The sequence below is a fragment of the Delphinapterus leucas genome, chromosome 4, assembly GCF_059928025.1.
Source record: "Delphinapterus leucas isolate spDelLeu-1000000601 "Yukka" chromosome 4, BTC_Dleu_Yukka2, whole genome shotgun sequence".
Taxonomy (NCBI): Eukaryota; Metazoa; Chordata; class Mammalia; order Artiodactyla; family Monodontidae; genus Delphinapterus; species Delphinapterus leucas.
Genome location: NC_143132.1, coordinates 149,059,457 through 149,203,635, shown reverse-complemented (window position 1 = coordinate 149,203,635; position 144,179 = coordinate 149,059,457). Strand labels below are relative to the sequence as shown.

The 144,179-nt window shown below is 42.4% G+C and overlaps 2 protein-coding genes across 6 annotated transcripts; one reads left to right on the top strand and one right to left on the bottom strand.

Moving 5' to 3' along the window:
• The first annotated feature begins 41,885 nt into the window (after positions 1 to 41,885).
• TOP2B (DNA topoisomerase II beta) lies at positions 41,886 to 108,574 on the top strand. 4 transcript variants are annotated; one of them, XM_022554697.2, is made up of 36 exons: positions 41,886 to 42,078; positions 62,650 to 62,805; positions 63,618 to 63,708; positions 65,043 to 65,106; positions 70,450 to 70,595; positions 71,435 to 71,532; positions 72,240 to 72,452; positions 75,837 to 76,010; positions 77,891 to 77,992; positions 78,075 to 78,212; positions 80,102 to 80,240; positions 80,556 to 80,713; positions 80,846 to 80,971; positions 81,901 to 82,011; positions 82,094 to 82,199; positions 83,659 to 83,768; positions 84,106 to 84,198; positions 84,295 to 84,409; positions 85,506 to 85,627; positions 85,841 to 85,989; positions 86,556 to 86,787; positions 88,797 to 88,931; positions 89,516 to 89,716; positions 90,675 to 90,870; positions 91,017 to 91,108; positions 93,912 to 94,067; positions 94,225 to 94,308; positions 95,883 to 96,077; positions 98,609 to 98,753; positions 98,978 to 99,139; positions 100,668 to 100,869; positions 101,794 to 101,870; positions 103,017 to 103,127; positions 105,318 to 105,440; positions 107,002 to 107,093; positions 108,067 to 108,574. In XM_022554697.2, exons 1-36 carry the CDS (start codon positions 42,013 to 42,015, stop codon positions 108,232 to 108,234), a joined length of 4,848 nt encoding a protein of 1,615 aa, XP_022410405.1. In that variant the 5' UTR covers positions 41,886 to 42,012; the 3' UTR covers positions 108,235 to 108,574. The 4 variants fall into 4 exon arrangements, with proteins under 4 accessions (XP_022410405.1, XP_022410406.1, XP_089767357.1 ...); XM_022554698.2 differs by having other exon boundaries at positions 62,635 to 62,805; positions 105,333 to 105,440; XM_089911231.1 differs by having other exon boundaries at positions 62,635 to 62,805; positions 107,002 to 107,052.
• On the bottom strand, positions 104,550 to 140,601 carry RARB (retinoic acid receptor beta). 2 transcript variants are annotated; one of them, XM_022554701.2, is made up of 5 exons: positions 140,242 to 140,597; positions 132,765 to 132,941; positions 112,670 to 112,874; positions 111,715 to 111,873; positions 104,550 to 110,117 (listed from the first exon to the last, which is right to left on the bottom strand). In XM_022554701.2, the coding sequence occupies exons 1-5, from the start codon at positions 140,509 to 140,511 to the stop codon at positions 109,921 to 109,923; spliced, it is 1,008 nt and encodes a 335-aa protein (XP_022410409.2). In that variant the 5' UTR covers positions 140,512 to 140,597; the 3' UTR covers positions 104,550 to 109,920. The 2 variants fall into 2 exon arrangements, with proteins under 2 accessions (XP_022410409.2, XP_089767360.1); XM_089911234.1 differs by having other exon boundaries at positions 110,024 to 110,141; positions 140,242 to 140,601.
• Between the last annotated feature and the right edge of the window lie 3,578 nt (positions 140,602 to 144,179).

Genomic DNA, 144,179 nt, shown 5'->3' with positions numbered 1-144,179 from the left:
AAAATGGTGCTCTAGATTAACTGAGCCTACTTCTTTGCATCCTCTTTCACTTTGCACCCACTGCAGTTTGTCTTTTACCCCTCACCTTCGCTGAAAACACAAGATGGCAAGCCCCTTAATTCCAGGAACCATGTGCCGTTTTATTTTGTCACCCTTACCATACATAGCACAGCACCCAGAAGGGGTATATTGTAAGAGGCAGCAAAGGATAAGCAGATTAACTCCAGAGTAGAAGAACCCCGAGTGCCTCTTCGGGGAGCTGCTACTCTGCGGATATATATATAAATATATAAATTTATAAATATATAAATGTGTCCTGGTGGTTTTGCCCCAGGACACATTGTCAACATTTTGCACCCCCTGTGCTGTGGATTCACGGAAGATCCGCTTCTCGGCTTTTCTTTATCTTTCCCTGTGGGTAGTGGTCTCCATACATTCTCCCTTAGTCACCAGGACTCGCTCTCTCAAGCCACATTCTCGTTCCTTTTCTGATTGGATCTATCAGCATAATCCTAACTGGCTTCCAGTTACCCTAATCAGTCCAACAAGTGCTCATCTATCCAAATGGGTATTATTATTATTTAAATTAAAATCTGTGGTTGAAATAGTCACTGGGACAGTCTGACCGCTAGTGGCACATGCCATATCCTACAAGTTTTTTTTTTTTTTGTCGTGGTCAATTCTTACCCATCTTTCAGTTCTCTTTTACCAAAGAGATCCATTTTGAGTCTTCTTTCTAATTTCATTATTTCTTTTATAGAATTGAGCAGATCTCATAGTTTCCCTGACCAACCGAGACATAGCTGACTCCCAGAGCTGGACCTCATGCTGACACCTCAGAGATGCCCGAGTTCCTTTCCATGCAGCCATCCCACTGCCACCTTCAAACACAGCCGTCTCTACAGTGGGAACCTTCCCAGCCGCTGCGTATGAGCCATGTTGATGTTCGTGACATAGTTGATTCAGGCCTTCGGTAAATATTACTGACAGCCTACTCTGAATTAGGAATTATTTTAGGTATGGGGACTACAGCAACAAATAACACAGACAAAACTCTCTGGCTTCATGGCGTTTGTATTATAGAGAGGGAGATGATTTTTAAGCAAGATACACACACATATTTAGATAGTGATATGAAGAGAAATAGATATTTAAATAGTGATAAATTCCAAAGACAAAGAATATTATTTTACCAGTACACAATATTAGGCTGGTGAACCAAGAGTGACTTGCTTATAATGAACCTAACTGACTGCCCAGCCTCCAAGCACAATGGCTGGCAATTCGGCGTGGCTTTACTGACTGTCCGCACCTCTATCTGACAGATGGCGGTTACAAAGAGGACACGCTACCATCTCTCACTGTAAGGGTTGAATAACTTAAGATTTTGCACAATTCCTTGAGCTGGCTGCAAACATCCCCCCACATCTGCGTGTCCTCGGGATAAGCCTGTTGCACCTTTTCTCTGTACAGAAGGCCTCACTCTCCCATCTGCTGTGTGAGTGATGTTAACTGCGGCTCCACGTGTTGAAGGACCAGCCGTTGGCTGAGTGGTACAGGACCGAACATTGATTAGGAGAAACAGGGCAGCAGCATAGTGCTTATCAGCACCTCTTCATCTTTCCTTGGACCAAATTTGCTCCTGTGCTTTGGCCTCAGCAAGATCTTGTCAGCTCTAGTGCACCCACTTTATCACACAGTCGTATAGCTTTAACTAAGTTCCTCCTGAGTCTGTGTAATCGTGTGATACATAGAGAGAATGCCAACATTTCAAGAACGTGAGAATTGGAGATGTTTCCTATAAAGCAATGGCATTGACACTTGGGTATAATAGGACATGATGCATGCTAGTGGTCATTGTAATTGATCTCCCTTCTCCCTACAGGGCCAGGCCTGGCCAAACTGTGTCTTCTTCCAGAATTTTGGCCTTGGCCACTCCTGTTTAGATACCTTTCTCCTCATTCATGATTTTGATTCACGTGTATCATCTTTTGTAAACTTGCAGTTATTTTCAAAAATGTAGCAAGAAAATCAGAGATGTTGAAGAAATTTAATAGAATGCAGTAATATTTAATTAACTAGAAAGCAATTAAAATTTGGGATTCTTTTCCCTATAACGTTTTCTTATTATACGTTCAAATGGAAAAAATTAAAATACAGGTAAGCAAAAATCAAAACTCGCCTGTAACCCCATTGCTCAGAGATAACCACTTTTTAGATTTTGGTATTTGTCTTTATATAAACGAGGATATATATATTTTAAAGTTCATGTATCTGGTTTTTTTCAAAAACAGAATTTCACTATACATCATGTTTTATATTTTAAATGTTTGTGAATCATAATGTGCTTTTCTTTATTTTTTATAATTGCATAGTAATCAGCTGTACAAATGCTTTGTCATCTGAAGCACATCAATCTCTTGTTGGATTTTTAATGGGGTGATTAGTTTGTTGTTCGGTTTTGATTCTTGTCAGCTTTTTTAAGAGAAAGAGGTACATGAAAAGAAAAGGCAGCTCGTAGCAAAGATTTCCCCCCAAAATCAAAATACCTATAACGTGTCCCAAGATGATACAGATCAATCTAGTTTCCCAGACTTTCAGTAACATCTTAGTGATGTAACCAGTTCATGGTGACCATTACAAGGCACTGGATCCCTCCCTTCCACCCTACATACCAAGTGCTAGAGCGGGACCTGAGGTGCCAGCACAGCCTTCAAGCAGCTGCCGAGCTCCTCAGCACAGGACTAATAGTTCTGGGGACACAAGATTTAAGCATGGGTTTTAAAAAGACATTTTAAAATTTAGTCTTGTATAAATTAAATCAGCCAGATTTTGTGACACATATGTCACTGGTACAGAGATGTTCTTTAAATTCGAATCTCAAATTTATTAACTATCTAAACATAGAACATTAAACATACCATTCCCTAGCCTTCTTGTTTCCCACTTACTTATCATGTACTTAAAAGACAAGATGCAATTTTATTGTTGATTCTCATGTAACATAAAGATGAACTGAACATCATAAGAATTATAAAGGACTTCCGTGATCTGTGGCAGATATATTTGGCATTGCTGGATGACAATCATTTTGAAGAGGAAGTGAGATTAAAATAGAAACTGGGGAATTCCCCGGTGGTCCAGTGTTTAGGACTTGGCACATTTTCACTGCCGGCCCGGGTTCAATCCCTGGTCGGAGAACTAAGATCCTTCAAGCCATGGGTTAATTAACTTAAAACATTTTTTTTTTTAAGACCATAAAAAATAAAATAAAATAAAATAGAGGCTGATGGCTGAGTACAGGCCTGGTGGTCCTGGAGCTGTGGCCTGTCTACAGCAAAGCATAGACGTGGATACTCCCGTTCTTAGAATTCTGAGGTCCACACTGAGCTGAATACACTGGCCTCTGTGAGCTGTTTTAAAGAGAACGGCAGGCTACGATTAACTCAGGTGTGGCCCCCAAACTCCTGACAAGCTGCCCACATGGGCCAAGTTTGAACCTATTGACTGTAAATTGATAAGATGTAGACAAGTTCTTTGTAGAAGAAAGTAAGATTTCAAAGATACAGCTCTTGTTCTCTCTGACCAGTATTCATTAACAGAAGGTAAATGTGGAAAAATGTAACTCACATATTACTTCTTTCAAAACTAATCACTGCATAAATTATGGTAGGCACCATTGGGAAGAAAGTACACATACTTCGGATTCTTTTTTTTTTTTCTTTTTTCGCGGTACGCGGGCCCCTCACTGTTGCGGCCTCTCCCGTTGCGGAGCACAGGCTCCGAACGCGCAGGCTCCGCGGCCATGGCTCACGGGCCCAGCCGCTCCGCGGCATGTGGGATCTGCCCGGACCGGGGCACGAACCCGCGTCCCCTGCATCGACAGGTGGACTCTCAACCACTGCGCCACCAGGGAAGCCCCGATCGTTTTTAAGATGTTTAAAATATTTACCTCTTCCACTCATTTGTTTCTAATCCCACAACAGGACTCAGGCCCTCATCCCTTCCTAATTGGTTTCTGTGCCTCTGGTCTCTCCCTTTTCTCTCCCTTTATCGTTCTAAAACATATCATCAGATCAACCCCCAGTTCAAAGTTGCCCTATTTTCCCCACAGATTTAATTCCTGACACATAGTAAGTTTTTAAGAAGTGTTGAAAGGGGACTTCCCTGGTGGTCCAGTGGTTAAGAATCCACCTTCCAATATAGGGGGTGCAGGTTCAATCCCTGGTCGGGCAACTAAGCCCACGCGCCACAGTTACTGAGCCCGCGCACCACATGCCGCAACTGAGACCCCACAACCAAATAAATAAATAGAAATAAATAAATTAATAATATAAAAAAGCTAAATAAATATAAATAAAGTTAAATATATATTAAAAAAAGGACTGTTGAAGGAACTCAGTGATTGGTTTCCGAAATGTGAGGTTTCAGTTTTGTTTTAGCTTAAACATGTGATTCACTAAGCTTGAACTCGTAACTACGGAACTATACTTCTTTTAGGTTATTTTCACTCACAAATATTAAATGAGGCATTGTAAAACAATTGTTGACAGTGAAATAAACTAAGGCGATTAAAGCTTTAAGGACACTTCTATCTTGTGAAATAATTTGGAGTCACAATCTAACTTGCACGTCACTAAAACTTGGATCATTCACAATGTGTGTCTTAAGGTGAAGATACTGATTTTCATAATCCTCACTTGCAAATCATCCTCATTATTTTCTCCATCGCTGCGTAAGCTCAACCCTTCTTCCCATTCTTTTATTTTTAGACCCGGCCAAACTGCCAGTCATCTGTGAGCCGCTCATAAGCAAGACCATCACTAAACAGGACTGTAGGGTTAGGGGTTTTGGCTTCTGCATAAATGTCTGTAAATCAGCTGAATTCGCTGAGCATGTGGAGTTGAATGATTTCACATGGAAGAGAAGTTTTACATGAAATGCTCAGTGTTTGCATTTGGAGTGGAAGTGCTTCCTTGTCTTCCCCATCCCCCCATCTAGGATTTGCCAACGTTGTGACGATCTAACTTTAAGCAAGGTTTAATAAGAACTTCAGATGAATCATAGAGCCCACCTCAAAATGATACATATAATCCAAGTTCACGGATTGAACAAAACCAGTGAGTTGGTTGAAACAGCTCCTAGCGTGATTCTGGTGTATCATCTCCCCTCAGTTACCCCAGTTCTTTAGCAGAGCTGGGTTTTAGAGCCCAAAATATCAGCTGATAGGAGAGTGTGCTTCTTCCTCTCAGCTGAATTTTGATAAGTCCTCCTGAAAGATGCACAACTTGCTGATAAATGCAGGTTATCATTTTCAGTCACTGAAATGAAATGAAATGAAAATGAGTGATACAAGGCAGATTAGCTAGGTCTACTCTGGCTGATACTGGATGAATCTGAATATTGAACTCCTGAATGATTGACTGTAATCTGCATATTTCTTTTGGTCACCGTGGGAAGGTCTTTCAGCTCCTTGGATTGCACACTGTACACCTTCTAATTGTAGGCTGAGTGTCAAGTTGCCTGTGTTCCAAGCAGACTGGGAAGAATGTGGGCAGCCCTCTCATGTTTCAGAGTTATTTAAAACCTGTATGACTCTTTTAAGCTGCGGTAGACTATTCTTACCAATAAGCTAAATTTAACTTTTCTCTCAATGTGCTGGAATGATGTTGCTACTATAAATTGCTATTGTGTAGATTGGAACTTCAGAGAGTAATTATATGTGCAAAGGGCTTCAAGCCAACTTCTACTGCATGTTTCTTGACATCTTGCCTGCAGCCAGTGTGGTAATACTAGAAGTTACTTATTCTTTAGTACAAGACAACACCTGTAGCAGAATCTGCAGAAGACCCAACAGCTACCACAAAACAAGTTCGTCCCTGCTGAAGTGGAAATCAGCAAGAATACATGACATAAAACGTGAAAAATGCAGGGACTTCCTTTGTATGCCTGATGGTGGCCATTATTTTTTAAATCTTTTAAGGGTTATTTTAACATGGGGAGCATTGTTTCCTTCAGAGGGCTTTTTTAACGTTCATTTTAGTATTATCAAGGCTGTTTTCTTATTTGAATTAGAAAATGTCAAAAGAGTATATATAGTTGATTTGATTCAGTTTGTACCAAACAATGAAGAGCCTTAAGTGTGGTAATTTGAGGCATATTTTGAAGACATTTTTGGAAAAAATACATATTACAAGGTTTTTTTTTTCTTTTTTTAAAAAATGAATCAATGTTTCTGGTATTCATAAATACAGATACTAGTTTACTGTTGACTTGTGTTCCATAAGTCTGTTTGAACTGTTATTTGTCATAGTGGAAAGACCAAGGACTTTTAAATAAGCCAGACCTGGTTAAAACTTGGTTCTATTATTTCTTAGCTGGATAAAGTCCCTTAACCTTTCAGAGCCTCTTTTTGTATGTGTGGTAAAGGAATAATATCTTCCCTACTGAGTTGTTATAAAGCTTAAAGGGAATATATATAAAATGCAAAGCATAGTACTTGAGACATAGTAAGTATTCAATTAATTACAGTAATAAACTAGCAGTCGTAGATGTATCTGCAGTTGTTGTCAGAACTTAGAATTAATAGCAGGAATATAGGTTACTACTCACTTTAGGCATTAAAATGAGATTTTGTGGTACAGCCTAGAAATCCCATCTTATTTTAAAAGAAAGTGAATAAGATTTTCTTCTTAAAAGAAGGTTCAATTCCCAAACACAAAGACATTTCGGACCAACGTTTAAAAATCTTATAATGAAACCAGCCTTTGGGGGAAGAACACATAGTTTTAAAAAGCTAAAAAGCTTGTTGATTAGAAGAAAGCCACTGAAAATACTGGCAGTGTTTTCTGACCTGAAAATTTGATATCTGCCAGTATTTGAGAAGAAGCAAAACAGAGACAAATCTTTTTTTTTTTTTTTTTTTGGCCACACCGCAAGGCATGTGGGAACTTAGTTCCCGACCAGGGATGGAACCCGCTCCCCCTGCAGTGGAAGCGTGGAGTCTTAACCACTGGACCACCAGGGAAGTCCCAGAACAGAGACAACTCTTACTCTTCAACTTTTCACGTGGCCAGAGCTTCAGAGTTCATAGATGCGATCATGGGGGTCACCTCAGAGGTCGGCCCAACTTGACAGATGAAGAAACTGAGGGTCAAGCACAATCACTTGCCTGAAGTCACACAACAGGTTAACAGCAAAATGGGAACCAGAATTAGTTCATTCCGTTCATGGAAACATTTGCCGAGTGTGTGCCAATAGTGGGCAGATGGCAATACATGCACCTTCCCCTGCCCCCTCCTCCCAACATCCCCACACAATGTAAGCCTTCCTCTCCAGGCTTTCAACTGTTCTCTCTGTTTGGACCAAGTAAGGCTCCCTCCCTATCTTCGTCCATTTGCTGCTGTAACAAAATACCATAAACCGGGTGGCTTATGAACAACAGACAATTATTCCTCACCATCCTGGAGGCTGGAAGTCAGTGCAGCTGGGCCAGGTGAGGCGCCCTCTGGGCTGCAGGCGTCTGGTGGTCCTCACATGGGAGAGGGGCCAGCGAGCTCTCTGGAGCCTCTTGTATAAGTGCACTAAGCCCATCCATGAGGGCTCCATCGTGATTGAAGCACTTCCCAAAGGCCCCACCTACTAAAACCATCACATCAGACATTAAGATTTCAACAAATTAATTGGGGAGGGGGGCACAAACAGACCATAGCACTCCCTCTACCAGTGCTCACATATCCCAGAAGGTCTTAGAACCAGAGAGATTTCTTGTTACAACAAGACAGAGAGGTGGTGTAAATTCCAGAGAGTCTGCATCACTCAGATTTGGGCATTGGTGTTATTAACTACATAATAGTTGACAACTGACCAACTGTCGGTTGGGTACCTCTTGAAGCAACAGAAGTTAATGTGTCTTATCTTCTACAATTCAGTAACATTCTATGATTATTGTTCTCTTTAAAAAGGCTTTCTTTGGGGGCTTCCCTGGCAGTCCAGTGGTTAGGACTTCTTCCAATGCAGGGGTTGCGGGTTCAATCCCTGGTCAGGGAGCTGGGATCCCCCATGCCTCATGGCCAAAAAACCCAAAACATAAAAAACAGAAGCAATATTGTAACAAGTTCAATCAAGACTTTAAAAATGGTCCACATCAAAAAAAAAAAATCTTTAAAAACAATAAAAAGGCTTCTTAAGTTTTTTTTGTTTTTTTTTTTTACTTTTTTACATTTTTTTTGAAGTGTAGTTGATTTACGAGTGTTTCAAACTTAAAAAAGCAAAAAACACAAACAGGAGAAACCCTCATCCCAGTTTTGGAGATCTGCAGCACAAGGATGAAACAAACACAGACAAATATTAGGATAGATGTTTAGATTTCAAGAGCAGAAGTATGGCTTTACTTTTTTCCCCCTTTTGCGGTGTTCCCAACATTTTAAGAATAGAATCCCTGATTAAATAAATTGAGGTGTTGAGGTTTTCAAGATTCAGATCACAAGTGGGTTTTATTACTTTTCTCCAAAGCGTAATATATTACTGGGTTTCTCTCCCAATATCTAAACAGCTAATAGCTTTGTTGACCAGTGTTCTCTTGCCCCAAAAGGAAATTCTCATTAACTCAAGCACTTTGATTCAACTTCTACGCCACTTAAAGACTGGGGGTTGTGCTACAGTTAGTTTTATCCTAATGTCCTTTGTTGGCTTCATCAAACTTCTGTGGATATGAATCTTAATAGATTTCAGTCCTGCTCTATTTTCCCATTCCTGCCTGTCCTGAGGGAGTCGTACAGTCGCTTAGTGTTGGTCTGGCATGCAGCTGGAAGAAGAATGTCAAGCTTATGGGAGTGTGGGAAGGGGCTCACTGCTTGCTTCTGCCACCAGAAACGTGTTATCTTGCAACTCCTAGGTTTTGTGCAGGACATGATAGAAAAGGAACCACGCAGCTTGGTGGATATACGGATCTGAAATAGCAGCGGCTAGAGCGTTGGCATCGCTGCACAGGAAATGGGCACGTTTTTTGGAAGGATGTCAAGTGAGAGGATCGAGGCTCCACAGCTAGTAAGTCCTTTGACTTCCTGTTCTCCGAGCCACTCACCCTGCTCATGGCTTTGCTTCCCTTCCCACCCAGCCCAGCCTCTGGGCCGACGCATTTCAGCTTCTGTCTCACACACGCCACCAACCCTCATCCCTCGAGGGTTCATTCCCCCAGCGTCACCCGCGTGCCATTTGTCAGGTGGACCATCCTGCTCTACGGCCTCTTCCCACTTTGCACGCTCTTCCTGGGCCCATGCTCCGCGGCTTCACCTAGCCGCGTTTGCAGACCTGTGCTGGCGTTTTGCAAACTTTTGTCTGCAGCCCAGATCTCCATCCCGAGTTCCAGGCCCATCTCCTCCCACTTAGTGGAGACACTCACTTAGATGTCCCAGGTGGAATTCACCTACTTCCCTCTCAAATCGGCATCTCCTTCGATGATTGTCAAGACCCTAGGATCCTTGGAGGGGGAAAAAGAAAGCGAAGGAACCAAAAGCCAGGAACCTGGAGTCCTTTGTTTCCTCCTTCCATCCAAAGCTAATTGGAGCCTAGTGCAGCAAAAGTCATGCTGGCCTTGTTTCCTGCTCCCCAGGAGACTGATGAGCTAAGGCATTGTGTTGCAGAAGGTCAAGGCTTCAGGATGGGACGTCTTGCTTTGTTTATGGCAACAGCAATGATGCCAGATATGGGCCTAGAATAAGAGTTCTTTAGATAAATTATGACTGGGTGTGCTGTTGTCTTTATATGCACCGCGATATTGTAAACATTTCTTGAATAACCAGTTTCCCTGGGATATGCGCGCTCCTTCTAAATGTCTATGCACTGCCCACCCATCCTTCCGTGGGAGGAACTTGCATTTAGAGCATTATCTCAATGTATGCCTTTTGAAAGGGGCCAACGGCACATTGCATAGGAAAGCATCGTATGCCTCGGCCAGGAAAGGACTATAGGATTAGGAGTGATTAAACCTTGCCTGCAGGGCTGAGCTGTTTGGGAAGGTTTGAGTTGAGGGGCAGGTGCCAGGGGCCATCTGGCCTCTCTCAAAAGAACATGATGCGTTGGTTTTTACTTCTTCAACCAAACAAAGATGGTCAAAAAATAAAGGTGTAGCTGTTGAGGTTTGGCTTTTCTGCAGGGATATGTTCAAGTAGAAAGAGCGAAGAGCCAGGAGAGAGCGGATTTGAAGGACTTTTATTACTTGTTGGATTTGAAAATTTTATTTAATTTTCATTTTTTTAATTTTTAAATTTTCATTTATTTTTTTTGAAAATGAGCAAAGACATATTATTATTATTTTTTTTTTTTTTTTGCGGCACGCGGGCCTCCCACTTTTGTGGCCTCTCCCGTTGCGGAGCACAGGCTCCGGACACGCAGGTTCAGCGGCCATCGCTCACGGGCCCAGCTGCTCCGCGGCATGCGGGATCCTCCCGGACCGGGGCACGAACCCGCGTCCCCTGCATTGGCAGGCGGACCCCCAACCACTGCGCCACCAGGGAAGCCCAAGACATATTATTGAAGACGATATACAGATGGCAAGCAAGCACCTGGGTATTTGTTTTTCCGTTATTGAAAAGTTAATTTTAAAACTATGGTCACAGCATTATAGACTGTGAGCTCTTAGTCACCAGGACCCCTGATACAGAATAATGGTGTATCTGAAACTGGAGTGTTGTATTGGGGCGTGGGGGGGTCTTTGAACCTCAGGAAGAGAAGGGGTTTGTAAGAGTCAGGATAGGGGAAGGGTCTTTCACTGAGATGGAGAACAGGGAGGGTGGAGTCTGGGTGGCTGCGAATTAAGTCAGAACAAGCCACTCTTTTGCTCAAAACTCAAGTGGCTCCCGCTTCACTGGGGATAAATGTGGAGCCCTTCCCATTGCCTACTGGGCCCTGCACCTTCTGACCCTGCTGCTTCTCCAGACTCACCTCCTCCCTCCCTCCCTCCCTCCCTCTCACCCTGGCCTCCGCCTGCCCAACTCTGGGACCCACCAGCACACTTCAGCCTCCGGGCCTGTGCACTTGCTTCCCCTCGGCCTGGAATTGTCCGTCCCCACCACCCCACCACCCTGCCCTGGCTCATGGCCTGACTTCCTTCAGGTTTCTGCTCAACTGCCAGTTTATAAGAGGGACCTTTCCTGACCAAGACAAATTCAAGAACACACCTTGTCCCCCTCCCTGGGCTCCAGCCCCCATTCTTTCCCTTACCTGCCTTTCTTTTTCTCATGCCCTTACCAGTACCCGATGTCCATTTGTTCGTTTACTGTCTGTCTGCTCTCCTCATGTGAACTTCAGATGCAGGGGAGATTATCACGGTATCACCAGCACCTAGAATTGGCCCATGGTGGTAGATGCTCAATGAAGTGTTTTGGGGTTTTTTTTGCATTTTATTTTATTTTTATTTATTTTTTAAATTAATTTTTATTGGAGTAGAGTTGATTTACAATGTGTTAGTTTCAGGTGTACAGCAAAGTGAATCAGTTATACATATACATCCATTCTTTTTTAGATTCTATTCCCATATAGGTCATTACAGCGTATTGAGTAGAGTTCCCTGTGCTCTACAGTAGGTCCTTATTAGTTATCTATTCTATATATAGTAGTGTGTATACATCAATCCCAATCGCCCAATTTATCCCTCCCCCCCTTTCCCCCAATAAACCATTATTGAATGAACAAAAGAAATGCGTTTGAGACTTGCAGAATTAGAGGTGTCTCGATTCCATCTAAGTGGAACCACACACAAGCAGTTGAATACTGCAGGTTCAACGGAGAGGCCTGGGTGACAGACTGGGCGTCACTGGCATCTGGCACAGCAGGTGGGGTTGCAGTAAGGCAGTGAGGGGTGAGAAGACCGGAGAGCCGGGCCTGCATCCTGGGGACACCAGCCTTGAGGTGTGATGGTGGGGAACAGATCTATGAAGGAGACTTACAAGGAGTAGTGAGAGGGTAGAAAACAACCAGCAGGGAGTATCCCGGGGGCAAAGTACAGGGGGGCCCCTGAGACAAGGACATACCGTCAAATGCTGCCGAGTGAGCCCGGGTCCTTTAGGGCATGGTCCCCGGCAGGGTGAAGGGAGAAGCCAGATGGCGAAGAGCTGAGGACTGCATCAAGAATGAGATGGTGGGTTTCCCTGGTGGCGCAGTGGTTGAGAGTCCGCCTGCCGATGCAGGGGACACGGGTTCGTGCCCCGGTCCGGGAGGATCCCACATGCCGCGGAGCAGCTGGGCCCGTGAGCCATGGCCGCTGAGCCTGCGCGTCCGGAGCCTGTGCTCCGCAGCGGGAGAGGCCACAGCAGTGAAAGGCCCGCATAACGCAAAAAAAAAAAAAAAAAACAAAAGAATGAGATGGTGAGGGTAGAAGCTGGCGGTGGAAAGAACAGAGTTCGTTGAGGAGTACCAGAAGCCTTTGTAAAGGCAGACGGTGAGGGAGAGTACGGACCTGAGGCCACGGATGAGGGCCTGTGGGGAAGCCACCTCGCCTGTGGTTGAGGACAGAGCGACAGCCTACGTTCAGAGGGGAGCGGAATGAAGCCCGATGGGATTTAGGGAGGGGGTGGGGGGCAGCAGTGGAGGACCTCCTGCCAGAGGGCTGCTATACCCCCTCAACCCGCCCGACCAAATAATGAGGGGGAAGAGGTAATGCTATTGGCTGACAAGCGGGGAGAAGTAACGGATGGATTTCCAAAGACAATATCCAGTTTGGAAATGGGATGACATGGGTGCCCAGAGGCGGCCGAGGCCAATTGTGACTGGGGACCACGGCTCCTGGAGCAACCCTGGTGTTTTGCGTTTAGCTCGCCAATTTTCAGGTGCATGGGGATCACCTGGGGATCTTGCTAAGCCATGAATTCGGGCTCAGTGGGCCTGAGGCAGGCAGAAGAGGTCTGCAGCCCCACAAAGTCCCGGTGACACCGATGCTGTGGGTCTCTGTGTGGAAGGTGTTTGGGGGATTTCTCGGGCAGCACCCACTGGTCCTGCGGTCAGAGCGAAGCCGGGGGAGCGCGGGAGGCAGGGCTCGGGTGCTGCCAGGTGGGCTCAATAGAAGGAAAAGGGGGAGGGGAAGATGACGGGGTTGAAAAGCTTGGCTGACGCAGGGGGCCTCAGTCAGAGGGCGCTGGAGGAGGACGCGAACAAGATGGAAGGAGGCGTCTGAAGGGCAGGAGTGGCAGACTCGAACGCAAGGTAAGTGCGCGCGGTCAGACGCGCGCAGCGGGACCGGGGCAGACACGGATGCGGGCTCTGTGGGCTGGGATGTAAATGCAGCTCCCCGGCACTGGCATAACGTGAAATGTGGAAGGAAAAATACTACCCACGGCCAGTGTATAGTGCTTTCTAACACTCTCAAGTTAAGCCAAGTGCCTTAAAATTCTTCTTTCTTTTTAATTAAATGTCTCCTTTTTTTTTTCCTGTTATCTGTGTTCTGGATTTTAAATTTCCACTGGGCAGAGATTTTACTTTGCGGTTAATGTGTATACAGCCGTACATTACACAGGGAGCTTGGATGGTCAGCATATTGAGGGAATTCCCTGGCGGTCCAATAGTTAGGACTCCACGCTTTCACTGTGGTGGCCGGGTTCAGTCTCTGGTGGGGGGACCAAGATCCCGCAAGCCGCTGGGCACGGCCAAAAAATAAATACATAAAGTTAAAAAAAAAAAAAAAGTATTGAAACTTGTGGGCAAGTACATGGACTTAAGTGATCCATGACTCTAGTCATTGTTTATCAGGAAAACCTGTTACCATCATCCTTCCATTATTTGTTATTTTTCCTTGGATTGGGGCATCACCCACATTCTTAGAAACACAGCCCCGTTCAGTAAAAGACTGAATTATGTGGCAAGCCCATATTCTAATAATTACACTGTCCAATCACACCGGTTTTTAAAAAATTTGTTGAAGTATAGGTGATTTACAATGTTGAGTTAATTTCTGCTGTACAGCAAAGTGATTCAGTTATACACATATGCACATTCTTTTTTTTTTTTTTTTTTTTTTTGTGGTACGCGGGCCTCTCCCGTTGTGGAGCACAGGCTCCGGAGGCGCAGGCTCAGCGGCCATGGCTCACGGGCCCAGCCGCTCCGCGGCATGTGGGATCCTCCCGGACCGGAGCACGAACCCGTGTCCCCTGCATCGGCAGGCGGACTCTCAACCACTGCGCCACCAGGGAAGCCCCATTCTTTTTTTTTATATGCTTTTCCATTATGGTTTATCCCCGGAGATTGAATATAGTTCCCTGTGCTATACAGTAGGACCTTGTTGTTTATCCATCCTGTATATAATAGTTTGCATCTGCTAATCCCAGCCTCCCAATCCATCCCTCCCTGTCCTCACCCCCTGGGCAACCGCCGGTCTGTTCTCTATGTCTGAGTCAGCTTCTGTTTTGTAGATCAATTCACTTGTGTCATATTTTAGCTTCCACATATAAGTGATATCATATTGTATTTGTCTTTGTCTGACTTCACTTAATATGATAATCTGTGTCCATCCATGTTGCTACAAATGGCGTTATTTCATTCTTTTTTTATGGCTGAGTAACATTCCATTTTATATATGTACCACATTGTCTTTATCCATTCATCTGTTGATGGACATTTAGGTTGTTTCCATGTCTTGGCTATTGTGAATAGTGCTGCTGTGAACATAAGAGTGCATGTACCTTTTGGAATTATAGTTTTGTCTGGATATATGTCCAGGAGTGGGATTGCTGGGTCATATGGTAGCTCTATTTTTAGTTTTCTGAGGAACCTCCGTACTGTTTTCCATAGCGGCTGCACCAAATTACATTACCAATTATAATGTTTATATAACAAGCACCTTTTATATTTGAAGGAATCATTATTAACAATCTTTAGGACATGGTGCTGCATGATGGGAATACAAAGAGGCCTGAAGTAGGTCCCCTCCCCTTGGTTCTATTCAGAGACTAAGATACACATGTGTAAAAGTCTTACAAACAACACCAGGCAGTATGTTTATTAAGTACCAAAATGAAAAACATGAATTCGTACTAAAGGCACCTTGAAAGGAAAGGTAAGTCCAAGTAATTCAAAACAAAAAGCAGTTACCAGATGTTTCTGGCTTTAAGATCAATTTGAAGGTATAATTTCCAATTAGCATTAATCCTCATTCTGTCTTGATTGCTAGATCCCTTTTTCAAAACCTGAAATCAATATTATTAGCAGTTGTTAGTTACCAACCAGCACTAAAACTGAACAATTTAATTACCGCTTAAAATCATGTATCACAAATTATTTCAGGCATACAGAAAGGCACAGAGAATAATATACAAAATAAATTCTCGTGAGTATGAAAGAATAGTTATCCCAGTAGGTACTCAGTAAATGTTTGCTAAACGAATAAATGACTCTCGTTTATTATGAAATGCCTTGTCTTCACATTTATAGTATACTTGGAGCCAAGGACAATGGTTTAAATTTGTCGTCTTTTCCACGGCGCCCATATAATGATGGTTACATGGTTGGTGTTCAGTGCTTGTAGATTGGTTGAGTTTTTAGGCCTAGGCTCCCTCTGTTTGTAGCTGTCTTTTTAACCTTGAGCCCTAACTGGTAGCTTTTGTCACTCTAACCCAATATTTAGCTTAATTGAAATTAAGCTGAATTGTAACACATTATTGATGAAGTACACCTGGAAAACTTTAAATTGAGAGAAGCTGAAAATCATGTAAGCTATAGCTTTTACTTAATTTTATTATTACATCCTAACATCTTTTATTACTACCTGCTATTTTTAATGTTCGAATTAAAAATAGGAACTTGTTTAAAGCCCTGATTTTTAATTAGAGTAAGAATCACTCAAAAGCTGATATTGCAGAATGTTTAAGCACAGATTTCTCTTGTAAGGAAAAAAAAGAACTCTGCTTCAATTTTCAGAGTACTCTGTAACTACTACAGCCTACCTTTTTTTTTTTTTTTTTTTTTTGCGGCACGCGGGCCTTTCACTGCTGTGGCCTCTCCCGCTGCGGAGCACAGGCTCCGGACACGCAGGTTCAGCGGCCATCGCTCACGGGCCCAGCTGCTCCGCGGCATGCGGGATCCTCCCGGACCGGGGCACGAACCCGCGTCCCCTGCATCAGCAGGCAGACCCCCAACCACTGCGCCACCGGGGAAGCCCAAGACATATTATTGAAGACGATATACAGATGGCAAGCAAGCACCTGGGTATTTGTTTGCCATTATTGAAAAGTTAATTTTAAAACTATGGTCACAGCATTATAGACTGTGAGCTCTTAGTCACCAGGACCCCTGATACAGAATAATGGTGTATCTGAAACTGGAGTGTTGTATTGGGGCGTGGGGGGGTCTTTGAACCTCAGGAAGAGAAGGGGTTTGTAAGAGTCAGGATAGGGGAAGGGTCTTTCACTGAGATGGAGAACAGGGAGGGTGGAGTCTGGGTGGCTGCGAATTAAGTCAGAACAAGCCACTCTTTTGCTCAAAACTCAAGTGGCTCCCGCTTCACTGGGGATAAATGTGGAGCCCTTCCCATTGCCTACTGGGCCCTGCACCTTCTGACCCTGCTGCTTCTCCAGACTCACCTCCTCCCTGCCTCCCTGCCTCCCTCCCTCCCTCCCTGCCTCCCTGCCTCCCTGCCTCCCTGCCTCCCTGCCTCCCTGCCTCCCTGCCTCCCTCCCTCTCTCTCACCCTGGCCTCTGCCTGCCCAGCTCTGGGACCCACCAGCGCACTGCAGCCTCCGGGCCTGTGCACTTGCTTCCCTGCGGCCTGGAATTGTCTGTCTGCCGCGCCCCCCGCCGGCTCATGGCCTGACTTCCTTCAGGTTTCTGCTCAACTGCCAGTTTATAAGAGGGACCTTTCCTGACCAAGACAAATTCAAGGACACACCTTGTCCCCCTCCCTGGGCTCCAGCCCCCTTTCTTTCCCTTACCTGCCTTTTTCTCATGCCCTTACCAGTACCCGATGTCTGTCCGTTTGTTCATTTATTGTCTGTCTACCCTTCTCATGTGAACTTCAGATGCAGGGGAGAGGGTTTGCTCAATTATCACGGTATCACCAGCACCTAGAATTGGCCCATGGTGGTAGATGCTCAATGAACTGTTTTGGGGTTTTTTTTTGCATTTTATTTTATTTATTTTTTAAATTAATTTTTATTGGAGTAGAGTTGATTTACAATGTGTTAGTTTCAGGTGTACAGCAAAGTGAATCAGTTATACATATACATCCATTCTTTTTTAGATTCTATTCCCATATAGGTCATTACAGAGTATTGAGTAGAGTTCCCTGTGCTCTACAGTAGGTCCTTATTAGTTATCTATTCTATATATAGTAGTGTGTATACATCAATCCCAATCGCCCAATTTATCCCTCTCCCCTTTCCCCCAATAAACCAATATTGAATGAACAAAAGAAATGCGTTTGAGACTTGCAGAATTAGAGGTGTCTCGATTCCATCTAAGTGGAACCACACACAAGCAGTTGAATACTGCAGGTTCAACAGAGAGGCCTGGGTGACAGACTGGGCGTCACTGGCATCTGGCACAGCAGGTGGGGTTGCAGTAAGGCAGTGAGGGGTGAGAAGACCGGAGAGCTGGGCCTGCATCCTGGGGACACCAGCCTTGAGGTGTGGATGGCAGGGAACAGGTCTACGAAGGAGACTTACAAGGAGTAGTGAGAGGGTAGAAAGCAACCAGCAGGGAGTATCCCGGGGGCAAAGTACAGGGGGGCCCCTGAGACAAGGACATACCATCAAATGCTGCCAAGTGAGCCCGGGTCCTTTAGGGCAGGGTCCCCGGCAGGGTGAAGGGAGAAGCCAGCTGGCAAAGAGTTGAGGACTGCATCAAGAATGAGATGGTGAGGGTAGAAGCTGGCGGTGGAAAGAACAGAGTTCGTTGCCAGTTTGGGAGTGGGATGACATGGGTGCCCAGAGGCTGCTGAGGCCAATTGTGACTGGGGACCACGGCTCCTGGAGCAACCCTGGTGTTTTGCGTTTAGCTCGCCAATTTTCAGGTGCATGGGGATCACCTGGGGATCTTGCTAAGCCATGAATTCGGGCTCAGTGGGCCTGAGGCAGGCAGAAGAGGTCTGCAGCCCCACAAAGTCCCGGTGACACCGATGCTGTGGGTCTCTGTGTGGAAGGTGTTTGGGGGTTTTCTCGGGCAGCACCCACTGGTCCTGCGGTCAGAGCGAAGCCGGGGGAGCGCGGGAGGCAGGGCTCGGGTGCTGCCAGGTGGGCTCAATAGAAGGAAAAGGGGGAGGGGAAGATGACGGGGTTGAAAAGCTTGGCTGACGCAGGGGGCCTCAGTCAGAGGGCGCTGGAGGAGGACGCGAACAAGATGGAAGGAGGCGTCTGAAGGGCAGGAGTGGCAGACTCGAACGCAAGGTAAGTGCGCGCGGTCAGACGCGCGCAGCGGGACCGGGGCAGACACGGATGCGGGCTCTGTGGGCTGGGATGTAAATGCAGCTCCCCGGCACTGGCATAACGTGAAATGTGGAAGGAAAAATACTACCCACGGCCAGTGTATAGTGCTTTCTAAACACTCTCAAGTTAAGCCAAGTGCCTTAAAATTCTTCTTTCTTTTTAATTAAATGTCTCCTTTTTTTTTTCCTGTTATCTGTGTTCTGGATTTTAAATTTCCACTGGGCAGAGATTTTACTTTGCGGTTAATGTGTATACAGCCGTACATTACACAGGGAGCTTGGATGGTCAGCATATTGAGGGAATTCCCTGGCGGTCCAATAGTTAGGACTCCACGCTTTCACTGTGGTGGCCGGGTTCAGTCTCTGGTGGGGGGACCAAGATCCCGCAAGCCGCTGGGCACGGCCAAAAAATAAATACATAAAGTTAAAAAAAAAAAAAGTATTGAAACTTGTGGGCAAGTACATGGACTTAAGTGATCCATGACTCTAGTCATTGTTTATCAGGAAAACCTGTTACCATCATCCTTCCATTATTTGTTATTTTTCCTTGGATTGGGGCATCACCCACATTCTTAGAAACACAGCCCCGTTCAGTAAAAGACTGAATTATGTGGCAAGCCCATATTCTAATAATTACACTGTCCAATCACACCGGTTTTTAAAAAATTTGTTGAAGTATAGGTGATTTACAATGTTGAGTTAATTTCTGCTGTACAGCAAAGTGATTCAGTTATACACATATGCACATTCTTTTTTTTTTTTTTTTTTTTTTTTGTGGTACGCGGGCCTCTCCCGTTGTGGAGCACAGGCTCCGGAGGCGCAGGCTCAGCGGCCATGGCTCACGGGCCCAGCCGCTCCGCGGCATGTGGGATCCTCCCGGACCGGAGCACGAACCCGTGTCCCCTGCATCGGCAGGCGGACTCTCAACCACTGCGCCACCAGGGAAGCCCCATTCTTTTTTTTTATATGCTTTTCCATTATGGTTTATCCCCGGAGATTGAATATAGTTCCCTGTGCTATACAGTAGGACCTTGTTGTTTATCCATCCTGTATATAATAGTTTGCATCTGCTAATCCCAGCCTCCCAATCCATCCCTCCCTGTCCTCACCCCCTGGGCAACCGCCAGTCTGTTCTCTATGTCTGAGTCAGCTTCTGTTTTGTAGATCAATTCACTTGTGTCATATTTTAGCTTCCACATATAAGTGATATCATATTGTATTTGTCTTTGTCTGACTTCACTTAATATGATAATCTGTGTCCATCCATGTTGCTACAAATGGCATTATTTCATTCTTTTTTTATGGCTGAGTAACATTCCATTTTATATATGTACCACATTGTCTTTATCCATTCATCTGTTGATGGACATTTAGGTTGTTTCCATGTCTTGGCTATTGTGAATAGTGCTGCTGTGAACATAAGAGTGCATGTACCTTTTGGAATTATAGTTTTGTCTGGATATATGCCCAGGAGTGGGATTGCTGGGTCATATGGTAGCTCTTTTTTTAGTTTAGTTAGTTAGTTTAGTTAGTTTAGTTTTTTAGTTTTAGTTTAGTTAGTTAGTTTAGTTTTTTAGTTTAGTTTAGTACCTCCGTACTGTTTTCCATAGCGGCTGCACCAAATTACATTCCCAATTATAATGTTTATCTAACAAGCATCTCTTATATTTGAAGGAATCATTATTAACAATCTTTAGGACATGGTGCTGCATGATGGGAATACAAAGAGGCCTGAAGTAGGTCCCCTCCCCTTGGTTCTATTCAGAGACTAAGATACACATGTGTAAAAGTCTTACAAACAACACCAGGCAGTATGTTTATTAAGTACCAAAATGAAAAACATGAATTCGTACTAAAGGCACCTTGAAAGGAAAGGTAAGTCCAAGTAATTCAAAACAAAAAGCAGTTACCAGATGTTTCTGGCTTTAAGATCAATTTGAAGGTATAATTTCCAATTAGCATTAATCCTCATTCTGCCTTGATTGCTAGATCTCTCTTTCAAAACCTGAAATCAATATTAGCAGTTGTTAGTTACCAACCAGCACTAAAACTGAACAATTTAATTACTGCTTTAAAATCATGTATCACAAATTATTTCAGGCATACAGAAAGGCACAGAGAATAATATACAAAATAAATTCTCACGAGTATGAAAGAATAGTTATCCCAGTAGGTACTCAGTAAATGTTTGCTAAACGAATAAATGACTCTCGTTTATTATGAAATGCCTTGTCTTCACATTTATAGTATACTTGGAGCCAAGGACAATGGTTTAAATTTGTCGTCTTTTCCATGGCGCCCATATAATGATGGTTACATGGTTGGTGTTCAGTGCTTGTAGATTGGTTGACTTTTTGGGCCTAGGCTCCCCTCTGTTTGTAGCTGTCTTTTTAACCTTGAGCCCTAACTGGTAGCTTTTGTCACTCTAACCCAATATTTAGCTTAATTGAAATTAAGCTGAATTGTAACACATTATTGATGAAGTACACCTGGAAAACTTTAAATTGAGAGAAGCTGAAAATCATGTAAGCTATAGCTTTTACTTAATTTTATTATTACATCCTAACATCTTTTATTACTACCTGCTATTTTTAATGTTCGAATTAAAAATAGGAACTTGTTTAAAGCCCTGATTTTTAATTAGAGTAAGAATCACTCAAAAGCTGATATTGCAGAATGTTTAAGCACAGATTTCTCTTGTAAGGAAAAAAAAGGACTCTGCTTCAATTTTCAGAGTACTCTTGTAACTACTACAGCCTACCGTTTTTTTTTTGTTTTTTTTTTTTTTGCGGCACGCGGGCCTCTCACTGCTGTGGCCTCTCCTGCCGCGGAGCACAGGCTCTGGACGCGCAGGCTCAGCGGCCATGGCTCACGGGCCAGCCGCTCCGTGGCATGTGGGATCCTCCCGGACCGGAGCACAAACCCGTGTTCTTGTAACTACTACAGATTCCATAAAATCCCGGAAATCGTTCCTCTACTGCCATGTGCATTTATTTTCTGCTTCTTCCTCTGGTTCGCTGTTTCAGTGTGGTTGGAAATGTCTGGGGTGCTTGTTGATAGATTCCTGACTTTCATCTCAGTCCTTCTGTATTCCAACCAGAGCAGGGGGGCAGCACGTTGACACCAGCATCTTTAAGGCTTCCATATGCTTCGTAAAGAAGCTAAACTTGGATAAATTGTTATTGCTGTTGTCTTAACTCTGGTTTTCTTGTTCAACTTTCGCTCTCACAATATCTTTAAATTTCTGTTCCTATTCTTCCCTTTCTGCTGATCCCTTCCGTACCCTACCCCTGCTCCCACTCTGGCACCTCCCTCAAGGGTCTCTTCTGTCCTTCATGGCCCCCATGATCCATCTGCCAGTACGGAAACTTTGGAGTAGCCCCTCTTACAGAGTCACTAGCCCTCCTCATTTCAGTCTCAGGGGATGTAGTCACCAAAGACACTGGAAATCATTCTGTTTCAAGTGTGAGGTGCTGTAGATCAGTGCTACTCAAAAGAGCTTATTTATGAGATAAGAAACTTATGCTTGTATAATGAAAGCCCGATTTCCTTTTGGGGCAAGTCTTGCTACAGTTTCATATTTTGGTGCAAGCCCCTCAACTGTTCATAGACTAACAACAAACTGTTCACGGAAGGCACAATCCCACTAACCACATTTTGAGTATCTGTGCTATAGATTATGTTGTGGGAAAAGCTTTATTGAGACATAATCATACACCATAAAATTCATTTAAGTACACAAAGTATACTTGGAGTTTGCAGCCTTTACCATAATCGATTTTTAGGACATTTTCATCACCTCAAAAAGAAACTCAATACCCCTTTAGCTATCACCCACCAGCCCTTCCATCTCTCCTCCTCCCAGCTGATCACTAATCGAGTTTCTCTCACTATATATCAATACTTTCCTGTTCTGGATCTTTTGTATAAATGGAATCACGTGATACGTGATCTTTTGTGACTGGCTTCTTTCACTTAGGACAATATTTTTAAAGTTTATCCATGCTGTAGCATGTATTAGTACTTCATTCCTTTCATGATCGAATACCATTCCATTGTATAGATACTTTTTTGCTTTTTCATTTCTCAATTGATGGACACATGGATAGTTTCTACCTTTTGGATGTTATAAATAATGCTGCTGTGAACATTCATATGCAAGCTTTTGTGTGAATATGTTTTCAGTTCTCTTGGGTATATAATTAGGGGTGGAATTGCTGAGTCAAATGGCAGTGTTTAAATGTTGAGAAACTGTCAGATTGTTTTCCAGGAAGTGGCTCCCCTATTTTATGTACCTATAGCCGAATATGAGGATTCTGATTTCTCCACATGCTGCCAGCACTTATTATTATTTGACTTTCCTATTATAGCCATCCTACTGGGTGTGAAGTGGTGTTGTGATTTTCGTTTGCATTTCCCTCATGACTAATGATGCTGAGTATCTTTACATGGCGCTCATTGGCCATTTGTTTATGTTCTTTGAGAAAATGTCAATTCAGATTTTTTTTTTTGCCCTTTCTGAAATTGTGTTATCTTTATTATTGGGAATTATAAAAGTTCTTCATATATTCTGACAACAAGTTCCATATTAGATATGATTTGCAAATATTTTTTCCTATTCTGTGGCTTGTCTTTTCACTGTCTTATAGCACAAAAGTTGTTAATTTTGATGAAGCCTAATTTGTCTACTTTTTGTTGATGCTCATGCTTTTGGTGTTATATTTAAGAATTCATTCCAAATCCAAGGTCATGAAGATTTACCCCTATGTTTTTCTCTAATAATTTTATAGTTTTGACCCTTCCATTTAGGTCTTTTTTTTTTTTTTTTTTTTTTTTTTGGTGATACGCGGACCTCTCACTGTTGTGGCCTCTCCTGTTGTGGAGCACAGGCTCTGGATGCGCAGGCTCAGTGGCCATGGCTCACGGGCCCAGCCGCTCCGCAGCATGTGGGATCTTCCCGGATCAGGGCACGAACCTGTGTCCCCTGCCTCGGCAGGCGGACTCTCAACCACTGTGCTGCCAGGGAAGCCCCATGTAGGTCTTTGATCCATTTTTTAAAGTTAATTTTTCTACATGGTGTAAAGTAAGGGTCCAACTTCAGTCTTGTGCATGTGGCTATCCAGTGTTCCAGTACCATTTGTTGACAAGGCTATTCTTTCCCTACTAAATGATCTCGGTACCCTTGTTGAAAATCAATCAATTATAGATACAAGGATTTATTTCTGGACTGTCAACTCTATTCCACTGACCAATATGTTTAACCTTATGCCAGTTTCTCATTGTCTTCATTAGTGTTGCTTTGTAGTAAGTTTTGAAATTGGGATTCGGGGGTCTTCCAATTTTGTTCTTCTGTTTCAAGACCATTTTAGCTGTTCTAAGTCCCTTGAGTTTCATATGAATTTTAGGATTAGCTTGTCAGTTTCTACAAAGAAGCCAGCTGGGATTCTGCTAAGGATTGCATTGACTCTATAGATCAATTTGTGGATTATTGTTGTTTTAACAACATTGTCTTCTAATCCATGAACATGAGATGCCTTTCCGTTTATTTAGATCTTATTTGATTTCTTTCAACAATGATTTGTAGTTTTCAGAGTCTAAGTTGGTACTTCTTTGGTTAAATTTATTCCAAAGTATTTTATGGAATTGTTGATTTCATTTTGGATCATTCATTTATAGTTCTTACTCATTAGGGACACACAGAGGAAAATTCAACTGTTGCAGTTGCAGGGAAAACTTGGCTGGTCTCCTGTGAGCCCGAATTTCCTAAAATGGATTCCTTGAGATTCTATGTGGGGAAAAAAGTATTCTGTGTCAAATAATTTTGGAAGATGTTTCCTGTCTTAAAGCTTCCTGATCTTCGTAAAGAAACAGAAGAATCTGAGAAGTCAGGCAGTACCTTAAATCCCACAGAAAGCAAAGCCTTTCATCTATTTTGAAGTACTTAATCTTGAATGATTTTCATATCCTTAAGATGTGATAAGGCACAGAATTTATGTGGCCAATGTCTTGAAAGACAAAGTTAAGTTATTTCATAGTTTTGCCTAGAGTAGACATTATAATGGTCGGTCATAATATTATAAAATGCATTCTAAGTGCCAGTGAAAATATTTCTTTTTGAAAGTGACACTTAAATTCAGCCTGTAAAATACTGCCTTTTGTTGAATATTTTCCTTGGATTAAGTATCCTGAATGTGTATATCAATACTGTATAATGGTAAGAGCAGTGTATTCAAGACTGGAGAAAGGGGCCTTGGGGAACTATTAGATGAATAAGCATACACAGTTTTCAGGTTAGGAAGGTAAGGTGTAAGAAGACAATGTGGCCTTGGAAGTTGGACGTGCTCATCTTTGAATCTTAGCTCTGTGTGCGTTTTACTTGAGTGATAGTGAACATGTGTAATGGCCTCCCTGAATCTCAGTTTTATCACTTAAAACTGGTCTTGATAGCTATATCACTTTATAAATTGCATAGCATGGTACATACGTAACTCATGTAAAATGGCTTTGTTCCCTGAAGTAGGGATATATAATATATATAAAATTCCATTTTACATATGTTTTACCTGTATCCTTCAGATTTGTGTGTGATTTGAAGGAGCACTGGGGATTGAATTCTTGGACAAGTTTAGGGCCTTGCTTCAAGAGTGGATTCAAGCGTTCCACCTATAACTGCACTCCAAGCTGCAGGCCATCTTCGAATCAGGCAATTTATTTCCAGCGTCCCCCCCCCCCAAACTTTTTTTCCATCTTCTTTCCCTATAACTCATTCCCTCCTTCTCTCTGGAATACCAGTCTGTCCTGACAAAACCAACTTTCTGGAAAAGTAATGTGTTAGGCTGTCTGAGCTCCTGTAACAAAATGCCACAGACTGGGTGACTTATAAACGAGAAACATTTGTTTCTTATAGTTCTGGAAGCTGGTAAATCCAGGATAACGGCGCTGCCAGATTTGGTGTCTAGTCAAGGCCCTCTTCTGGGTTTCTGTGTCCTCACGTGGTCTAAGGGACCAGGGAGCTCTGTGTCAGGGCTCCCCCCACCCCTTGTTAATTTCCTTTAGCATCTAGTTTATTTCTGAGCAGCATCGATACACCTTGGCAATAACCACCCAATCTCATTGTGTTTGTACTTAGTCTTCCATAGTTTCAAATGCCTGATATACTGTACCAATGGAAGGTACAAGGAAATTTGTATATTTTCTTTAATAAACATAATATTATGATTAGCTTCGTAGACTGTTCTCCCTGGTTTGTGATTTCCTCAAGGGCAGGGCCATGTCATATTCAGTTTGTCAGGCTTTTTTTTTTTTGGTGGTACGCAGGCCTCTCACTGTCGTGGCCTCTCCCGTTGTGGAGCACAGGCTCCGGGGGCGCAGGCTCAGTGGCCATGGCTCACGGGCCCAGCCACTCCACGGCATGTGGGATCTTGCCGGACCGGGGCATGAACCCATGTCCCCTGCATCGGCAGGCGGACTCCCAACCACTGCGCCACCAGGGAAGCTCTGTCAGGCCAATTTTTATAAGGGCATTAATCTCATTCCTGAGGGTGGGCCTTCGGGACTTAACATCTCCCAAAGGCTCCACCTCCTAATACCATCACATTGGGCATTAGGATTTCAGTATCATATTTGGCGGGGGGGCGGGGGATATAAACATTTGAACAACAGTATAATGTAAAGTAAAACTGAGTCAACAAGTTACCTGTAGCAGTGATATTTTGCAATTTTCCTGTCTTCTCTAAATATGGACTGAAAGGCATTGTTTCTAGGTAAATTTTGAAACTTTGTCATGAAGGGCAGTGAGAAGGTATGGAATTCTATTTTGAATAGATTATCCTTTCCTAATTCTTTTGGTTTTACTATGCCTGCTTGATGATCAGTTCCTTTACACCTCTTCTACTGGGTTCTATAATAAATCACCAACTTTCTGGGGAAGGAAAGCATCAACTTTGGGGTTCTGACGCCTTTTTGGCTTTAGATCTGGTCCTAGGAAGTTGGTGTGGAGGAGGAAAGAGAATAGCTAGTTACAAGGAGACTGAATAGACAGATGGAAAACATCAACAGGATTCAGGCCCAACGATAAAGCATAACAGTGTGGGTGCTAGTCTTGGTTATTACAGTCTCCGAAAGGATTTTTTGTACTGGAGATAACAACTTTCCAAACATAACTGTTGGCATGAAAATAGAATGACAACAAGTTACTGGGGACTATGGCATTGTTTTCTGTTTTTTTTTTAATTCTTGACTTTGCTATGATTTAAGTTTCTTAGCAAACGATTGTGTGACTTGTTTTAAGCTGATTAAAATTTAATGTAAAAAGTCACTCAAGGGGCAGAACAGGGGAACTTCAGAAATGAAAACAAATCAATTCAATAAAAATTCACCCAGTCCATGTAGAGGCCTTTAAGGGATAAGGGGAAGTCTAGATGGCTCTTCCTCGGTGGAAGTGGAATGAATGGTGAGTTCACTGAGGACCTCAACAGCCCTGAGCTCAGGTATCTCTCTGGTTGGGACTCACGGTTCAGCTCTTTCCAGTGGAAGAGGCTGGATCATGAGATTAGGTGAATCTATAGTTTTCCCAGAAGCATGACTTTTTCCCCCTATGGCCTTTGAAGAAGACATTCTAATAAAAGGAAAAGATAGCAAAATAATATTTTAACAGCAAAACTCATTTTAAAAAAATTTTATTGGAGATAGTTGACTTACAATGTTTTGTTAGTTTTAGGTGTACAGCAAAGTGATTCAGTTTTACAGATACATATATTCATTCTTTTCCAGATTCTTTTCTCATATGGGTTATCCCAGAATATTGAGCAGAGTTCCCTGTGCTCTACAGCAGGTCGTTGTTGGTTATCTATCTTATATATAGTAGTGTGTGTATGTTAATCCCAAGCTCCTGATTTATCCCTCCCCGCCATGCCACGTTTCCCCTTTGGTAACCATAAGTTTGTTTTTGATATCTGTAAGTCTGTTTCTGTTTTGTAAATAAGTTCATTTGTATCATTTTTAAAAATTAGATTCCACATATAAGTGATATGGTATTTGTCTCTGTCTGACTTCACTTAGTATGATAATCTCTAGGTCCATCCATGTTGCTGCCAATGGCATTATTTCATTCTTTTTTACGGCTGAGTAATATTCCATTGTATATACATACCACATCTGTATCCATTCACCCATTGATGGACATTTAGGTTGCTTCCATGTCTTGGCTATTGTGAATAGTGCTGCAATGAACATCGGGTTGCATATCTCTTTCAAATTATGGTTTTCTCTGGATATATATCCAGGAGTGGGATTGCTGGATCATATGGTAGTTCTATTTTTAGTTTCTTAAGGAACCTCCATACTGTTCTCCATAGTGGCTGTATCAATTTACATTCCCACCAACAGTGCAGGAGGGTTCCCTTTCCTCCACACCCTCTCCAGCAGTTATTGGCAAAATGCATTTTTGACATTACCAAAACCAAGCACAAAATGGACTTAGTCACATGTCCCTCTCCTGTTAAACTAGAATATTTGATTTTTGAGCCCCACTGGTAAACAATGGACGTTCTCCTTCAGTGCTGCTGAAAGAAGCCTGACTATTCATTCTTTCAAAAGCCAACAGTGTAGGCAAAGTATGTAATGTTTGGTATCAATTTACAGAAAAAAAAAAAGAGTGTTCTCTAAAGCTGTGAAGGGGTAAATGCAACTCATTGGTCATATTTCTCAAATTACTCTTACGTTTGAATAATGGGAAGACTAAAAGAAATCATAGAAATATTTGGTTAGAAGGGAGTATCAAATCCAAATTCTTTACATTTTACAGATGAAGAAACTAGAAACCCAGAGAAATTATACTCTGAAACAAATGATTTAACCAACAAAACCTGTAAAGTTGAGGCCAGGGAATTAAAAACAGCTGTGAAAAACATCATTCGCAGTTAGTTCCTGGAGACCATTGAAGAAACAAGACATGCAACATGAACGAGTGAAGATGCGTGATAGCCTAATTAAAAAGCAGGAATTGTGCAGTATGATCCGTTCCTGAGAGAAATTTATGAGCGAGGTAGTGGCAGAACATTTCAGACTTTTAACTGTTGTGTATCTTCAGGTGCCCACAATCAGGTGAAGCAATCATTCGGTTGTTGTCACAGACCCTCCGGAAAGGGTCAGCTCAGATGCTGTGGAGACTACTTCAGCAGCAGTAAAACAAAGCAGTGAATTTACAGATGATGTTTAGGGAGGCAGATTTTAAAATAACAGCCCATATGTGGTGGTTGCCCGGACTTAACTTAGAATCCCTGAGAATTTTTTGTTCTTAGAACCATATTAACAGTCAGTCTTTATTCATCATAGTATTCTCCATCACATGACTCATTAGGAGGAATATTCTCATTTTACAGGTATGAAAACTAAAGAGCAAAATAGAAACAGAATCAGGAGCAACATATCATCCGTTAAGCTTTCGAAGCCTTGGTTCATTGTTTAACCAGAGGTCCCACGATCCCCAGTGAGGGGAAAATTTTAAGGCCAATACTGGGAAGGAGCCAGTACTTGTTAATAAAGTGGCTCAGGGTTGTTGTTCCCCTCTTATTTTTCTAGCGGGGAAAGAATATGTTGTAGTAGGCAAGTTAGTCTAATCTCTAAGACTTGGTGTCTGATTCTCTTTTCTGTTAAGATAACAGTAATAATACTAGAGCAAAAAGACTAGGAAACTCCAAATGGAATCAGGAGACTCCACTGCTTACAAAACCTCCATTGGTTTTTCCTTGGACTTTTTAGGAGCAAAGATAAAAATCCGTAACATGACCCCACATGCTCTGCTTGATCTAACCTGGCCCTGGTTGTCTTCTCTCACGTCCTCAGCTACACCGTGACCCACTCTGCCTGAGGGTTCAACCTGTGCTGTTGAATGTTAACTCATACTCTGTCCTCAGAGCTCAATGTACTTTTTAAGAAAGCCTCTTCCATCCCCTACCTTGTTATTATACACTCCCCGCCCCCCATCCCCCCACCCCACCCCCACCCCCGCCATGGATCACAGTTATTTAAGCAACTGGTTACTGAATGTCTTTCACTTGCTTTTCTAGAGGTGTGCTTTGTGCCTCTGGTTTACTCTTATATCTGTAGCACCTGGTGGCCCATCTGGCGCATAGGAGGTGCTTAAATATTTGTGGAAGCGAATGAGATAACAGCTGATTGAAATACGTGGTACAGAGTTAGCACTCAATCAATATTAACAGCTAGATTAATTCTGAATTTGTTTTACTCTCCCTCTGTCTTACTCTCCCTCTCTCCCTCCCTCTTGCCTTGTTTTCGATTGCTCAGGGTTACAGGACCCTGCCCAGCTCTGGGGCCAAGCAGTGTGCTGCTGTATGCAGTAGGAGCTTCATACATGTCTACTGCTGCTCATGAGACGTCTAGGACCCTGCCCTTGGGCCTGCTGCCAGTATAAACTAGGTTAGCTTTCAGGGCTCTTCATTATAGTTGGGTATGTTAACTGTGGTGATACTACATTAGCTATATGTTCTAAAAATTCATCACGTCTTCTGTTTAAATGTTTATTACAGATGACTTGTTCTACTATGGACACCTTTAGAAAGCTGAAAAATTCTACCTCCTGGTTCTGTCAGAAGAAGCTGAGTTAGCTTTAATATTTATTTACTGTCAACAGGTAGTGATAGTCACTGTTCAGACAGTCTCTTTTTAGAGTGGCTTCTCAAACAACCTCTGGATAGTCAAATTACAGTGGAACTGAAGGTTAAAATCATGAACTCTGGAGACAAGAATAGAACTGGGTTCCTATCTCCCCTTTACTATATATAGCAGTGGGACCTCGGGCAGATCAACCTTCCTAGCCTAGGTCTTCTCAACCATAAAAAAGTGGTTTATGATAAATAATACCAAGATGTTCAGCGAATCCCTTTCACATTGTTGAAAATAACATAAATATCCTTCTCTACCAGTTATTCTCATTGGTGGTGGGAGGGAAGGAGTTTTGTCTCTCGGGAGACTATATCTGGAGATGTTTTTTGTTGGTCACGCTGGGGGTGGGTTGGTGGAGGAGAGGCGGTTTGCTACTGGCCTCCAGTGGGCGGAGGTCAGGAATGCTGGTAACATCCCACAATGCATAGGATAGGTCTTTATTATTTTATTATTATTATTATGTGTGTGTGTGTGTGTGTGTGTGTGTGTGTGTGGTGAAGGAAAGTGCAGCATTTATTGTAAGGCCATACAAGTAGTCCGGGACAGCTAGTGGTCAGAAAGCCCAAACTCTGATGAGTTTCAGCAAAGCATTTTTAAAGGCTAGGTGAGGGAGTGGGCATCGCAGGATATGTTATCAGCCTGTGCGCAGTTCTGATTGGCTCATGCTGAGGTCTCAGGGCAGTGTCCCGGGGGTTAACATTATCAATCCTCAGCCTCCCGTAGGCCTGGGGGCTACGTGCTCCTGGTCATCAAGTATCAAGTACCTTCTTCCATTTGGTGGGGGATTTTCACATCTGTGAAACAATTCAGGAAAAGTGCATCAGAGGCTGTTATCCAGGTACTTCAGAGAGGAGCTAAAGCAGAGGATACGGGGGAGGGGGTCTGTCCCGGGAAGGCCCCAGGGGGTCCTGCTGGGTTACAGAAGTACTGTTGAAATCCGTGTCCCCCTGCCCACTCCAAAGTGAGGGCAGCGCTGGAAGGGAGCTCATTATTAAAACCAGCATCAGGCGTCCGTTTCTAGGGTGGAGTTGAAGCCGCACAACTCAGATGGGACTTGAAGCCAGCCAAAACCCAGACTGGGAGTTGAACCCATTGTCTTTTAAAATCACACACCTGGTCTCAAGGACTTAATGAAGCTCAGGTTCTTTGTGTCTTGTCACAGAATTCAGTGAGGGACTAAGTAATAGGTAAGAAGTGGATTGATTGATTTGTTGATGGCTGAGTTGGTGCACGTGGGCTTTCTCTAGTTGTGGCGAGCAGGGGCTGCTTTTCGTTGTGGCGGGCACGGGGGCTTCCCATTGCGGTGGCTTCTCTTGTTCCAGAGCACGGGCTCTAGGTATGCGGCCTTCAGTAGTTGTGGCTCACGGACTCTAGAGCACAGGCTCAGTAGCTGTGGCGCACGGGCTTAGTTGCTCCGCGGCATGTGGGATCTTCCCGACCCAGGGCTCGAACCCGTGTCACCTGCGTTGGCAGGCAGATTCTTCACCACTGCGCCACCAGGGAAGTCCCCAGAAGTGGATTTATTTAGAGCGATACACACTCCATAGACAGAATGCGGTCCAGCTCAGAGAGTGACAGCAGCCCCAGGGCATGGGGGCATCTGGGAAAGTGGGAGGGGCCCAGGGAGATATGCACTCCACAGATGAGTATGGGCCATCTTGGAAGGCGAGAGGCGGGACAGGTCTTTAAAGAATCATCCAGTCCAAAAAGTCCATAGTGCCTGCTTATGGTGAAATGGTTGAATAATCACTGCTGTCGTTCAAAGAATGAGAGAGGTCTGTGCACAGACGCAGAAGGATTTCCAGGAGACACTAAGTAAAGCAGCTCACAGGGATATATTTATAATATCTCATTTATTACTACCTCTCTGCTGTGTGCATGTGTGTGTTTCCACATACATATGAAAGATCTGGAAGGACACATACCAACGTGTTAATCACTGGTATCTATGGGGAAAAGGCATGCTAAGGGGTGTCTGCATTTCTTACTGGACATACTTTTTACTGGGTTTTTACAACCCAGTAAGCTATTACCGTTATAATTCTGAAAATTCCTAACTCATACTGTTCCTGTAAGAATTAAAGTATGTTAGTACAGTGCCAATATATAGTAAGTGCCAATAAATAATAGTTATAATTGTTATTAGGACAATGTTATATTTCTTGAAAATCGAGGGAGTTTAGGAAGTGAAGGTATGCAAGTGAATATGGTAATTAAAAGATTTCATTAATGATTTGCAGAGTTGCAGATGTGGCAGCATTCTTTATTTAATCACATAAGTTTCCTTTTGTGCTTATTGAAAGAACTGTTGGATCTTACATCATTTTTTGGGGGGGGATGGCACACATAAAAAGGGAAACACATATGAAATAAATTGGTAAGGGTATTCCTACCACTTCACATTCAGGATACAAATCTTCTAAATCAGTGATCAACTCAGAGGCATCAGTGAGCCTGTCTTTCCACACACCCTCACCCTTATTTCTTTCAAGTGTTGGTGATACAACATTTTTAAAGTAAATTGTTTTTTTTCCTCACGGTGCAGCTTGTGGGATCTTAGTTCCCTGACCAGGGCGCCCTCACCCTTGGCAGTGAAAACGCGGAGTCCTAACCACTGGACTGTCAGGGAATTCCCCAAAGTAAACTGTTTCTATTAATGTAATTTAAATTTTTTTAATTAATTTATTTTTGGCTGCGTTGGGTCTTCATTGCTGCACGCGGGCTTTCTCTAGTTGCGGCGAGTGGGGGCTACTCTTCATTGCGGTGCGCAGGCTTCTCATTGTGGTGGCTTCTCTTGTTGTGGAGCACGGGCTCTAGGCGTGCGGGCTTCAGTAGTTGTGGCTCGTGGGCTCTAGAGCGCAGGTTCAGTAGTTGTGGCGCACGGGCTTAGTTGCTCTGCAGCATGTGGGATCTTCCCCGACCAGGGCTCGAACCCGTGTCCCCTGCATTGGCAGGCGGATTCTTAACCACTGTGCCACCAGGGAAGCCTAAAGTAAACTTTTTAATTAAAGCATAATGTTCATTTAGAAAAGTAATTCAATATGTACAGCTGGATGAACTTTCAACATGAACAGAATCATAGATTCACTATCTAGTTCAAAAAACAGAAATTACCAGCACCCAGAATCCTCCCATAGGTAACCACATCCTGACTTCTACCATCATAGATTAGTGTTGCCTGTTGCTAAATTTTATATAAACGGAGTCATACAGTATATATTCTTTGCTGTTTGACTTCTTTAGCTTAACATTACATTTGTGAAACCCATTCCTGGTAGGTGGAGCAGTGATCACTCACTGTCATTGCTGGACGTTTTTCCATGGCATGCAAATGTTACATCCGTCCCACCACTGATTGACTCGGGATTGCTTCTGGTTTGGGGCTACTATGAATAGTGTTGCTATGTACATTTTTGTGTGTGTCTTTTGTTCCATATAAGTATGCATTTCTCTTTGTATATACCTAGGAGTAGAATTTTTGTCTGAGTGATGGAATTATGGGGTCATTTTGTTGTTTGCTTTGTATTTACACTTTCTATACTTGTAAAACAAACATGTTATAATAACAGAAATAATATAAAAAGTAGCTGCATTTCCCAAAGTCTTTTCATTGAAACAAAAATTCAACAATGTTAATAGATATTTCTGCAAATAGGTTCAAGGCTAAGTAAGTTTAACTTGTTCACGGCAGCTTGCTCTGAGACAACAAATGTTAATGTTATCTGATGAATCTCTTATGCTTGGGTACTACACAATAGTGTGCCTGGTTTCAGGGATTTATAATTTCCAAAATCTCTGTTAATGCCTCAGGGAGCTAATATACTGAGAAACATTATTTGCAAAATGCTGGAATGGGAGATGAAAAAAAATGAAATACATAAAAATAGGTTACAAAAAGGCAAATAATTCTTATCATAGGTGGCGTGTCCAGAAGCAAGTCTTCCCTGTATGACTGCACACTCAGAATTTTTAATGCTGCTTTAAGTATCTTTTACTATGAATTTGAAACTCTCCAAAATGTGAATCCAAGAGTCCAATCCCTTGGTACTTCTGCATTCTCCCTGCTACCTTTGAAAGTTAGCTATTTGAGTGTCTTCTATGATCATAACACTGGATTTATATCATATGTTTAAAAATCATGCACATGGAGAGATGTCCCTGGACCCACAGGGTCTTGGACCTCAGGTAGTCTTTGATCCTTTGGGCTGACTCCAAAAAGCAACTTATTTTGTAACAAGGCAGGATAAAGCAGATTCAGGCTAGTGTCCAAGAGAAGTGCTAGTCAGTCCTACAAATTGTGGATGCTTGTCACCATAGTTCAATGATAAAATGTAACAACCGAAGGGTTTTACCAAGGGCCAGATTTATTCACTAGTATTGCCAGCTTCCTAGCACATTGCGGAAGATGCTCCACTGCCAAGTATGGCAGCCAACCTGGCACTCTGACAGAAGGGTGTGGTTTGGACAAAGAGAGGCTTGGGCTTGAATTTCAGTTCCACCACTTGTTCAGCTCTGTGGCTTTCCATGACAATTAATTTCCTTGGCTGTGAAATAGGAATGATAATGCCTCCCTCTTAGGGTTGTTGAAAGTTAATTAAGCTGATATGTGTGAAAGTGCCTGCCCAGTACTGCACTAAACAGATAGCAGGGTTCTCGATAAATGGGGTTATTCCTTCTTCACAAGATGAAGCATAAGCATTGGCTGGGCTACAGCTCATCGACTTCCATAGACAGAACGTGTTCACTTTCTCTGCTCAGTTTCACTCAGTTGGATGCTTTTGTTATCCCTCTGTGGTCCCACCCCCAGTTCTTTTCCCTGGTACCATAATCTCTCCTCTTTCCCTCCTCATATCATCCTGCTTTTCATTCCTAAAGAAGAACAATGCTTTAACTAATTCTTCATAATCTGTTAACGGATAAAGTTTAAGGTACTTTACTCTCTTTGGTATTCAACCAAAAACACTCGAAAAAATAAGACTTAAGGATCCTGGTCAAGTTTCAGCACCATCACGGTGATGGGTGAGATGTTTTGCTTCGAGGAACTTTTTGATATGCCTCAAAGTCATTCTTTGAGAACTTATTTACTGAATACTTCCTATGTGTCAGGCTTTCTAGGACTGGATAGCACTAGGTAGTGTACCATTTACTGAACAGACCGGTCTTGTTCTTTGACTTTTCCCAAACAACGTTTAAATCAGAAATACGTTCCTTAAAGAGTCAGCATCTTAGGCCTGCTTCTGGATATTTCCACATTCAAACAGCACTCTTGAAGTAAAGAAGAAAGCTATTAGACAAAGGTATCAGTTAACGTAAGATATCTGGGCTAATCTGTGCTTAGCTGTTTTTAAGTAGGGAATGGTTGCTTTTAATTGGCACACTAAAAGATGGAATATTTTCAAAGTTCTGATTTTTAATTATCGCCTTGGGTAAACTACAGGTATCTTTTTTGAAACCCATGTAACTTGAAGGCTTTCCATCTCAGATTTTTCTGGTGCAGGTATTTCTCGTACTTCCAGCCCCGTACCATCCGAGTTCCTAGCTCTTCTGAAATGCAAACAGTGGAGTTAGGAAAGCCACTGCTATCTTATTTCTTTAGGTCTGAATCTTATAAACTCACTGAGTCACTCGATCCAATGACTCTAAAGAGACGTCTAATACACGTAGCCACATGCGTGCTAGGATCACATCACATTCTGTGGGTGAAGGTCAGGAGAATGACGGCATCTAATGCTTTCCCAAGATGGGGTTTGCTTAGAACAAAATGCTTCTTTGAAAGCCCAAACCTAATGGCACACTCTTTCAAAGCCCAAGTACAGCGTTTTTAACTATATGCCAATCATATGCTAATTATGCTTTCCATATTACATAATTTAGTAGAGTAATTGAGAGGCCTGGTCCATATCACTTAAAATAAGGGAAAATGTCCCTTCTATCTGTACAAGTAATTAGAGACATCACCAGAGGATCAGCATAGCTTGCTTCGCCAAAACCAATCAAAATAAACTCCTCCAAATCAAAAAGGCAAACAAGATGAACCTGCTATAATTATTATAGGTAGAAATTTGAAGACCTTTAGCCTTTATCTGTCTTCTCAGTGATGATAATACTCAGCAATGTGGTGGTCATTAATGTCTTCTGCCATCAATAAACACCTCTTACTTTTGGTGCTTATATACTTCTTTTTTTTTTTTTTTTTTTTTTTTTTTTGCGGTACGCAGGCCTCTCACTGCTGTGGCCCCTCCCGCTGCGGAGCACAGGCTCCAGACGCGCAGGCTCAGCGGCCATGGCTCACGGGCCCAGCCGCTCCGCGGCATGTGGGATCTTCCCGGACCGGGGCACGAACCCGCGTCCCCTGCATCGGCAGGCGGACTCTCAACCACTGGGCCACCAGGGAAACCCCTAGGTATATTTTTAAAAGTAAAAATATAGTTAGAAAATATTTGGAGCAACTAGTCTCAAAAAGCAGAGTTAATAATCTTATTATGATATTTACTACAGAAATGCTGAAACCCAAAAGGCTACAATGGTGGTAGCTTTCTTCTCTAACTTGAGCATATACTTCTAAAGAAATATTGATATAACAAAGTAAATTACATTGAAAACATTTAATAGTCATTATCTGGAAAACCATTTATTGAGTTTACTGAATTTTTCTTCTTATTCTTTGCCTAGCAACTTTCTATATATTTATGATCCATAAAAGCTAACACAATAAGAGGAAGGGAGAGGTAAAATTGCAGACACTGAATCTTGAATTCAAATATTAACTTCTTTAAATGCTCACTGGGTTAAAGATTAGCACCTCTCTCCTCACCTCCCAACTGAACCTCAGTGTTGGAACAAGACATGATTTAAGTGGAAACTCTGTTGAAACTTTGCCAGGTATCTAGAAGTATAGTTTTGAGTTTCTATCCTAGTTAAATCAATCTTTATTTATTTATTTTTTTTTGGCGGTACGCGGGCCTCTCACTGTCGTGGCCTCTCCCGTTGTGGAGCACAGGCTCCAGACGCACAGGCTCAGCGGCCATGGCTCACGGGCCCAGCCGCTCTGCGGCATGTGGGATCTTCCCGGACCGGGGCACGAACCCATGTCCCCTGCATCGGCAGGCGGACTCTCAACCACTGCGCCACCAGGGAAGCCCAAATCAATCATTTATTGATTAAGATACCTGCTGTGTTTAAGCTCAATGAAAGGTGTGACACATCAGGTAAACTGTTTATTAAATAGCAAAGGGATGCATATAAATTGCTTTTTTACTGAAAAGCTTAGCTCAAAACTACACTGCACAAGGTGTAAACTCAAGGCAGAGACTACATCCTTATAACCTTGAATTCTTAGGTCCTGAGTACCTAACACATAGCAGACATTTAATATTTTTTTGATTGCTGTAATAGGGAGACATAAGATCTAAGAATAAAAATTCTAAAGTAGTTAGGATAAATTCCCATGGAAGCTATTCAGAAAGCTTGATTAAATAAAGGCCTTTATTTTGACAGTTAAAGGAATTGACTTTGATTTCTACAATTTTTCATTTTGGCTGGTGCCTGCCATGGGGTGGAAATTAAGTCTTTAAATGTAATAAATGCACGAATAAAGTAACATTACAAACGAGACAAACCTTGACATAGAAGGTTATTTTAAATTGAAGTGTAGTTGATTTACAATGTTGTGTTAATTACTGCTGTGCAGTGAAGTGATTGTTATACATGTAGATACATGTTGTTTTTCATTCTTTCCCACTATGGTTTATCGCAGGATACCGAGTACAGTTCTCTGTGCTGTGCAGTAGGACCTTGTTGTCTATCCATTCTATATATACAAGCTTACATCTGCTAACCCCAAACTCCTAATCCATCCCTCCCCCAACCTCCTCGCCCTTGGCAACCACCAGTCTCTTCTCTATGTCCATGAGTCTGCTTCCGTTTTGTAGATAGGTTCATTTGTATCATATTTTAGCTTCCACATATAAGTGATATTATATGGTATTTGTCTTTCTTTTTCTGACTTACTTCACTTAGTATGATCTCTAATTGCATCCATGTTGCTGCAAATGTCATTATTCCATTCTTTTTTATGGCTGAGTAATATTCCATTGTATATATGTAGCACATCGTTTTTTATTTTTTAATTCATTTTTGGCTGCGTTGGATCTTTCGTTGCTGCATGTGGGCTTTCTCTAGTTGCTGCGAGCGTAGGCTACTCTTTGTTGTGGTGTGCAGGCTTCTCATTGCAGTGACTTCTTTTGTTGCAGAGCACGGGCTCTAGGCACGCGGGCTTCAGCAGTTGTGGTACGTGGGCTCAGTAGTTGTGGCTCGTGGGCTCTGGAGCGCGGGCTTAGTAGTTGTAGCACACTGGCTTAGTTGCTCTGCTGCATGTGGGATCTTCCTGGACCGCAGATCGAACCTGTGTCCCCTGCATTGGCAGGCGGATTCTCAACCACTGCGCCACCAGGGAAGTCCCTGTACCACATCTTCTTTATCTATTCATCTGTTGATGGACATCTAGGTTGTTTCCATGTCTTGGCTCTTGTAAATGGTGCTGCTGTGAACACAGGGGTACATTTATCTTTTTGAATTATAGTTTTGTCTGGCTACGTGCTCAGGAGTGGGATTGCTGGATCATATGGTAGTTCTGTTTTTAGTTTTCTGAGGAACCGCCATACTGTTTTCCATAGTGGCTGTACCAACTTACATTCCCACCAACGGTGTAGAAGGGCTCCCTTTTTCCACATCCTCTCCAGCATTTATCTGTACAGTTTTTAATGATGGCCATTCTGACCGGTGTGAGGTGGTACCTCATTGTAGTTCTGATTTGCATTTCTCTAATAATTAGCAATGTTGAGCATCTTTTCATGTGCTTATTGGCCATTTGTATTTCTTCTTTGGAGAAGTGTCTATTTAGGTCTTCTGCCCATTTTTCGATTGTGTTGTTTATTTTTGTCGTTGTTGAGTTGTATGAGCTGTTTGTGTATTTTGGAAATTAAGCCCTTGTTGGTCACATGTTTTGCAAATATTTTCTTCCATTCTGTAGGTTGTCCTTTCATTTTTGTTTGTTTGTTTTCGCTGTGCAAAAGTCTGTAAGTTTGATTAGGCCTCATTTGTTTATTTTCATTGGTATTTCTATTGCCTTGGGAGACTGACCTAAGAAAACATTGGTACGAGTTATGTCAGAGAATGTTTTGCCTATGATCTCTCATAGAAGCTTTTTAATACGGCAATGATTGCAATAATTACTCTGTAAATGGAAGTTATCTGACAAAACCCCAGAAGGGAAAGCTGCACTGAAGTTCAACACAATCACTTTTATCATAAATATACACTGCAGGAAGTGAAACAGGTCAGCGTGTCTTCAGGAGCGGAGATGCTTGTGATCTATGTACGTTTTCCCCTTCTTGGCGAACCTCTGCTTTAAACTGTTGATTTGCATTTATATTCAACAGCTCCTTTATTTGTAATTCTTTTAGGTAAGTCAGTATTTTCATAAGAATAAATCAAGTTACGTTTACTAGAGGGTCTTCATGCTTAGAAGGCTGAAGACCTCAGTGTCTCGTGTACAAGGCAAGTGAAAAGGTGAACGTGAATTTCCATTAGTTAACCCATCTTAACTTTTGAATATATGGTTTTATTCATTTGAAAATTTGAGACTGAAGAGCTCTGAAAACTGAAGTTAAAAAAAAAGAGATGGCTATATATTTTATAGCTTGGCTTCTATTAAACACATATATCTTTTATTTTATTAAAAAACAACCCCTCAGAGCCCTTAAAATTATTTACCCCTTTTCAAACTTGTACAATATATGTGTACTTTGAAGATGTAAAGACAGAGTAAGTACAAGAGCAAAAATCCTCAATTTAAGGAGGAGCAAACAGAGGTCCGTGAACTTAAATACCAAGGCAGGAATACTTAGCTGATCAGGTTCAGAGCCCAGATTAGACCCTGGTCTGTCTGATTTACAAGCTGGCACCTCAAGTTCAAGGTAAAGAAAGGCTTCACTGTTCTGAACTAAGGTCCCAAATATGCCAAAATTATATGGCCGCTAGAGAGCTAATTAAGAAAAACTATGTCTAAATTATTTCCATGTTTCAGAGTTCTCCTCCTCTTTGGATTCAGAAGTCAGTTGAAAGCTGTGACCCCAGACATTTTTGTTTTCCCTTGAGAGGAAATGCACAGTTGGAAGTTCACAAAAACACCTTTCCAAGAGGCAGCAATAAGGTTTTCATCTTTTTAAAAAGCTCTCTTGTCCCAACGATTTGATGGCACTTCATGCCCTCAAGTAAGCATGTTGGTGATAACTCCCTCTTAGCTTGTCTCACAAGTCAGGCTATCAGTGACTTGAAATCAGGGGCCCCGGTTTTATTTTGAGCCCACGGCAGAGCCTGGTACAGGGTGGCGGAGTGTGGCATGGATTTCCATCCAAAAGCAGGACAAAGCCAAGCCATCTTCCTCTGCCAGACCGTGCTGTGGCTGTGTGGGTAATTTTCTTCCTTAGAAAGCTTTGATGTGAACGACATGATTCCTTGGTGCGTGCACTGGGACATTAAAGAATTAAACGTACTCTTAGAGACAGAAGGCACAGTTCTGGACAGAAGAGAATGGAACGTGACAGTGACATGTCCTCATTGTTCAGAAAAGAGAGAAGGTCAACAAAGAGTAGACTCGGAACCCTCGGCCCACCCGGCATTCTTTCCCGGGAACGTTCTCTGTGCGTCCCGTTTCATTTAAGTTTTTTAAAAGCAGTTTTCTCGAAACACACCGGGTCTCTTTCGCGGTGAGGGGAGGAAAGGGCGGGAGGAGATGGAAGAGGGGAGGTCTGAGCAGAGGATTCTTCCACAGCAGCGTCCACTCGGGGCCTCGGGAGGCCAGGGTCACGGGGCCCTCCTTGCACCAGTGATCTGCAACGTCCCGCCTGCGGTTTACAACCGCTCTTTAAAAATACTTTCCCTTTGGGATGGCGGCTCCCGGCTGCTTCCTGCCCCCTCCCCGCCCCCTCCCACGGCCTCGGGCAAGGAAGGGCCTGGGCTTCGCCCACATGGCTAGAGTAAACAGCGCGCTCGGAGGATTAAAATCGACTCAAGGCCAAGTCGACCTTTTCCCTTTGCCGCCTTCAAACGACCCTTGACTGCAGCCCCTGCTCTGCCTTCAAACGGAAAACCCTCAGACACACACGCAAACAAAAAACCTCAAGTCTTCCCTTCGGTTGCTACCCGCAATGACGATTCCCGTTCGGGTCCCGCCTCCCCGGGGGCTTGGGAATTTGGGATTGGCCGATAGGTTGGCCGACGGGGCGCCGATTGGGCGCCGCGGCGTGAGTGACAGCGGGGCGGCCGCCGCTCCCGCCCTCCCCCGGCCACCCCAGCCCTCCCGGGGGTGCGAGTGTGTGCGGTGTTATGCCGGACAGGAGGGAGGCGACCGCGGCCGAGGCGGCTCCGCTTATTGTCCCTCTCGGCGAGTGGATGTGAAGAAGTCGGGCTGCGGCGCGGCCGATACAAGCGGCTTAGGCGCCGGCGGCGGCGACCCCGCTTCCGCTCCCTGAGGGCGGCCTCCGCGGAGCCTGAGGAAGGACAGGGAGCCGCTGCGTCCCCGCCGCGTCCGGACGCCCGCGCTTGGGGCCTCGGCCGGCCCGGCGGGGAGGAAGCAGCGCCGCCGCCCACCGCCGGCCTCCGCGCTTCCTGCTCCGGCGCCGCCTCCTCAGCGGCCGCGCAGGCCCCGGCGCCGCGGCCGCGCGCCTCGAGTTTGAGGGCGGCGGGCGGCGAGGCCTCCTCGGCGGGCTCGGCCGGGCGTCCGCCCCGGGGTCGGCGATGGGGCACGGGGGGTGGCGCCGCTAGAAGAGCGGCGGGCGCGCGGTCGGTGCGGAGCGGCGGGGCCGGGCGGCCCGCGGGAGGCGGAGCGGCGGCCTCGGGCCGGGAGCAGAGGAGCGCGCCATGGCCAAGGCGGGCGGCGGCGGCAGCGGCGCGGGAGCTGGCGGCCTCGGGGCGCTGACCTGGGTGGTGAGTGGGGGCGGCGGGGCGGGGGTCTGGGCCGGGGCATTGTTCCCGGGCGGCCGTGGAGGGCTCCGCCCGGTGGATCCTGCTCGGGGGGGGGGGGAGGACGGAGGAAAATCCGGGCCCCCAGAGGCGCGCCCCGTCGGGGCGCCTGCCGGCGGAACCCCGCGCCCGCCCCTTTTCTTTCTTCTCCGCCTCGGCGGGGGCTTGGGCTGCGGGCACGCAGCGTGCACTTGAAACTTTGGGGGGCAGACCGTGAGCAGGACTGGGGGCCCCTATGCTTCATTTTCTTTGCTGTTGTGCAAGCTTTGCAGGGCGGTGGGGCAGGAGATGGTGGAGATGGTAGGGGTGCGTGTGTGACCGTGTGGGTTAGCGGTTGCTCCAAATGTGTCTTAAGAGAAGCCGGGAGAGAGGTGCGGGCCCGTGTGCGTGTGCTGTAAGTGCCACCATGTGTGACGCTCTCGCGTCTTAGGGAAGAATGGATTTGGTGAGGGATGCGGCTGCAGCCGTGTGCACTTCAGTGCCGAGGGTCTCGTTCTGTTGGAAGCGCGCTCGGGATGGCTCTTTCACAGCAGTGAAACCCTGTAGCTCGTACGTCTGTCACAGGGGGATTATTAAAAGCGCTTACCTGTGTCAGCTTCCCAGGCGAAACGGGCGGGGGTCTGCGTGGACAGTGTCGCCGAGGTGACCCAAGTGATTTGTCCTGGAGTCAGAGCATTTCGGCGCTCGGTTCCTGCTGCTGGCAAGTAGTAGAGGAGGGAAGACCTAGAGAGATCTGATTCCCACGGCGGATCGATAATTCACCCGCATTTCACTGGCTCAGCAGAGAGTTCAGACCAGGGTCACTTCCTACACACACACACACACACACACGCACGCGCTCAGTAGAGAGTTCAGACCAGGGTCACTTCCTACACACACACACAGCAGGGTCACTTCACACACGCACACACACAGCAGGGTCACTTCACACACACACATACACAGCAGGGTCATTTCACACACACACACAGCAGGGTCACTTCTCACACACACACACACACACACACACACACACACACACGGCTCAGCCAACTGACTAGGCATCCAGGAGAAAAATAAAAAGCCTTACATTTTCCCAGGGGACTTTGGATGCACCCTCCCTTTTCCAAAACACCCAAGGAGACTTTCCTATGGGCATTTTTATTAAGTTCTTCATTTTCTCTTTGTTTGGGTGAGGTTTAGGCGAGTTGTACCGCTAACAGGAAAATATTTTGACCATTTATGTTTGCATGCCAAGATGATTTGTAGACTAACTTGCCAGACTGTCATTGTTGGATCTGTCCGAATTTTGTATATTACTTCAATAATGTAGTAAGTATGAACAGACTAGAGCCAGGAGAGAGAAAACGTCAGATAATAAGTTAGCCGTTCACGTGAACATGGTGGGGGGGCGGCGGGGAGGAGGGGGAGGTTTGCATAAATGCAAAAGAAGGCCTTTACCCTCGTTACTAAAATCAAACAACTTCGGAAAATGGAGTTAGCCAGATGGTTCTCATTCACTGTTTGGAAGTGTTGAGGCCTCATCAGTGTTTCCTCTGAGGACCTCTGATTCTCTGTAATGGTAAACATTTTGCTCCAAGATTTAATTGGTTAGTTTTAACATTTAAAAGCAATATTTTTGTTTACTGTTCCTTAACTTTGTAGATAATGAAATGACCACTTTTTCTTTCAATCTCAATAGGAAATTTTCCTTTCATTTACAGAAGAAATTTCGTGAAACTTAGAGGGTGTCATTCAATATCAGAAAAATTCATTTGAAACTAAAATTGACTTACTGATTCAGTATTTTCTCACTGTAAACCTATATGGGAAATATAGTAAAATAAATAAAAATCACTTAATCTTTTATTTATAAATTATATCCTCTTGAATTAGAAGTTTATTAAAAAGATAATCACTCCCTAAGTCTACTTTAAGATTTGCTGCTTGCTTTAAATTTGTCAGGTTATATGAGCATCTTTATGTCCATAATATACACCATTGACCATAGACCATAGTTTAATTTTATGCGGGGGGGCAATATAGGGAGGTGGTTATGAGCATGGACTTCGGTTGGTATCATTGATGTAGATTCTTATCCTGCCTGACACGTAATCACTGGGACTTTGCACAAAGGGACCTAATCTTTCTAAGCCTGTTTCTTCATCTGTAAGATGAGGTTGCATTGATAATTAAATGAGTAATATACATTGCTGGGCTTAATAAATGTTTGTCTTTATCGGTGAAATTCAAGAAATACACACTGAGAAGAAAGTTGCTTTTACATAAAATATCTTTGAGCCAGAGTGAAAGCAGATTATTCCTTTGCAAGAGTTCAGGAGTTTGTTGCGGAGGTCATCTATTTCTGAAGAGGGTTAATTTTGCCTGCTTTTTTGAAGCATGTCATATTGCTACTTGTTTGTGGGTAACAGGAAGAAATAAAAATTGAATCAGTCCCTGCTATCGTTCTTCTTTTTAGGGGGTGGGGGTGGGTAACACCATGTGTTGCTGGTAGTAACTTGTGTTGCCATATGTGCTACAGGGTAGTGTTAACATTGTCACTGCACAGAAGTTTACATTTCTGAAACCACAAAGCAAAGTGGTTTAAGATTATTAACTTCTCTTTAATAATAGTGCATTGGGTTTGTGTTTGATTCGCAGTATCTTAAAAAGATACTTTAAAAAACTAAAAAGTGAGGGCTTCCCTGGTGGCGCAGTGGTTGGGGGTCCGCCTGCCGATGCAGGGGGCACGGGTTCGTGCCCCGGTCCGGGAAGATCCCACATGCCCGTGAGCCATGGCCGCTGGGCCTGCGCGTCCGGAGCCTGTGCTCCGCAACGGGAGAGGCCACAGCAGTGAAAGGCCCGCGTACCGCAAAAAAAAAAAAAAAAAAAAAAAAAGTGAAAAATATAAGTACTATAGTAAAACTATTTTGAGTTAAAATTGACAACAGCTATGAAAGCTTCTCTGAAGCAAGCAGAATTTCTTGAACTTTTAGTTTGTAAAGCTTTTCTTAAAAAATGTTTATTTATATATATTTATTATTTATTTATTTTGGCCGAGCCGGGTCTTCGTTGCAGCGCGTGGGATCTAGTTCCCTGACCAGTGATCTTTCCCAGCACCCCCCGCCGCACTGGGAACGCGGAGTCTTACCCACTGGACCACCGGGGAAGTCCCTGGTTTGTAAAACTTTGATTTGTAGACCCTAATAATCTGTTTCATTCAGTCAGTGTTTTATCATGTTTAAGTGGCTGCAAAAAACAAATTTTGTTTTATTAGAATACAGTTAATCACTATGTGAATATTGATCTTTTCCCAGTACTACTCTAATTTAGTAGATTAAGAAAAGAAAAAAACCCCACTGTAATGGAAAATATTAAGCCTATAAAATTATGGTGGCCAGAATGGTATAAAGACACTCTCTCTATCATCAAGCTTCAGCAGTTACAGCTCAAGGTCACCCACCTTTCCCCTCTCGTTATCTTGAAGCAAAGCAAATTCACTTTATCTGTAGATATTTCAGTATTCACCTCTAAACTGTAAGTTTCTTAAATATAAAACTATTAACATTGGAGTTTTTTAAAAGTAAAATTCAATGAAGTATAAAGCATACTTTGTTTTGACTGTGAATATTTCTAATTTAGGAAACGTGACTATATTTAAATATTATTTAAAGATTTGTATTAAAAACTTTGTTATAGTGGCTTATTATTGCAAGTCTAAACTCCTCAACCAGACTTTCAAGCCACTTCTTTTATAAACTATGTGCCAATTGAAATTTATTCCATATCATCCTAATAGATTTACCTCTTCACTTGTCCCCTGGGCATCATGTTTGTTTTTGTCACTTTGCATGCTTATCTTTCAACAGAAATGCCGCTCTCTTTACCAGTCTAATCTTAATTACCCTTCAAGGCTAGCTCAGGGTCTCACCAAACGTTTATCTTCCAGTTTATACTCATCTTTTTCTGTCACCCTTATGGATCATAAAACATAAATATCTTTCCTTTTAATTAACTTTCATGTGTGATACTTTTGTTTTAACAATTAGATTATCAACTCCTGGAGTCAGACCATGTATCCTTTATAGTTTTTAGCAAAGAGCTGGATACATAATCCAACCTCAGTTATTGTTAACCAGTTAGATAATTGACATACTAACTTCCTCAAAAGTCTTCTGTCATTCTTAGGACAAGTGGTTACATAACAATGTTCTTTAGATACATTCTCAAGTAACTAATTCCAGTTACAATGAGAACAATTTTTAGAAACTGTGCTAACTTTTCTGAATAGAAGTGGGTGTGTCCATCAGTAGTTTCAGATATGTTTAATACTTGGGTGATAGCAACAGTTGCATTTTACTAAGTACGTTAAAAAAAAAATAAGCCTCTTTTGTATTTTTAAAAATCTTAATACAAATAGGACTCAGTTTTAAAGAAGAGGTGAGATCGGTATAATTATTCCCATTTGCAGAGAAGGAAACGGGCTTACAGATTAGGTAACAAACTGTTAATCATGTGACTAAGGCAAAGGTGGGATTTAAACCAGGCCTATGTTCCTAACCATCATTTACACATTCCCCTGGCTTAAAGACAGTAACAACCAAAACAATTTGTCTTTTATTCCGTGATATCTTTCCACTAACCTTTCTTTTACTTTCACACAAAAAGCTACGGAGTACACGCCCCTTTCAGGGTGTATGTATTTTGAATAATGTTGTAAGTGTGATGCCTTTTAAGAGCATGGGCTATGAAATTACATCACCTGGTTTCGTAACTCAGCTTCTTCAATGCTAGCTTTGTTAGCTTACATTCTTCAGACCTCAGTTTCCTTGCTGTAAAAATGGAGTCATTAGTAATGGTGTCTACTTCATGGAGTTTTTATGAGAAATGAGAGTACTCATATAATTCTCACAGTGCTTTGCCCATGGTAAGCTCTTAGATGAGTGTACACACACACACACACTTGTCTTCCCCCCAAAAATCGAGGGATCGGTATTTTCACTTATTTTTTTAATTTTATTTATTTATGGCTGTGTTGGGTGTTCGTTTCTGTGCGAGGGCTTTCTCTAGTTGCGGCGAGCGGGGGCCGCTCTTCATCGCGGTGCGTGGGCGTCTCACTGTAGCGGCCTCTCCCGTTGCGGAGCGCAGGGTCAGTAGTTGTGGCTCACAGGCCCAGTTGCTCCGCGGCATGTGGGATCCTCCCAGACCAGGGCTCAAACTCGATTGGCAGGCAGACTCTCAACCACTGCGCCACCAGGGAAGCCCCGCTCACTTCTTTTGTCTGAGAAGATTTTCTTATATTGCAAAATGATCACCACAATAAGCCTAGTTAACATTCATCACCATACGTAGTTACATATTTTTTTTCCTTGTGACAAAAACCAACTCTTAACAACTTTCAGGTAGACAACACGGTATTATTAACTATAGTCACCTTACTGTACATTACATCCCCAGGAAATTATTTTATAACTGGAAGTTTGTACCTTTGACCACCTTCACCTATCTCCCCGCTCCCCCCAACTTTGGCAACCACTGATTTGTTCTCTGTATCTATGAGTTCGGTTTTTTTGTTTTGTTTTGTTTTAGATTCCACATACAAGTAAGATCATACAGTATTTTTGTCTTTCTCTCTCTGACTTATTTCACTAAAATTACGCCCTTTAGATCTACCCATGTTGTCCCAAATGTCAAGATTTCATTCTTTTTCATGGGTGAATAATATTCAGTTGTATACAAACACCACATTTTCTTTATCCGTTCATCCATTGATGGACATTTATGTTGCTTCCTTGTCTCAGCTGTTGTAAACAGTGCTGCAGTGAACATGGGGATACATATATCTTTTCAAATTAGTGTTTTCATTTTCTTCGTATAAATACCCAGGAGTGGAGTTGCTGTATCATATGATAATTCTATTTTAAATTTTTTGTGAGACTTTCATACTGTTTTAAATAGTGACTGCACCAATTTATTTATTTATTTTAAGGAAAAAACTTTTAACCAGCTTTATTGAGATACAATTTACATACCATAAAATTCTCCCGTTTATAACATACATACAAGTCAGTAGTTTTTTTTTTAATTTTTAAATTAAATTTTATTTTATTTTTTATACAGCAGGTTCTTATTAGTCATCAGTTTTATACACAACAGTGTATATATGTCAATCCCAATTGCCCAGTTCATCACACCCCCCCCCGACCCCCCCCCCGCGGCTTTCCCCCTTTCGTGTCCATACGTTTGTTCTCTACATCTGGACTGCACCAATTTACAGTCCCACCAACATGTACAAGGGTTCCTTTTCTCCACATTCTGCCAATACTTGTTATTTTGATAATAACCATTCTAATAGGTGTGAGGTGATATCTTATTTTGGTTTTGATTTGCATTTCCCTGAGATTAGTGATGGTGAGCACCTTTTCATATACCTGTTGGCCATCTGTATGTCTTCTTTGGAAAAATGTCAGTTTAGATCCTCTGCCCATTTTTTTTTTAATGAACTGGTGTTTTTGGGTTTTTTTTTTCTTTTGTGTGTGTGTTTTGTTGTTGTTTTTTTTTTTTGCTATTGACTTGTATGAGTTCTTTATATATTTTGGATATTACCCCTTATTAGGTATATGATTTACAAGTATTTTCTCCCATTTGCTAGGTTGGCTTTTAATTTTGTTGACGGTTTCCTTTGCTGTGCAGAGCTTTTTAGTTTGTTGTAGTCCCACTTGTTTATTTTTGCTTTTGGGATCAAGTTAAAAAAAAAAATCATCGCAAAGACTGATGTCAAGGCATGTACTGCTTATGTTTTCTTCTAGGAGTTTTACGGTTTCAGGTCTTACATTCAAGTCTTTAATCATTTTGAGTTAATTTTTGTGTATGGTGTAAGATAGGGGTCCAGTTTCATTCTGTTGCATGTGGCTGTCTAGTTTTCTCAACACCACTTATTGAAGAGATTGTCATTTTCCCCTTGTATATTCTTGATTCCTTTGTCATAAAGTAATTGACCATATACGCATGGGTTTATTTCTGTGCTCTCTGTTCTGTTCCATTGATCCATGTGTCTCCTTTAAATGACTTTCACCGTTTTGATTACTATATTACTTTGTAATATAGTTTGTTTGTTTTGGCCATGCCATGCGGCATGTGGGATCTTAGTTCCCCTGCATTGGGAGAATGGAGTCTTAACCACTGGACCGCCAGGGAAGTCCCTGTAATATAGTTTAAAATTATGCCTCCAGCTTTGTTCATCTTTCTCAAGACTGCTTTGGCAATTCAGGGTCTTTTTTGGTTCCATATAAATTTTAAGATTGTTCTATTTCTGTGAAAAATGTTGTTGGAATTTTGATAGGGATTGCATTGAATCTGCAGATTGCTTTGGGAAGTACGGACATTTTAGCAATATTCTTTTAATTCATGCACATAGAATTTTTTTCTATTTATTTTTGTCTTCAGTTTCTTTAATCAATGTCTTATGGTTTTCAGTATACAGTTCTTTTACCTCCTTGGTTAAATTTATTCCTAGGTGGGGACTTCCCTGGTGGTCCAGTGGTTAAGACTCCATGTTCCTACTGCAGGGGGCATGGGTTCCATCCCTGGTCTGGGAACTGCCATGCTGCACCGTGTGGCCAAAAAAAAAAAAAACATATTCCTAGGTATTTTAATTTTTATTGTTTTTGTTTTAATTGTAAGTAGGATTTTCTTAGTTTCTCTTTCTGATAGTTCATTGTTAGTTTACAGAAACACAACAGATTTTTGTATATTGATTTTGTATCCTGCAACTTTACTAAATTTGTTTATTCTAATAGTTTTACGGTGGAGTCTTTAGGGTTTTCTCTACATAATATCATTTCCTCTGCAATTAGTGACAATTTTACTTCTTTCTGATTTGGCTGCTTTTTAGAGAAAGTATATTTTTTATTTTCACTATGGACATTTAAGCATTTCTTATGATATTAAGTATCCCTCATCTTCTACCTCTCTCCTTGTCCCTTGGTTTGGGAGGGCATTTCTGGAAGTACATTAATGCTGGGTAGATAACATGGCCCTCTCTGTGGTTATATGGGTGAAAGGTGGCTGAAATGAATATCAAAGCATGGCAGCCTTGAGGGAGAAAAGAGGAGGAGATATTATAAAAGGGTAATGTGGAGTCTGAGACAGTCTTTATAGAAGATAGGAAAAGAGGCTTGTTGCTAAGCTTTTGCTGGTCCCACTTTTGTTGGCTTAGTGATGGTGAGATTTCTGTGCCTGTTGTGTGGATGAGTGGCTCAGTTCCTTTTTTGCACCAACTGGCAAACCATCTCCTTTCCCCTCTTTGGCAGCAATTCATTCTTCCACAGAAAAACAAACTATGGGCGATTGTCTCAAATTGCTGTATATCAGGTGACCACTCTGAACGGAAGAATCTTTCTTTTTACAGAATGATCTTGGTACATACTCTTAGTGAAATTAGGAGTTTGTTTTATTGGAATGTTTTTTTTTCCTTTTCTGGTAGTTGAAGTATTCTTGATAAAGTTTGAGTCTTTGATAAATATTAAATCTATATTCTTTTATTAGAAGTTAGCAATATTGCAAAGTGCTATAAAATAGATTAATATTTTTAAATTTAACGTATCATTTTGACATTTTTGTTATAATTTAAGAATTCTCAATAAAGCATTTTTTAACATGGCAGCCAGCTTTTGAACTTTAGAAAAAGTCAGTTATGGCATCATCATATGTATAAATCACAAATGATAGAATTAAAATTTTTTTAGATACCTGGAGGATATTTATCTTAATATGGGTTTATTTTGCATTTTCATTGCCTTTAGTTTTATGTGGGGATGAAAATGTGCCCTGAGTGCTTAGATTCCAGTATAATTGGGTGCTGGCGTTATTTATTACTATCAATAGTTTGGTGCTTTGTCCGCACAAAGACAATAAAATAAATTACAAATAAACTTAACTCATAAGATTTCAATTCTATCAGACCTTAATGAAAATTTATTCTGAATGCTCTTTGTAGTTGATTATTTTCAATGGCATACTGTTAATTTTTATTCAATGTGGAATACTTAGTGCAATTACTATAGTACAAGATACCGTATTACTATGAAGATACAAAATAAAAGGTTAAATCTTTTTTTTTATCAGAAGACCCCTTTTTTTTTTTTATCAGAAGACCCCTTCCTTTTCATCGTTGAAAATGAGCATAATTCTGTTAGCCTATAAGTATCAAATGTATATCACTCTCCTTTTCATCTGTGGGCTTGAGAGTGCTTTTATAAATGTGTAGATATGAGTTTGCTGGACTGTTTTTATAGAAACTAATTTCTTGATTTCTTTTCTGAATATTATCAGCAACACCGATTGAACTGAATTTCTACTCAGAGTGACTTTCTTTTCAAGAGCTAGAGATAGTGGTAATAATAGCTGCGGTGAAGGTGATCAGTGAATTTTTCTCATTTAGTTTCTCTGTTCTCAGGCCAAGGATGTTTGTATTCACACCTGTTTGTTCTAGGGATGGGGCCATCCCACTGAAGCGGGGGGAGTTGCCCTCCCTCCCTTACCTTCAGCTTTTGAGTTTTAGTGGCCTGGACAATATTCAGGGGGACACTTTCTGCTAATAAGCAGGAGCTGCAAGAGACCATTAATCCAGGCTTCTGTCAGAAAAGCTGACAGACCTCTCAGGGGAGAGAGACCCTTCTGTGTTTGCTGCCCTGAGTCAGTGCGCGGTGCAGGCTGCCCCTAGTTGAGAGTAGGAACGTGCACTCCCTGCCTTCTACGCTGCCAGGACTGCCGGCTTGTTTTGGTTTCACTGAACCTTTTTGCCTAGATTCTAGTGAGAAAGTTGGGACTGCATAAGTAATAAGGCACAAACAGTGTCTCTAAAAAAAGAAACCTTCAGTTTTATTCTAGCTTATGTTCTCATATACATGGATTAATAAGCTTTGAAAATAGTTTAATATATGTTCATTGTAGAAAGTTAGAAAATGTCTATCAGAAAAGAACATGAAAAATATTTCTACTTCTCACAATTTTTATTTATATTCTGTTGGGTAAACAGCATTTCATATTTTTTCCTAGGTGTGTATGTATTGTGTGTAATTTTTTTCTGATGAAAATGGGCTCATATTTTTTAATACCTTTTGTAACTTTATTCACTAAACAGTATAATTTTAATAATCTAATTTAAAAATACTTGATTATATATAATTTTATATAAAAGTTATAGTAAGGGAAGTTTCTAATTAACACACCTATTTTTTTGTATAGGTAATTAATATTTACTCAATTAAATATCCAGGTTTAAAGGTTTATATGAAGTTTTGGAAATTATTTAATATCATCATGGAGAGTTGATTTGAAATATCTACAGATCATCTGTTTTATTATGGTATTCTATAAACAGTGCACAGTCCTTAAGCTTTTCATTACTTTAAATAGAATGGTACCTTTTTTTCTTTCCTCAACACCTGTCATATGACATGTAGGAAGAAATATTTTGGCATAAAATGTTTTAAGTATATTGTCACACTTACTTTTTAAGTATTTACGTATTATTATATTCCTGGAAAAGATTATAAATAGTAATCTAACAAAGCCGACTACATATTACATAGTCTTTGATTTTTGAGACATTATTCTAGCAAGAATGACAACTTTTTGAACTGGATAAGGATCTGGCAGGTGCAAACCAAACATTCCCTATTCTCATGTACCGATTTGGGAGGAAGAGATGGCGACTGGTTGTAAGGGGATGTGGAAAAAGTTATAAATCCTCGAAAAAGGAGTGAGGTGAGGCTCTACCCTGTTTTCCATACCAGTGTGCCAATTTAGCTCAGTGTTAACTCTCAGGGCTAAATGCAGAAGTCTCTGTTGGAGTCTAATCTTAAAAATGTTTCCTTTGTGGTGGGCTTTGTTTTGGAGGAGTAGCCTGGGATAGGAAAGCCTTTACTCGCATTGTTATTATAAGTTCCTGAGGTTTATGCCAGAATTGCAAAGTTCTAAGTTAATGGTGAGAGGTTACTGTTATCCACCTTTGAATGCATAGCATTTATCATCCTTAAGCACTTTCTTAAAGAATGAGATCTTGGTCATTATGATGGTGGTTCTAACTATTCTGAGGACCCATTTAAAAAAATGAGTTATGTTTTTATTATTAGATTTGTTTCTATAAATTATCTCGAAAAGCAAGGGACATGATTAGAAATTTGGAGACTATCTGGCATTTTAAAAATAACAGTTCATTTTTCTGGCCAGCAGGTTCGTCATGTAATTAGCTTGACAGAAGTAGAATATGAAGACTTTATGAAACAGAATTTTCTTATGTCCAAAGCTATTTTTAATTGAGCAGTGTTAATGGGTAACCTTACAAATGAAAGAATGTATAAGAAAATCTCTTTAATTTTATGTAAAATTTATGGCATTGGAAGATTGTAACTGATGTTTGAATTTCCATAGGTTTTATCTGTTAAAATTCTTGTCTTGCTTTAGACTACTCAGAAGTTATGTATTTTGATTTTTTAAACATACATTTGACATGTTTTTGAAAATAATAACTTTAAAGATGATGGTATGGCTATGCCTAGGTCTTGAAGTGGTATGTTGCTTGTTCAAATGCACAAAATCTCTGCCCCCCATTGTTTGTCTTCTGATTGTTTCATTTCTCCTAAAATTCAAATACCTATGAAAATATCTTGCTGTGTCTTATATTTGAGTTATTTTGGGGCTCTGAAAAAACGGCCATCATAATAACTTTCTCTTAGTGGGATGTCTTAGTTGTCAGCATTAGGGAATCCTAGAAGGAGAGAGATGTGTTCTCTGTTGCTATGAAGAAGACAGGGAAGTCTCCAGACACTGGGAATTTTTGTTTGGGATCCTTATCTCTGTAGGAGTTAGAATTAGGATCACAACTTCTGCCTCCTTGGAAATAGCAGAGAAACTGGAATTATAGGGTGCCTCAGAAATGGGGCATTAGTGCTGGTATGTGAGGAATTATTGGCATGGCCTACAAAAGTGTGAAGTTTGAGATGTCATAAAACCATGCTTGGTATTCTCAGCCCTGTCAGTATATGCTAACTACATAGGTTACTATTCTGTGCAGGTTATTTTTGCCCACTCTTTACTATAGTCTTCAGTAGCTTAATGGCAAAGGCTTACATTTGGAAGTTTTGGGGAGCCCTGCAACCAGCCAGGTTCAGTCGTTGTCAACCTATAACCTGACAAGAATTCACATTCCTTGGAAAGTTTTGAAGACTACAAAAATTAACCTGATATCTTACAGAATTACCAAATATTTCTTTTTTTTTCATTGCAAATATTTATTTCCATTATGAGATCTACAGAGGCATAATACTGTTAAAATGAGAAGAGTTTCTGAACCGTATACACTTTTATTTTTAACATCTTTATTGGAGTATAAGTGCTTTACAGTGGTGTGTTAGTTTCTGCTTTATAACCAAGTGAATCAGCTATACATAAACGTATATCGCCATATCTCTTCCCTCTTGCGTCTCCCTCCCTCACACCCTCCCTGTCCCACCCCTCTATGTGGTCACAAAGCACCAAGCTGAACTCACTGTGCTATACAGCTGCTTCCTACTAGCTATCTGTTTTTCATTTGGTAGTGTATATATGTACATGCCACTCTCTCACTTTGTCCCAGCTAACCCTTCCCCCTCCCTGTGTCCTCAAGTTCATTCTCTAGTAGGTCTGCATCTTTATTCCTGTTCTGCCCCTAGGTTCTTCATGACCTTTTTTTTTTTTTTTTTAGATTCCATATATATGTGTTAGCATACGGTATTTGTTTTTCCTCTTTCTGACTTAGTTCACTCTGTATGACAGACTCTAGGTCCATCCACCTCACTACAAATAACTCAATTTCGTTTCTTTTTATGGCTGAGTAATATTCCATTGTATATATGTGCCACAGCTTCTTTATCCATTCATCTGTCGATGGACACTTAGGTTGCTTCTATGTCCTGGCTATTGTAAATAGAGCTGCAATGAACATTGTGGTGCATGACTTTTCGAATTACGGTTTGCTCAGGGTATATGCCCAGTAGTGGGATTGCTGGGTCGTATGGTAGCTCTATTTTTAGTTTTTTAAGGAACATCCTTACTGTTCTCCATAGTGGCTGTATCTATTTACATTCCCACCAACAGTGCAAGAGGGTTACCTTTTCTCCACACCCTCTCCAGCATTTATTGTTTGTAGATTTTTTTTTTTTTTTTTTTTGCGGTACACAGGCCTCTCACTGTTGTGGCCCCTCCTGTTGCAGAGCACAGGCTCTGGACGCGCAGGCTCAGCGGCCATGGCTCACGGGCCTAGCCGCTCTGCGGCACGTGGGATCTTCCCGGACCGGGGCACGAACCCATGTCCCCTGCATCGGCAGGCGGACTCTCAACCGCTGCGCCACCAGGGAGCCCTGTTTGTAGATTTTTTTGATGATGGCCATTCTGACTGGTGTGAGGTGATACCTCATTGTAGTTTCGACTTGCATTTCTCTAATGATTAATGATGTTGAGCATTCTTTCATGTGTTTGTTGGCAATCTGTCTCCTTTGGCAAAATGTCTATTTAGGTCTTCTGCCCATTTTTGGATTGGGTTGCTTGTTTTTTTGATATTGAGCTGCATGAGCTGCTTGTAAATTTTGGAGATTAATCCTTTGTCAGTTGCTTCATTTGCAAATATTTTCTCCCATTCTGAGGGTTGTCTTTTGGTCTTGTTTATGGTTTACTTTGCTGTGCAAAAGCTTTTAAGTGTCATTAGGTCCCATTTGTTTATTTTTGTTTTTATTTCCATTTCTCTAGGAGCTGGGTCAAAAAAGAGCTTGCTGTGATTTATGTCATAGTGTTGTGCCTATGTTTTCCTCTAAGAGGTTTATAGTGTCTGGCCTTACATTAGGTCTTTAATCCATTTTGAGTTTATTTTTGTGTATGGTGTTAGGGAGTGTTCTAATTTCATTCTTTTCCATGTAGCTGTCCAGTTTTCCCAGCACCACTTATTGAAGAGGCTGCCTTTTCTCCATTGTATATTCTTGTCTCCTTTATCAAAGATAAGGTGACCATATGTGTGTGAGTTTATCTCTGGGCTTTCTCTCCTGTTCCATTGAACTATATTTCTGTTTTTGTGCCACTACCATACTGTCTTGATTACTGTAGCTTTGTAGTATAGTCTGAAGTCCGGGAGCCTGATTCCTCCAGCTCCGTTTTTCTTTCTCAAGATTGCTTTGGCTCTTTGGCATCTTTTGTGTTCCATACAAATTGTGAAATTTTTTGTTCTAGTTCTGTGAAAAATGCCAGTGATAGTTTGATAGGGATTGCATTGAATCCATCTGTTGGTATTATCTTTAATTTCTTTCATCAGTGTCTTATAGTTTTCTGCATACAGGTCTTTTGTCTCCTTAGGTAGGTTTATTCCTAGGTGTTTTATTCTTGTTTTTGTAATGGTAAATGGGAGTGTTTCCTTAATTTCACTTTCAGATTTTTCATCATTAGTATATAGGAGTGCAAGAGATTTCTGTGCATTAATTTTGTATCCTGCTACTTTACCAAATTCTTTGATTAGCGCTAGAAGTTTTCTGGTAGCATCTTCAGGATTCTCTATGTATAGTATCATGTCATCTGCAAGCAGTGACAAGCTTTACTTCTTGTTTTCTGATTTGGATTCCTTTTATTTCTTTTTTCTTCTCTGATTGCTGTGGCTAAAACTTCCAAAACAATGTTGAACAATAGTGGTGAGAGTGGGTAGCCTTGTCTTGTTCCTGATATTAGTGGAAATGGTTTTAGTTTTTCACCTTTGAGAACGATGTTGGCTGTGGGTTTGTCATATATGGCCTTTATTATGTTGAGGTAAGTTCCCTCTATGCCTGCTTTCTTGAGGGTGTTTATCATAAATCGGTGTTGAATTTTGTTGAAAGATTTTTCTGCATCTATTGAGATGTTCGTATGGTTTTTTGTTTGTTTTTTGCGGTACGCGGGCCTCACTGCTGTGGTCTCTCCCATTGCAGAGCACATGCTCCGGATGCGCAGGCTCAGCGGCCATGGCTCACGGGCCCAGCCGCTCTGCGGCATGTGGGATCCTCCTGGACTGGGGCACGAACCCGCGTCCCCCGCCTCGGCAGGCATACTCTCAACCACTGCGCCACCAGGGCAGCCTGTTCATATGTTTTTTATTCTCAGTTTGTTAATATGGTGTATCATATTGATTGATTTGTATATATTGAAGAATCCTTACATTCCTCGGATAAACCCCACTTGATCATGGTGTATGATCCTTTAAATGTGCTGTTGGATTCTGTTTGCTGGTATTTTGTTGAGGATTTTTGCATCTATGTTCATCAATGATATTGGCCTGTAGTTTTTTTTTGTTTTTTTTTTTTGCAGTATGTGGGCCTCTCACTGTTGTGGCCTCTCCCATTGCGGAGCACAGGCTCTGGATGCACAGGCTCAGCGGCCATGGCTCACGGGCCCAGCCACTCCGCGGCATGGGGATCTTCCCAGACCGGGGCACAAACCCACATGCCCTGCATCAGCAGGTGGACTCTCAACCACTGCGCCACCAGGGAAGCCCTGTAGTTTTCTTTCTTTGTGACATCTTTGCTTTTGGTATCAGGGTGATGGTGGCCTTGTAGAATGAGTTTGAGAGTGTTCTTCCCTCTGCTATATTTTGGAAGAGTTTGAGAAGGATAGGTGTTAATTCTTCTCTAAATGTTTGACAGAATTTGCCTGTGAAGCATGTGGTCCTGGGCTTTTGTTTGTCGGAAGATTTTTAATCACGGTTTCAGTTTCATTGCTTGTGCTTGGTCTGTTTATGTTTTCTATTTCTTCCTGGTTCAGTCTCAGAAGGTTGTGCTTTTCTAAGAAATTGTCCATTTCTTCCAGGTTGTCCATTTTATTGGCATATAATTGCTTGTAGTAATCTCTCACAATCTTTTTTATTTCTGCAGTGTCAGTTGTTACTTCTCCTTTTTCATTTCTGATTCTGTTGATTTGAGTCTTCTCCCTTTTTTTCTTGATGAGTCTGGCTAATGGTTTATCAATTTTGTTTATATTCTCAAAGAACCGGCTTTTAGTTTTATTGATCTTTGCTTTTGTTTCCTTCATTTCTTTTTCATTTATTTCTGATCTGATCTTTATGATTTCTTTCCTTTTGCCAACTTCGGGGTTTTTCTGTTCTTCTTTCTCTGCTTGCTTTAGGTGTAAGGTTAGGTTGTTTATTTGAGATGTCTCTTGTTTCTTAAGGTAGGATTGTATTGCTATAAACTTCCCCCTTAGAACTGCTTTTGCTGCATCCCATAGGTTTTGGGTCATCGTGTTTTCATTGTCATTTGTTTCTAGGTATTTTTTTTATTTCTTCAGTGATCTCTTGGTTATTAAGTAGTGTATTGTTTAGCCTCCATGTGTTTCTATGTTTTACAGATTTTTTCCTGTAATTGATATCTAGTCTTATAGCATTGTGGTTAGAAAAGATACTTGATACGATTTCAGTTTTCTTAAATTTACCAAGGCTTGATTTGTGACCCAAGGTATGATATATCCTGGAGAATGTTCCATGAGCACTTGAGAAGAAAGTGTATTCTGTTGTTTTTGGATGGAAAGTCCTATAAATATCAGTTAAGTCTATCTTGTTTAATGTATCATTTAAAGCTTCTGTTTCCTTATTTATTTTCATTTTGGATGATCTCATCTGTCCATTGGTGAAAGTGGGGTGTTAAAGTCCCCTACTATGATTGTGTTACAGTTGATTTCCCCTTTTATGGCTGTTAGCATTTGCCTTATGTATTGAGGTGCTCCTTTGTTGGGTGCATAAATATCTACAATTGTTATATCTTCTTGGATTGATCCCTTGATCATTATGTAGTGTTCTTCTTTGTCTCTTGTAATAGTGTTTGTTTTAAAGACTATTTTGTCTGATATGAGAATTGCTACTCCAGCTTTCTTTTGATTTCCGTTTGCATGGAATATCTTTTTCCATCTCTCACTTTGAGTCTATATGTGTCCCTAGGTCTGAAGTGGGTCTCTTGTAGACAGCATGTAAATGGGTCTTGTTTTTGTATCCATTCAGCCAGTCTATGTCTTTTTGTTGGAGCACTTAATTCATTTACTTTTAAGGTAATTTTCAATATGTATGTTCCTATTACGATTTTCTTAATTGTTTTGGGTTTGTTATTGTAGGTCTTTTCCTTCTCTTGTGTTTCCTGCCTAGAGAAGTTCCTTTAGCATTTGTTGTAGAGTTGGTTTGGTGGTGCTGAATTCTCTTAGCTTTTGCTTGTCTGTAAAGCTTTTAATTTCTCCGTTGAACCTGAATGAGATCCTTGCTGGGTAGAGTGATCTTGGTTGAAGGTTTTTCCCTTTCATCACTTTAAATATGTCCTGCCACTCACTTCAGGCTTGCAGTTTCTGCTGAAAGATCAGCTTTTTTTTTTGGCGGTACACGGGCCTCTCACTGCTGCGGCCTCTCCCGCTGCGGAGCCCAGGCTCCGGACGCGCAGGCCCAGCAGCCATGGCCCACGGGTGCAGCCGCTCCGCGGCATGTGGGATCCTCCCAGACCGGGGCACGAACCTGTGTCCCCTGCATCAGCAGGCAGACTCTCAACCACTGCACCACCAGGGAAGCCCTGAAAGATCAGCTTTTAACGTCATGGGGATTCCCTTGTTTGTCATTTGTTTTTTTTCCCTTGCTGCTTTTAATGTTTTTTCTTTGTATTTAATTTCTGGTAGTTTAATTAATATGTGTCTTGGCATGTTTCTCCTTGGATTTATCCTTTATGGGACTCTCTGTGTTTCCAGGAATTGAGTAACTATTTCTTTTCCCATATTAGGGTAGTTTTCAACTGTAACGTCTTCAAATATTTTCTCAGTCCCTTTCTTTTTCTCTTCTTCTTCTGGGATCACTATAATTCGAATGTTGGTGCATTGAATGTTGTCCCAGAGGTCTCCGAGACTGTCCTTAATTCTTTTCATTCATTTTTTCTTTATTCTGCTCTGCAGTAGTTATTTCCACTATTTTATCTTCCAGGTCACTTATCCGTTCTTCTGCCTCAGTTATTCTGCTATTGATTCCTTCTAGAGAATTTTAAATTTCACTTATTGTGTTGTTCATCATTGTTTGTTTGCTCTTTTGTTCTTCTAAGTCCTTGTTAAATGTTTCTTGTATTTTCTCCCTTCTATTTCCAAGATTTTGGATCATCTTTACTATTATTATTCTGAATTCTTTTTCAGGTAGACTGCCTATTTCCTCTTCACTTGTTTGGTCTGGTGGGTTTTTACCTTGCTCCTTGAACTGCTGTGTGTTTCTCTGTCTTCTCATTTTGCTTAACTTACTGTGTTTGGGGTCTCCTTTTCGCAGGCTACAGGTTAGTAGTTCCCATTGTTTTTTGTGTCTGCCCTTAGTGTTTAAGGTTGGTTCAGTGGGTTGTGTAGGCTTCCTGGTGGAGGGGACTAGTACCTGTGTTCTGGTGGATGAGGCTGGATCTTGTCTTTCTGGTGGGCAGGTCCATGTCCAGTGGTGTGTTTGCAGTGTCTGTGACCTTATTATGATTTTAGACAGCCTCTCTGCTAATGGGTGGTGTTGTGTTCCTGTCTTGCTAGTTGTTTGGCATAGGGTGTCCAGCATCATAGGTTGCTGGTCATTGAGTGGAGCTGGGTCTTGGCTTTGAGATAGAGATCTCAGGGAGATTTTCGCCATCTGATATTACGTGGAGCTGGGAGGTCTCTGGTGGACCAATGTCCTGAACTCGGCTCTCCCACCTCAGAGACAGAGGCCTGACACCTGGCTGGAGCACCAAGACCCTGTCATCCACACGGCTCAGAATAAAAGGGAGAAAAAAGGAAAAAAAATAGTTATTAAAATAAAAAATAATTATTAAAAATTAAAAAAGTAAAAAGATGAGAGCAACCAAACCAAAAAACAAATTCACCAATGATAACAAACACTTAAAGCTATACTAAAAAAAACAAAAACAAAAAAACTGACAGAACTGTAGCACAAATGGTAAAAGCAACGCTTATACAGACAAAATCACACACAGAAGCATACACATACACACTCACAAGAAGAGAAAAAGAAAAAAAATATATGTATTGTTGCTCCCAAAGTCCACCACCCCAATTTGGGATGATTCGTTGTCTATTGAGGTATTCCACAGATGCAGGGTAGATCAAGTTGATTGTGGAGATTTAATCCACTGCTTCTGAGGCTGCTGGGAGAAATTTCCCTTTCTCTTCTTTGCACAGCTCCCGGGGTTCAGCTTTGGATTTGGCCCTGCCTCTGCGTGCAGGTCACCTGAGGGTGGTCTGTTGTTCGCCCAGACAGGACGGGGTTAAAGGAGCAGCTAATTCGGGGGCTCTGGCTCACTCAGGCCGCGGGGAGGGAGGGGTGCAGATGGGGGGCGAGCCTGTCGCCTCTGAGGCCGGCGTGACGTTGCACCAGCCTGAGATGCGCCGTGCGTTCTCCCGGGGAAGTTGTCCCTGGATCACAGGACCGTGGCAGTGGCATGCTGCCCAGGCTCCCGGGAGGGGAGGTGTGGATAGTGACCTGTGCTCGCACACAGGCTTCTTGGTGGCGGCAGCAGCAGCCTTAGTGTCCCATGCCCGTCTCTGGGGTCCGCGCTTATAGCTGTGGCTCGCGCCCGTCTCTGGAACTCGTTTAGGCAGTGCTCGGAATCCCCTCTCCTCGTGCACCCCCAGAACAATGGTCTCTTGCCTCTTCGGCAGCTCCAGACCTTTTCCCAGACTCCCTCCCGCCTAGCTGTGGCGCACTAGCCCCCTTCAGGCTCTGTTCACGCCGCCATCCCCAGTCCTCTCCCTGGGATCCCACTGAAGCTCGAGCCTCAGCTCCCAGCCCCGCCTGCCCCGGTGGGTGAGCAGACAAGCCTCTCGGGCTGGTGAGTGCCTGTCGGCATCGGTCCCCTGTGCGGGAATCTCTCCACTTTGCCCCCCGCACCCCTGTGGCTGCACTCTCCGCAGTGGCTTTGAAGCTCCCCCCTCCGCCACCCGCAGTCTCCGCCCGCGAAGGGGCTTCTAGTGTGTGGAAACCTTTCCTCCTTCACGGCTCCCTCCCACTGGTGCAGGTCCCGTCCCTATTCTTTTGTCTCTGTTTATTCTTTTTTCTTTTGCCCTACCCAGGTATGTGGGGACTTTCTTGCCTTTTGGGAGGTCTGAGGTCTTCTGCCAGCGTTCAGTAGGTGTTCTGTAGGAGTTGTTCCACATGTTGATGTATTTCTGGTGTATCTGTGGGGAGGAAGGTGATCTCCGCATCTTACTCTTCCGCCATCTTGAAGCTCTTCCAGTATTTCTTGATTGAATAGTTGTAGGCTGTTCTAGCTATTCTGGTAACTATGTATACCTACTTTTTGGGCTCAGTCAAAACTGCAGTTTCACACTATATTATAAAAGGTACTAGATTTTCAGTAAATAGACCTGTGTTCTCTTTAGAACTTAAAAAATCAGAGCCTGAAAGATAATTTTGTTGTTAAAGAGAAAACCTATGTTATGTGTCCATATACATTTTAGTTTATCCCTTGGTAGGTTATTTAAATTTGATTTTTTGGTTAATTTTAGACTCTTTTTGATCAGAACAATGCTGCAAAAAAAGAAGAGTCAGAAACTGCAAACAAAAATGATTCTTCAAAGAAGTTGTCTGTCGAGAGAGTGTATCAGAAAAAGACACAACTTGAACATATTCTCCTTCGTCCTGATACGTACATTGGGTCGGTGGAGCCATTGACACAGGTAATTATTAAATTTTACTGAAATTAGATGTATATGTACTTCCTAATAAAATTTTGTAAGTATATGCTCTGAGTACACAATTTCATGTCTCTGGTAATAATAGAAAGTAGGGAGAGAGATCTAAGAGGTAGAAATGTCTTAATTTTTCACTAGAAATTAAAAAAACTGGGAGCTAAAAACTGAGAAGTATAGAGACGTATAAAGTAAAATGGTGCTATGTGAACTTTTTAAAAGTTCTGAAGTTCATGCTGTGGTTTATTTTAAATTGTAGAATTTATATATACACGTTGATGACTATTGTTTAATGCTTACTATGGACTTGGCTCATGCATAGCAATTTTTTTCTAGCAGTTAAATTTAAGTAAGTTGCTCAGACCTCTCAACTAGTGAGAGCTGGGATTCAAAGCTAGGTGTCTTTGACTCCAAAATCATGCTGCATTCATACTGTTTTACTCTGTGCTACTTATACTACAGAAAAATATAATGTGTGAAGTAAAAGTGTAAAGTAAACATTTTTTTTCCTATTTTACTTAAATACTGTTTCTAACAAGTTTTGGTGCCTTATATTAAAGCTGACTTTATGTATGAGTAAGAATACAGACTTGATACAAAATGAACAATTTCTCAATTTTGAGGCTATTTAAATTGAAGATGAATACAGCGAGGTTGACTGCAGCTGAAGTAGTATGTTTTTCTACTTTGAAGATCTAAGTATTTACAGACTAAATGACAAATATGGGTTTATGCTTTGTAAAATTGATGTTAAATATTTTTTACTCCATAAGTTCTTTTGAATTTTTCTCTCAATGCAGCTCATGTGGGTGTATGATGAAGATGTAGGAATGAATTGCAGAGAGGTTACCTTTGTGCCGGGTTTATATAAGATCTTTGATGAAATTTTGGGTGAGTACTTGCTTAAGATTTAATGCATCTGTTTCTATTGATATCATTATAATGTCCCTATATATGTAAAACCAGACTTAGAAATTTTAAAGGCATATCTCTGGTTTTTATGCTGAGTATAAATGTTCTTCAGAAAATCTGTATTACCTGCTGTAATATGTTCATATCTCTGGACGTCATGTCTTTGTGTTTCGGTTTGTTCATCTGTAAAATGCATGTGTTGTATTTGATCAGTAATCCCAGGGTCATTGTATGGTCCTGTATGTGCAGTCGTCTGGGGGCTGCTCACATCCCAGTCAACAGGGGAGGGCATGTTAAAAATATAAATTCCAGGGCCTGATCCTTGCAGATTCAGTCGGTTTGAGTTGAGACACATAAAAATGGGTTTTTCACCAACACATTAGGTATTTCTATTGGACAACCAGGTTTAACAACCATTGTTCCAAATACCTCTGTCCATTCCAAATCACATGATTAGTTAAATCACAACGAAGTGTGGATACCTAATGGACTCCTAGGGCAGGATTGCACTTTGGAAACGTTTTTAGCCAAGGATTTTCTATAGAGACTAATCAGTGCCACTTGAGGTTTCCTACCAGGGTTGTTTGGGTCTCTTGAAGCTTCTTTTGGTCTTTGGGAAAAAGATAGGAGAGTAAAACTGGTTACTTACGTTTTGTACTTTTCACTCTTGTCTGCCAACTATCTGCCGGTTTTACTTTTAGGTTACACGGTGTTTATCAGGAACATGTTCCTTCTGTGATTGAAGTTCAGTTTGACAGCTAGCTAACCACTGAGGCTGTGGTTAATGTATGCAAGTATTATCAGTTATAGTTCATAGGATTTAAAACTTTAATTTCTAAGGATGCTAAAGAGTGCTTTTCTAATTCAAAAATAACTGGTTTCAGCTCAATCTGTCAATAAAAGCAATAGTTTATTGAAGGAGAGCAAGAGAAAGTAGTTATGTGTTGCCAAGATAAAATATAATTAAACCCGATACTTTACTTTTAGACCCGGATAGGGGTTTGTAAACTGCAGATGTTTGTTTTTACTTAATTTGTTTTTATATATCATAGAATCATCCCTCCCCCACTTTGTTTTGTGGTAGAAGACATAGCTGTAATTTGGTGTGATATAAAATTTAAGAATATTATTTGGAAAATAAGATTTTGTATTAGAAGTTAGCAGTATTATTTTCATTAACTATTACCATATGTAAATGTTTATATTAAGTAGTGATGCACATGCAGCTGTATGTTTGTTTATGTATGTCCTTATATGTTTATTTATTATAACTTTATATATTTTATTACTTATCAAAATATTTAATTTTGTAGTTAATGCAGCTGACAATAAACAGAGGGATAAGAACATGACCTGTATTAAAGTTTCTATTGATCCGTAAGTATATTTCAAGTTTAATTTTTATGCTAAGTTGTTTTATTCAGATGTTCAACTTCGAACATTCCTCAAAGGAATAATGCATACAGTTAGTACTCTTGAGTTTCTTGTTGCTTGAGACCTTGTTATTTTTGCCTCTCTTGGCCAGAATGCTACCCTCTTATAGTTTCCTCTGTCATTCATGATCTTTTTCTCCAAGGTATTCAGTACTTCCTTATGGGAGCACTTGGAGACCATTTTTCTCCCTCTTTGATGCTGTGGATACTGTTTCAGCTGCTAGAATAATCAATATTTTCTTATTTTTGCTTTGGTACTCAAGGCTATGGGCTATTGTTAGTACTATTCCAGTTACATTATGGGTTAAATTTACTTTTTCATAACCAACATTTGGACTTTTCCATTTATAACATTTGTAAATTGGGAACTGCTGGTATTATATAGAAGGTGTTCAGCTGATAACTACAGTGATTTTTTTTTTTTGGAGGACTGAGGGGGAGTGAAAATAATAAAGTATTTCTAACTTAAAACTTTATCCTGTTTTTACCAGGATGCTTTTGTGAGATATTATGTTACATTTATCCTTTATGATTAGTAAATTAGTAATTTAGCATGATTTTAACATGAAAATTTTCTTTAACATAAAAATTTAATAATTCAGTTATAGCCTTACTGTCATTAATAATAATTTTAAGGACATGGTTAAGTTAAATGATATAATAAAAATATAATTTACATTTAGTTATACCATGAAGTTGACTGTATCTTATATGAAAATATTACCACATAACTATACTGTTGAAGTTCTTGATTTTTTTCTTCCTTTCTTTTTTTATTTGTTTTTCATTTGCATCATTTCTATAACAAATTCTTGAGAATCTGTATGGTAAGATGCACAGGACACTTAACAAGTTGCAACTTAGGCAGACACTTAAAAGGAAATTTTGGCTGCCAGGATTTCTTTTCTTCCATATTTAGGAAATTATCAGTTAAAAATGGTATCATTTATTATGTTTTAGGAGAGCTAGTAAGGAGTAATAGATGTTGAATTTTTGATATCTTTAAGCTTTTTTAAAAATCAGAACTGAAAGACTCTGAAAACTAAGGAAGAAGGCCTTTTCTTAAATACATTCATGGTGAACATGATTACGATATTTGGTTCTTTTATCTTAATTGTTTTGACCACATTGATCCAACAATGTGGACTTTAAAAAAAAATATTAGAGGGCTTCCCTGGTGGCGCAGTGGTTGAGAGTCTGCCTGCCAATGCAGGGGACATGGGTTCGTGCCCCGGTCCTGGAAGATCCCACATGCCGCGGAGTGGCTGGGCCCATGAGCCATGGCCACTGAGCTTGCGTGTCCAGAGCCTGTGCTCCGCAATGCGAGAGGCCACAACAGTGAGAGGCCTGTGTACCGCAAAAAAAAAAGATTAGATAGAACCCCATCATAACAAAGTGATCAAGAAGTGAGCTATAAAACAGCTCTATAGACCAAATAATGACTCTTGGTGGCAGGCTTTACTTTAAGTTTATTGCAGATTTGGGACAAAGTAATTCTGTGTAACTAGTGCCTTTATTGCTCTCTTTGTAACTCCCTTTTCATTCAGCAGACATTTTTGTGTGAGTATAAGAGTGTCATAGAATTATAACTAAATTTATTTGGTTCTTAATGGCAATCAGATAACAGTTTCTTTTTTCTTATTTATCTCTAAGTCATTTTAACTGCTTCTGCTGGAAAGTTCTTTTATTTCATATAAAATATGTATATAAAACAAAAATTCATAGTCTACTATTCCAAGGAAAAAAGGGTGAAGGTAGTATATTTTTCACCTCTCCTTTCCTATTTTACTTTTGTTTATAAATTATTGATGAGACTCTTGAATCTTTCTCCTGCTTTTAATTAAAATATATATTTTATACACACATTTAAAATTGGCAACAGACAACCATTTTGGGACATGTTGCTGATCCTTATATTTTATTTATTTATATTTGCTAATTTTAACAATAACATTTTGACTTTTGTGAATATTCTCCCATAAAATCATTCCTTATGTTTTTCCCTTACTACATATATTACAGAATTCATGCTACTTTTATTAAAATAAATTTTATTTCAGAGATGCAATTTTTGCTTAAGTTAGATTTCTAAATTAAGTCATTTTAAAGCAGAATTCAGATGGGGAAAAGTGCTGTTAGGCTGTTTATTTTATTGACCCATTTTTCTCTGTCCATTTTTTATATTCTTTGGGTTTCATTCTTTTTAACATTTTTGTATAGCAGACTTTATTTTTCTTTGTGCATGTGTGTACATGAACTCTTTGTGTAAAAGAGAGGTTAAATTTTGATAATGGGTTAAGTGTAGAGGATACACAGCACAGTTTAGCTCTTATTCCTCTTTTGATAATACTCTGTGACGTGGGAATAAAATTTAAGTAAACAGCCATGGTTGTAAAAACAAAACAAAACAACAAACAAAATAAAAGTAGGAATAGATTAGCAAGGAGTGCCATGCAGAATTTGGACAGTAATTCTAGAAAGAGAATTTGAAGCAACTTCTTACAGGGGAGCTTAAAACCCATTAAATAGTATAACATAATGGTTAGTTGTTATTGAAACAACTTATTTGTTGGCATCTATTTGATTAAAATCAAATAACTGGAAAGCACATTAACCAGGGTTCTGTTTCTCTAGCTTACGTATTCTTATTTATTCAGGGTTGAAACTTAAAGCTGTAGCTTTCAGTATACACACTCATACTGAAATATATGTACATATATGTATACATTTTTTAAAAATCACCTTCTGTATACTATTTTGTATCTTTTAATTTTTATTTGACATACTGTGGGCAGCCTTCTTTATTAACTTATGCAGATCTACTTAATTCTTTTTAATGTTTCTAAGTATTTTATGTCAGTATGTCATCATTGTTTAACCTCTTTCCAGCTAATGAATATTGGATGTTTAGATTGTTTTCCAGGTTTCTCGTTAGCTTTAATTATTTTGAAACTTTATTTATAGCTTATTCAAGGACATCATTCTTAATACTAATGTGAACATTATTGATGGAGCAAAGAATATAGCTATAAAATTCTGAATCATTGTTTAGAGATTATAGAAATAAGTACCAGATCTAGGAAGTGAAATAGATTGAAATTTTGTAATAGGTGACTTTGATAGAAAATTTTAGTTTCATACTCATACAGGCTTATAGAATGTACTTGATATCAAGCCTCATTTTTTGAAACTGAGATGAAGATAACGCATTTACAAAGTGTCTTATTTTAATTATAGTACCACATGTACTAAGTAGCATGAAGAAATTTTAAGGGTTTTCTCATGAGTTTGTTGACTTTTTGTGTCATTCTGAGATGTTTAATATCTGTAATTTTCCATTCATTGTCTTTCTTCATTTCCTTCAGAATTCTTCTCTATAGTTTTAAACTCCATGAAGTGTCTTGTAAAAAAAAAAAAAAAAAAAAGTGCTTAATAAGTTACAGGTTTTAAGCCCAAGCTAGGAACTATTTGGAAGTCTAAAAAAGTAATGCAATACACGGCCCTTGTTTCTAAGGCCCACTATTTTGACATCTGCATTTAGGACACATAAGGTAAAGTACAGTAGCTAATTTGAAACCATTACATACTTAAATATTCAGCTGTGTATTCTGTAGAGAGTGTTTACCCACAAGTGAGCTAACCTAATTATGTCCTGAGGTCTCCCGTAAATACTTTAGATTTTTTTGCAAGTTTCAATATAAGGAGGGTTGGGAAACATTGTTTTAGGCTGGGTAAAAGGCTTGTGGGAGAACTGAAGTCGTAAATTGATCCTTGAAGTTAAGGTAAAATTTGGCTAGACAAAGAGGGAAAAGGTAGTATAGGCAAGGGAAAGACCAATAAACAAAGAAATGGAAGAATTGGGAATGAACATGGACAAGTAATAAAACTGACCTGTAGGAAAATAGGATGCATGTTGCAGAATAGTGGTAGTTCAGTTTGACTCTAAGTAATGATATGGATAATGGGCCTGGAACATGCAATAGAAGACACTTAAACTACTGATGTGTCCTGGAGCAAACAGTAGTGTGAGGAAAGCTGTGGTATCAGAATATAGTTAAGGGGAGTGGCTAGCTCTGTGTTTTAGCAGTGTTGCAGTAACAGTATTTAAGGTGATGCTAATTTAGACTCCTATACTGGCATTTGGAATGAAGGAAGGTCGGATACTGCTGAAACGAATCTAATAGGACAAATTAATGTCTTGATGATTAAACGACTTTAGAGAATGATCAGGAGATATGAATAAAAATGATATCAAAATTTAAGTCTCCGCGATTCGGAGAGTTGAACCTATATTGTAGAGCGAGGGAAAGAAGATGATGTGTTAAGTTATTTTTTAGTTTCTTTTTCTTCTAAAAATTTATTAATTTCCTCCTGGATCTTGATTTTCATTTTGGCTTTTATAACTTTTTTTTTTTTAGTTGTAATAACTACTTCTAGTAACTCTAGAGAGATGAAGCTATGTATGTGTGAGTGAAACAGTGTGTCTAAGAATAATTGTGAATCAGATTGGCAAATGGTAGCTTTTTAAGGTAATTCTCAGTGAAGCTGTGTTTCTTTGCACGTTTGGCTAAGTGGGTAAAGGCATCGTAATATATACTACCCTGAAGCGATAGGGTAGGCAAAATTTTCCATCAGGACTATGGCCTACGTCAAGTTGCTGTTAACTGTAGGAACCTCTACTCCATACCACTTAGGACTAAAATGGATGGTTTTGTGACTGAAAAACCTAAAAGACCTGAAATAGGTAATACTTAACATATTTTAAAACCATTAAGGTTAGTTTATAACAATGACTGCCACAATACAAACAACCCTCTAACATTTAGGCAGAGAATGGAGTACATTTCAGGCTGTTTTTCCCTTTCTGTCTGCCCTGCTCAGCAGTCAGGTAGGAAATAAAAATGGCCATGGCCACTGGCCCTGCAGAGCCCGGGTTCACAGGTGGCTCACTGGCAGGGCAGGAAGATCATGGCTAATATGTATGAAAAGAAAGTGAAGTTGATAGCTGGTTTCTTATAAAAGCTTCACTGCTTTTACTACTGAGAAGAGTTTTCCTGAAAAATTTTGCAGTGTTACCTGCAGGTCTTAGTGATCCTAATTTGAGTTATGACTCAGGGATAGAAATGTGTGTCCTCAGCAAGTATTTTCTTGGAAGACGAGTGAGTGTCTCCCAATTGGTAATGGCTGGCAAACTCAGGTTTATTCTGGGTTACATTACTTTTGATGTAAATTAATTGATATAGCTTATAACTATTTTAAGCTTTAAACTCTGCTTGTTTATTTACAGTGAATCTAACATTATAAGCATCTGGAATAATGGGAAAGGCATTCCGGTAGTAGAACACAAAGTAGAGAAAGTTTATGTTCCTGCATTAATTTTTGGACAGCTTTTAACATCCAGTAACTATGACGATGATGAGAAAAAAGTAACAGGTAAAGTCTGATTTAGGCTGATCAGAATTTTTATTGAAAAATATTGCCCTCTCTTACTATTTCTATATAAAATATTACAGAAAAGGAAATCTGTATAGTTTTATTATGAGAAAATCCTTTTCAGAGTTAATATATAAAAAACTATCATGTTTAATTGTTTTCTTGGTTATAGTCTGATAGAGACTTAACTCTCGTAGTACGCTGACTTCTGCTAGAACTCCTGGAGCTCTAACCTGGCTAACGGTTTGGGTTTTGAATTAGAGTCCTGATGAAAATAAGATGTGTATGATTCTTGTTTATGTGAATTTGTTTTTCCATAAGCACCATGTCTTTTGGTATCAATTAAATTGCTTTTAAACTGATTTCTTTAAGAGAGTCAAGATTGAAAGTCTATATGAATAGAGTTGAAAGTGCTTTGACCAAAACCAGATGTTTTTCTACTTATTTACATTTCCTAAGTAGATGGATAATTTTTTTTCCAAAACCAAGGCTCTAGGAAGTTATATAGATTAAAATTTTGTAATAGAGAAGTAACTTTGATAGAAAGCTCAGATTTCATACATAGACTTACTGAATTATAGGAGATACAAAGCTTAATGTTTTTGAAGTTGTGATGAAGATAATCTACAAAATGCATATTTTAATTTTACTATATGTGCTAAATCTTAATTGTATTTTTCTTTAAATGAAAAATCTAATTTATACTTTGCATTATCATCAATTGATTATTTCAATAAGTGGAAACTGTTTTGCAACAGACCTGCTGTATGGTAGGTGAGTTAACAAAGTTTCTTTAAAGTCATTTTCATTAAACCTTTCACATTTAATTGTTTTTACAGGTGGTCGCAATGGTTATGGTGCAAAACTTTGTAATATTTTCAGTACAAAGTTTACAGTAGAAACTGCTTGCAAAGAATACAAACATAGTTTTAAGCAGGTATGATAGAAATGTGCCTAATTTTTTTTTTTTAATAATCATGTTTGTTGCTTTGCCAAGATAATAGACCTTAGGTAAATTGCAGTGATACCCATATAACTTTTTTTTAAAGCATTAAGCAAGTAATCAGAGTAAAAAGACTTCAGAATGCCTGGGATATTTTACATAAACCTATCTTTCTCCTATTCCTTTAAAACAACGCTTTACTTAACAGACTTTTTCCTTTAACCTATTTAAGCAATAGGGAAAATGTCCTGACCCTCACAGGCAGATTGAAATACATCTGCTTAGCATGTTTGAAAAATTCCTTGTTGATTCGTCAAATTTACATTTCAAAATTTTATATTTCACTTTTGTAGACCTTTGAAAATAGTTTGAGATTTTACATAGGCTAAAATAATTTTGTCAGGAAAAGCATCATATCTTTTTATTTTTGTAAAATTCTGTATGGTCATGTTGAAGAATTTGAAAGATGTTTTAACTAACAATGTATAAAGTTGTGCAGTTTATTTTGCTTATTTTCAGCATGAGGTTATAATAGTAGTATTTAACATTTTTTCATTTATAATATCAGTTTCAAGAATTTGGTTTGTTGTGAAGCTGGAAAACAGATATAGTTGTGGTAAATGAGTGTTATTAGCTGAGTCTTTATGTATTATCAAATATAGAAGCATTATAGAAACATTTGAATATTTTTTCTTTTACAGACATGGATGAATAATATGATGAAGACTTCTGAAGCCAAAATTAAACATTTTGATGGTGAAGATTACACATGCATAACATTCCAACCAGATCTGTCCAAGTTTAAGATGGAGAAACTTGACAAGGACATTGTGGCTCTCATGACCAGAAGAGCTTACGATTTGGCTGGTTCGTGCAAAGGAGTCAAGGTTATGTTTAATGGAAAGAAATTGCCTGTAAGTGTCTTCTAAAATAGTTAATGCTTTGTTAATTTGTAGACAGCTTATAGTTAGATCTTGCTTTTCAAATCTAATCTGTTAATCTCTTTTGACCAGTGTGTTTAGATGATTCACATTTAAAGTGATTATTGATACATTTGGATTAAAATTTACCATCTTGCTATTTATTCATTGTATTTGTTTGTTTCTTATTACCCTGTATCCTGCCTTCTCTGGTTTTAATTGAGCTTTTTTTTTTTATGGTTCCATTGTATCTCCTCTATTTACTTGTTATTATACCTGTTTTTAAAATGTTTTTAGTGGTTGCCCTAGGGTTTATAATACACAGTTGTGAATGATTTGAGTCCACCTTCAAATAATTTATCACTTCATGTGTAGTGAAAGGACTTTACTTTTTCATGGAAAGCCATTTTATTTTAAATATAGAAGTGTGTACATGTCAATCCCAAACTCCCTAACTATCCCTCCTGCCACCTTTCCCCCGCCGGTAACCACAAGTTCGTTCTCTAAGTCTGTGAGTGTTTCTGTTTTGTAAATATGTTCGTTTGTATCATCTTTTTAGATTCCACATATAAGTGATATCATATGATATTTGTCTTTCTATGTCTTCACTTTTATGATAATCTCTAGGGCCATCCACTTTGCTGCAAGTGGCATTATTTCATTATGGCTGAGTAGTATTCTATTGTATACATGTACCACGTCTTCTTTATCCATTCACCTGTCGATGGACTTGTTTCCATGTCTTGCTGTTGTGAATGGTGCTGCTGTGAACATAGGGGTGTGTGTATCCCATGTGTAGTGGAGGGACTTTATAACAGTACTTCATACATTTCACTTTTACATGTGCTATAAACAACAGAAGAAGAAAGAGAATGAGGTGGAAGAAATATTTGAAGAAATGATGGCAGAAATGTTTCCACAACTAGTGATGTTGTTGTTAATGCTTTAAGCAGTCAGTTATCTTTTAGAGTAATTAAAAATACAATAAAGAATTATATTTTACCTTCATTTATTCCATTTCCAATGCTGTTAATTTCTTCATGTGGATCTAAGTTTTTGATCTTAATCATATTCCTTCTGCCTGGAGATTTTCCTTTAATATTTATTTTCTGTAGAATAGGTCTGCTGGCAATAGATTCCGTCAGTTTATGTTTGTCTGAGAGAGTCTTTCTTTTCCTTCACTCCAAAGGATACAGAGTTTCACTGAATGTAGAATTATGGGTTGATAGTTTAATTTTTTCAATACTTTAAAAATGTCACTCCGTTGTCTTCTTGCTTGCATGGTTTCTACTGTAGTTCATATCCTTCTTCCTCGGTAAAGTGTTTGTTTTTCCTCCGGCTGCCTTGAAGATTTTCTATTTGTCTTTGGTTTTTGAGTATGCTATGCTTAGGTGTATATATGGTTTTTTTTTTTGTTGTTGGTTGGTTGGTGTTTTTGGTGGTGTTTTTTGGTTTTCTTGGTACTTAGTCTCTTTGGTGTTTTCTGAGCTTCTTGGATCTATTGTTTGGTGTCTGTCACTAATTTTGGAAAATTTTTGGCTGTTACTTCTTCAAATATTTCTTACATGCTTTTCTTTCTTTTCCTTTTGGTGTTCTAATTATGCATATATTGTAGGGTCCCAAGCTCTTGGACGTTTTGCTCTGCTTTATTCACTCTCTTCTCTTTGTGTTTTAGCTTAATTTCTATTGCTCTGTTTTCAAGTTCATTGATCTCTTTCCTCTACTGTTTCAAGTCTTTTGCTGAGCCTGCCAAAGGCATTCTTCTTGTCTTCTACTGTGTTTGATTTCTAGGATTTCCAACTGATTCATTCCTAAAGCTTCTGTCTCTGCTGAAGTTACATATTGTCTGCCTTTTCCACTAGAGATTAACAGATTAGCCATAGTTATTTTAAATGTCTTATCTGATAGTTAAAACATCCATGACACATCTAAGTCTGGTTCTGATGATTGCTTTGTCTTTTCAGACTGTTTTTTTCTTGCCTTTTGGCATGCCTTGTAAGATTCTGCTGAAAATCAGCTATGTTGTATAGGGTAATAGATATGGAGTACCTAGGCTTTAGTGTGAGGGTTTATGTTAATCTGGACAGAGACTGGGCCGTATTTGCAGTCTGTTGTTGCTATGGGCACCAGATACTTTAGATAGTTTTTTGTCCCTTCTTTTCGCTTTGGGCCTTCCCTTAGAGCTGCCCCTCAAGGAGGGTCTGTCTCGTGTTGCTCTCCCAGCTGAGAACCACTGTTGTTATCGAGGCCTGCTAGCCTGGTTGTAGGTTGTGGAGACCCCCATGTCTGACTAAGTCTCCAGCTTCAGAGCACACAGTGAGCCTGTGTCTCAGGGGTCTGGCATTCACAAGAGTGTCTGCCCCTCCGTTGGAGGTGGGGATTGTCCCTTTGTCCTCTGTTCTCTCGCCCTAGTTGCAGCAGGTAACCGCCAGTGTTCTCATTCAGTATCCTTTAGGCTCCCTGCCCTGCAGAATAAGCCTTTTAAAAATGTAAACTTAAATGAGATGGGGGTGAGGTGGGGTGGCCCGGGGCAGAATTACTTCATCCCAGCTGCAGTGATACTTCACCACGGCTTTCCAGCAGTGCCCTTCCCCCCTGTGGATTAAGGGGTTTTTGGCTGTTGTTGTTGTTTGTTTTTCTTTTTGATAAGGGAGATGGGTCTGGGTGGGATTCCCAGTGGCTGCTCTTCTCCCCCAGCTGGCCCCATGGGGGGAACTTGTTCTAGATTCTCTCTGATCTGCCCTGTGAAAACCTGCTCTACGGTTCCTGGAAAAGAGTAGGAACCCTTTGACCACAGCCCTCAAGTTCTTCACACACTCATGCCGGTCCACGTGTGTCCTGTAGCAGTTAATCAGAAGCTCTGGCATAAGGCTCCTATGGGCTTATATAACCAAGTAGCTTCTGTCCCAGTTAAGCAAAAGGCTTAGGTTCTGTGTCTCCCTACAGACACCTGTCTGTCTTCAGACTTAGGATGGCCAGCTGTCCTGTGATCCCAAGCTTTTGAAGATACATAAAAAATTTGTCACCTGACCAGCTGTTTTCTTGTAAGGGAGAAGAAAACTTCTCCTTCTTTGTTCTCTACATGTCAACTCAAACTGGCGGGTCTACTTGGTCATTTTAAAAATTTAAACTTTTGAAAAATTTTATAATAATTTACCTGTCCAGCTGTCCCTTCATAACCTCTCTTTGTCAAGTACCTACGGAAATGAATTCCTTTTTAAAGGGCAGAAATCAAGGAGTAGAATAAGGTTGGGATCTGCAGATTGAGAGGTGTTGTGAATGAGGGGAAATGAGAGTATGAGTACCTGTTGGCATTCACCTAGTTCAGCTGCCAGTAGGAGAGAAATTGTTTCTTGTTTTTGTTTTCCAAATTATTAGGTAAATGGATTTCGCAGTTATGTAGATCTTTATGTGAAAGACAAGTTGGATGAAACTGGAGTGGCCCTAAAAGTTATTCATGAACTTGCAAATGAAAGATGGGATGTTTGTCTCACACTGAGTGAAAAAGGATTCCAGCAAATCAGCTTTGTAAATAGCATTGCAACAACAAAAGTAAGTACACTAATTCTGTTTCCAAGTCAGTGGTAGAACAGTGCTTCATTAAAAACAATAAAATAAACAACAAAAACAAAAAATACCCCAATCTGCTTTTGTGAAATCAAAATTGACTTATGAATAGAAAAGCTTATTTTCTATGAAATAGCTGTCTTATAGTTTAAACATCCATTGAGAAATAAGTTTATATGATTAGTGTTGATAATGGAATACATTTATATTTTATGACATTTAGAATGATAAATTCCTTATTCTGTGTTCTCTGAGTTTTGAGTGTAAAAGAACAAATAATAGGGGATGAGTCTGTTTTGGTGTCAGATTGTGAAATGTGTTAGCTGCCATTCTGAGGAGTTTGAACCCTTTTCTGTAGGCTTTTAAATTTCCAAATCATATGAAATTCTTCTCATCTATAAGCATTTATCCATTGACCATAGTAAAATATTAGGCACGACAAGTGTGTATTTTAGAATAAGCTAATGCAGTGATCTGTCACTTTGTCACTCTTGTTCAAGTTTGAACTTAATTTTTTTTATTTCTATTTTTTTTTATAATCTAGCATCACTTTCTCTAGTCAACAGAAATCTGTATCAGATATGATTGCATTTTGTTATGTGTAACAGAAACCTAGTATACAGTGGTTTGTAAACATGTAAAGGTTTTATTCTTCCTCGTATGACTGGGGACTGATGTAGGCAGTGTTAGTCTGGTTCGGTGACTCCAGAGTGTCATCAGGGACCTATGCTCTTCCTGGCTTACTCTTCTGCCACCCTTAGCATTTGGCTTTCGTTCTCATGCTGCACCCTTCCAAATTCTAGGGAGAGGGAATGAGTTTGGGCAAATGCATATGCCAACTAGAGCCTCTCCCCTTTGATCAAGAATGCAATAGTTTTGGGGCTTCCCTGGTGGTGCAGTGGTTGAGAGTCTGCCTGCCAGTGCAGGGGACACAGGTTCGTGCCCTGGTCTGGGAGGATCCCACATGCCACAGAGTGGCTGGGCCCGTGAGCCTTGGCCGCTGAGCCTGTGCGTCCGGAGCCTGTGCTCCGCAGCGGGAGTGGCCACAACAGTGAGAGGCCTGCGTACCGCAAAAAAAAAAAAAAAAGAATGCAATAGTTTTTCTGGAAGCCCCATCCAGTAGACCTCTGCTAGCATCTCTGGCTAGAACTGGGTCAAGTGGCTACCTCTAGCTGCGAGGGAGTCTAGATTGGTGAATATTTTTAATTGGGTATGTTGCCAGTTAAAAACAAACAAATTGGGGTTTGTCAGCAAGGTAAAAGGAGAGAATGGATATTGAATGGACAACTGTCAATGGCTGCCACGGTCCCTAAGTGTCAGTCTTGTGAGTGTTACTGCCACCACCAGGCCAGTGTTTATTCTCACTTCCATGTTTCTTTCTTTTTTTTTTTTTTTTTTGTGGTACGCGGGCCCCTCACTGTTGTGGCCTCTCCCGTTGCGGAGCACAGGCTCTGAACGCGCAGGCTCAGTAGCCATGGCTTACGGGCCCAGCCGCTCCGTGGCACGTGGGATCTTCCCGGACCGGGGCACGAACCCGTGTCCCCTGCATCGGCAGGCGGACTCTCAACCACTGCGCCACCAGGGAAGCCCTCCATGTTTCTTTTTATTCGATTGCTTTCACTTTGTATGGAGTCTTATGGAGTTGCTAATTGGCTCTATGGCCAAAAAGACTTTATTTTTTAAATCCCAACTCTGGCATTCTGAGACTCATCTTAACTCTTTGGAAAATAGGGTTAATAATATAGTCATACTGAATTCACAAAGTTGTGAAGATTAAACGCTCATTCTAGAAAAAAATGAATATGTAACTATTTTGCTACCTTAACTATAGAAGATTTTGGATTCTATTTTTTTTCCGTCTTCAGGGTGGACGGCATGTGGATTATGTAGTAGACCAAGTTGTTGGTAAACTGATTGAAGTAGTTAAGAAAAAGAACAAAGCTGGTGTGTCAGTGAAACCATTTCAAGTAAGTGATGTTTTATATATTCTGTTGAATTATTAAATAATATCAGTTCTGATATTGACCTTTTTTGATATGTTTTCAACAGGTGAAAAACCATATATGGGTTTTTATTAACTGCCTTATCGAAAATCCAAGTTTTGATTCTCAGACTAAGGAAAACATGACTTTGCAGCCCAAAAGTTTTGGATCCAAATGCCAACTGTCAGAAAAGTTTTTTAAAGCAGTGAGTAAAATCTGTATTATTTTTCAGTGTTTTTTGTTTTGTTTTTTGTTTTTTTATTGAGAGTTGATTAAGTAGTTTGCTTGATTTATTCTAATTATTCTAAATCATTCTAATTATTTGGATTAGTTTCTTATATTAATTGTGGGTACAGGCATACTTATACTAAAAACTGGTATGCTTGATTCTGAAAACTTCAGAGGGTAGATAGACACTGTTTCATAAAGCAGTCGATTATTTTGCCAAGCATTAAAGTGGGGACTCATGTAACTAATTGTGTTTTTAGCTTCGCATTGTCCTTTATAAAGACAGATTTGCCTCTAAAAAGTGTACAGGTCCTTATAGGACTCCTGATTTCATCCTTTCTACTTACTTCAAATTCATATACTGAGTTTTACCTTTATGTAGTTTTTAAAAAAAAAATTTGGTAACATATGCATAACAAAATTTACCATATTCTACATATTTTAAAATTTCATTTTACTTTGTGCATATTTATTTAGGCTGCCTTAGCTTTTCTGAAACAAGGTGAGAGTATAAATAAATAATAAATCTTCTATTTATAACTGAGCCTTGTGGCTGTTAATAATTTCTCATAGCCTCTTATGTATCAGCAAGATTTGCCTCAGTTCTCTTGTTCACCAGGACCATCAAACATATATTAAATGATCATATCTAAAGTGCCCTTAAATATGTTTGCCCTGGGAATGTAAAGATGAATAAATTACAGCCCCTCCTCTTTGGAAGTTTATAGTTTTTTGGAGGAGTATCATGTAATTGCAGTAGAAATAATATTTTTATCAAATTCTGGTATTGGAATTTCAAAGGTAGGGTCTTACAAACAAAAAGAAAAGTTGTTTTTTAGGTTTTAGTTAAAGGCCTATAGAATAGTACTGTTGGGTCTAATCATAATGAATTCTGAATACAGATAACCCAGTGTTAATGATAGCCCAAATTTCTGCCCTCATTAACAGTTGTAATTTGATTTTAGATTTTACACATTTTCATTTTTGGCAGAGAAAGTTTAGATTTGACAACATAGTTCACTTCTTTTTATATCTGAAACATTCCAGAAAACTATTTCATACACCTAAAATCATACTATCCAGGTTGATGAAAAATAAATAACTTCAACTTTGTTTGGAGACGCTTTACTTTTTCTCGTGGGGAGGTTGGGGGAGGTTTGACATCTTGTCACACATTAATTCACTGCAGAATGACACATATGTAATGTTGAAATCCTTAGTACCAAACTTTTAAAAAATAAGGACTATTCATAAGGGTTTTTTTGTTTTGTTTTTGTTTTTTTGGCCACTTCATGAGGCACGCGGGATCTTAGTTCCCTGACCAGGGATTGAACCCGTGCCCCCTGCAGTGGAAGCACAGAGTCCCAACCACTGGACCGCCAGGGAATTTCCCATAAGATCTTGAGTTTATCCTAATATTCCCTTCATGTTAATATTTCTTTGTCATAGGGAATTCAAGATTCACATTTTTGTGTTGAGGGACATCAAAAATGTCAGTGTCTAAAATTTCCCAGGTAGTAAATTCAAAGGTGGATCAGCTTTTACTGTGTTAATTTTCACAAAACTAACTTGTAACAAAAGCTATGTATATTTCTTATGGAGTTTATTGTAATAGAACTTTTTTCATATGTAGTAAGGTCGGCCTTTTTTTCATGTGTTTACATTTCAGTACAATAGGTCATTGTGAATGGCTGCCTGAGTTGGTTTTACTGTAGTTAGAATAATATTTACCAGGATATATCACAATTATTATCATCACTACTATTGTTTTGCCTTATAACTGCACAGATTCCAAGTATTACACTAATTTTAGCTAAGTGTATAAACTTCTGGCTTGCTTGTATATTATTACTCTTTGATTTTTAGGCCTCTAACTGTGGCATTGTGGAAAGTATCCTGAACTGGGTGAAATTTAAGGCTCAGACGCAGCTGAACAAGAAGTGTTCATCAGTAAAGTACAGTAAAATCAAAGGTATTCCCAAACTGGACGATGCTAATGATGCTGGTAAGGTTCAGATTTTTTTTTTAGATTTTAAGTTTGTGTTTATTCAGTTAGAGACTGTTTTAACTTTCCACATTTAGAGCATAGGGTTTTAAGTTCAGAGTATGGTTTTACTTCACTAAAATTGCCATATGTACCACAGATTACTAATTTTTGGGGGGCTGGAGTTCCATAAAATGCACTTAATTTTTAAGTTACCCTGAGCATGGTGTAAGATGCTCTTACAGCGCTCCGTGGTCACTGCGATCATCAGTCTCTCGACTCCACACTGTCATGGGCGGACTCGAGAACTTTGGAATGTGTGTCCTCTGCCCCCAGGTGGCAGGCACTCCCTGGAGTGCACGCTGATACTGACGGAAGGGGACTCTGCTAAGTCGCTGGCCGTGTCCGGACTGGGCGTGATTGGCAGGGACAGGTACGGGGTCTTCCCCCTCAGGGGCAAGATCCTCAACGTGCGGGAGGCCTCTCACAAGCAGGTGCGTATCTGCGCCCGTGCCCGCGGCACTTGAGTGCCTCGCTAGCACTGTGAACTTTATGCATCCCTGCGACTCACCTTTGGTCTCTGGAGACACTCTAAAACACTTTCCGTCCTTTTCATATTTGCACAGATCATGGAGAATGCAGAAATAAACAATATCATTAAGATAGTTGGTCTACAATACAAGAAAAGTTATGATGATGCAGAATCGCTGAAAACCTTACGCTATGGGAAGATTATGATCATGACTGATCAGGTTAGTTTAAAAGTTGCCACATATTAAAACATATCTTTTTCAGAATGTCATTTTGATATTTGTTTCATGAAATTTGTCCCAAGATGGTAGACGTGGAAGTGATTGTGTTTACATCCGGGGGAAGATACTGTTTAATGGCACAGTTTGTGTGAAGCACATTCTACATTATCTAATTTATGGTAACCACCTCTTTGGTTAGGTATTTAAAAAATATTTTTAAATGCAACAAGTATGGGAAGAGTAGAACACACTGTAGTATTATGGGGTTGAAGCCCACCTATCTATAAGCAGGAAGGAAATGGTGAAACTTACAAGAAAGATTAATCAATAGGATAATGGCTAATATTTGTATATGATGGCATAATTTGGCATGCACAAAAAAATTGGAGGACCTGAATAGTGAAATGGCAGTAATTAGGAAAGAAGTAGAAAATTGAAAAGGAAGAATTCCACATGCATCCAACTGCTTGTCTCTTCCATCCTCTAATTGAAAGGATTTCTAGAGAAAATATTCAATGAGCAGCTGCTGTATAGTTTTAAGCAGAAATTTATCAGTTTTTATGTTAAGAGAAGACTTTTGAATACGTGTACTCCATGGATTTCTCCTTCCAGTGAAGTAGCATTATAACCCTGCTTCATTAATTTCCATCTTTAAATCATTCTTTTAGTGAAATCTGGGCAAACTATAAAAAAAATGGTAGCATATTTAATGACAGAAAGATTTAGTCTGTCACTTTGCTATATTCTTTATTTGAATTTTAAGAAAAAAATTCTTTACGGTGATCATCCAAAGAATGTTTTGTAAAGCACAGTTGTAAAATTTGAATGGAATTTTGCCTCATCGCTGCATTCATACATCTAAAAATTTGGTTTTGTAAGTAATTATATTTCATAAGTTATTATAGCACTCTTTACTAACATTTATTTAGGATCAAGATGGTTCTCACATAAAAGGCTTGCTTATTAATTTCATCCATCACAATTGGCCATCACTTTTGAAGCATGGTTTTCTTGAAGAGTTCATTACTCCTATCGTAAAGGTACTATTTACATTAATATATTTTTATACTGTTGTCTTAAACAGCAGAAAATCTAATTTTTTTTTTTAATTATTCATTTAAGGCAAGCAAAAATAAGCAGGAACTTTCCTTCTATAGTATTCCTGAATTTGATGAGTGGAAAAAACATATAGAAAACCAGAAAGCCTGGAAAATAAAATACTACAAAGGTTTGTATTCTAAAACACTTAAATTTTGTGAAGTTACTACTGACGTAAATTTATTTTTATGAGAGCATTGTAAAATATTTTGAAAGTTTGTCTCTCTTAGCTTTTAGAAACAGCTATGGCTGATTTTTAAAGAAGTGTTAGGGGGCTTCCCTGGTGGTGCAGTGGTTGAGAGTCTGCCTGCCGATGCAGGGGACACGGGTTCGTGCCCCAGTCTGGGAAGATCCCACATGCCGCAGAGCGGCTGGGCCCGTGAGCCATGGCCGCTGAGCCTGCGCGTCCGGAGCCTGTGCTCTGCAACGGGAGAGGCCACAACAGTGAGAGGCCCGCATACCGCAGAAAAAAAAAATTGTTAGGGAAAATTTTATGTAAGTAGGGAGAGTGGTATAATGGGCTTCCCCGTGTTCTTAAACAGTCACCATTCTGCAGCCAATCTTGTTTCATCTGAACTCTTGTCATTGCCACCCCATTAGTTTGAAATAACTTCCAGGCATTAATTATTTCTATACTACTTTAGTATGTATCTCTAAGAGAATTTTTTTTATTGTCCATAATACCATTATCATACCTTTCTTTAATAACCTTAAATATTCAATCCAGGTTAAAATTCTCCTGATTGTATTAAAATGTTCATTTTTATAGTTTTTATTTTTTTTTGAATCAGGATCCAAACAAGGCCCACACATTGGTTTTGTTTTATAAGTCTATTTAATCTTAATACATTACTTCTCTTTTCATATTTTTTTCTTGTAATTTATTTATTCAAAAAGTTGGATTGTTTGTCCTGTGTAATTTCCCATATTCTGGATATTGCTCATTATCCCTATATATTTTTTTTTTTCTTGTGGAGAGAACATTTTAAGATCTTCTCTCTCAGCAGTTTTCTTTAATTAATTTATTTGGTTGCACTGGGTCTTAGTTATGGCAGGTGGGCTACTTAGTTGTGACTTGTGGGCTCCTTGGTTGCGACTCGTGGGCTCCTTAGTTGTGGCTTGCTGGCTCCTTAGTTGTGGCATGTGGGCTCCTTAGTTGTGGCTCATGGGCTTCTCAGTTGCGGCATGTGAACTCTTAGTTGCAGCATGCATATGGGATCTAGCTCCCTGACCAGGGATGGAACCTGGGCCCCCTGCAATGGGATCGTGGAGTCTTATCCACTGTGCCACCAGGGAGGTCCCTCTCTTAGCAATTTTCAAGTATACAATATAGTATTATTGACTGTAGGCATTATGCTGTACATTAGATTCCCCAGAACTTACTCATCTTAAACTGAAAGTCTGTACCCTTTGACTGACATCTCCCCATTTCCCTCTCCCCCCAGCCCCTGGCAACCACTGTTTTACGCTCTGTTACTATGAGTTTGACATAGATTTTTTTTTTTTAGATACCACATATAAGTGAGATCATACAGTATTTGTTTGTCTCTGTCTGGCTTGTTTCCACTTTTATTTTTAAAATTGTGCAGGGTTGGGTACCAGTACAGCTAAGGAAGCCAAGGAATATTTTGCTGATATGGAAAGGCACCGCATCTTATTTAGATATGCTGGTCCTGAAGATGATGCTGCCATTACCTTGGTAACAAAGTTCATTTAAAAAAAATCTCTCCTAATATCCATTCCCTCTTTCTGCCATACTTTTCTTCCAGTCTTGGTTTTCTGTGATAAGTCTCTTTAGAATTCTAAGCCCAACCTAGTTAATCTTGGTGTCATTCCCCATCACCGCAGATTATGCCCTGCTTTCATAGTTCTTTAATTCAGACACCACTGTTGAAGTGTATTTTTGATAAAAGCATATTGGAAAAAAGTTAATTTCCCAGAAATTAATAATTAGTTATTTGCCTTTATAAATTTTAATTTTATAATGAAATTCTTTTTATTTTTAATGTATGAATTTGTTACCGGGAATCTTTCAGGCATTCAGTAAGAAGAAGATCGATGACAGAAAAGAATGGTTAACAAATTTTATGGAAGATCGGAGACAGCGTAGGTTACATGGCTTACCAGAGGTTAGTCATAAAGAGTGGTGATCTGGGGAAGAAAGAGAAAAAGGCTAAAATTCATGCAGTAATCATGACATAATTGCTATATAACTTTTCTCTTAGCAATTTTTATATGGTACAGCAACAAAGCATTTGACTTACAATGATTTCATCAACAAGGAATTGATTCTCTTCTCAAACTCAGACAATGAAAGGTCTATACCATCTCTTGTTGATGGTAAGTAGCTTTTGTTTAACACTCTTTTTCATTTTTGTATGTCATTGAGTGTATTTTAATTTCATGTACTTTAACCCATCCTTATAATAAATTTAAAAATTCTGAAGTTGCTCTCAAGATGTTTAGTAGTTCTGAAATTTTATATTGTTTATTTGAATCTTTCAAACTCTTTTTGAACTTTTTAAGAAAATTAACTTGCAGAATTTTAAAGCTTTTGCCCCAAGTTGTTGGAGACTTTTTAAAATAAAAAGTAAAATGTGATTTTGATAAGTTCTGAAGTATTTATTGGAGACTGAATTTTAAAAACACCTTTACTCCTCAATACCCAAAACCTAATGCTTTTAACTTATTTAACTTGACAGAAAAGTTAAACTGCTACCCAGTACTTAGAGCAGATTTTAGTCTTCTATCTAGAGCATTTTGATTTTTATAACTTTTAGCAAATTAGTTGATCTTCACGTTCCTTGGTATTTCAGCTAATAATAGATGGTTCTACTAATCCATGTAGTTCTAGCTTTGAGTTAAATCCGTTCTCTGATGTCTTCCCTAATAATGGCCGTCTAAATTGGTCTCAGATGCCTATAAACGTCTATGCCGATAATTGTATGCCTCTTATTTTATTTGTGTTAATTTTCCTCCTCAATTAGATTGTAAAATTCTCAAGGAAAGTGGCCATATTTTATAATCCTTTTGCTTCTGCCATGCTCTGGGCCCACGTTGATGATGATGATAGCTAGCATATGCTGAAAGGTTTATTTATTACTGTGCTCACTGGCCTAGAGCAAGAAGAATGCTCACATGAGTGTTTGGGAACTCCTATGAAAGGAATTTGGTGCCACTGAGCAGTTCTTTAGGACCGGAGGGTGTCTTTCTATTGGTTCTTCACTTTGGAATAGATTGAGATGGTATAAAATGTGTTAGTATGTACTCGTTTTGTTACAGAATCTCAAGTAAACAATTTTACTTATTTTTCGGAAGCAAACTATATCTTTGCTTTTTTCTCTTGAATATGTAAAACATTGTTGTCACTAAAAGAAACATTACAACTATATCCCGAGCAATATTTTTAAAAGAGGGTTGTTGTTTTTAAAAATAGGCTTTAAACCAGGCCAACGAAAAGTTTTATTTACCTGTTTCAAGAGGAATGATAAACGCGAAGTAAAAGTTGCACAGTTGGCTGGATCTGTTGCCGAGATGTCTGCTTATCATCATGGAGAAGTAAGCATGGAGATTGGAATTAATTGAGAACTGTACTTATGGTCATGAAGGAGGATAGTAGAAGGATAATTCAGCATAATAAAGTGTTTTTTTCTTTTATAAGTTCTTTGGAAATGTAAAAGAGTTGAGAGTTTGGGTTTTAATAAAAATTAGGAAATCCATTTAGAAAATCTGGAATGTGAATGTTGTATTCTGTCTGTTTCTGTTCTGCAGCAAGCACTGATGATGACTATCGTGAACTTGGCTCAGAACTTTGTGGGGAGTAACAACATTAACTTGCTTCAGCCCATCGGTCAGTTTGGAACTCGGCTTCACGGGGGCAAAGATGCTGCAAGTCCTCGTTACATTTTCACGATGTTAAGGTAATCATTTGCTGATATAGTGGTATAAAGCTCTATTTGAAGTTTATTGGAACTAACTAAATGTGTGATAGAATTATAACTACGGAGAGAGGTGATTGGGTATTATGTTGAGGGTGAATGTTCCAAATTATTTGATCACATATAGAATGAAATTTGTTGATCTCAGTTTTTATGAATTATTGGTGGAACCAGTCCTAATGAATGTAAGGATTTTTTCTGATCCAACTTTACTTTTTAGGCTGAAGATGGGTTTTGTGGTTTAGTCAGAATAAGAGGAAATCCTTAAAAGGTAATTTATCAATACTAAGAATTTAGGAAGATAAGTCAGTAAATAACAAGTAAAACAAGACTGTCTTATTCTGGCTTTGTGCCTGAGAGAAATATATTTGGTAATAAGGTTAGGTACATTTTATTGTTAAATTTAAATTAAGCACGTGTAACCAAAATTCTTAACAAATGCATTCTTTTTAAAAGATTTTTTGAAATGTAAAGTCTTTAATTATGTATGAAGTTTTATTTTCTAAAACCATGATATTGCTCCATGTCTTTCTTTTTCCTTTTATTAGCTCTTTGGCAAGACTGCTTTTCCCTGCTGTGGACGACAACCTGCTTAAATTCCTTTATGATGATAATCAACGCGTAGAGCCTGAGTGGTATATTCCCATAATCCCCATGGTTTTAATAAATGGTGCTGAGGGCATCGGCACAGGATGGGCTTGTAAACTACCCAACTATGATGCTAGGGAGATTGTGAACAACGTCAGACGGATGCTGGAAGGCTTGGATCCTCATCCCATGGTGATTACGTAGAAATTATTGCTTATGTTGTTTTAACAAATGATAATGTGTAAACTACAAAGGCCAGTCATTTTAGAAAAGTAATGGAATCATTTTCATTTTAGAACGTATTGTAGACAGTAAGGACCCTATTAGTGTGTAACTTGTGTGCTTACTGTAAAAGGTATAGAGTTTGGGGGACTTCCCTGGTGGCACAGTGGTTAAGAATCCGCCTGCCAATGCAGGGGACACGGGTTTGAGCCCTGGTCTGGGAAGATCCCACATGCCACGGAGCAGCTAAGCCTGTGCACCACAACTACTGAGCCTGAGCTGTAGAGCTCACGAGCCACAGCTACTGAGGCCCGTGTGCCTAGAGCCCATGCTCCGCAACTAAGAGAAGCCACCGCGATGAGAAGACCACGCACTGCAACGAAGAGTAGCCCCCGCTCACTGCAACTAGAGAAAGCCTGCACGCAGCAACGAAGACCCAATGCAGCAAGCAATAAATAAATAAATAAGAAAGGAAGGAAGAAAGAAAGAGAAAATAAAAAAGATGTAGAATTTGGAAAAAGCCTGGATATAAGGTTTATGGGAGAAACTGTTTATTAAAATTTTTAAGTGCCCTGTAGTTCAGGCTTTCAAATATCTAACTTATATAGAGGATAACGTTTTTATGATAAAGTTATATGCAACTTTATGTTATTGTTCTTAAACTAAGTCATATTAGAGCCATTAAGGATGCTTAAAGACACCTTGTATATATTTTAATAATCCCCATATTTTTCATTTTTGCCCTTACCTTACATCATTCATCATGTTCAGTTCTTCCCCCAAACTCCCTCCAAGAAAAACCCTCAAAAAAGTGTCTTACGCTCTTCTACGTGATTTAAAATCATCTAGAAATTTCCCTTTATCATGATACACTTAAATAGAAGAATATTTGTATTACAAAAATGATAGTGCTCATTGTAGAAAATATAAATAAGCAAAGAGGAAAAAATACTCCCTGTATATAGAAACAAACTTAATATTTTTAAGTATTTCTGTCCAAGTTTGATTTCATATTTGTATTTTAAAAGAAAATTAGATTATGGGGATGATTTAACATCCTTTTTCTCCTAAATACTTTAAAGTACTTTAAAATATTTCTAACAGAAGTATCAAATTACTTTTAATGATTATAGCATTTTATTTTATTTCAGATACATTTAGAGTATTTATTGTCTCAGTGTATTTGATCAATACTTGTTTCATATATATATATATATATATATATATATATATACTATATATGATACTGTGCTAGGTGGTAAGGTAAAGAACCATGATCTCTGTCTTCAAAAAGTTAATCTGTTGTCAAGATGAGACCTCTGGGCATGAAGTTTGCCGTGACAGAAGATATTAACAGTTGCTCAGTGAGCAGAAGTGTCCTATGCTGTACGCCTGATTTCTTAGTGATGATAACACGTAGGAATTTTAAAAGAGGGAGAGATCACTTGTCATTAGGCTGAGAAGGCTAAGTAAGATTTGTATAGATGCATGGGGTGTGGAGAGCTGAATGAACAACCATCAGGCCAGGTGGGTAGAGTGAGTGAAAGTGAGAATATCCAAAATATTCAAGAGAAACGTGGAAGAAGAGTAGTGATCTGGAAGGCACATCACTGGAGAAAGCGAGGTTAGCTTGGCTTGTAACCTAATGTCTGAGGAGTTTGGATGTGAAGGATCTTTAATCTAGGGGAGAAGGAAGGATGGAGGGGTAATCTGGAAAGAAAGGCGACATTCTTGGAAGACCAGGAAAGGTGGTGCTGAGGTTTTGAGATTTGGGGGGCTGTTGAGAGTATATTAACAGAAGCTGTGAATTCAAGATTGAGTGATTATTTGGAGAGGGCCTATTGCCGACGAGAGGAATTTAGTTTCAGTTGTGTGAACCTGTCGGTAGCAATAGGTCATCGACTAAGGGGCATTTAGAGGTGGCACTGGCACTCAGGTGAGAAGTCGGGGCCTTTAGGTATTTTTATTTTTCTCTACAGCTTCCAAACTACAAAAACTTTAAAGGAACAATCCAAGAACTTGGTCAAAACCAATATGCAGTCAGTGGTGAAATATTTGTGGTGGATAGAAACACAGTGGAGATTACAGAGCTTCCCGTTAGAACTTGGACACAGGTTGGTATAAGACGTGAGCTGTGTGTGGCAGTTGTGTTAGGCAGTCCTTTCTGGTGAGAATATGATTGTTTGCCCTGTGTCTGTAGTGTTTAAACATTCATGTATACACTTTTGACACATTCATTGGAATATTCCAATGGTAATTTAAAAGTTATCTAAATGTAGAATGACTTAGCTTTTAAAAAGACTATTGTCTTTGTTTATGTTGCAATGACTAGAATAGTACATAACAAATAGTGTTTTGAACCCTTATAAATACGGTCAATAAACTCATGTCATTCAGTATTGGATCTAAAAGTACACGCGTCACCTGGTCAGTGCTAGTTGATGCCATCTGCTTTGTACTCTCAGCCTCTTGTTGCCTTTTGAGTATGAGCTAGATCAGAACCAGTACCTTGTATATCGTCTTTCTCCGTTGAGATCCCCATGTATTGTCAACTATAGTGACTGGGCAGGAGATGATAGAGATGAGGTTTCCCCTTTTTCCCCACTGGAATCGAGAAGTTTTAAAGATTGCATGACTTATAGAATAACAACATGAATGTGTGTCATGAAAGAATTACTTATTTTTAAATCTTTTATAGGTATACAAAGAACAGGTTTTAGAACCTATGCTAAATGGAACAGATAAAACACCAGCATTAATTTCTGATTATAAAGAATACCATACTGATACAACTGTGAAATTTGTGGTGAAAATGACTGAAGAGAAACTAGCACAAGCAGAAGCTGCTGGATTGCACAAAGTTTTTAAACTTCAAACTACTCTTACTTGTAATTCCATGGTAATTGACTAGATTTACTATGAATGTAACCTTGCATTCTGTAAGTTGGATTTTTGTAATTGGCTTCATGATGGGAGTAGCTATAGTAAGTCTGAATGCGTTTCCCCCTGTATGCTTGCTAAAGAATCTAGAGGTACATTCCCTTTCCTCTAATGTTATCCTCTGCTATCTTAACCCCAGCCCTGCATTTGTGCATCTGGGCTTGAACACACAGGATACACATACCCTCACACACGCCGACTGGAAGTTCTGAGAGTGATTGTTGCAGGGTCTCCTTGTGCCTCGTGCCTGTCTCCATTAGCATTTTTGTTGTGGAGTTCTTATCTCCTCATGACTCTCATCTGCTTTATTAAACTTTAGATAATTGGGGAGGAAGATACAAAGTGAACGTGTATGATTACCCTGTTCCATTCCAAATAAGCTTTTTAGACTTGAGAAAGAGTAAGAGAAAAAAATCCAGCAATAGCACAGTGAGAAAAAGTGCCATAGAGAAGAAGTAAAATTTCCCTCCAAATTGAAGTTTGAGTGAATTGTGGCCCATTCATAAAAAACAACAAAGAGAGAGGCAAATGCATGTCCATTGAGTAATGGGAGAGGGAGAACTTTAATATTTAAAAACTTACAGCTAGAATATGCTTCTTTTTGGTTTGGAAAAAAATATATTAGGTGGCTTTACAGCCATAGTTTATACAGTTTTAAGTAAGAACCTTTTTTTTAAGGACCTATTTTTATCTTTCGAAATTATTCCAATTTTAAGTATTTTCATAGTTTTGAGAATAGAATTTTGTCGGTTTCTTGGAGCCACCAAAGGAGTATTTACTTAATAATTTTGTTCTGGATTTTAGGGGTGGTGTGTGTTCATATACGTGTATTATGGTTATTTTAAATACTGTAGCATACAAGTTAAAAATACCAACACAGATTTATATAATCTTCAAAAACTTTGTGTTTTGTTTAGGTACTCTTTGATCATATGGGATGTCTGAAGAAGTATGAAACTGTGCAAGACATTTTGAAAGAATTCTTTGATTTACGATTAAGCTATTATGGTTTACGTAAGGAGTGGCTTGTAGGAATGCTGGGAGCAGAATCTACAAAGCTTAACAATCAAGCCCGTTTCATTTTAGAGAAGATACAAGGGAAGATTACTATAGGTAAGATGCAACCTTTAAAAATTTGAACATTAGTTAAAATGGAAAAAAAAAACTTTATTAATAGAAGACGTTTTTATCAGTAGAATATAAACAAATACAAATTGACTCTCTTTTCTTGATCCTAACTTTATTTTTCCCTCACATAGAGAATAGGTCAAAGAAAGATTTGATTCAAATGTTAGTCCAGAGAGGTTATGAATCTGACCCAGTGAAAGCCTGGAAAGAAGCACAAGAAAAGGTAATCATTTGCAGAACGAGACATTCAGAGAAGCTTTTAAAAGCAACTTCCAAAGCAAACAAAAACCCCAACCCCTAAATTTTGAATTTAGTACTGCTAAAGGTGCTGAGTAGTCTGTTTGGAGACTGAAGTCTTCTGTGTATCCACAAAACAGATAGGGTGCAGGAACTTGCAGTGCACACCCACCGCCAAGCACTTTGCCAGTGTGGCTCAGCCAGGGCCTGGAGAAACGATTCCGGTTGGAGAAGGTCGCTCAGCCTTCTTTCTGAGCCTGCCGTTGAAGGACGGTGGTGGTGGTTTTGTGAGGTGCATGTCACTGTCTGGGAACTACATTGGTAGCACAGAAATCATTTCCCCCTGGGCAGTTTGTGGCCACAATGCGGAATCCACTCACCACTCACTTGATCTGGGTTTTGGTGTACACTGGGGAGACTAGAGACAGAGAATGGTCAATATTTATCAGTATTTATCGAGCACCAAGTATGTGCTCTGACCTATGCTTAGGTCTTTAGCTGGAGATCTTAAACCCTGGAACTTCAGATTAAAAGTCTGATGTTTTATTAAATTGTCCATTTTAGATCATAGAGTACTAATATTAATTCGGTAAATGGGATATTGAAACGTGAGATTCTTCTCAAGAATTAGCTTCTTGCTGTCGTGGACAATTTAAAAAAAAATTGAAAAGGCAGTACAGCATTGTGATTGAGAACACAAATGTACAAAAGGAAGAAAGTTGGAAATGATTAATTTTCAGATACTTAATTATAATTTATATATATGCAATACTGATAAAATTCACATCTTTAAAAAATAATTATGATTATGTGATGTAATTTGAACTGAAACTTTAAACTTCCCAACATTCATGAGTTCTCAACCATAATGTTTTTCATCAAACTCCATTGAAATAGTGTTTTCATTTACATTAAGTTTTTAAAAAAATTTTGAACTGTCAATAGATTGCCATATGTTAGAGTGAGTAAAATTAGAATAAATTACATATTTACCAATTACATGTTAAGAGAATAGGTTTATTCATTGTTTGAGGAAAATTGGGTAGGACAGTTATGGGGGAGTATTCAAAATTAAGATGACTCAAGCATGTTGCGTTCCTTTCAGTGTGTTTTGTTGCATTCTTAAACCCCAAATTACGGTTTATACACTTATTTGCCCTTCTGTATCATTGTTGGTTTAAATTATATCTTTAAAAAAAATTAGTAAGCTAATGAATTTAATGTTTAGTTTTAAAAAATAAAGGTGTTTAGGGTTTGAGAATGCCCTTCTGGCGGAAGTAGACTTCATGGGTAAAAGCTAGTGCTTGGATTCAATAATTTCATTGTTACCCTCAAAATGTTCCCAGCATCTTGGCCATGTGTTCACTTCGGGGGTTCAAGAAACAAAAGGAACTGCTCTTACAAGAGTGTCCTATTGTGTAGAGTTGGAGAAGAGAGAATTATAAAGCCGATAATTAGAAGATCAAAAACATAGTAGAATTGTCATTGGAACTTGAAAAGTTTCTTGCTTTTTGTTTTTTTTCCCTGAAAGTATCCTTAGTCATTTTCATGATAACAATGATAGATACACATATTCATGGAGCGCTCATTAACAATACTTGCTGTGTCATCAAAACCTAGAGCAAATAGACTTCTAAAGTGTGGGTCTAAATGGGATTTTATGACACCCTAATAATAATATTTTAATAGTAGTGTAGCAACCTAAAATTCCATAGCAACACACTATTTCATGAAGAAATTTAAAAAACTGTAGACTATTACTTTGTCATAAATTATCTAGGTACTTAATAATCTATATCAACTCAACAACAGCATTCTTTATTTGGCTAATGTTACTTAATTGAGTTTATACTTTTGTTTATGTAATGAAGCATCTTGCTTTGCAATTTTTATTTTTATCCCTTTACTTCTAAAATACACCTAACGTTTACTTTGTATATACACATTATTTTACCAAAAATTTTAAATTAAATTGTAAAGCTTTTTTTTCTCTCTTTTGATTGCTAGAAGTGAACTTTTGTTTTATGGAGTATCATGGCTAACTCAGTCATTTTTAATTATCTCAGTGCCTTTAAAAATTGAGATGCAATTTTATTTAACAGCTGTTGTTATTTTAAAAATTTTAAAGATGATGTCACCTATAATAACTTCTATAAATTCATTGGACTTTGAAATTTAACATTAGCATAAGGCTTTTTATTGCAACTGCTCCTATGAAAGAAGGCCTTACAGATAAACTTTTAGGATAGCCCTTGTGACTCTGACTCACCAGCTGTTAAATGCTGGAGTGAGCTTCAGCTTAGTCCTTGAATGAATGTTCTTGCTTGAGGGAATCTTTATCAAGAATTCATCCGTAGTGACTGACTACCTTAGCATATTTATTATAACTGTACAACATTCTTCATAAGTGATATTTATTTTAGGTTTCAGATTGTTCACTCACCAATATAAAGATCTGACATGATGCATGATAAAACATTAGTTCTGGTCTATTAATTTTAAGATGTGGTGTCTTCTCAAGCAGTTAATTTTTCACGAGATTCCTGGATAGAGGCTGAATATACCATTCCTTTTGATGATTTTATTGTGCATTTTTAGAAAATTTAAACTTTTTATAGGAAATATATTTTCATAGATAATCTTGCAGATAATCTAAAATAAACCCACCACCCTGAAGATGTAGCTTTAAGAGTATAGCATTATGGAATTTTAAACTCAGTATTCAATAAAATTCAACATTGATTTGATATTATGTAGGACTTTAATATAAAGTTTATTATTTTTTACAGGCAGCAGAAGAGGAAGAAACACAAAACCAGCATGATGATAGTTCCTCTGATTCAGGAACTCCTTCAGGCCCTGATTTTAATTATATTTTAAATATGTCTCTATGGTCTCTTACTAAAGAAAAAGTTGAAGAACTGATTAAACAGAGAGATGCAAAAGTATGAACTTTTGTGGGTTAAATAATTTGAAACTTTAAGTGCTATCCATATCTTTTTCTTTTCCAAAAATAAATAGTTTTATTTAGCCTTTATGTATACATTTGAAAACTATACATTTAAAATTGAATGTTTAAATCGTACTGCTTTTTTATTATAGGGGCGAGAGGTCAATGATCTTAAAAGAAAATCTCCTTCAGATCTTTGGAAAGAAGATTTAGCAGCTTTTGTTGAAGAACTGGATGTAGGTTAAGTCTCCATTAAAATATATTTGGAAAAGTAATGTTTATGAAACAAGAAAGAAAATTTTTTAAATTAAATTATCTCATTGTTTCCTTTAACTCTACAAAAGTTAATATGTTTATAAGCTGCAGAGGATTAAGCTTCTAGCTCTGTGAAACCATAAAGAAGAGTTATATCTGATGCAGATGAATAAAAGCTATGGAGTTGAAATTTAGAATAAATTAAATTCTAATACTCTCTGCTAGTTAAAATTTCTTAACTGACTTCAAATTAGCTTATTGATTCAATTTTAATGTTTTCCCCCAAAGAGGTAAGAGCAGTATATATGATTGAATATAGGTACTTTGAGTTTTAAAAAGTAGAATGATAGTCTCCTTAGACTTTTAATCAGGAAATTTTAATATTTTTTGTTACAGCTTAGTTTTCTCCAGGTAGAATTCCAATTTTAAAAATAAAAGAAAAATGTAGAGAAAGATGTAAAATATAAACTTTTTCTAAAATTGCCTAATTTGTTTTTAAGCAATTAACTCACTTAAAATCTTAGAATTAAATTCACAGTAGCAGTATGATCACCTGATTTTGAGTAGCACAAGGTAAATTACTATTATTACTCATATGATATTACTTATATTACTTTTTAGTTGTTTCATTGATTTACTGTCCACATGTTCTAATTTTACTTTTATGGCCCAAGTCAGAATTCAAACTCTTAAGAATGAGTGTGGTGTATTAGTTGCCTAATAAAATTTCTGGAATTGTTTAGTCCTGTTTTTCTGGGTTCCCTTAATGATCTTTGAAATGCCACAATATAATTATGCCTTGATTTATACTTTTCTTATATTGTTATGAGTTAGATTTTTTAAAACTTGCAGATCCTTTTTTTTTTTTTACTGCTGACTTACACATTTAAAAATTAATATCCATTAAAAATGAAGCAAACTAAAACAATAGTGAAGAATAGCTTCATATTTGTTAACAGAACTTCCTTTTTGTGTGATTTGCTGGGATTCTGATGATACCAGGTCATCAGAAGTCTTGATCCCATAATACGTTGTAGGATCCTAGAATTGGAAGGGACCATATGGGTCATTTAGTTACTAACCCCTTGTTTTGCAAATGAGAAGCTAGTTAGATAGAACTGGGACTACAGCCCAGGTCTTTTTTTTTTTTTTTAATATTTATTTATTTGGCTGTGTCGGGCCTTAGGTGTGGCACGTGGGCTTCTCTCTAGTTGGGGTGCATGGGCTCCAGAGCACGTGGGCTCAGTAGTTGCAGCACATGGGCTTAGTTGCCCCATGGCATGTGGGATCTTAGTTTCCTGACCAGGGATCACACCCGTGTCCCCTGCATTGGAAGGTGGATTCTTAACCACTGGACCACCAGGGAAGTCCCCAACCCAGGTCTTCTGACTTAGAATTATTTGTTTTTTTCTTAGATTAGATCACCTGAAAGGAAAGCTTTGTTCCTTACTGAATGAATAGTTAGATTTGACTACTTATGCAGTAGTAACTCTCTTTTCTAATGAGTTGTCTATGCCCCCGGCCCTGTTCCCCATCCTTAATCATTACACTCCAGAAAGTGGAAGTGCAAGAACGAGAAGATGTTCTGGCTGGGATGGCTGGAAAAGCAATAAAAGGGAAAGTTGGCAAACCTAAGGTGAAGAAGCTTCAACTGGAAGAGACAATGCCCTCACCTTTCGGGAGAAGAATAGTTCCTGAAATTACTGCCATGAAGGCAGATGCCAGTAAGAAGTTGCTGAAGAAGAAAAAGGTACATGTCTCTTGTTTTAGCTCGTTGGTGGACTCCACCTCCATAATGATGTATGTAGGTATTTTAATTTTACTGTGTACTTCAGTCATGCTTTATTTTTTGTTTCTGTTACGTTTCACTGTGATTGGAAATCACTTGTTCTGAGAGCAGTTGATCCATACATAGAATGAAGACATATTAGTCAAGGACCCACATATGTGTAAAGACCTACTTACTTGATTCCATTTCTAAAACAAGAGAGAGAAATACTCTATTCAGCATTCTTTTTTTTTTTTGCCTCTCACTGTTGTGGCCTCTCCCGTTGCGGAGCACAGGCTCCGGACGCGCAGGCTCAGCGGCCATGGCTCACGGGCCCAGCCGCTCCGCGGCATGTGGGATCTTCCCAGACTGGGGCACAAACCCGTGTCCCCTGCATCGGCAGGCAGACTCTCAACCACTGCGCCACCAGGGAAGCCCTACTCAGCATTCTAAATTAAAATCATGAAACAACAACAACAGAAAGTTTATCAACTTTAAAATATAAAGTTTAGTTCTATATCATGACCAATTAAGGAAGTCTTATGAAAAGAGTCTGTTTGGCTTTCAAAGTAAGCTTTCAACTTTTACTATTTGTTTTTACCTTTAGTTAAAAAGTCATCAAACACAGCATATATCATTGGCATTGATGAGAGTTAGAGGGGATTTAAAAGCGTGAGACCTGCCTACCCTCCAGCAGGGTGCGAACAGTTGGCCAGAGGAAGGAAGTGTCGAGAAGGCTGCTCAGAGCTGAGAAGCAGGGGCCTGACGGTCTCGAGGGAGTCTGATTTTTCTAGGCAGGTTCATTTAGAGCCCAGGGGATATATAGGTCGATGCATCCCACAGTCTAAGTAGAACTTGGGAGGTGAGCCTGAGAGCGGTGGTCTGTACAGAAGAGTTAAGAGTTGAAGCCTGGGGGCACTGTGCTACCAGGGAGATCCCTCTCTTCCACGGTTCTGATAAACAGAGGTCTCACAGGCTCCCCTGCACATAGAACTTGCTCTCTCCTTAGGAAAACGTTTCTCTCCTTTTCTGAAGGTCTTAGCCAGGATCCGTTCTCAGCACACTTCTCTTCACCTTTCATGGTCTCCCCAAGTGACCTCGGTTGTGCCCAGAGCTTTTATCACTTACACCGGTGACTCTTTAATCGATGTCCTGAAGCTGTAATGTTTCCAGGAGGGCCAGGCTAATACAGCCACCAGAATGCCCAACGCCCCGCGGACTCAGCATGCCTGCAGGGACCCATCCATTATCTGGGTTTCAAAACTGCCCTCCCACCTCTGTGCCTGATCCCAGTTCCTGGCACTACCAGCTGTTACTAACATAGGCCGAGAACCTGGGAGTTTTTTCATTTAGTCTGTAACTCAGTCCTGCTGACTGTCTATGAAAGTTCCAAATACCACCCTCTTACCTTGGTCCACACTGACACAGTCTTAGAATTTGGTATTTTCCCTGAGATAATTTAAGGTGAGCCGTGTGGCTCCAGTGATCCTGTCTCTAGTCATCCAGTCACGACTTCTGCCTTCTTCACTTCAGTCCTCTCAGTCTTGTCTCTCACCACCAGAGTGATGTTTCCAAACAACGAGCCTATTGTTACAGGTGATTCCTGGTGCACAGTGATTTAGCACCTGCACGCCTGCCTGCTTCCATCTGGCTGCCTTTCCCCCTCACCTTTCATTGAGTCCTAGCAGACAGGAGTCTTTACCTTGTGCCTGGGGCGCGCTTCCCTCCTTCCTTCTCCTCACCTGGCGAATCTACCTGATTCTTCAAAGCCCAGTGGGAAAGTCCCCCTTCCCCGTGGTGTCTGCTCTGACCCTGCCCTAGGCCTCCCTCCCTCTGTCTCAGGGTCAGGGGACTTCATTATGTACTGCTAGGCATTATAAGACATGGGTTGCTTATTTTCATTCCGTAACCTGAAGATTATTTTCTAGTATATAGAGGCGTGAGCTATGGGAACGTATTTTGTCAGGTACTTTGTGGTATACTTAGCTATGAGTCTGAAAGTCCCTTTGATAATCAAAAGCTGCCTTCTTATTTTTCATAGTTGGTTTTAAGTAGCTATCATGTCATAGAAGGGAGTGATAAGCAGTGTCATCTTCTACAGCTGCATGAGATAAAGTAAAACAGGGTCTGATCAAAGTCATTTCTTAGGACCTCAATAGAATCACGCTTTATATTGTTTTTTTACTCATCTGATATGAAAAAACGATCTCTTGGCTGGAAGTGTATTTCTAAAGTATATGGTGTTAATTTAACTTTTTTTTTTTTTTTTTGCGGTACGCGGGCCTCTCACTGTCGCAGCCTCTCTGGTCGCGGAGCACAGGCTCCGGACGCGCAGGCTCAGCGGCCATGGCTCACGGGCCCAGCTGCTCCGCGGCATGTGGGATCCTCCCGGACCGGGGCACGAACCCGTGTCCCCTGCATCGGCAGGCGGACTCTCAACCACTGTGCCACCAGGGAAGCCCTAATTTAACTTTTATTTTTACTTATGGTTTGGTTTTCTTTTCAATGTGTAGGGTGATCTCGATACCACAGCAGTGAAAGTGGAATTTGATGAAGAATTCAGTGGTGCACAAGTAGAAGGTGCAGGAGAAGAGGCATTGATCCCGTCAGCTCCTATAAATAAAGGTCCCAAACCCAAAAGGGAGAAAAAGGAGCCTGGTGAGGAATTGTTAGAGTATTTTTGTGTGTCAGAAAATCTGTATGTTCAGGATATTACTAGATTCTTTTGATTGTACTTTTTTTCTACTAGTTGAAGTAATGTCTTCAGTTTTCACAAACATTTGTTATTTTATCATGAAGTTTTCATTACAGTAGTTTTATTTTTACTAATGACATTTGGATAGGTATTGATACATGTCTTATTGTTGCTCATTTGTTTTTAGGTACCAGGGTGAGAAAAGCACCTACATCATCTGGTAAACCCAGCGCAAAGAAAGTGAAGAAACGGAATCCTTGGTCAGACGATGAATCCAAGTCAGAAAGTGATTTGGAAGAAACAGAACCTGTGGTTATTCCACGAGATTCTTTACTTAGGAGAGCGGCTGGTATTCTGATATATTTTATATTTTAATATATATTATGGTTTGACAAAGTTAGTATTACTCATAAGTTGGTATTATTAGTATCATCAGTGTTTCTGAAGTACTAAACCATTAGTATTTCAGAAATTATAGTTCATGAAGACAAAAAAACCTTTACAAAATGCTATTTTCTAGCAAAGTTGGACTGAATTTCTCTAAAGTGAATCATGTTTTCTTACCGATTTTTGTTACAAAGTTTGGGTTGTATTCCCTCCATAGTTGGAAGATGTTTGGTAAAAAAAAAACATACCTTGGTGTAGTATACCAGCAGTGATGGATCCATAGAAGTGCTATGTAGTGTTCTTTTCGTTTTCTACCCCTTGTATCATGAAGAATTTCCCCTACATTAGGAGTCTGGTTCCATATGCACACAGCATAATTTAGATAATTACAGTGTTAGAGTTAGGCTTGCAGAATCCCATTTTGCTAATACATATTGCTGTTAAGCATGTGATTTGATCCTTTCTGAATCATTAATTTGAAGGCTTCAAATAATTAAAAACTGATGTGTCCTATTTTATAGATTCTTCTCAAATTGTGTTAAGTCCTAATTTACATAAAATGAATAATAAAATATTATGATTGTTTTTATCTCTGGGAGATACTTTTAAAATTATATCTCAGGCCTTTAGTCACTAAGTGATTGAATTTCTTTTCCAATGTGCATAGGTCGTATAATAGAGATGAATTAAAAAAAGTTTTTTTATTATAGTTGATTTACAATGTTGCAGTAGTTCAGAGGTGAATTTTTAACACAGTAACAAGTTACATGAAAATTTATTAAATGCTTTCAAATCGTATTTAGGCTTTTTCCATACATCTAAAATGAAGTGTAAAATTGCATAGCATCCAAATGACTTTTAAAACTTTATTCCATAGTATATGCTAGAAATTATAGTAAAACTTACTTGCATTATACCAGTGTGCCTTTCTCCATAGTTGGTACCTTTTTATGCATTATATTGTTTTGCTAATATATTGAGGTCTTCTATTTTTACTATTCATCTGAGAAATGACTGTTTCTGTTATTTCATAGTAAAACTACTGTGAAGAGAAGATAGGAGTTTTTATGGAAGAGGTTAAGAGAAAGTGCAGCACTTCCTAAAGACCTGTAAGAGTTGTCTTTCGTAATTGCAGGAATGGGAAATCTCATATTAGCAGTCACTTTCACAGTGGCCATAATGACTGCTTTCCTCACTGTTCTGAGTAAGATTTAAGCACGACAGGCAGCATCCTAGTGGCCTCAGCAGCTCACCCTCTCCCCGGACAGGCAGTGTTGCCCCAGAGCCTCCAGGGAGTACAGGACAGATGTCAGCACCATCAGAGTAACTGAGGCAGAGTGGTCGACTTTTGCTCTCTAATGCTTGTCTTTTTCTTTTTTTTCTTGTATATTTTAAGAGACAGCTGGAATATATTTCAAGTGTGTTGTTTGGAATAGTATTTCATGTTGATAAAGCTGGGTTTGAGTCTAACACTCTTATTTTTGTCCTAGCTGAAAGGCCTAAGTACACATTTGATTTCTCAGAAGAAGAGGACGACGATGCTGATGACGACGATGACAATAATGATTTAGAGGAATTGAAAGTTAAAGCATCTCCCATAACAAATGATGGAGAAGATGAATTTGTCCCTTCAGACGGCCTAGATAAAGATGAATATACGTTTTCACCAGGCAAATCCAAAGCTAGTCCAGAGTGAGTAACACAGCAACTGCTGTTCAGCTATATGGTGCAGCTAGGTGTCTGGACATCTGCAGCAATCTTACAGTGAGCTCCATCCTAGGTCAGGTCCTTCTCGTGAAGTAATATATCTGCTTAATATTACAGCTGTTTACATAACCGTTGCTATAGTTGAGAGCACGGGTTGCCAGGTTTTTTCCATAAAGGGCTGGATAGTAAATATTTTAGGCTTTGCAGGCCATATGGTCTCTGTTGCAACTAGTCAGTGCTGCCCTTGTAGCAGGAAAGCAGCCATAAGTGATATGTAAGTGAACGAGCGTAGCTGTGTTCCAGTAAAATGTTGTTTACAAAATTAGGCAGCAGGCATACGGGACATAGCTTGACCACTCCTGGTTCAGAGAAAAGTTATTAAATCTTTAGAATTGAGAGGTTTAATTTTCCTCCCTAGCTTTGGCCTTGATTTTTTTCTTGCCTCTGGTGAGTGTGAACACATAACATGTAGGATGTGAAGTCTGTGAACTATTTCAGATTTTTAAGGAAGTATTTTAACCACAAGCAGTCAAGTATTAGAAGTCAGATTATTGCCTCTTCTGATGGAGATTCTTTCTTCTGGGATTTTTGCCAATAATTTACTGATGTTAAATTCTGAAGAGGTTCTGTCAACCATAAAATTTAGTGATATTTTGAATAACTTTAAAGTTTTGCTTTTCTGTTACATCATTGGTTTGTCTGGTGTCTCTGTGTGTATGCATGGACACTTACACTTATGAGAGAGAAGAAAGGAGTTTGGTTGCCCTGTCTTTAGCAAAGGGAAACAAATGAGAGAACTAAAATTTTGTTCTGTAATTATAATCCTGCAGTACATATTATATATAAATTGTCAAAGTTGAAACCAGATACTTACATTATATTGTTGTGTTTAATTTTTCTTTCTATTAGAAAGTCTTCCCATGACAAAGGTCAGGATTACGGGAATCTCTTCTCATTTCCTTCATACTCTCAGAAGTCAGAAGATGGTATGCTCATTTAGTCTTTTTCTTAGTTACTTATGTATTATTGCTATGGATTTTTTTTATGAGTAAAAAACTTACCTTCTTTTTACATTTTCCCCAATGTAATAAGGTTTATTTAGTTTTCCTGAGGTGATTCCCAACTGATTGGTCAAAATCAGCATTATGGAAGCATTTACGTGGAGAAGCAGATGCAAACCTGTGTGTTCGTGTGTGTGTGTATAGTGGGGGGAGTGTGAGTGTTTTAAGGAGAGAAAAAAGTATAGACAGAGAAATTCTGGAAGAGCAAAATTTAATTTTCATAGCAATGTGAATGGATATATGACAGCTTTTTTTTTAAAGCTACAAGTGTACCAATATGCAGATTTGTTTTACTGAACCCCTGTAGCTGAAAGACTAGAACCTTCATAGAAGCACATTTAATCAGTGTGCATACTTTTTTATTGCCTACATTTCTGTGTGTGGAATTTCTAAGGTCAGAACAACCTAGTTACATTTGAGTTAGTTTTCCATTTTTTAAATACACACATAAATGTAGATAGATGTGGTACAGGTTCTATAAGTATTGATAGATATGCAGTTTTGAAAGCATGTCAAAACAGCTATATAAAACTTTCACATCCAAGTTGCCATTTTAACAGTCCCTGTTTTGGTTTGAGTGGGGGAAGGATGGAGGGAGGTATTGATTAATTGAGTGTAAAAGTAAACTGAAGGTAAGCCTACATGCCTTTTCAATTAACCTTTAATGACGTAAAGTTGATGAACATTATTACTGATATTCCTGAAATGGTTAATTAGATGTGTAGATGCTAAAATAATCACAGTGAGAACTTTTTAATGTCTCATTTTAAAATAAGTCGTCAGTATTTATTTTTGAATTGGTCAGTTATGTTTTAAATGATTAGCGTTTGGGACTATTAGGAATTTTTATTACTGTATGCGTTTCTATGTTGTTCTACAACAGAGTAATTTTTTTGAAATATAACATTGTTATATTATTTTCCGCTGTTTGTATACTGTGATATCACAAAATAGAAACTTACAAGATCTATTATCTAGCTAAAAAGATGTCATCAGTAAAAAGAATCAGTTTTACTACTAAGTGGTCCTTATAGAATCTCTTTACTGAAAAAAAAAACCTGTAATTTTTAGATTCAGCTAAATTTGACAGTAATGAAGAAGATTCTGCCTCTGTCTTTTCACCATCATTTGGTCTGAAACAAACAGAAAAAGTTCCAAGTAAAACAGTAGCTGCTAAGAAGGGTATGTACTTGTATTTGATTTTGTTAAGCATCGCATAAAACATACAGAGATGGTTAAAGGAAACAATGTAATTTGAAACTATTTGCACTAGGACTTCAATAGAAAATAGGTATGAAGTATAAATGTGTATGAGGAAAATCCCTCTTGTTTTCTAACCATGTGAGGTAATTATTCAGATGTCTGTAAGACTTCATTTTAAAGCTGCTGTAATTATAACCCCATGCATTGATATGGAAAGACAGCTTTCTGGTAAAGCTGTGCTGTAGTTAGTTGTTGGGTTGTGAAGTAGGCTGAGAGTTTGTGCTGATAGCAGTTGCCTGCCTCAGCTGTGTAGGCCATGCCTTAACTCCTCCTGGGAGCCATCGCTCAGCTCAGTCTGGGCCTCTTGTTGTTTGTGAATCATGCAGCTTTCTTTTCTGTAACCTTAGATTGTTTATGAATAAGTTGATTGGAGTTGATTCATGAATCTGTTACTGGTACTGAGGCACACACCTTGAAGGAGGTCAGTGTTAGTGCTTTGGGTTTAAAAGATAATCACCACTTACCCAGCAAGTAAATCAACAGTATGGATCCAATGTCCCTTCAGGATCTTGGAAGCGCACAGCAGACACCCACCATTGTAGACACACAGGTACTGCATGCAGCAGAACAACAGTAAAAGCCCCTGCTGTTCTGAACACACTGGGGCGGTGGCGAGAAATTGGTTGGCCCTCCAGCCTCTAGCCCCGCCCTGGCCATGGTCTGTCTTTCTCTACTGAGGACTTTCTCTGTTGCTGTGCCCGCCACCCTTTACCCATGACTGAGGAAAGCTGGTCTGCACGTCTCTCAGGGTTCGTGCCCCTCAGGTTAGCTTGCTTGGGTTTCATGCCAGCTCTCCGCTTCCTCACACGGTGAAGCTTCCAGAGTGATGACAGCTCGACACCCTCCCATTATCCGGCCCTCTCTTCACTGTCTCGTTCTGCACTGCCTTGCTGTACCTCCCAAGTGGGCACTCCTAACTCGAGTCTTTGCGTTAGGATCAGGTGGGGTCTGCTTCTGGAGAACGCAAACTGAGACGGGCCCTGTAATTCCCCTTTAAGCATCTTTTTATCATCTTGATATGAGCATCTTACAACCACCCTGAAAACTGGGGAGCCCTTTCCCTCTCTGAACGTGTCAGCCCGTTTGCTTCATCAGGCTGTTCACCCCCATTAGACCTAACGAGTTAGCTCAGCATTAACTGAAAGGCCAGCATGCGCAGCCACTCCTGTCCTGTGGCTCCAGTGCTTCACAGCAGATGGGCTCAGAGGATGCACGTACCTGACCTACACCCGCCCGGTAGCGTCGCCAGTGCCACCTAACACTGCAGGCCTGGAAACGTCCCAGGAGAAAGGGTCGTCACTGCACCTCCCCACGTGTGGAGCCCGCACTCCTGCCGGGGGCTGCCCCGTGGCTCTAGCGGTAGGAAAGCCCACAGAGCCTGCGGGCCGCTCCTGCTGTTCCAACAAGGGGCCTCACCTTGAGCACCGTGTATTGGATCGCGATCACATTTTCCATATAAGGAGCGTGGGTGTTTTTAATAGAAAAGTGTGGTTAATTCAACATTCTTTTTTTTCAAATTAGGTTTTACTAATCACACAAGTAAAGGCTGATTTATCAATTTTCATAGACTGTATAAATGAAGCAAGGTCTTTAAAAACAAAATTCATCAAAATAAAGGCCTTTGGATCTATTATCCACTTACCTAGAATTTTCATATTTCTTTTCACATAAAAGTACCAAGTCTGATTTCAACCTCTGAATGGAAGTGAAGTTTCTATTCATGGTATTTGAGGGTCCCATAATTTTTTTTTCTCTAAAACATTTTAAAAGTTAGAACTTAACATGTGGTTATACTTGGCGTTATCATTAATGTCTTTTTACTACTGCTTTTTAAAAGTTATTGCTTAATTCATTTTAATGGCCCTTGTTAATTTAAAATATCTCAAATGAATTATCAAAAGGCAAATTATGAAAAATAAAAACCATTTTGTCACGTATGAGCAGTTGTTTGCCTTTACACTGGCACCAAATGGAGAGAAATCATTTTATTATTTAAGGCTACTCAATTTCATATCAGCAGTAAGAAATTCCATCGTTATAGGACTCACTCCAGCTTGAATTGTTGTAAGACTATCACATTGATCTATGAAATGGAAATTTGCTTAATAGGAAAACCATCTTTAGATACAGCCCCCAAGCCCAAGAGAATTCCCAAACAGAAGAAAGTAGAGACTGTAAACTCTGACTCGGATTCCGAATTTGGCGTTCCAAAGAAGACAACAGCACCCAAAGGTGAGGATTATCTTTGTATAACCCTCTAGCATATTCCATGTGGCAAGTGTTTAGTCTCTTCTACTAACTGAATTTAGAGAGACTGGGTACCTATTTTATTTTAAATTGCTTCACTCCTCAGTAAGCAATGTTCTAAGAATCAGTGCTGAATTAGAGTCCAAAGGAAATACAGCAATTTAGTCCACTCTGTTTACAAATCAAGAAACTGAGACGCAAAGAGGTCAAGTAAGTCAGCAACTTGCTACCAAAGAATGGTTCAGAGACCCCCTGCAGCGGACTCCCTGGAAGTGGTTATAAAAGGCAGTGGGGGGGAGGTCCTCATTAAAGTGTGAGACTCCTTGGCGGAGGCTGGAGCGGGGACCCTTAGACCAGAGCCCTGTCCTCATGTGGGAGCTGAAACAGCTGTCCTCAGGGCCCCTGCAAGGGCACAGCACCAGCTCCTCTCCCTGCTGTCTCCTCTTTGCCTCTGGAATCTACAAAGTCCTTAAAGATGCTTAAAAAAATATGTAAGACATGATTTCTCTAAGGGTAGCTGTTCAGTCTTTTGTCCAACTGATAGATACTCTCATCAACGTGTTTATTTCTTAAAGCGTTGGTTGGGTTAAGGAGATACAGGCCTACAGGGAACCGAAGGGGCAGAAAAGAAACATAGTGACTAGGGAGGTTGGTACTTAGGCTGTGCATGGTTAGAAACCTTTATAAATTCAATAGTGCCATCTCATTGATTCATCTGATCAAGTATGACATCCCAAGACCATTTAGGCTATCTTTTCTTAACTAGTACAATCAGTCATAGCTCTTAAAGTTTAAAAAATTTAGAATTGCCGTTTACTTTTTCTCTTTCTCTGGCATCACTGTAGGATGGAGAACGTTTGGTGACCGTTTACATGTTACCTTCTCCCCTTCCTCCTCCAGTGATGAGCATGCAAGATTAGGTGGATGAAAAAAAAATAGGCCGCATGGGGTGACTCTAGTCTGAGAAGGAATATGGATTTGACAGATGGTCTCGTGATTAATACTGGGGAATTTAGTGTAGGGCTGTGCTACTTAAAATGGGATATGCAACTGGCTGTCACTGCTGTGTGGCAGGAGAAGTTACAGTAAGCACCCAGACCTTTACAATGTGTGCTAATAAGAAAGTATGTCTTGCTTTTTTAGTAATTCATGCTATATTTTTAGAAGTATTGGTCTATGACAAATTAGAAACTAATTTTTTTCATCGCATACAATTTAACAAATTCTCTTCTAAGAGAAATTTCTTTTCAGGCCAAGTACCACCTGTGCAAAATGCCAAGGTTTCTTTTATGCATTGGGGGTTTGGTCATTGAAGTTTGTCACCAGCACTTTCCAACTAATTTAAATGTATTGGTGAAATACTCCTTACTCATGTCAACCCCAGAACTGAAATGATGCTGACACACTGTTTCTATGTTAATCACAGTAAGAGATCAGGATTGCAGTACCAACTGGGCATGCCAAAGAAGTAAAAGTATAATGCTTTGACACTTTTTATATTGCACTGATTAACCTTGGTTGAAAAACCCCTTTGTATCATTTTAAGGTAAAGGCCGAGGGGCAAAGAAGAGGAAAGCATCTGGCTCTGAAAACGAAGGTGATTATAACCCTGGCAGGAAAACCTCTAGAACAAGCAAGGTAATTAGGAGCATCTTTTTAATGCACAGTTTTAAGAATGTTATGTAATTGGCTTAGTTCGCTTGTTACTGTAATGTCTTGTAACAGATTTAAGCCTAGCACGTCTTATCCGGATATAGGGGGCTTGTATATGGTTAAAAAATTATCCACGTGTAAAATTTATATAATCGGGACCACCTCTTGGATAAAGGGCGGCATAAATCAGCCTGCTTGAGTCTTCCACGGCCTGCAGTGGCAGAAGTTACATGCTACCCTAAAGTATTACTTTCCAGACCAAATTAAGGCTATTTCTTTTGAACTCGAATTTATTTGACCAGGACTGATTTGATTCTTTTTAACTTGAATTCATTTGACTGTGGCTACTTTTCCCAATTTGTCTGACCCTTCTCCAGCAGTACACTATCCCTTTAAGGTAAATTAATAACATCAAATGCCACCCTTCTCTCTCTCTCCCCCTTCCTTTTAAAACTTAAAAAACACGAACAGATGACTTTAGCTCCGTGGTGCTCTCCACACTGACGTTTTCCATCCAGTCATCTGCTGTGACTGTGGCCCATCCTGGTGACCTTCCTCTGCCTTTTATAAACGCTTCCTGCGTGCACTACACATACTGTCCATAAGTCTTATTTTCCTCTTATGAATTGATAGGTACTTACCAATAAGACAACTTGAATTTTAACTCATCTGTGCATTGTGCAGATTTGCTGGGTAACACAGGTTTAGACAGAAATAAGTAATGGTGGTATCATGAGATCACCAAGGTGGCACATTATCCCTTCATGAAAATGATTAGGTAACTGGCTTCACACTTGAGTTAGCATTACAGTTCTGCTTTTAAAAGAACCACTGCTGGTAGTATTTCCCAAATATAAGTGAAGTATAAGGAATAATAATTCTTTTTAACACTCGTTTTTTTTCCTCCCCCCCCAACTTCGGGGTTTTAAATCTCTTTAAAAAAAAAAAAAATGTCTAGAAACCGAAGAAAACATCTTTCGATCAGGATTCAGATGTGGACATCTTCCCATCAGACTTCACTTCTGAACCACCTTCTCTGCCGCGGACCGGCCGGGCTAGGAAAGAAGTAAAATATTTTGCAGAGTCTGATGAAGAAGATGATGTTGATTTTGCGATGTTCAATTAGGTGCCCACAGAGCACAGAAAACAGTTTTCAGCAGATAACTTGTGTTGTCCCTTTTGTCTTTTCTGTCTCAAGACTTTTGTACATCTGGCTTATTTTAATGTGACGATGTAATTGACGGTTTTTTATTATTGTGGTAGGCCTTTTAACATTTTGTTCTTACACATACAGTTTTATGCTCTTTTTTACTCATTGAAATGTCATGTACTGTCTGATTGGCTTGTAGAATTGTTATAGACTGTTGTGCATTAGCACAGATTTTAATTGTCATGATTGATTGATTGATTGCAGACTACAGACCTGCTTTTTGAAATGAAATTTAAACATTAAAAATGGAACTGTGTTCTCCGTCTCTTTACTGAAGGTGAACGTGCAGTAAAAGCTCTCATACACCTTTAAAATAAATATATTTTATTCTTTGCCAGGAGACTCCATGGAAAAAGGTAAACAGTATATGAACATAGAAAGAAGGATCGTTAAACAATTTCAATGTACAAACAGAGCCAGTGAAAGTACATCACAGACTTGCTAATATATCAAAAAAAAAAAAATTTTCCACTAGTGCTTAAATGAGAACTAAGAAACTGACAGACAGATACTTGGGTCTGTTAACCACTCCACCCCCACTCCACCCCAGCCTCCACTCTGTTCGTAGTGACTGAACCAGGCCAGAGGACGCAGATTCTCTACCGGTGACTTTGGGGAGGCAACGCAAAGGCCCCCAGTATCAAGCGGGAATCAGGAAGGATACAGAGTTAGTTACACGGTGCAGGTGAGAGACCAGCCCGTCATTATCCCATGAAACCTCCCTAATGGCTTGTGAATAGGTAAACAAAAACTTATATTAACACTGAAAAGTGTTTGCCTTGGAGGCTATCATTACTGTAAAAATGTATCTTTTAAAAAAAAATTGTGTAGTTATGTCATTAAACAAGTAATAAACCACTTTTAATTTAAAGTGACATCCACAATTGAACAAATGACATTTGATACCTGAACTGGCAGTTACACTGATACAGAATTCTCTTCTGCTAGTGCAGCGAATTTGTCGTATACTTCACTGGGCAACATGAAAGAAAAGATGCGGTCTGAGAGCATCCAGAGAGCAAGGACAAGCTTCTACACTAACTAAAGTAGAACACCTTTAGCCTTATCTTGCCACACTGTACGACAGTCCCACTTCCTTACCTTGACGTCTTGATCTGCGAAGGCAAGAGAATTATCTTTTTGACCCTTTCTTAACTGGACATGTACAGTAATCTGTTTCATAACCTTGGTGTCTTGGTTATTTGGAGTATGCAAGACAAAAGGAAAGCACCAAACGTATAGGAGAGAGAGAACAGCCATACTTCTGTATGTACAGAGTCTTCAGAAACTTAACCAGGGGTAAGTCATTTTGACTGGGTCTTTGCCATGCAATCTTGAGTGTTCACAGAGGAGAATAGAAGCTTTTAACTGGTTTTCGGTTGCATGAAATGGCTGATTGATTTTTAGAATTTAAAAAGTTTGTACTTCTAGGTAAGACAGTGAGGGGTATATACTGATACATATGAAAACTTCTTGGTCCTTCTTGAGTTTGAATATATTTTCAGTCCAAAAACTAAGCAGCAGTAAAAATGTTTTTTTCCTTGCATTTTAAATCCCAGGAGTGAAGGTACTGGGGAATGTTGGAAGTGGCTAGAAAGTGTCTTATTGCAGCAGTGGTGACTGACTGACACCGCTGTTCTCCACGGAACTGGGCGAGGTGCTGGGACTGTGCTCTGCTGTGTTCCCACTCGAGCTTGGGGTCAAGGGTTCATGTCCTTCAGAATTCTCCAGCATTTCCTGAATGAGAGGGGGCATCGAGCCAGGAATTTCCATTTTCAAGGTAATTACACGTTCTGCACCTTTTCAAAAGAGATCAGAGAAATCTGGTAGAGATACGGAGTCAAGGTGATAACCAGGGAATCAACTTTCATCTACTTTAACAACAGTGGGTGAAAACCGTGCTACCAGGGCCTCCCAGAGGCTCTCCTAATTTGACACCATTAAAACATTTCCACTTCATCTGTAGAAGAGCAGCAGAGATAGGCTGACATACTTAAATGTGACAACTCCACACCTCTGTCAGTTTTAGGAAACAGTATCAGTATATATTTACTCGACAAATTTGCAAAGAGAAGCTCCTGGTAAGAGACCAGAAAGAGTATATCTTGAAGAGAGACGGTGAAAGGAGAGCAGTTCCCCACAAGTGCAGGCAGGGACTTGAGAAACAGACGTGTGGCGAACGAGATCACCCACTCGATGTAGCACCATGCTGCCCAGGAGGGTGGCCGCTATGTACACACGAGTGTTTACACCTGCTAGGTTAACTCCCGAAGGAAAAGCGTGCCTCGGCGCATCAGCCCCATCTCAAGGGCCTGAGAGCCACGGGTGGCTGGTGGCCACTGGACGACGCGGGTTACAGAACGTGTCCGCTCTGTTAGCACTGTCCAGCCAGGTATAGGGAGGGGCAGTATGAAGTTCCACAGCCTCGTGGATTTAAAATCAGAGAGGGAGGGGATATGGGGATATATGTATACGTAGAGCTGATTCACTTTGTTATACAGCAGCAACTAACACACCATTGTAAAGCAATTATACTCCAATAAAGATGTTAAAAAATAAAATCAGAGACGTCACAGTGACTGACAGTGGTCATGACTGGTGACTTCTACACTTAATCCCAGGCTAGGGATGAACTCAGGGTCTCACTTTTAGAAGGAGCTCAGGAATTGAAACTCCTTGTCAAACACGTTCGCTGTGCTTCTAGGCACTTCCTGAAATGCCGAGTTTGTTCCCTGGCTCACCAGGCCTTCGGGGAAGGGGAGTGACAACCGCATGTCCTGCTCTCACACTCGGCTGCCATGTGGCTCCAGGCGCTTCTGTAATTGCTCCAGTCGTCATATTAACTGGAGATCGCGAGGGAACAATTGTTACACCTCTCAGGAAGGCAAGAATCCCTTTGCTTAGAGGTGCAGAAGTTAAATCTGCCTACACACTGAGAGAACAACGGCTACACTGATGTAACCAGTCACGGTCACCCTAAGCACTACTCATTTTTTCTTGAGGTTTGGGTGTTCAGGTAAAACTGGAATCAAGTTTACACAAACCAGAGCATGTATGGAAAGCTGGAATGAAATGTACAAAACGAGAAACTTAAAATGCCGGTCATGTACTATGCTCTCTTGGAAACAGTTTTTCTAATCACTCAGTCATCTGAATTTCAAAGCTCTCCTAATCTACTGAGATCACTGAGTAGGGTAAGACTTGAGGTTTTACTGTTTTTAAGGGCAGGTACTATTTAATTCCTTTTGATTCCAATGAGAAATGAATTCCAGAATAAGAGCAAAAGGGCAGCTACTATCAAACATCCGCAATTAAAACACAGGGTTTTAAAAAGCAATACAACGTGGTCAGGACCGCAAGCCCACCTGGTGGGGGAGTGCAGCGCGGCGGACATACCTTTAGCACTGATGCTGCGGAGATCTGTGATTTTCATGAGGATCTTTGGAAACATGTGAGGCTTGCTGGGTCGTCTCTTTCTGATATAAATTTTTAGTGCTTCCAGCAATGGTTCTTGTAGCTTATCTACTTTTGTTGGTTCCTCAAGGTCCTGACGGTCTAGATTCCAGGAGTAAGGTATTAATCAGTATCAGGACAGAAAGAGTTACGCATTTGCAGGCTAGAGTTCTGCCCAGTTCCCCTCCCTCCTTGGTTCCACTATATCGTAAGCTTATTAATTTGATGATTCAGTCACATAAACGAATCTGAAGATGCGTGCAACTGCCTTAAGCAGTGATACTTGAAAATGATTGTCCACATTTTGAAGGCTTTGTCCCCGGCAGAGAATTACTTCTCGTGACCAGGAGGTGTCACTACTGAACTGAATTAAAGGAAACCTTGAGCAGGATGGTTAAAAAGGCACAATCAGCCCCCTACTTGATGCCAGTTAACTCGTTAACCACACATGATTCGGCCTCCCGTGAGCCAGGAGGGGTCACTACAAAGAATAACCATATTTCACCCGAGACCTCCCAAGGATGGTAGGGGGCCAACACAATGACTTGTAATCTCAGCCCCTGAAGAGCAAACAGCACATGCAAGTTCCTTGGCTCATCCTAAAAATGTCCCGGGGCAACTTATGTTACAACAGTCTAATCCTACCTTTAAAAAAGCAACTGTGGTAACTGGAGAAATAGCATTTTGGGATTTCAGAGCAGAAAAACCCCAAATGCCTTTATTTAACTAACAAAAATATTGAAAAATGCAACGAAATCTAAGCATGCATGCCCGGCTTTATCCACATGTCCTTTTCCATGCAAAGTAACTCCAAAGTGGAGATGAGGAATTTCCCAAAAATTACAAGTGTGAGTTGCTCTTCACGGACCCTCCACGAGGGTTTTCTAGGTGGTGGTACCTCCACAGATCAAGCAGATGGCGCTGAGAAGGCCTGTCTCCGTGTCGTCCATCTCCAGAGGCAGAAGCTGGCCGGCAAAGGTGAACACGAGGTCGGTCAGGGGGCCGAACCCGGCGTTGTGCATCTGGGTTCGATTCAGGGTCAGGCCGTCCGAAAACGTCATGGTGTCTTGCTCTGGGGTATACCTGGTGCAGATTCTCAGAATCTGGAAGAAAACAACCACGTTTGGATCATCAAAGCGAGCCTGGCCCGGCGGCCTCCATCAGATCAGGGCAGGAAATCACGGGAAGATTTCCGAGGAGCTCTGGCAGCACGTGAGTCTCTGCCCACCCCCCCCTTCGGGGTGAACGTCTGTTCCAGCTCTTCCCTCAAAAGACCACAGAAGTCAAAACATGGCTAAAGTTCTTTAGGGGATAATAAATAGGACACAGAATTTGAGAAATATCTGTTTATGCTAAAAGTAATTCATCTGACTCAAATAAACATTTACTGAGTACCTACTTATGTCCCAGGCACTGTGCCAGGTGCTTATAAAAAGAGGAAGAAGATTTTTTTTTTTTTTTAAAGAGCTTACAGTCTACCAAAAAAGAAGGCCACTATTTACCACTTATTAAATGCCTGGTGTATATCAAGCGTTACACATGCTCTCCATTCAACCTTGTGAAGAACTCGGTGAGGTGAGTATGTTTCTTATTTTATAGACGAGGGGCCAGAGGCTCAGAAAGGCTAAGCCGGGTGCCCAGCGCCACACAGCTGAGATGTGGCTGACTGATGTATTCCAAGTGGGACTCCCGCTGGGATGCCCTGACCACGCAGCCCCAGACGACCGTGACCCACAGAGCAGAAGCAGAGCAAGCAAGGTTGCCAGGGCGCCGGCAGAGGCGGAGCTCGGGCACAGCCGGCAGGAAGCCACGGGCAGGCCCACGGACAGGAGGTGGCCGTCAGCTCAGCCCAGACGTCTGGTGGGTTTCGCTGGAAAAGCGGCCTGGGCCTCCTGCCACATCTGCCAGCCCCGCCTGACACGCCCTCAGTCTGTAACCCTGCGGCCCACGGTCACTGCACCGCCCACTCAACCCCCAGTGCCCGTCAGGGCTCTGTGCACCCGCGGCGCTGATCCGCCCAGAGCCGCAGCGCTGCACCAACCGGGCCTCCACACTGGACTCTCCCTCGGAGGAGGCCTCAGAGCTGCCGGACAAGTTCACTCTGCCTGGACCCAGCAGGCTGGGGGAGCTGAGAATTTCTCCCAGATGCTCATGTGACTGGGTGTGGTCCCCACGACCGGCAGCCTAGAGGACACTGCCACCAGCGGGTCCGGGGCCCTTCCTGTCCCATGGCATGGCAGAGGGTCGGCTGGCCCCCTGAGAAAGCCCTGCCCGCTCTCCGCGACCCCACCACGGCTCCCGAAAGAAGAATTTCTGCGGCATCTTGCATTGTCTCAGGGAAGTGCCGGGGGTTTGGGGCAAGGACGCTTCCGGTGGGGAAGCCCTTCCAATCTGATGGGCAGTGTGGGTGCAGGAGCCTCACAGCCACTGGACCACAGCAACCAGGGAGGGGCCGGGCTGCTGCAGGGAAGGGCCAGATGCTCCCGTGCCGTGGCTGTGTCCCCCCGATCCCCAGGAAGACGCAGACAGGCAGGACTCCAGCGTGGACGCCCCGTGGAGGGAGGCCGTGGCGGCCCTGCCGATGAGAAGGTCTGCTGCCGCGCCTTCCCGGTCAGAAGCCGTCTGAGAGCAGCAGACGGCCATGAGCACGCCCCGCCTAGTGCAGCAACAGCTGCTGCAGGTGGATCGCCGACCGCACGGGGCCCATGCCTGGTGCTTCTAACCGCGACTTGGCTTCTGTATCAACCCACGAGGCAGACGCTACTGTCACCCCATGCTACAGGCAGGGCACAGACCCCAGCAGCTTGTCCTGGGTCACGTGAGTCCCAGGAGGCATGGCTTGCTTCGGGCCTGTGCTCTCCACCTCTGTTCCCGGCAGCCAGCCTCGGGGCTCCTCAGGCCACCACCCAAGCCCAGGTGCCCCTCTCGGGGAGGTGACCGCTGGCCCTGCCGAGGGCCTTCTGCAGCTCCCACCCTGGGTGGCTCTTCACAGGACCTACCTGGCTCGCAGTGGCGCGTGCCCAGTGGCCTGGAGAGAGAACATCGCACAGCCTTCGGGTTCCGCGGGAGGGGCTTGGGCGGAACCAGGAGCTGCGCTCAGGCTTTGCGTGCCCAGCACGTGGCCCGTGGCAGCCCAGGCGTGAATGTGCGTGGTTATCAAAGCACCACAGAGACTCCTTCCCTGGAGGGGACCAGCTGCACCTCTCGGACACTTGTCCAGGGACGCCGCCCCCTCCCCCGGGCTCAGCCATTCCCTCTGGGTCCCTCTGGCCGGCCTGTGGCCCTTCACCTTGGTGGCCAACAGGGCCTGAAGCCACGCTTCAGAGCAGCAGAGCTGTCAGAGCAGCAGAGGGACCCAGACGTTGTCGGGCACGAGCCTTCGCTCCCTCGGAGGCCCGAGAGCACACGTGACCACACGCGTGACGGTGCCGGCATGAGACTCCCAACCCCCAGCCCAAGGTCCCTCAGCGTCTGGAGAGGCGCCAGGAGCATGGCCTAGGCGGGAGTCACCGCGTGCTCGGTGTTGAGGGGCTTGGAACCTCTACACACACTTCCAGGTTGGATCAAACAGGCAGCAAGCCTCTGCAGTTTCGTGCACGGGCGCCGCGCCCGCCGGGGTGGAAGAGCTAGGTCTGGGGGCCGCCCGCAGCTCCCCCGAAACCCAAGCCCAGACGGCAGCGAATATGGCGCCCATTCCACGTGGCAGGGCTTTCCTCACAAGCTGCAAAGTACGTGGACTCTGATGAAGCAGTGAAACCCTGTCCTGTTGCCCCCCGCCCTACAAAGTTCAAAGCCAAAACCAGGCATAAACGGGCGTCCAGCGGCGAGGGCCTGGGGCTGGGCCAGGCCGCCCTGGGGACAAACCTCGGAGCTCCGGCTTGTCACGCTAAAGGCAAACGCCAGCCGCCGCCGCCAAGCGCTGCTCCAGGAAAAACTGCCCTTCGTTTGAAAGGAGGGGGTTTGGTCTGGGAGGTGGAGCACGCGGGCCCCACGAGATGCGTAAAAACAGGCCCAGCCAGGTCGACCCTCCAAAGGAGGGGCGTGGCGGACACACGGAGCCCGCTGATGGGCAAGGCTAACCCTCCTCAGGGCACGACGCCCTCCCTCGCCCCCAGGGAGGCCGAGGGTCGCCCACTGCCTGCCGGGGCCACGGAGCATGGGGCGTGGGGCGCAGCGGCCCCGTCCGCTTCTGTCCTTCCGCCTCTGCAGCCGGACCCACTGCTCAGCACGGTCATCAGGGCGCCTGGGCGTCGCAGCCATCCCCCGGGCGTGCGATCCTCTCCAGGCCCCGCACCGCCCCTTCTCCCCGCGGCACCGCCCCCGCCCGCACCAAAGCCTGTGCGCGGGCTGCTCCCTCGCCTTTCACGCTTCTCCGCTGGCCTGCACGCAGGGGGCTCTTCTATTCAGGGCTCGCTCAGCTCAAGGTCACCTCATCAGGGAGCAGGGAGCAGGGAACACGTGTCCTAAAAACCATTACTTTGTATCAATCACTCCACCCCATTTTTTCCGAAATAGGAAATACACTGGTTTAAAAATTGAGGCACAACACGCGTGGTGGTTTTAAAACATTCTCTGCTCCTACCCCCTCTGCGGAGCAGAGCTTCAGTCTCCTCCCCTGGAGAGGGGGCTAGACCAGCACTTGACCTGCAGGCAGGATGCAGGGCAGTGAGGGCATGTCACAAGGCCACGGGAGGCATGGCCTCCTGTGCCTGTTCTCCCCAATCTCCTGTCCTGGGGAGGCTGGCGGACGTGTCACCGGGACGTGCACGTAGCCCCCAGGGAGGTCCATGTGGCCAGGAGCCTGGCCCTCTAGTCAACAGTGGCACCAGCCTGCTGGGCAGGTGTGCTGAGCCCGCCCAGAGGTGGCCCATCTAGCCCCAGTCAGGCCTTCAGATGAGGCGGCCCGCAATGTCGCCACAGCAGCCTCAGAAAGCCCCTGGCAGACCCACCCGGCTCGTGGCCAGCAGGGACTCTGTAACACTTATTGTTTTAAGTGGCTCAGTTTGGGGCAGCCTGCCACACGGCAATAGGTCACTAACACAACATACTTGCTGTGGGTTGTGTGCACAGCCTGACGCACACGCAGCTGGATGCATTCCCCACGTGGGCGCCTGCGTGAGCACCACCAGATCACGGCACCCGTGGTTCTGGCGTCCACAGGCACCCTTGGCCTTTCCCGATGAACCCTCCTCCCCAAGAGGCACCATTATCTTGACTTCTGTTCCTATCAATTAGTTCCGCCGAATTTGAACTCTGGGTGAATGGAATCGCAGTCTAGTCTGGCTTCTGTTCCCTCCACGTGGCGGCTGGGAGATTCCCCGTGCTGGCTCGTGGGGCAGGCACCGTTTTCATTGCTGTGTGATACTGCACAACCGACCCCTTGCCCTGCTTTACCTTCCCCCAGGAGATGAGCTTCTAGTAGGACACTGCTCTTTATCTGTCCTGCCCCTTGCTGTTTCCTTGGCACCTAAGGCAGGGTGGTCCACACAGCAGGTGATGAATTAATACTTATCCAGTTATTAAGGAAATCCCCTGAAACGGGCTTACAAAAGTCAGGGATTTCTAAATTTTTCAGCAAAGGAGAAAACTCCAGTTGCTCACCGATCTTGTTCTCTTTACTAATTGTGTTTGGCAATTTGGGGGCAGGTCCTGATCTGATTTGACTGTTTATCCTCTAGTGCTTGTGGGAATGTTGATGTGCCATAATAATAACAAATACATACACAGAGCTGTGCCTGGTCGTCTTCCCTGGCAGTATGTGAACCTGCAATGATGACCACATAGGAACAAAGTGTCTCCCCAGGGGACGTGCCACCAGCCTGCCATTCCTGAGAAGGAAACCCATGTGCTGGGAGCACAAGTCTCCTCGCTGTGCAGCTTCTGAGATCACCGCTCAGGGGGCCACTGCCTAAACGTTACGCGAAGTATGCTGACTTAAATTTAATAATAAATACACTGCTAGAGCCCGGGTTCCTGGCCACTGGCTTGGCCCTGCGGCTCCCCGCCTGCCCCCCGTGCCTGAGCAGTTATTTAGGAGTTGGCTGGAGACAAGATGGTGGAGTAGAAGGACCTGAGCTCATCTCCTCTCACGAAAACTCCAAAATCACAACTAACTGCTGAACAATCAGTTACAAACCCATTGACCAAACAGACTGGAAACTACCAAAAAAAGGTATTCTACACCCAGAGACAGAAGCCACCACAACGAGACTGCTGGGGGGGGGGCGACACACAAACTGGAAAATAATTATATCGCAGAGGTTCTCCCAGAGGAGTGAGACTTCTGAGCCCCATGTCAGGCTCCCCAGCCTGGGGGTCTCGCATCAGGAGGAGGAGCCCCCAGAGCATTTGGCTTTGAAGGCCAGCAGGGCTTGAGTGCAGGAGCTCCACAGGACTGGGGGAAACAGAGGCTCTACTCTTGGAGGGCACACACAAGGCTTCACGTGCACTAGGACCCAGGACAAAGCAGTGCGTCCATAAGAGCCTGGGCCAGACCTACCTGCAGGTTTTGGAGGGTCTCTCGGGGAGGAGGGGGTTGGGTGCGGCTCAATGTGGGGAAAAGGACACTGGTGACAGAGGTACCGGGAATATTCATCAGTGTGAGCTCTCCTGGAGGCCGCCATTTTGGCAGAGACCTGGCCCCACCCAACAGCCTGCAGGCTCCAGTGCTGGGACGCCTCAGGCCAAACAACAAGCAAAACAGGAACACGGCCCCACCCATCAGCAGACAGGCTGCCTAAAGTCACCCTGAGCCCACACACGCCTCTAGACATGCCCCTTGACACGGCCCTGCCCACCAGAGTGCAGGCACCAGTCCCTCCCACCAGGAAGCCTGCACAAGCCCCTGGACCAACCTTACCCACCAGGGGGCAGACACCACAACCAAGAAGAATTACAGTCCTGCAGCCTGAGAAACAGACCACAAACACAGCAAGTTAGACAAAATGAGACGGCAGAGGAATATGTACCAGACGAGGGAACAAGATAAACCCCCAGAAGAATAACTAAGCAAGGTAGAGCTAGCCAATCTTCCTGAAAAAGAACTCAGAGTAATGACGGAAAAGATGATCCACGATCTCAGGAAAAAAATGGAGACACAGACTGGTGAGATACAAGAAATGTTTACAAAGAACCAGAAAATTTAAAAAACAAACGAAGATGAACAGTACAATACTGAAATGAAAAATACACTAAGATGAACCAATACCAGAATAACTGAAGCAGAAGAATGAATAAGTGACCTGGAAGACAGAATGGTGGAAATCACTGCCAGGGAACAGAAAAAAGAATGCAAAGAAATGAGGACAGTCTAAGTGACCTCTGGAACAACTTTAAATGTGCCAACATTCACATTACAGGGGTCTCAGAAGGAGAAGAGAGAGAGAAGGGCCTGAAAAAATATTTGAAGAGGTAATACCTGAAAACTTCCCTAACATGAGAAAGGAAACACTCACTCAAGTCCAGGAAGCACAGAGAGTCCCAGGCAGGATAAACCCAAGGAGGAACACACCGAGACACATAGTAATCAAATTGACAAAAATTAAAGACAAAGAGAAAATATTAAAAGCAACAAGGGAAAAACAACAAATAACATACAAGGGAATCCCCATAAGGTTATCACCTGACTTTGCAGCAGAAACTGTGCAGGCCACAAGGGGGGCGGGGGGGGGCACGATATATTTAAAGTGATGAAAGGGAAAAACCTACAATCAAGAATACTTTACGGGCTTCCCCGGTGGCGCAGTGGTTGAGAGTCTGCCTGCTGATGCAGGGGACACGGGTTCATGCCCTGGTCCGGGAAGATCCCACATGCCACGGAGCGGCTGGGCCCATGGACCGTGGCTGCTGGGCCTGCATGTCCGGGGCCTGTGCTCCGCAACGGGAGAGGCCACAGCAGTGAGAGGCACGCGTACCGCAAAAAATAAAATAAAATAAAAATAAAAAAAAATAAAGACTGTTACAAGAGGGACTTCCCTGGTGGCACAGTGGTTAAGAGTCCACCTGGCGATGCAGCGGACATGGGTTCAAGCCCTGGTCTGGGAAGATCCCACATGCCACGGAGCAACTAAGCCTGTGCGCCACAACCACTGAGCCTGCACTCTAGAGCCCTCAAGCCACAACTACTAACTCACCTGCTGCAACTACTGAAGCCCATGCACCTAGAGCCTGTGCTCTGCAACAAGACAAAGCCACTGCAATGAGAAGCCTGCACACAACGAAGAGTAGCCCCCACTCGCCACAACTAGAGAAAGCCTGCGTGCAACAACGAAGACCCAACGCAGTCAAAAATAAATAAAATAAATTTATATAAAAAAAGAATGTTACAAGAGACAAAAAAGGACACTACGTAATAATCAAGGGATCAATCCAAGAAGACGATATAACAATTGTAAATATATATGCACCAAACATAAGAGCACCTCAATATATAAGGCTAACAGGCTAACAGCCATAAAAGGAGAAATTGACAGTAACACAATAATAATGGGAGACCTTAACACCCCAGTTTCAGCAATGGACAGATCATCTAGACAGAAAAGCAATAAGGAAACACAGGCCTTAAATGACACATTAGACCAGATGGACTTAATTGATACTTAGAGAGCATTCCATCCAAAAGCAGCAGAATACACATTTTTCTCATGTGCACATGGAACATTCTCCAGGACTGACCACATGCTTGGCCACAAAGCAAGCCTCGGTGAATTTAAGATAACTGAAATTGTATAAAGCATCTCTTCCAAGCACAATGCTATGAGATTAGAAATCAACTCCAAGAAAAAGAGCTGTAGAAAACACAAACACATGGAGACTAAACAATATGCTATTAAACAACCAATGGATCACTGAAGAAATGAAAGAGAAAATCAAAAATATCTAGAGACAAATGAAAACAAAAGCACAACAATCCAAAACCTATGGGATGCAACAAAAGCAGTTCTAAGAGGGAATTTTATAGCAATACAATCTTACCTCAGGAAATAAGAAAAACTTCAAATGAAAACTTAACCCTACACCTAAAGCAATTAGAGCAAATAAAAAACAAACAAAACCCAAAGTTAGCAGATGAAATCATAAAGATCAGAGCAGAAATAAATGAAATAGAGATGAAGAAAATAACAGAAAAGATCAGTGAAGCTAAAAGCTGGTTATCGGAAAAGATAAACAGAATTGATAAACCTATAGCCAGTCTCATCAAAAAGGGAGAGGGTTCAAATCAATAAAATTAGAAATGAAAAAGGAGAAGTTACAATGGACACCACAAAAATACAAGGGATCCTAAGAGACTACTGCAAACCAACTGTATGCCAATAAAGTGGACAACCTGGAAGAAATGGACAAATTCTTAGAAAGGTTCAATCTCCCAAGACTGCACCAGGAAGAAATAGAAAATATGAACACACCAATCACAAGTACTGAAATTGAAACTGTGATTAAAAAACTCCCAACAAACAAAAGTCCAGGATCAGATGGCTGCACAGTGAATTCCACCAAACATTCAGAGCAGAGTTAACACCTACCCTTCTGAAACTGTTCCAAAAAACTGCAGAGGAAGGAACACTCTCCAACTCATTCTATGAGGCCACCATCAACCTGATACCAAAACCAGACAAAGATACCACCAAAAGAAGAAAATTACAGGCCAGCATCACTGATAAACATGGATGCAAAAAACCTCAACAAAATACTAGCAAACCATACACCATGATCAAGTGGGATTTATCCCAAGGATGCAAGGATTCTTCAGTGTCCACAAATCAATCAGTGTGATACACCATATTAACAAACTGAAGAATAAAAACCATATGATCATCTTAACAGATGCAGAAAAAGCTTTTGACAAAAGTCAACACCGGAGACAAGGGGAAGATGGCGGAAGAGTAAGACGCGGAGATCACCTTCCTCCCCACAGATACACCAGAAATACATCTACACGTGGAACAGCTCCTACAGAACACCTACTCAACGCTGGCAGAAGACCTCAGACCTCCGAAAAGGCAAGAAACCCCCCATGTACCTGGGTAGGGCAAAAGAAAAATGAATAAACAGAGACAAAAGAATAGGGAAATGGCGAAAATCTCCCAGAGATCTCCATCTCAACACCAGCACCCGGCTTCACTCAACGACCAGCAAGCTACAGTGCTGGAAACCCTATGCCAAACAACTAGCAAGACAGGAACACAACACCACCCATTAGCAGAGAGGCTGCCTAAAATCATAATAAGTCCACAGACATCCCCAAACACACCACCAAACATGGACCTCCCCACCAGAGAGACAAGATCCAGCCTCATCCACCAGAACACAAGCACTAGTCCCCTCTACCAGGAAGCCTACACAACCCACTGAACCAACCTTAGCCACTGGGGACAGACACCAAAAACAACAGGAACTACGAACCTGCAGCCTGCAAAAAGGAGACCTCAAACACAGTAAGATAAGCAAAATGAGAAGACAGAAAAACACACAGCAGATGAAGGAGCAAGATAAAAACCCACCAGACCTAACAAATGAAGAGGAAATAGGCAGTCTACCTGAAAAAGAATTCAGAGTAATGACAGTAAAGATGATCCAAAATCTTGGAAACAGAATAGACAAAATGCAAGGAACATTTAACAAGGACCTAGAAGAACTAAAGGTGAAACAAACAACGATGAACAACACAATAAATGAAATGAAAAATACTCTAGATGGGATCAATAGCAGAATAACTGAGGCAGAAGAACGGATACATGACCGGGAAGATAAAATAGTGGAAATAACTACTGCAGAGCAGAATAAAGAAAAAAGAATGAAAAGAACTGAGGACAGTCTCAGAGACCTCTGGGACAACATTAAATGCACCAACATTCGAATTATAGGGGTTCCAGAAGAAGAAGAGAAAAAGAAAGGGACTGAGAAAATATTTGAAGAGATTATAGTTGAAAACTTCCCTAATATGGGAAAGGAAATAGTTAATCAAGTCCAGGAAGCACAGAGAGTCCCATACAGGATAAATCCAAGGAGAAATACGCCAAGACACATATTAATCAAACTGTCAAAAATTAAATACAGAGAAAGCATATTAAAAGCAGCAAGGGAAAAACAACAAATAACACACAAGGGAATCCCCATAAGGTTAACAGCTGATCTCTCAGCAGAAACCCTGCAAGCCAGAAGGCACTGGCAGGACATATTTAAAGTGATGAAGGAGAAAAACCTGCAACCAAGATTACTCTACCCAGCAAGGATCTCATTCAGATTTGATGGAGAAATTAAAACCTTTACAGACAAGCAAAAGCTGAGAGAGTTCAGCACCACCAAACCAGCTTTACAACAAATGCTAAAGGAACTTCTCTAGGCAAGAAACACAAGAGAAGGAAAAGACCTACAATAACGAACCCAAAAGAATTCAGAAAATGGGAATAGGAAAATATATATTGATAATTACGTTAAATGTAAACGGACTAAATGCTCCCACCAAAAGACACAGATTGGCTGAATGGATACAAAAACAAGACCCATATATTTGCTGTCTACAAGAGACCCACTTCAGACCTAGAGACACATACAGACTGAAAGTAAGGGGATGGAAAAAGATATTCCATGCAAATGGAAACCAAAAGAAAGCTGGAGTAGCAATTCTCATATGAGACAAAATAGACTTTAAAATAAAGACTATTAGAAGAGACAAAGAAGGATACTACATAATGATCAAGGGATCGATCCAAGAAGAAGATATAACAATTGTAAATATTTATGCACCCAACATAGGAGCACCTCAATACATAAGGCAAATACTAACAGCCATAAAAGGGGAAATCGACAGTAACACAATCATAGCAGGGGACTTTTAACACCCCACTTTCACCAATGGACAGAGATCATCAAAACTGAAAATAAATTAGGAAACACAAGCTTTAAATGATACATTAAACAAGATGGACTTAATTGATATTTATAGGACACTCCATCCAAAAACAACAGAATACACATTTTTCTCAAGTGCTCATGGAGCATCCTCCAGGATAGATCATATCTTGGGTCACAAATGAAGCCTTGGTAAATTTAAGAAAATTGAAATTGTATCAAGGATCTTTTCCAACCACAACGCTATGAGACTAGATATCAATTACAGGAAAAGATCTGTAAAAAATACAAACACATGGAGGCTAAACAATACACTACTTAATAACAAAGTGATCACTGAAGAAATCAAGGAGGAAATAAAAAAATACCCAGAAACAAATGATAGTGGAGACACAACGACCCAAAACCTATGGGATGCAGCAAAAGCAGTTCTAAGAGGGAAGTTTATAGCAATACAAGCCTACCTCAAGAAACAGGAAACATCTCGAATAAAAAACCTAACCTTGAACCTAAAGCAATTAGAGAAAGAAGAACAAAAAACCCCCAAAGTTAGCAGAAGGAAAGAAATCATAAAAATCAGATCAGTAATAAATGAAAAAGAAATGAAGGAAATGATGGCAAAGATCAATAAAACTAAAAGCTGGTTCTTTGAGAAGATAAACAAAATAGATAAACCATTAGCCAGACACATCAAGAAAAAAAGGGAGAAGACTCAAATCAATAGAATTAGAAATGAGAAAGGAGAAGTAACAACTGACACTGCAGAAATACAAAAGATCATGAGAGATTACTACAAGTAACTCTATGCCAATAAAATGGACAACCTGGAAGAAATGGACAGTTTCTTAGAAATGCACAACCTGCCAAGACTGAATCAGGAAGAAATAGAAAATATGAACAGACCAATCACAAGCACTGAAATTGAAACTGTGATTAAAAATCTTCCAACAAACAAAAGCCCAGGACCACATGGCTTCACAGGCGAATTTTATCACACATTTAGAGAAGAGCTAACACCTATCCTTCTCAAACTCTTCCAAAATATAGCAGAGGGAGGAACCCTCCCAAATTCATTCTACGAGGCCACCATCACCTTGATACCTAAACCAGACAAGGATGTCACAAAGGAAGAAAACTACAGGCCAATATCACTGATGAACACAGATGCAAACATCCTCAACAAAATACTAGCAAACAGAATCCAACAGCACATTAAAAGGATAATACACCCTGATCAAGTGGGGTTTATTCCAGGAATGCAAGGATTCTTCAATATACGCAAATCAATCAATGTGATAAACCATATTAACAAATTGAAGGAGAAAAACCATATGATCATCTCAACAGATGCAGAGAAAGCTTTTGACAAAATTCAACACCCATTTATGATAAAAACCCTGCAGAAAGTAGGCATAGAGGGAACTTTCCTCAACATAATAAAGGCCATATATGACAAACCCACAGCCAGCATCATCCTCAATGGTGAAAAACTGAAAGCATTTCCACTAAGTTCAGGAACAAGACAAGGTTGCCCACTCTCACCACTCTTATTCAACACAGTTTTGGAAGTTTTAGCCACAGCAATCAGAGAAGAAAAGAAAATAAAAGGACTCCAAATCGGAAAAGAAGAAGTAAAGCTGTCACTGTTTGCAGATGACATGATACTATACATAGAGAATCCTAAAGATGCTACCAGAAAACTACTAGAGCTAATCAATGCATTTGGTTAAGTAGCAGGATACAAAATTAATGCACAGAAATCTCTGGCATTCCTATACACTAATGATGAAAAATCTGAAAGTGAAATCAAGAAAACACTCCCATTTACCATTGCAACAAAAAGAATAAAATATCTAGGAATAAACCTACCAAAGGAGACAAAAGACCTGTATGCAGAAAATTATAAGACACTGATGAAAGAAATTAAAGATGACACAAATAGATGGAGAGATATACCATGTTCTTGGATTGGAAGAATCAACATTGTGAAAATGACTCTACTACCCAAAGCAATATACAGATTCAATGCAATCCCTATCAAACTAACACTGGCATTTTTCACAGAACTAGAACAAAAAATTTCACAATTTGTATGGAAACACAACAGACCCCGAATAGCCAAAGCAATCTTGAGAACGAAAAATGGAGCTGGAGGAATCAGGCTCCCTGACTTCAGACTATACTACAAAGCTACAGTAATCAAGACAGTATGGTACTGGCACAAAAACAGAAAGATAGATCAATGGAACAGGATAGAAAGCCCAGAGGTAAACCCACACACATATGGTTACCTTATCTTTGATAAAGGAGGCAGGAATGTACAGTGGAGAAAGGACAGCCTCTTCAGTAAGTGGTGCTGGGAAAACTGGACAGCTACATGTAAAAGTATGAGATTAGATCACTCCCTAACACCATACACAAAAATAAGCTCAAAATGGATTAAAGACCTAAATGTAAGGCCAGAAACTATCAAACTCTTAGAGGAAAACATAGGCAGAACACTCTATGACATAAATCACAGCAAGATCCTTTTTGACCCACCTCCTAGAGAAATGGAAATAAAAACAAAAATAAACGAATGGGACCTAATGAAACTTCAAAGCTTTTGCACAGCAAAGGAAACCATAAACAAGACCAAAAGACAACCCTCAGAATGGGAGAGGATATTTGCAAATGAAGCAACTGACAAAGGATTAATTTCCAAAATATACAAGCAGCTCATACAGCTCAATAACAAAAAAACAAACAACCCAATCCAAAAATGAGCAGAAGACCTAAATAGACATTTCTCCAAAGAAGATATACAGACTGCCAACAAACACATGAAAGAATGCTCAACATCATTAATCATTAGAGAAATGCAAATCAAAACTACAATGAGATATCATCTCACACCAGTCAGAATGGCCATCATGAAAAAATCTAGAAACAATAAATGCTGGAGAGGGTGTGGAGAAAAGGGAACACTCTTGCACTGCTGGTGGGAATGTGAATTGGTACAGCCACTATGGAGAACAGTATGGAGGTTCCTTAAAAAACTACAAATACTACCATATGACCCAGCAATCCCACTACTGGGCATATACCCTGAGAAAACCATAATTCAAAAAGAGTCATGTACTAAAATGTTCATTGCAGCTCTATTTACAATAGCCCAGAGATGGAAACAACCTAAGTGCCCATCATCGGATGAATGGATAAAGAAGATGTGGCACATATATACAATGGAGTATTACTCGGCCATAAAAAGAAACGAAATTGAGCTATTTGTAATGAGGTGGATAGACCTAGAGTCTGTCATACAGAGTAAAGTAAGTCAGAAAAAGAAAGTGAAATACCATATGCTAACACATATATATGGAATTTAAGGGAAAAAAATGTCATGAAGAACCTAGGGGTAAGACAGGAATAAAGACACAGACCTACTAGAGAACGGACTTGAGGATATGGGGAGGCGGAAGGGTGAGCTGTGACAAAGCGAGAGAGAGGCATGGACATATATACACTACCAAATGTAAGGTAGATAGCTAGTGGGAAGCAGCCGCATGGCACAGGGAGATCAGCTCGGTGCTTTGTGACTGCCTGGAGGGGTGGGATAGGGAGGGTGGGAGGGAGGGAGACCCAAGAGGGAAGAGATATGGGAACATATGTATATGTATAACTGATTCACTTTGTTATAAAGCAGAAACTAACACACCATTGTAAAGCAATTATACCCCAATAAAGATGCTAAAAATATATAAATAAATAAATAGACACATCAAATTTCAAAAAAAAAAAAAGTCAACACCCATTTATGATAAAAAAAACTCTCCAGAAAGTGGGCAGAGAGGGAGCCTACCTCAACATAATAAAGGTCATATATGACAAAACCACAGCAAACATCACTCTCAGTGGTGAAAAGCTGACAGCGTTTCCTCTAAGATCAGAAACAAGAAAAGGCTGTCCACTCTTGCCACTTTTATTCAACATAGTTTTGGAAGTCCTAGCCATGGCTATCAGAGAAGAAAAAGAAATAAAAGGAATCCACATTGGAAAAGAAAGTTAAACTGTCACTGTTTGCTGATGACATGATACTACACATAAAAAATCCTAAAGAGGTTACCAGAAAACTCCTAGAGCCTATCAATGAATCTGGTAAAGTTGCAGGATACAAAATTAATACACAGAAATCTCTTGCATTTCTTAAGAATGGAAGATCAGAAATAGAAATTAAGGAAACAATCCCACTTATCGTTGCAATAAAAAAGAATAAAATACCTAGGAATAAACCTACCTAAGGAGGCAAAAGACCTGTACCCTGAAAATAATAAGACACAGATGAACAAAACTGAAGATGACACAAACAGGTGGAAAGATACACCATGTTCTTGGATTGGAAGAATCAATATTGTCAAAATGAATATACTACCCAAGGCAATCTACAGATTCAACCCAATTGCTATTAAATTACCAATGGTATGTTTCACAGAATTAGAACAACAACAAAAAAATCTTAAAATTTGTATGGAAACACATAAGACCCCGAATGCCCAAAGCAATCCTGAGAAAGAAAAATGGAGCTGGAAGAATCAGACTCCCTGTCCTCAGACTGTACTACAAAGCTACAGTAATCAAGACAATATGGTACTGGCACCAAAAACAGCAATATAGATCAATGGAACAGGATAGAAAGCACAGAAATCAACCCATGCTCCTATGGTCAATTAATCTATGACAAAGGAGGCAAGACTATATGATGGAGAAAAGACAGTCTCTTCAATAAGTGGTGCTGGGAAAACTGAACAGCTACACGTCAAAGAATGAAATTAGAACACTCCCTAACCCCATACACAAAAATAAACTCAAAATGGATTAAAGACCTGAATGTAAGACCAGATACTATAAAACGCTTAGAGGAAAACATAGGAAGAACACGCTTGGAAGAAATGCTTGGACAGCAATATCTTTTTGGATCCACTTCCTAGTGTAATGAAAATAACAACAAAAATAAACAAATGGGACCTAACTAAATTTAAAAGCTTTTGCACAGCAAAGGAAACCATAAACAAAACAAAAAAAACCATTTTCTCCCACAGAATGGGAGAAAACATTTGCAATCAAAGTGACCGACAAGGGGTTAATCTGCAAAATATACAAACAGCGCATGCAGCTCAATATCAAAAAAACAACAGAATAAAAAAATGAGAAAACCTAAATAGATATTTCTTCAAAAAGACATACAGATGGCCAAAAAGCACATGAAAAGATGCTCAACATCGCTAATTATTAGAGAAATGTACATCAAATTACAATGAGGTATCATCTCACACCCATCAGAACGGCCATCATGAAAAAGTTTACAAACAATAAATGCTGGAGGGGTTGTGGAGAAAAGGGAACCCTCTTGCATTGTTGGTGGAAATGTAAACTGATACAGCCACTATGGAGAACAGTATGGAGGTTCCTTAAAAAACTAAAAATAGAGCTGCCATATGATCCAGCAACCCCACTCCTAGGTATATATCCTCAGAAAACTATCGTTCAAAAAGATGCATGTGCCCCCGTGTTCACAGCAGCACCACTTACAGCAGCCAACACATGGAAACAACCTAAATGTCCATCGACAGAGGAATGGATAAAGAAGGTGTGGTACGTACATACAACGGAGTATTACTCAGCAGAAAAAGGAATGAAATAATGCCATCTGCAGCAACATGATGCACCTAGAGATTATAGACTATACTTACTAAATGAAGCCAGTCACACAGAAAAAGACAAATATCACATCATATCACTCATATGTGGAATCTAAAAAAAATGATACAAATGAACCTATTTACAAAACAGAAACAAGACTCACAGACTTCGAAAACAAACTTATGGTTACCAAAGAGGAAAGGTGGGGGAAAGGATAAATTAGTAGGAGTTTGGGATTGACATATACACACTACTATATATAAAACAGATAATCAACAAGGACCTACTGTAGAGCACAGGGAACCCTACTCAATACTCTGTAATGACCTATATGGGAAAAGAATCTGAGAAAGAGTGGATAGATGTATATGCATAACTGACTCACTTTGCTGTACACCTGAGACTAACACATGGTAAGTCAACTGTACTCCAATATAAAATAAAAAATCAAAAAAAAAATAATAATATATTTTAGTTAACCTAACAGATCCAACCTACTGTTTTAAGAACATAAAGAATCATCAAGGAGATATTTCGTATTATTAAACACGAAGTCTGAAACCACGTACTTCCTTTAACACCACAGCACTCAGACTGGCTGCACTCCAGCACAGCTCCAGACAGCAGCGTGTGGGCGTCTGTGTGCACACCTACACGTGCAGACACGCGTGTCCGTGAACGTGCACAGAGGCGCTCTGGGCTTAGCGGCGATGATGGTGGTGGTAAGGAGGATGACGGCTATGGTAAAGGAGCTCTTCCTAAGTGCCAGGTACTGAGCCAAGTGCTTCCCGTGCACTAACCCCATCCATTGTCTCTTACTGGGGAGGAGCTACCGTCACACCCACTTCAGCGGGGCTGCTCGGAGAGGCAGAGCCAGTGTGTGAGCCCGGGAGTCCGGTCCCAGCACGCCCATCTTGCAGGGACGGCTCAGTACCCTGAGGCCAGCAGGCCGTGGCTTTTCTCACAGGGACCCTGGATCCTGCAACGGCACAGGCAGCTGGGCCTCCGAGAGCAGAGCTGGCCCCTCTCAGGCCGGGGTCCTGTCTCCACTGAGTCCCTGGGGGGACAGGTTCACGCAGGAACAGCCCTCCCTAGCGGGGCCCCAGAGCCGCAGATGGTGCTGGAAACCAGGCAGGGCAGTCACCGCTGCGTGGCCAGGAGCGAGGCGCGGGTGGATGGCGGAGGGGAGTGCGGGCGGACTCCTCGGGACTGTCAACCAGACCCACCCCCGCCCAGGCCTCCTCGGCCTGTCCTGCAGGAGACACAGCACAGGCGCTGGTGGCCACGGGGGCAGCACGCGGCCAGGCCTGGTGCCCCGGGACTCTCCTTCCTAGGGGCTGAGAACAGCTGCAGCCCGTGTGTGCCCATCCTTGCGCCTCGCGGGCCCACTCCCGCCACACACCAGTGGCTTCGCTGAGAAGCCGCCTCTACCGTCAGCCAGTTGATATCCTCACTCAAGAGATGCTCTTTGACGTTGTGTGTTTTTCAGGATCTTGTGCTTTTGCTAGAAATTTTTGGACATGAACTTGTCTGGGGCCAAATAAGTATTCCTTCTGCCTGTGTCGTCTGACTGGAGATCCTGCCCTGCCCCCACTAGGGCTTCTCCCCTCTGCACGCCAACCCCACACTGCACCCCGAAAGGCCAGTGGGAGCAGTGGAAAGGTCTCCCGACAGCCGGCCCAGAGCCTGGACTCCGCCCTGCGTGCCCTGCCGACCCCGTCCCTGCTTTCACTGCCGAGCCCCCCACCTGATCCACGCTCCACCAGGGCCGTGTGAGCCCGCAGAAGGGCCTCCCCTGGTTGACTCGCATTCCTATCTTACACACGGGTACACTGAGGCCAGGAGGGGTCACGGAAAGTGGCTCCTGTCCTTCCCAAGTCCCCCGAGGGCAAAGGGAGGAGAACTGCCGGGTTCCGAGTCAGTGTGAGATGCGGGGAGACGGCTGCTGGGGCCCGGGGGGGGGCCCTGATCCCTGAGCACCTGCCGCTGTGGCAAGAAGGCCCTCCCCACCCCGAGGACCTCAGAGCATCCTCTCACCCGTCCTTTCCCGAAGGGTGGCAGGGGAGGGAATCACAAATGGCCGCCACCTGGCAACCAGACAAAAGGAGGACCAAGAAGCAGGCACAGGCCAAAGCCAGAGAGTCGGGAGGTCCCAGGCCCCGCAGTGGCCATGCGGCACAGGGTCAGGACCCCATGGTTGCAGTGCCGCCACGTGGCAGCGTCCAGCGGCTCAGGCGAAACTGGGCTGAGCGCCTCACGCTCGGCACTTGTGAGGACACACCGGCGCCCTGTTGTTCACTGCCCCCAGAACTCATCCCTACATCGTGACCCACAGGCAAGCTGCCCCTCACCCAGGGGGCCGGGCAGGCTCTGTCCCCAGGCCCAGCCCCCGCTTGTGCTTCTAGGGCCTCAGAGCTGCAATGCCTCTCACGCCGCTGGCGTGCGACCCAGCACTCAGGTGACTCACCTGGTCTGCAGCTCCTCCTGTAAAACGGGCTGGGTCTCCACCCCCGGCCCACTCTGTCACGTGCGGCTCAGATGAGCTGAGGTTTGCAAACTCGACAGCGTGTGGGTATGTGACAGATTTTGGGTTTTTGGCCGTGTGGCTTGCAGGATCTCAGCTCCCCGAGCACGGATGGAACCCGTGCCCCCTGCAGTGGAAGCGCAGAGTCCTAACCACTGGACCACCAGGGCAGTCCCCGTATGTGACAGATTAATGCTGCTCTGATGTTTCATCTTTTCTGAATGTTCCTAGGTCCATCCAAGACCCTCTGATTTCATGAGAAGAAAAGTATCATAGATACTCTCGTGACCCCCGGCCCCTGTAGGTTACAGAGTAACCGTTACCACTCCTCCTAAGATCCGGCTCCTGGTGAAAAGACACAAACATTCGAGCTTCCTGCACAACTGCCCCATCCTGAGCCCCCCTCCTCCCGAGAGGGATTGTGGGAGGCGTGTGTGCGTGTGTCTAGTTACAGTTACTGTATTTGCTTTGCAGAACTGTTTATACCCAAAGCTATGAAAGACGTAATAAAAAGAAAAACCTACGCTTTTAAAGCACCTCAAAACCTCATCTTACCTTCCCTACATTGTGACGCATCCCTGGGGGCTGCCCCCCACCTCCTCCAGAGGCCCAGCACACACTTCCCCAGGCGGGACACGCCCCTGCCACCTCTAGGGCTTCCCTGCTCGACGACACTGGCACTGGGGCCGGGGCCTGCAGAGGCCGGGCTGGGATGGGCCTCACCCCTCCAGGGCCCTGGAGCCACAGTGTGGCACTGAAGGGTTTTGGGGCCCTTTCCCAGGCCACACAGAGAGGCGCCCACACTGGGGAGAGAATACGAAGCTTCTGTCCAGCTCCGGGGACACCTCTGGCCATTGGGCAGCAGAAGGAGAGGCTAGGGATCCAGGGTGCCTCAACCCCTCCTCCCTGCCCACCCCGATGGCGGGCTCAGGCCACATACCAGGATGTCCAAACAGGCCGCCTTCAACAGGGTGATTTGGTCTGCGATGGTCAAGCCAGTGAAGCCTGGCAGACGTTTAGCAAACTCCACGATCTTAATAATGCACTTGGTAGCCAGTTCACTGAATTTGTCCCAGAGGCCCAGATCCAGTCGAACTCGATGGTCGGCACTGGAATTCTACGAAGGAGAGAAAACACCGTCAGGGGTAGTTGTGGGAAGCCAAGTGGAAGGCAGGGGACCGAACACGTTTCCCATCGAACGTGCTGACAATTCACTCTTCACAGGGAGCCTCCGGAAGGTGGGGGAGAGGTGACCTTTTAGCTTAGCGTCATTTTTAAAAAATGCTCAAAATCTTATCCCTGTGCTGCTGGATAATCAACTAACAGATGCGGGAACCTCTGTTCAGCGACCACTCCAGCTAGTAAATGAAGCAAACGGGGGAGAAGCCACCACTTGTAACCTGGATGGACTAGTGGCTCTGCCACCTCAGGAGAGCCGAGACGAACCGTAGGAAGAGAGGCCCTTCCTGAGATGCTGGATCCAACCACGCCTGACCCACACCAGGATTTTATTTTTTAGTCTAAGTCGGTTTGAGTTTGGTTTCTATCACCTGCAACAGGAAGAATTCTAACTAACGTTCAGTTACAGCTTGAGATGGTTTAGGTGTGAGAGCTTCCCATTCTCCACCCAAAGAACGGTCACAATGTAGAGAAGGGGGCTCGCCCCCACGGCCACCAACGCCTCCTGCCTGGATTACTGCGACAGCTCCTCATGGGTCGCCCTCACTCTACCCTGGCCTCCGCACAGTCTGTTCTTTTACCAGAGGAATAAAGGGATCCTTCAAAAACGCAAGTCAGAGCAAGTCACTGTGCTGCTCAACATCGGCAATGATCTCTCACCTCACGCAGACGGAAAGGCAGAGTCCTCTCCGCAGCCTGCAAGGCCGGCCCGCTCTCTCGCGTCTCCCCCGGCTCCACAGGGCCCTGCTGTCCCCGGACCCGCGGGCGCGCCCCTCTCCCCGGCCTGCTCTGCCCGCAGATGCACTGTTCATTCCTTCCCGGCTGGGCAAACCTGAGCCCCCGCCCGACGACTCTGTGGACCCCACACCTGCTCTGCGGTCCCAGTCCGCAGCCCCCGACGCACACTCTCATTTACTTCCTGCCTCACTGTCACTGCCGCGTCCTCAGTGTCCAGAACAGCGCCCGGTACACAGCAGGGGCTCAAAACGTTTGTTGAGTGAATGAGTGAGTGAATGAGGCTTCCATGAGTCCACGCCCGTGTAGGATGTCTCAGGGCAACCACCATGCGAGGACGAGGCTGCCCTGGGCCGGGGCCTCTGGCGGCCCCGGGGGGCGCCAGACGTGCAGCAACTGGCAAGGTCGAGGCTGGCGCTTGGGCCCCTGACACCCGGGGACACATCCACGTAGTCTATAAAACGAGCTGTGTTTTTCTTGTTTTTTTATTTTTGCGGTACGCGGGCCTCCCACTGTTGTGGCCTCTCCCGTTGCGGAGCACAGGCTCCGGACGCGCAGGCTCAGCGGCCATGGCTCACGGGCCCAGCCGCTCCGCGGCATGTGGGATCTTCCTGGACCAGGGCACGAACCCGTGTCCCCTGCATCGGCAGGCGGACTCTCAACCACTGCGCCACCAGGGAATCCCTGACCTGTGTTTTTAAGGTTGGCGGGGAAGCTGAAAGGGAAGTTTGCATAGGGGGTGGCACAGAGGCCATAAAACAGGTGGAGGCTGGCTGCCCCCTGGCGCTCCTGCGGGAAAGGCCAGCGTCCTGCCCGTCACTTCACCCCATCCGTCCCCAAGGACCTGGGGACACAGCGCACCCGGAGGAGCTTGAGCCCAAGCATGTGGCCACTGCGTCTGTAATTCAACGTAATCGTCGGCTCGCCTGGTTTGTGGGAAGATGACGCGGGAGGGGAGGGGCACAGAGGTGAGCAGACAGCAGGAAGTCATGTCACCGCAGCGCCAATCCACTGCCCGGCCCAGCACGTGTGAACGGAGCCTCCATCAGCCTCGTACGAGGAGACTTCATCACGCACCGGGCCCGCCATCCTTCTATTAAAAATAATGCACAGCCGTCTTAACGGCATGTGAATCTAACTCACCACCATGCAAACCGAAGGGAAGAGGCAGTTGAGAAAACACAGAATAACCTGGCGTCTTATCATTCTGGTTGCTGGACTCACACGGCATGAGCTTAATGGCTTATACACTATCCTCCAGCGCAGACAGTGCAGAGCTCGGCCCGTCTGGGGGGAGTGAAGGCGGTTAGGGGGGCCCTGGGTGGGGGCCGATCCCGAAACCAGGGGAGGGGGAGAAAGGGAAAGGCTCGGGCTGGGAGGGGCCTCGCCGGCAGCTCAGGGGAGCGGAACACAGCAGAGGGGCAGAGGCAGCCGCTGCCCCCCGGCCCCCCTGAGCACCGGTGAAGCCCAACCCCACCACGAGATCCAGTTAAAGGGCCACTTTGGTCAAGCAAACGGACCCCTTCCCGCTGCCGTGCGCTTCTCTGACCGGCTACTTTCAGAACGAGGCCCGTAAATGGAGGTGGAATCGCGGTGTCTTTAAGCCCGTCTGTGGCAGCTGCAGGCACTACAGTGCTTCAGCCAGGGCTGCTTGTCCTTCTCAGCCAAGGAGGAAACGCAGAAACTCTTAAAAGGAACGAGGAGCTAAGGTTCCCAGGGGTGGCTGGAACACCGGGGGCCCGGGTCCAGAGTCTCTGCCCGCCGACCGTCCTGAGAAGCTGATGTCCTTTCAAGCTCCACCTGTAGAATGCTCCCGGCGTCTACTGGGCATGCTCCTCCTGGAACAAGCCCTCCTCTGGGGCTCACCGGGAGCCAGGCCCTGCTCTAAGCGCTGTATGAGGAACTCCCTCTAGTCCTCAGGACACCCGCACCTGGCAGCTGCGTCAGTGCCCACCGGCCAGCGCAGAGGCAGCTCGTGCTGCGGCCCTGGGCCCACCCTCTCGGGGCACCGCACGGCCTGAACTTTGTCTCCGGAAGCCCGTCCCCTGGTGAGAAACCCCAGAGGCTGAAAGGTGCTCGGCATCGCCAGGACGAGGACGTGATGCGCGGGCTGGCGTCCGGGGTCCACAGACACACGCCAACTGCCAGCTGGGCATGTCCATCCGCAGGAAGACGACACACAGAGGCCCCAACACACACGCTTCTAACCATGTGGCAACCGCCCTGCCACCGAGGGGGAGAGACAGGGGTGGGGCAGGGGCGGGGCTCTGAGGGCCCCCAAGTGTTTCCTGGACGTCTGGCTAGAAGCGAGGGAGACGGTGCAGGACTTCCCTGAAGCTAATGTTTCAGGGGTGCTCCTGGACCCCTCCCCCCCAAGACACCTGGGCCAGGACAGGAGCTGGAGGGGCCCCTCTGGACAGCCAGGGGGTCTCAGAATGCAGGGGCCTTGGTGGAGGGCAGGGTGTGGCCTGGGGGCACCAGCTGCAAGATGGAGGGTGTCCAGCGTTCCACATGCTAGATTCGGGGTGGCTTCGTGATCCTTTGGGTGGATTAAGGGCTCCTCACGTCTCCACAGCCCCACCTCCCGAGCCCTCGGAGGGCAGCCCGTGTCCCGCAGGGCCTGTGAGGGGGTGCACAGCCGCACATGGTGGGAAGCGGGAGCAGACAGCCCAGGCTGGGCCGTGCCCCCGGGAGACTGCCTTGCTGTCCTAGCCACACTTAACGCTGCCAGGACTGGGCATGTGGCTCCAAAAACTGACTAAGCGTTCATACAGAGTCGGGAGGAGGAGACCTGCCCGTTCTGCATGTGTCTGGGCCAGAAACAGTACAGGGCGCGCTGGTATGCTTCCCTCATCTACCCTCCCCGGCAGCCCCACCAGGGAGTCACAGCTCCGACTCCCATTACACAGATGACGAGCTGGGCTCCAGCGACGACGCCAAGGTCACGGAGCTCCCAAGCATCACAGGCAAGATGTGAACCTGGGCCTAGAAAGCCCTAAAGCCTGGATGCCAGGGTCATGGTCGCCGAGGAAGAAGAGTAAACACCCCCAGAGCTGGGCTGTGTACTCTTTGGAGACTGCATCGTCCACAGCCCCACCCTGGTCCCCAGAGTCCCCCCTTGCCCCCTTGCTTTTCAGGAAGGTCACTGGTCAGAAGCCTTGCCAAAGAGCCCGGCGCTGAGCCTGCAGGTGAGCATCCTGTCCAGGCCCAGGCGTGGGGGGTGGGTGCCAGCTTCCTGCCCTCCCCTCCCGTTCCTGGGTCCTGACCAGGGTCCCAAATCAACCCTAATCAGGAAGAAAAAGGAGCTACTCTTTCAACGATCTGTAGGCGGGCAGCTAGCTGCCTTTCTAATTCCTCCCTGCCCATTTATTCCAAAGCCACCTGACAGGGATGCCAGCCGGGCAAAGGCACCGAAGTCCCCTCGCAGTGGAAGCAGCTGCACGTGGACAAGCTCCTTATGGAAAGCGCTCGCCCCCATGGCCAAGTGCCTGCAAAGGATGTGTCATGGCTGCTGCTCTTTGTTTACACCTGCGCCTACTTCCCGAAAGGACTGCGAGCTGCTTACAATAAAAACAGAGCTAGATCTGTGCACAGAGAGAAGGGCTGGAGGAAGCAGCAGTGCCTGCAGGGCGTCAGGCCACCCCGTGGTTAGGGATCGTCTCCTGGAGACGGGACAGGTACAGCCACTTTCCCTGCTGGATCCAAAGAGGCGCAGAAAGCCCCTGCAAAGCGCTTAGGACTAAGGGCCCTCACTGGGGACCGAGGGGGCAGGGAAGGGGCGCTAGTGGCTCTCCGGGAAGCCCCTGCCTGGGGCTGGAAGCAGACCCTGAGACTAGGATTCCAACGCGAGCAGTTTATGTGGGCAGAGGTCCTGGGAAGCACTGGGAGAGGACTGGGGCAGGGCCGTGGGCACCGGGCTCCACCTTGTTGGAGAGCTTTGGGAGCCGTCAGGCCGGGGCTGCTCCCAGGAGTGTCGACCCTGCCCCCCTCTGCCCCCCACCGTGTGAAGCACGCTGCCCCAAAGGCACAAAAAGCCTCGAGGCAGCGTCGTGGGGCTGCAGGATGAGCCACAGGGATGCGGGATGCCGGCAGGGCCCTAACAGAGGCGGGGCAGCGGCCCCACTGGCCTGGAAGCAGGTGAAATCAGACCTCTGGCACAAAGAGAATCCAGAAGCAGAGGCTCTCGGATTCCGCCAGGAGGCCTGGGGGAGGGAAGGTGGGGAAGGGCCCAGAGAGGCTGACCAAAGTCCCTGGCTGTGCTGACCTGCAGAGGGACGACGGTCCCAAGGGGGCGCTTTGGTCCCAGGCTGCACCAGGGCGTGTGTACTTGTGTTTGCCCTGCCCTCCTCCAGACCAGAGTGGCGGCCACTTCACCTGGTGACCAGGTGAGGCAGAGCCTGGGGCACGGACGAGGCCACCCTGACACCCCAACCCGGGGAAGAGGGCCGGGGCCCCCGGAGGGCAGCAAATGACCCCACGGGGTGTCTCTCACCGCGGGACCTAGCTTACAAGTTTCCACCTCCAGGAAGCCCTCCCTGCTGGGACTGTTCTCTTTTACTCTGTCTTCTGGAGGGAAAGTTGATTTATCCCTGGGTAACAGCCCCGTCCTCCTAGCTAGACGCCTGGTGTCCCCCGTCTCCACCCTGCCTTGTCACCCACCCTCCTGAGACACGGTGTGCCGTGTGGGGTTAGAAGAGCTGCCCCGGAGTCAGACTGCCCACGTCCAAGGACACCCGCTGGCTACGGGGCGTGGGGAAAGTGACTTATTCCTCTGTCATACGGGGCGCTGCACCCGCCTCGCGTTGCCTCCGTAAGGAGTAAAAGAATTCACACAGCGAGAGTACGTAGCGCGGCCTCTGGTACGGAGGAAACGCTCAGTGAGTACTGGCTGTAATAATGATGACCGTAACAACAATAAAGACTCCTGATCACAAACTGCCGACTTCTCTCCACCACTTCAGACTGAAATTCAAAAACGAGGCCAAGGGAAGTGAAGTAACGTGCACACGGTCGCACGGCTGGTTGGCGGCAGAGCAGGATTTAAACCACATTCACTCCTAGCACCCCTGCTCCTGACTCACGGCGTCACCCGCCACCCAGGTCTCCGGGCCTGCCTTCCCTCGCAGGCCGACCTCAAGGCTCCCGAAGCTGCCCCGTCCTGTGTCTGCTCTGGGCTGGGTGGCGCCCCTGTGCGCAAAGGGGACTCGTCCGCTGAGTCAACAGCAGGCCAGGCCAGGAGCTTCACAGACTGGCCAGCGTCTCTCCTTGTCCCTGACACCAGGGCCTGGGGGCCCAGAAAATCGTCCTGGGCCTCGCTACTCGAAGTACGCTCGTGGCCTTTGCTACTCAGAGTGTGGTCTGCAGACCAGCAGCACCTGGGAGCCTGTGAGCAACGCCCGCCCACACGTGCTGAACCAGAACCTGCATTTTAATAGCTGCCAGGTGCTTTGTAAGCTGGCGGAGGACTGGGGAGCAAGCTCTAGGTTCTTCTTCTCCGGGCAGCTCAGCCAGGGGACTTGCGGCTAAGTTCAGCGCCAGCTCTTTATAAGCTGGTGCCACCCACCGTGCAGCCTCGGTGCCCCACTTGCTGTTCTTAGGCCCCACCCGCATCATCATTTCACCTTTTTATCCCCATGACCTTCCCTACTATTCTTTTTCTAGCACGTCTCAATCAAACCAGCAAACACTGCAATGCTTGGATTTTTAAAAAGCGCGTCTACCAGCATCTTGGACGGGCAACGTGAGCCACTAAAGAGGCCAAAACAACATTCTAGTTGCACTCACTCATTCAGTCGACAAATATTATTGAATGCCGCATGCTGGGAATACACGTCAGCGCACAAAACACATGCAAAAGCCACTAAAAAATTCAAGTACCTAAAGACATCTCCACCAGCACATCCAGACCAGCCGACAAGGCCTCCTGCCTTGTGACCTCACCTGTCCCCCACCCCCTTCTCTTCACCTCTCCCTCAGCGAGGCCATTCCCAGGGGAGCACAGGGAGCAGAGGGGGACCTCCCAGCTCGGTGACCCTTCGCCTTCCCAGCCGCCCCTTCCCCCACCCCCCCCCTCCCCCAGACCTTCTGTGGCGGGGGAGGCCCAGTCCCCCGGGTGGGCTCTTCCAGCTGGAGCGGGGACCGTGAAAGGCTCAGCCCGGCCCTCTGTCCCCGCTAGGCTCTGCACCGGCGTCCGCCGCCGGGACCCCCGGCCGCCTCCCTGGCCCTCCTCAGCCCCTTCACGTGGCTGTGGGTCCCCGCGAGCAGCAGCCACGTCTCACTCACCCTGGCCCGGAGCCTCGCACGTGCCCAACCTGTACATCCTGACCAAGCGGGAGGAAACGCCCACCCTACTCGGCGGCTGCTGCGACGCCAGCCCGGAGGACCGGCCGCGGCGTCTCCTTCCTCTGCCCGGGCCTGCCAGGGTGGGGGCGGGGAGCGTGCGCACGTGCGTCTGCGTGCGAGTGCGAGTGCGCGTGCGCGGCGGGGTGGGCGGGGCCTCTCACCGTGGTGTACTTGCCCAGCTGGCAGAGCGAGGGGAAGGTTTCCTGGTGGGCTTTCCGGATCTTCTCCGTGAGATCGTCCAGCTCGGCCGTCATTTCGTAGCTCTCCGTGCATTCCTGCTTCGAAGGCTCCTTCTTTTTCTTGTTTCTGTCATTCCTGACCGCTGCAGACGAGAGAGCAGACAGACCAGGGTCATTCGTGGCCAGGGCTGCGCTACCCGATGCTGCCTGAGAAGGGATGGGGGTCGGGGGGAGGAGATACGACCAGCACATCTCCCGAGGCGAGGGGGTGGCTGCCGGGGGACTTGTCTGTCTGCGCTGCAGCCGCCAGCTGGTTCCTAAGGAGAGCTCAGCTCACCCAGAGGGCCTAGAGCCTGTTTGTTCGGAGGGAACTTCCTATCTGGACTCGTTCCTGGAAGAATTTTTCCGGGCAGGTTCCCCGCAGTTCCAGAGGGGATGGCCTGAAAGGCGCTACAGGGAAGCCCCTTTTTCCTGGGAGACACGTCCCAGAATGGAGACAGGGATTCCTAGCTGGGCCTTTTGGTTCATTTTTTTGCTTTTCAGTTTTCTGAATTAACTGGCACCTTTTTTTTTTTTTTTTTTTGGCCCAGCTTGTGGGATTTTAGTTCCCCCACCAGGGATCGACCCTGGGCCCTCAGCAGTGAGAGCACAGAGAATTCCCTTAACTGGCACTTTCGAAGAAATTCATCTCCAAGGGGACGGGATTTGGGGTGTTGTCCCTTCATGTTTTTCTGCTTCCTAAACTTTCTGTATTAGTCATATAGTCTTTTATTACTTACAGTTTTAAAAAGTAATAATCTATGCATCATGAGCCCTCAGCCTGGAAAGCTGTTCATTCATTCATCCTTTATCTGCCCGCAGCCCTCATCCCCACACTTTGTCTGGCCCTGGACCTCATGGGCATGGTCTTGGCCTCCATGCTGGGTGGTCGTCCCACAGCACAGCCTCTCAGATGACCCAGATTCGAGGGGCACTCAGAACTCTGGCTCAGGCAAGGGTCTCCTGGGGAAGGAACCTGGGACCCAGGGAGGCTGACAGATAAAACTAGGTCATGCAACCCGCACTGCCCGGGGACCCAGGGTTGCCAGGCTGGACACTGCCTGCTGTGTCTGCCACCACCCTGACCTGGGAGTCTGTGCTGCAAACGACCCAGGGCATGATCTGATCCGCTCTAAGAGGATTCGGCCTGGTCCTTCCTGAGAGCCCCGGGCGATCTGAGAGCTGGCAGGTTCCTGGGTCTGGGTCCACACCGTGAGGACCACAAGGCCGCCTGGGGCAGGAGCTGAGGGCAGGGTAAAAGCAAGGCACAGGCGCAGGGAGAGGAGAAAAGGTGAAAGGAAAGAGATGGGGAGGGAGGGAAAAGGGAGGGGGGGTGAGTGGTACTGAAAAACCCCGTGGTCCGTATAAGCGCCTCACACCTGCAGTGGGGAGGGTATTTCTGAGTATCTTCAGCATCGTACTAGGAGCCATGTCTACAGTGCCTCACTTCATCCCCTTCCCAGGTAGGCAATTTTAAACCCATTTTACAGACAAAGAAACGAAGCCTCAGAGAGGCTAAGGGATGTGCCCATGACTACCCAGCTGGCACGACCCTTCCTCGTGTCCACTCGCTTGTTTGTAACCAAGTGGACGCATTTGAGAAGAAAACCTGTGATTTTCTTCTCCAAGACTCTGAAATGACACTGTTCTTTGGCTCAGAACATTTCCAGGACTAGGACGAGTGCATAAAGACAGTTTGAGGTATCTCAGCCTCACAGGAAGGCTAGCTGTGTGCCCAAACCACTCCCACAGGTACAGGACACAGGTGAGGGCAGCATGGTTTAAAGCAGGGAGAATGCAAAAGTAAAAAAAAAAAAAAAATCCCTTTTGAAATCACATCAAAAAAATTAAAAAAAAATACTTAGGAATAAACCTGACCAAGGTGGTGAAAGACTTATATACTGAGAACTATAAAACATTAATAAAGGAAATTGAAGATGATTCAAAGAAATGGAAATATATCCCATGCTCTTGGATTGGAAGAATTAATATTGTTAAAATGGCCATACCACCCAAAGCAATCTACAGATTTAAGGTGATCCCTATCAAATTACCCATGACCTTTTTCACAGAACTAGAATAATCCTAAAATTTATATGGAGCCACAGAAGACCCAGAATCGCCAATGCAGTCCTGAGGAAAAAGAACAAAGCAGGAGGCATAACCCTCCAGGACTTCAGACAATACTACAAAGTTACATTAATCAAAACAGTGTGGTATTGGCATAAAAACAGATATATGGATCAATGGAACAGAATAGACAGCCCAGAAATAAACCCACACACCTATGGACAATTAATCTTTAACAAAGGAGGCACTAATGTACAGTGGAGAAAAGACAGTCTCTTCAGCAAGTGGTGCTGGGAAAGTTGGACAGCCGCATGTAAATCAATGAAGTTAGAAGACACCCTCACACCATACACGAAAATAAACTCAAAATGGCTTAAAGGGGACTTCCTTGGTGGCACAGTGGTTAAGAATCCGTGTGCCAATGCAGGGGACATGGATTCGAGCCCCGGGCCAGGAAGATCCCACATGCTGCAGAGCAACTAAGCCCATGCACCACAACTACTGAAGCCTGTGCGCCTAGAGCCCATGCTCCATAACAAGAGAAGCCACCGCAATGAGAAGCCTGTGCACTGCAATGAAGAGTAGACCCTGCTCACTGCGACTAGAGAAAGCCCGCACACAGCAACGAAGATCCAATGCAGCCAAAAATAAATAAATAAAACATATATTGCAAAAAATAAAAAATGGCTTAAAGACTTAAACATAAGACACGACATCATAAAACTCCTAGAAGAAAACATAGGCAAAATATTCTCTGACATAAACCAAACCAATGTTTTCTTAGTTCAGTCTTCCAAGGCAATAGAAATAAAAGCAAAAATAAACAAATGGGACTAATCAGACTTATACATCATCAAAAAGTCTACAAATAACAAATGCTGGAGAGGGTGTGGAGAAAAGGGAACCCTCTAACGCTGTTGGCAGGAATGTAAAGTCGCACAGCCACCATGGAAAACAGGATGGAGGTTCCTCAAAAAACTAAAAATAGTGTTGCCATATGATCCAGCAATCCTCCTCCTGGGAATATATTTGGAGAAAACTAGTTCGAGAAGATACATGCACCCCTATGTTCACAGAAGCACTATTTACAATAGCCAAGACGTGGAAGCAACCTAAATGTCCATGGACAGAGGAACAGATAAAGAAGATGTGGCACATATATACAATGGAATATTACTCAGCCATAAAAAGAATGAAATAATGCCATTTGCAGCAACATGGATGGACCTAGAGATTATCATACTGAGTGAAGTAAGTCAGAGAAAGACAAATACCTTATGATATCACTTATATGTGGAATCTAAAATATGACACAAATGAACCTATCTACAAAACAGAAGTGGACTCATGGACATAGAGAACAGACTGGTGGTTGCCAAGGGGAAGGGGGTTGGGGGAGGGAAGGACTGGGAGTTTGGGATTAGCAGATGCAAACCATTATACAGAGAATGGATAAACAACAAGGTCCCACTGTATAGCACAGGGAGCTATATTCAATATCCTGGGATAAACCATCATGGAAAAGAATATATATGTATATATGAATCACTTTGCTGTACAGCAGAAAGTAACAGCAGTGTAAGTCAACTATACTTCAATAAGATAAATTAAAAAAAATAAAGTGGGGAGAACGCAGAGAACACGGTCAGCACAGGGGAGACAAGCCCAAGGCAGTGGGCATCTGCGTTCGATGGGGAGGCCGCGGCCGGAGGCCTTGTGAGCACCGTGGCTCTGAGGGCAGGTTGCAAGCCCCCCTGCCCCCCTGCCCCCTCCTGGCCCTGCCGAGAACCCTCTCCCTCAGCTAACACTAA

Coding starts and splice junctions, on each gene's coding strand:
- TOP2B (XM_022554696.3), top strand. CDS start 42,013: ATGGCCAAGGCGGGCGGCGGCGGCAGCGGCGCGGGAGCTGGCGGCCTC. Junction 85,990..86,555: donor TACATTTTCACGATGTTAAG/GTAATCATTTGC, acceptor TCCTTTTATTAG/CTCTTTGGCAAGACTGCTTT. Junction 98,754..98,977: donor AAGGGAGAAAAAGGAGCCTG/GTGAGGAATTGT, acceptor ATTTGTTTTTAG/GTACCAGGGTGAGAAAAGCA.
- RARB (XM_022554701.2), bottom strand. CDS start 140,511: ATGTGCTGGTCGTATCTCCTCCCCCCGACCCCCATCCCTTCTCAGGCA. Junction 132,942..140,241: donor AGCTGGGCAAGTACACCACG/GTGAGAGGCCCC, acceptor TCTCCTTCGTAG/AATTCCAGTGCCGACCATCG. Junction 111,874..112,669: donor CATCTGCTTGATCTGTGGAG/GTACCACCACCT, acceptor CCTGGAATCTAG/ACCGTCAGGACCTTGAGGAA.